This window comes from Pseudorca crassidens, chromosome 7 (assembly GCF_039906515.1).
Source record: "Pseudorca crassidens isolate mPseCra1 chromosome 7, mPseCra1.hap1, whole genome shotgun sequence".
NCBI classification, from domain to species: domain Eukaryota; kingdom Metazoa; phylum Chordata; class Mammalia; order Artiodactyla; family Delphinidae; genus Pseudorca; species Pseudorca crassidens.
Window position 1 is genome coordinate 14,007,532 of NC_090302.1, and position 130,044 is coordinate 14,137,575.

The following is a 130,044-nucleotide window of genomic DNA, read 5'->3' on the forward strand; positions in this document are numbered from 1 at the left end:
ACTTGCCATCAAGTCGTATTTCTAAGAATCCCTCGGTCAAATGTCCTTTTATACACTGAAAGCTTCCTGACACCCAGGATATATTTAAAATCTTTTCCTGTGTCTCAGGAAAAAGGTGGGCATAAATTGTGATTGTTCTCAAACTAAAATACATATGGACCTTTCTCAGAAAGATCCCTTTTACATCATTGCCACAAATGAACCACATAGCGTTTGCAAAGTTTCTGTGAGAAAATTTAACACCCAAATTGTGCCTTCTTACTGTTTAAAGTTGCTACTAAATAGCAGAGAACGACCTGCCCATTTAATCTGCTGCAAATGAAATAAAGGAATCATGATTGGAACTCTGTTCCTGTCTCTGATGTTATAAATGGGGCCAGGACCCCTCCCCCCAATTTTGAAGCAGATTGACAAAACTGGCTTTCCCCTCCAAATTGATGAAATGTTTAGATCTGCTCTAGTATGGAGAAAAAAACCAAAAGCCCTCTCCCAAGGGAGGGTTGAAACCAGTGAGATAATATCTGACTTTTGTAAAACATTTTCTTGGGTAGAGAATAAAAAGCAACAGAAGTCTTGGGACTTCCCTGGCGATCCAGTGGTTTAGCCTGGGCACGGGTTTGAACCCTGTTCAGGGAACTAAAATCCCACATGCCATGGTGGTGCAGCCAAAAAAAAAAAAAAAGCCCTAGAAAACTTGGGGTCCGGATATTTCCACCCCATTCCTTATTTTAAAAGAAAAGGTCTAGCCTAGAGAAAGTTAAATGATCTCTGATTTTGGCAAATGCCAAAGTTAGAAGCTACTAAAAAGAAATATAGTAGGAATCAAATAGGGCTATTCATCTCGTAAATTACAAATTTTAAATTCCAATGAATTACAAGTGATAACAAATCAATTGACAAAAATGCACACGTGAAAATCAGTTCCTTAAGAGAAGGAATTGTTCGTGATCAGTTAATATTAAAGGAATGTTCAGTTCAATATTAGCTGTGTTTTTTTAAAGATGAAGATAAATTCTTCATCAGTAATCCAATTCAAAATTTTAGTTTTGACATTAACCAGATTGGAGAATCTCCACTCATGTATATATATTCAGCAAGGGCAAAAGATATTTAACCACGGTTTCAGACTTAACGACTAAGAATTAACTACTCACCAAAAGTGATGTAAATGACTTTTTTTCAATAAAGTTTTGTTCGAAGAAGCTCTCTCATGGGGCTTCTGTTTAAAAAGATGGCAAGTTCATCTTGCCTTTATTTTCTCCCCTTCTATAGACCCAACATGATAGTAAAGGATAAAAAACAGTATATAAACACACCAGGGGCGCTTCCCTGGTGGCGCAGTGGTTGAGAGTCTGCCTGCCGATGCAGGAGATACGGGTTCGTGCCCTGGTCCAGGAAGCTCCCACATGCCGCAGAGCGGCGGGGCCCGTGAGCCATAGGCCGCTGAGCCTGCGCATCCGGAGCCTGTGCTCCGCAATGGGAGAGGCCACAACAGTGAGAGGCCCGCGTACCGCAAAAAAACACACAAGGGCAAAGGGAGCTGAGGACAGCGCATCGACAAATGGGAGACTCCTGAGAATATTTTTGAAGTTAAAAGCAGTTGTGTACGGAGGAGTGATGACTAATTTAGCAGATGAGGATGCTGAAAGGACAGTTCATTCAACAGTGCTAAATCCTCACGTAGGAGATAAATTCCTAAGAACGAAATAGCTGTATAAACACACATTATTTAAAAATATGGAGTTAAGTATGTGGGGGGAGGAGGCAGTCAGCTCTGTGGCTCTCTGTAGAGCAGGACTTAGGGATGGGAGAGAATAGGGCAGAAACTGCCGGGTTTATTCCAAGTGTATTATTTCATTCTGAGTGTAAAACTGTTTTTCTTTTCAAGCTCTATTTAATTTTATTTTGAATATTAAAATTTTTTTTTAACATTATGGAAGGTAGATTTGGATTTAGCATAGGGAAGACTGCTTAGAGCTATCCTTCAGGGTAACAAGAAAAAAGAGCCCCTGGGTCCCCAGAGACTTTCAGCACTGGCGTGTCAAAACTGTGGTCAGCGGAATTAATATTGAGCATCCAGTCTATGCAACACCCTTCTACAGATGTCATCTAATGTTTTGTCCCCACTAACATTTGAGAGCTGAGGCTTAGAGAGCTAAATTTGCCCGACACCAAGGGGCTGGTAGCAAACATAGGTCTGTTGATCCACAAACCAGAGGTTTTCCCATCCATCTCGTGGCTTCCCCATCACAGAGATTTACTCATGCCTTCCTGGGCATTTGTGTGCCTCAAGGTTTCCCTCCAGCACCTGGATGAGATCACAAGGTGGTGTGGTCCAGGTAAGAGGGAAAGGTGCCCCTGGGGGAACCAGGACTTTCTGGTACAGGATGCACTTGGGTGGAGCACTGTTGCAGATCATGGGGACAGCCCTGGCCCAAGTTTCTCTTTTCCCTGGATGCTGGATCTCTGGCCAGGCTGCCTTCCTGGGTTTCCCATTAGCTTCTCTCCACTGGGGCAGGGGGGAGGCGTGAATGCCTCATATGACTACATACTGTCAGATTATACCAGAATGGCTGCCCCCGTCTACTCTCCCACCATCAATGAATGAGGGTTTCCATATGCCCACACTCTTTTCAACACTTGTCATTAACTTACAATGTTGTGTTAGTTTCAAGTGTACAGCAAAGTGATTCAGTTATACATAGGGTTGGGGCAGGAGAGAATGAAAAGTTATTGCTTAATAGATACAGAGTTTCTGTTGAGGGTGATGAAAATTTTGGAACTGGATAATGGTAATGGTTGCACAACATTGTGAATGTGATTAATGCCACTGAACTAAGATGGTTAAAATGGCAAATTTTATTTTATATACACTTTACCACAATAAGAAAAAGTACCGGGCTTCCCTGGTGGTGCAGTGGTTAAGAATCCGCCTGCCAATGCAGGGGACACAGGTTCGAGCCCTGGTCTGGGAAGATCCCACATGCCGCGGAGCAACTAAGCCTGTGTGCCACAACTACTGAGCCTGAGCTCTACAGCCCATGTGCCACAACTACTAAAGCTGCATGCCTAGAGCCCGTGCTCCGCAACAAGAGAAGCCACTGTAGTGAGAAGCGCGCACACCGCAACGAAGAGTAGCCCCCGCTCACCGCAACTAGAGAAAGCCGGCATGCAACAACAAAGACCCAAAGCAGCCAAAAATAAATAAATAAATAAATAAAATTAAAAAAAAAAAAGAAAAAGTACCAAAAAAGTAGTTAGCATCATACGTAATTGCAAATCTGGCTTTAGAGCTCAGTAGTATAGGTGTTTAATTCTTTCATTAATATTTTTTTAAAGAAATGCTGCAAAACCAGTGTTCTTGATATCATAGGGGAAGATATTATGTGGAAAATCACAGACACTGACAATCTTGACTTGAAAGTGATTTAGAAGAAGTAGACTCAATGGGCAAAAGTTTTAGGAGTACCTCAACCGATGTGTTTTACTGTTTTTAAATGGATAAACAAATTGAGGTATATCCATATGGTAGAATTCTACTCAGCAATAAAAAAGGAAAAATTATCAGGCTTCTCTGGTGGCACAGTGGTTGAGAGTCTGCCTGCCAATGCAGGGGACACGGGTTCAAGCCCTGGTCTGGGAGGATCCCACATGCCGTAGAGCAACTAGTCCCGTGAGCCACAACTACTGAGCCTGTGCGTCTGGAGCCTGTGCTCCACAACAAGAGAGGCTGCGATAGTGAGAGGCCCGCGCACCGCGATGAAGAGTGGCCCCCACTTGCCACAACTAGAGAAAGCCCTCGCACAGAAACGAAGACCCAACACAGCAAAAATAAATTAATTAATTAATAAACTCCTACCCCCAACATCTTCTTTAAAAAAAAAAAGGGAAAAATTATCATCATATAATAACATGGATGAACTTCAAAATTATTATGCTGTGTGAAAGAAACAATACTCAAAAGAATGAAAACTATATGATTCTATTTATGCAAAATTCTCTATGTAAAATAAAACTAACCTCAAGAGACAGAAAGCAGATGAACAGCTGTGTGGGGATGGAAGTGGAGGGAAGGATGGATTACAAGGGGCAGGAGGAAACCTTGTGGGGAGGTGATGGAGATCTTCATTATCTTGATAATAGTGATGGTTTCACTATTCACTACATTTATGTCAAAACTCATCAAACTGAATACTTTCAACATGTGCATCTTATTGTATGTTAATTATATACCATTCAAGTTGTAAAAAAATGATTTCCTGTTCTTGCTTTATACTTTAAAAGCCCTTATTTTCCTAAGTGTATTTATCAAGCATATTCTTGGCCAGTCTATTCCAATCATCTTGCTTCAGATGGTAGATGTTGGTCCTCGTAGATGTTTGTCCTCTTTTACCGTGGTTGTGTTTCTCAGGTGGCTCATTAGTTTGGTCTAGGAGCTCATGGTCCCCTGGGACAGCAGCTCCTCAGTAGTGTTTTCAGGGGGGAGAGCTGAAGACCAGGCTCTAGTCTCTGGGTTTAAGGAGAGAGGCGGGGATAAGCCCCAGAACACAGGACCACAGGACCCACAGAATCACTCTTGGCCCCTCTGGTTTAATCCCACCTTTCTAGGTGGGATTGATTCTCTGGGCAGGGATTTGTCCTTAAATATTCAATAGTAAGCACTGGGAGGGAGCAGTCTCTCTAGGGTGTCATCTCTAGTTCCATTTTATTTTTTTTTCTCATTGGGGGCTTTTTGCTTTTCTGATAGGCTGACCCATGTGGCTACCTGTGCTGCTGGTTTCTAATGGGAAGGGGCAGGCAGTGTTTATCCCAAAATAACACCTGGGTGAGGCAATAGCTGACCTTAAAGGCCTCTCCTCCGGCCTATCCTCTCTGCTGCCTCCATCAGCCTTTTCCCCAGGCTGCAGGTACCCACCTCCTCGCTCCCAGGTACACATACCAGATCCAGACAGACTTCTGTCTCCACAAAGGCCTCTTCTTATGTTTTGTTTTACAAGTTCCACCCTTCCATTTCACTTGAATAATTTCTGCAGAATGGATTTTGAGGGAGGTAAAGAGATTAAGGCAGTGGTCCTAAACTTTAGAATGAGTATGAGGGTATATGGAGATCTTATTAAGAACAGAAGATTCTGACAAACACTTTCAAAATAAATCTGACAACCGATTTAAAAAAAAAAAAAAAGAGCAGAAGATTCCTGGGCCCCATCTCAGTAAGTTCAGTAAGTCTGGTTAGGTCCAAATTTATTGAGTCCTGGGCTTTTATTTAGGCTTTGGGATGAGTGGTGCTACTAAAAGCTCTGGGTAGGCTACAGAACCCTAGGCTTAAGGGCAGAGAGACATGCATTGGAAAACAGCTCTGCCACTAATTATCTGTGCAATCTTGAGAAATTCTCTTTGTCTCTCTGGTTCTCAGTTCTCTCATCTGTAAAACGGGCTTAATGATAGCTGTTTCATAGGGTTGCTGTGAGATTAGAAATAGTGCCTATGTAACCATGCATAACAGTTAGGCCCTAACTCGATAAGTGGGGATTAATACTATTGGTGTAATATGACAGAAAGATGTCTGTGAAAATGTATAGTGTATAATAGACATTCGGCAACCATTAGCAGACTTTAAATACTGTAAGACAAGAAGAGCAAGAACCATATCTGTTCATCATTGATTATCAGGATCTAGTATGTCAAAAACGTCATATAACAGGTGCTCACAAATAGTTTTTTAATGAGTGAATGAAGTTCTCATCTCCTATCTCTGCCAATGTCAATGTTTGTTTTCCCAGTGTATATTTTCCCATTAGCACTGGTTGTATCGGAAGTTTGGGGAGTGTGTGCGTGTGTGTTTTAAGTTATTTTGAGTCCTCCATACACGTTTTGTTTTGTATTCACCTCAACACGGACTAAGTTGTCAGAGGTGAAATTGTTTTTAGAAATTTGAGGGAGTTATTGCCGAGTAGCTATCCTGCTCTAATGTGTTAGGATTCTGTACGTCTGATTCAGCGTTAAATAACCCCTTTATTATAAACGTAACGTATATTCATTGCAAAAAATTTGAAAAGTACTAAAAAGAAGAAATAAGGAAGTAAAAATCACTGCTTACACCACTCACCCACAAGAACCACTGTTAACATTTTGGTGAATATTCTTCAAGCCCTTTTTATAACTCTGGATAACTTTAAGTGAAAAAAAATTGGAATTAGATGATAAAAGAAATTTTCACAGTTTGAGGGATGGGGAAGTTAATTCTGGCTTATACATGAGTTAACTTGAATTTTCTGCTAACTAAAACAGCCTGTTTGTACATTGTACATCTGCTTTAATTATTAAAGGAGAGGGCACATTGACCAGAAGTAAAGAATGTCCATGTTAAAAATCAAGATTAAATGCCTTCTTTCCTGGGACACCAATGCCGGTCCTCCTTCGATAATAAGACTCCCTTCCTGGGCGCCAAGGCCATCCTGACTTGCTGTGCATGTGCTGATCTGCTTTGTTTGAAACCTTGAAAGAAATATATCCCTGATGTGTTTTTTTGTTTGTTTGTTTTAACATTTATTTGGCTTCTCTGTAAAATTAGCAAGCTGATCCTAAAAATAATGTGGAACCTCAAAGCACCCAGAGTAGCCAAAACAGTCTTGGAAAAAAAAAAAACGAAAGTTGAATGAAGCACTCAAAGTTTCCTATTTTAAAATTTACTACAAAGCAACCAAAATCAAGGCAATGTGGTATTGACAGAGGGATAGATGTACAGATCAATGGTACACAATAAAGGGTCCAGAAATAAACCTGTAAAAAAACCAAAAAATGTTTTATTTATTGGCTGCCTCGGGTCCTGGTTGTGGCACGTGGGATCTTCGTTGTGACATGCGGGCTTCTCTCTAGTTGTGGCGTGTGGGCTCCAGGGCGCACAGACTTAGTTGCCCTGCGGCATGTGGGATCTTAGTTCCCCAACCAAGGATTGAACCCGTGTCCCCTGCATTGGCAGGCGGATTCTTAACCACTGGAGCACCAGGGAAGTCCCCCTGACGTGTTTGATGTTCCTTGTTCTGACAAGACATAAAGCTGTGCTGAAAACCATGGTTCTCCGGAGCAGTTCCTCAGAGTAATCTGAGAGGCTGTCTTCTGTCTATAGTGCTCGCTTTGGCTCAAATAAAACTCTTTTCTATTCCTATTGTAGATTGTTTATTGATTATTTTCATCAACACAGATCACATATGCTCTTTTGCAATGTGTTTCTCTCAGTTAATATATTATCATAATTTTCATATCATTAATGTTCTACAAAAGCATGATTCTTTTTTTTTTAGGTATCTCAAAGTTTCTTTTTTTAATTTTTTTTTTATGGAAGCGTAGTTGATTTACAATGTTGTGTTAATTTCTGCTGTATAGCAGAGTGACTCAGTAATACACATATATATATTCTTTTCCATTATGGTTTATCCCAGGATATTGAATATAGTTCCCTGTGCTATACAGTACGACCTTGTTTATCCATTCTATATGTAATAGTTTGCATCTACTAACCCCAAACTCCCAGTCCATCCCTCCCTCACTCCCCCTCCCTCTTGGTACCCACAAGTCTGTTCTCTACGTCTGTGAGTCTGTTTCTATCTTGTAGATAGGTTCATTTGTGCCATATTTTAGATTCCACATTTAAGTGATATCATATGGTATTTGTCTTTCTCTTTCTGACTTACCAAAATCATGATTCTAATGGCTGTGTGGTGTATATCGTATGGATGTATGGGTTATAATTCATTTAAACAATTTCCTGCTGTTGATTATTTATATTGGTTCAGTTTTTTAGCACTATAAATAAGGCTTTGGTGGCTAGCCTTTTATACAAATCTGTATACACACCTCTGAATTTTCTCCCTTAGGTTTGTAAAGCCTTTGTGATGTATCATCAAATTGCCCTCCAGAAAAGTTGCACAAATTTACATCCTCATTAGTAATATTTGAGAGTGGCTATTTCTCCATCATTTCCCCATCGTTGGCTACTGTGTTTTAAAAAAATCTTTGCCAATATCACAGATGAAAAACAGTATATCATTTATTTTAATCATGTCGGTTTATTCTAGCAGAACGTAAATTGCATAGACACTATTTTTACAACTTTGTAAAAAGCTATGTACATATCAAGTGTGGAAGGAACCACAGAGAAATGTCAGCAGTTGTGTGAAGTGATATAATTCTATCGTTACATATTTTTTTAATTAAAAAAAAAATCTGTTCTGCCGATCTGTAGTTGTTCTCCCAAATCCCTCCTCTCCCTCTTCTTGGGCAGAGTAGAGAGTCCGTTTCTGAGCCTTGCAGCTGGATGTGGCCATGATTAAGTTCGGACTAGTAGGATATAAAAAGAAGTGATGGACGCATTTTCTGAGTCATCTCTAACTTAAGCTCCTTATTTTAGATGCTGGCTCCTTCCTCTTTCCCAGGAGTAGCAACCCAGCTTTGATTAAGCAAATAATGACCCCCTAGGGGATGGCCGAGCAACAGGGAACCTCCTACCTGTCCATAGCAAAGTCACCTCACCAGCCCAGACTGGCCGACCTGTTTTTAGGAGAAATTAATTTCATCGCATTTGGGCCACTCTATTTTAGTATCTCTTTGTTATAGCAGCTTAGCTGTGACCCTAACAAACACACCTTAAACCTCTGCCAAAGATTTGGGAGATTTTGGAGGTCATTTCACAGTTCATGGAGCTGAGTAGAGGCTAGTAGCAGAGCATGGAGCTGATTGGAAGTCACTATGCACTTTACAGAATACCATAAAATATTGGTCTTTTCTATTCCTTCATATAAACTTTGATTTCACAAAAATTATATATTTAGTATATTTTAAGTTTAGAATGTTTAGAAATAACACCTGTAATCTCTTGCTATTTATTATAACTTATAACCTAAGACATAATAGATTATCAATATAATCTAAGTGTATTGATAGAACCCATCACAAAAAATCACAAAAATCACAACTACGAGCGTATAGCCAACATCCTCCATTGGGGCTAAATTTTTCCCATTAATATTTTAAAGACTGCGTGTTCATCACTGGTTTTGCTACATTGTATATTCTTTTTTTTAATTTATTTTATTCAAACATAGTTGATTTACAGTGTTGTGTTAATTTCTGCCCAGTGATTCGGTTATACATATATGTACATTCTTTTCCATTATGGTTTATCACAGGATATTGACTATAGTTCCCTATGCTATACAGTAGGACCTTGCTATTTATCCATTCTATATATAATAGTTTGCATCTACTAATCCCAAACTCCCAATCCATCCCTCCCCCACCTCTCCTCCCCTTTGGCAACCACAAGTCTGTTCTGTAGCTGCATTGTGTAACTTTAATGGCAATGATTGTAGTATACATGATTATGACAATAGAAAGCATACATTAAAAAAAAGAGATTCACGTGAATACATTCACAACTGCTACAGCTGAATGTATTTGCAATCACTACTCTGGACAGTACAGTATCAAGCAGGACTCTAAGAAGGCAGCCTTTGTCCCAGATGCTGAATGCTGGCAAGAGACTCCAGCATAGCACATGGGAAGTTTAGAGGGTACCCATCACAGCAGGTCACCCATTACCTCCACAAATGACTGGTTCCACAGCCCCAAGATGACCTTGATCCATGATGCTCATCACAGTTACACAGCCAGCTATGACCCACCCTCTGCCAACATAAGGAGTTGGCATCTTAAATTTAGGGAAGGCACTGTGACTGCTGCCCCTCCACTGCTGAGTGATCCTCTCAAGGCACCCTCAGCAGTGCAGGGTGGCAGTGATCCCCAGTCTGCTCCTTAGAGAGGAAGCCCAGCTTCTGTGTGTCATGGTGATGTGGCAGAGACGGGACACTTGAGGACAGAGGGCATGGGTGTGCTTCCCAGCTCCATGTCTTGCTATTGTGAGAACCAGCGTGGGCAAGGGATACCATTTTGCATTCTGTTGTATTTTCTTTTAAATTTAAGATCATCATTAGCAATTCACTTGTTGCTCCATTGCCTTCATAATTCTCATTTTTGCTGACTGTACATTATTTCATCAAATAATAGAATTTATCGAAAGAGCTCCTTATTGTGGACTCTTTAAGTAGTTCCATTTGTGTTACTGCAAAAATTGCTTCGATTAATATCTTTGTCAACATAACTTTTTGCTTCAGTTGAATAATTTCCTTAGGAGATGGGGTAAGTTTTGACTACCTGTTATGGAAGACCAGAAGGATGTTGTGGCAACATTTTTTGCATTAGCATTTTGCACCGGTCCCAGATGGGAAAGACCAGAACTATTCTCAAGTAGGAAGTGCTTAAATAAATTATGTTACATCCAATCAATAGAACACTATGCATTAAAAAGAATGGGGGGCTTCCCTGGTGGCGCAGTGATTGAGAGTCCGCCTGCCGATGCAGGGGACACGGGTTCGTGCCCCGGTCCGGGAGGATCCCACATGCCGCGGAGCGGCTGGGCCCGTGAGCCATGGCCGCTGAGCCTGCGCATCTGGAGCCTGTGCTCCGCAATGGGAGAGGCCACAACAGTGAGAGGCCCGCGTACCGCAAAAAAAAAAAAAAGAATGGGGATTAATAGCCCAAAAGTAAAAACAATCCAAATGTCCATCAAATAATGAATAAACAAAATGTGGTATAATACCCATACCGTGGGATCTCATTCAACCATAGAAAGGAACGAAGTTCTGATACATGTTACAACATGGATGAACCGTGAAAATATTATGCTAAGTGAAGGAAGTCAGACGCAGAAGGCCTCAGATGATTCCGTTTATATGAAATCTCCGAAACTGGCAAATCCATAGAGACAGAAAACAAGCTAAGTAGTCACTGGAGGTCGGTAGGAGGGAAGAATGGGGAATGATTGCTAATGGGTACGGGGTTTCTTTGGGGGATGATGAAATTGTTCTGGAATTATATAGTAGTAATGGTTCCATATCCTTGTGAATATACTAAACCCCCCTGAATTGTACACTTTAAACTAGTGAACTTGGGACTTCCCTGGTGGCGCAGTGGCCGATCCTCCTGCTGACGCAAGGGACACAGTTTCGATCCCTGGTCTGGGAAGATCCCACATGCCGCGGAGCAACTAAGCCCATGCACCACAACTACTGAGCCTGCGTGCCACAACTACTGAAGCCCACGTGCCTAGAACCCGTGCTCCACAACAGGAGAAGCCACCACAATGAGAAGCCAGCGCACCACAACAAAGAGTAGCCCCTGCTCGCTGCAACTAGAGAAAGCCCATGCGCAGCAATGAAGACCCAACACAGCCATAAATAAGTAAGTAAGTAAATAAATAAATAAATAAAATAAAAAATAAGTGAACTTTATGGGATGTGAATTCTATCTCAGCTAAAAAAAGAATGAGGAAGATGTCTATTGACATGATCTCTTATTCATTGAAAAAAGCAAAGTCGCAGAGCAATATCTAAAGTATAGCATTTTGGTGGAAGTCTTTTTTTCTATCTGTAGCGGTTGATATTGCGAGGCTTCCCCAGGACTATGTCGGTCCTGCCCCGATTCTGCGATAAGTTCAGCTGCCAGAGCAGCCCCTTGCTCTTGGAAGCAGGGTACCTGCTGTGTGCTGGGAGCTGAGATGGTGTGTAAGGACCTCTACGTACTGTGTCATTATTCCCATCGTTTCAGATAACACAACTGAGAGGGTAGAGAGACGAGGGGCTTGCCAGGGTTATACAGCAAGGAGAGCAGCTCCACCAGGAACGAAACCCAAGCCTGTATAACTCCGGGGAAGGTGAGCCGGAGGCTTGGATGCCTGGGGGAAGCTCTGAGCTTCATTTATTCTCTGTAAACCTGCCGGCCAGGGGCGTGGAGGCTGCTTCCCTCAAGGTAGCACAGATTGTAAGAATGCTGGTCTGTGAATTTACACTAAGTCAATGAGGGCCCTTTATTTGAGAACAGTAGAAAGGGGATTTCAGAGTGTCATCTTGCCTGAGGCAAGGCCCTTATCTCTTGATGGGAATATTCCAGTAGTTCCTGACTGGTCCTCTTATGCTGCCTGAACATTCCATGCTCCTTCAGAAGCTGCTCTTGCTGTTGTTCTAACTAGAAAACTCTTCCTGCCCACCAGCCACTCAACAGACTCCTACTTACTTGTCAAAACCCAGCTTATAAGTCTCTTCTGTTGTTGTCTCCTTAAAAACACCATTTATAGTTGCCCCTCCTAGAGCCTTTACAATAATGCTAGTAATATTAATACTAGTAATTATCATTCAGTGAGACCCCACTATGTGCTAGGCAGTTTTAAGTATTGATGTACTTTGTCCTTTTCATTCTTATGGGAATTATGCAGTAAAGATATAATTATTTACATTTCTTTCAGATGAAGAAACAACCTAAGTGAGGTTAGGAAATTTGCCTGAAGTCACACTATGAGGATGTGAGGAAACGGGTCTTTCTGACTCCAAAGTTCATACTTTTCCCCTTTCCCCACATCCCCTCTCCTGCAACAATCACCTTGAATTGCAAATGCTACTTGTCACTGTCTCCATCATTGCCTGTGAGCCCTAGAAGGCATTTGGTGGCTCTGATTTCAGGACTGCGACCCCACTGCCCAGTACAGGGTCTGCTCCCAAGTGCCCAGTCCTAAAAGTGTAGTAGGAGTGAATTGTTCCATTTGCAGAAACCCGGCCTGGAAAGTAAAAGCAGTAAGTTTGTCCAATCTCTACAGATGGGACAGGCCCGCTATCTCCTCTGGAAAGGGGATAAAGGAGCAGGTCTTGCCTCCTTGAGGACTTGCAGATGTTTCCTGAGGCCATGAGAGCATTTCTGCTTCTTGCCAGTTCATGTGGCTGCTGGGAAAGCTGGTTCCATGGTTCTGCTGGTGGGAATGTCAACAGCCACCTCTAGCCAGCCCTCTGGAAATTGCCCTGAAGTATGAAGGCCAGGAGAGGCCCCCAGAGGATGGAGGCCCCATCGCCACTTTGGTGGATTCTTGCTGAAGCCCAGAAGGAGCTTTGTTGTCGAGAGAGCAGGACCTGGCAATGCAGACCTCCAGCTCTGTAGTCTGTTCTAGCTTTGAAAACCATCTCCACCACTTACTAAATCTCTGGCCTTGGGGCAAGTTTCTCAACTTTTCCAAAGCTCAATTACTTCATTTTTACCAGGGAGGAATTGCCTTCTTTTCAAAGTTGTAGATAAAAAGAAATAATGCACTGAAGACCCTTTTACCACCAGGCCTAGCAAGTGCCTGCATATAACAGCCGTGACACTAATGATGAAAATAACAATAATAATAGTTGTTATTATTAAACTATCCAGGGTAGATTTTTGTTGCTTGCAGCTAAGAATCCTAACTGATAGAGTTAAGGTTATTCCTAATGGGATAGCAAGCAAGACAGTTTTCTAGGAGGACAGGCCGCTTGGACAAGATGGGCAGTTTCCCCAGGTCCAGCACAAGTGTGACGGAGAGAGTGACCTCCCATCCTTTGGGTGTGAGCATGCGCTATTTCTTCTCTGTAACCCAACTCGCAGGGTAACCTGGGAAGGGGAGGCCTGGTCAAGACTCCATCCCCACTCTTCTGAATCTTGGGTAGCAAACGATCATTTTTCTGTCCCAACCACCTAATGCAGAATTGAGCAATTAGCAGTTATTAAAGTGATGTTTTACTCTTTGAAGAAAGGGAATAATAATTTTATATTGAATAACATTTAAAAGGAAAGCATTGGGCTTCCCTGGTGGCGCAGTGGTTGAGAGTCCGCCTGCCCATGCAGGGGACACGGGTTCGTGCCGCGGTCCGGGAAGATCCCACGTGCCGTGGAGTGGCTGGGCCCGTGAGCCATGGCCGCTGAGCCTGTGCGTCCGGAGCCTGTGCTCTGCAACGGGAGAGGCCCGCGTACCGCAAAAAAAGTTAGAAAGCATTTTCACAGGGATTATTTTATTTACCTTATCTAAGCACACAAATACCCATGAAAAAGAAGATGGGCTTTATTTCAGTTTTATTTAAATCTTTCTTGAGCTCTTCAGGTTTTCATCTATAGACCTTCAGTCAGCTCTCTGTATCCGAGGATGGGAAACTTGTAGATTCTGAGAGCTAACTGTTTATTAAAGGACAAGTCTTAGAGATGGTAAAAAGTAAATTGGAATTGGTACTGGCTGTTTTTCTTCATCCTTGAAGAAAACCCTAGTCGTGGGGCCCAGTTCACACCGGGCAATGTCTCCCTGAATTCAGCCATTAACAAGAGGAAACTAGAACAGTAGACAGGTAGCCTTTCAAGGGCCTTTCAAGGGCACAGTGAGGAGGTTTAAAAAAAAGAAACAAAAGGAAGATAGACTTGTGCAGTTTGGGTTTCTAATATTTTCGTTGGACATTCCTTCACATATATTTTTCCATGTCTCGACTAGATTTATCTTTATCATTTTTAAGCTTCTCATAGTATTCCTTCAAGTGAATGGGCCAGAGTTTGTTCATCCGCCTGTCATTTGGTGCCTGGGTAGTTCTAACTTTCTGCTATTATATATATACTATCAACCTTTATTAAAACAAGATTTTAAAAATTATTTATTTATTTATTTTTGGCTGTGTTGGGTCTTTGCTGCGTGCGGGCTTTCTCTAGTTGCGACGAGCGGGGGCTACTCTTCGTTGCGGTGCACAGGCTTCTCACTGTGGTGGCTTCTCTTGTTGTGGAGCACGGGCTCTAGGCACGCAGGATTCAGTAGCTGTGGCTCATGGGCTCTCTTAGAGCACAGGCTCGGTAGTTGTGGCACACGGGCTTACTTGCTCCGCAGCATGTGGGATCTTCCCAGACCAGGGCTTGAACCTGTGTCCCCTGCATCGGCAGGCGGATTCTTAACCACTGCGCCACCAGGGAAGTCCAAAGCAAGATTTTAAATCAATCTTTGTAAGTACGCCCTTAGAATGAATTCCTGGAAGCAGATTAAGGAGGCACAGGATAAGAATAGGGCTTCTTGGCCTTTCCTGAAGGTTAGATCATCCTGAAGGAAGATAAAACCAATGCGTGGAGATTGCCCACATGTTCTTTCCAGTCTGAAATGGGAAAAAAATGCAGAAGCAGTGCCAATGAGGTGACAGGACAATTTGCTGAGCCAGGCAGAATTTTCTGGAAGGGGCTGGATTTTTCTTTTCTGTGAGAACATCCTCAACTGATATCCCGGTCCTTAGACCCTCAGTCTATCCAGGGCCACTCCACCTCCTCAACTACCTCTGCTGGAATTGTACCTTGGCAGTTAGCACAGAGCTGGGCGCTCTCTAGAATTCCCCGTGAATTCCCAAGAGAGAGTCAAATGCCTGTTTTGGGTGGGAATCAGTGTTTTACCAGAACAAGGCAACATGGTGGAGGGAGCACAGGACCCACCCTGGAGTCAGGAGCCCAAGCTCCAGGCAGGGCCTTGCCATCAACCTGTTGACTCAGCAAGCGCTCCCTCCCACCCCAACCTTGGAGTGCTGTTGACTGAAATTACACAATTTCAGATGCATTCCTCTGGATCAGGACTTTGACTCTTGACAAAACACAGGAGAGGGCACAGTGCCATTTATACCCCAGGGTGAACGAATGTATCAGCTCTGGCTCTGAGAATAGGCCTGATGGGGGAAGGAGGTGAAGAGTCCCAGTGAAGACCCTGAAAGCAGGAGAAAGGGCCCCAGGAAGCAGGTGAAGCTCAGAGTCCAGCCTTTCACAAAATCTCTTAAAACCTAGGCTTCCTTCTCTACTGCCTCTGACCTGTGGGACTCCCCCAGGAGTGCAGTGCCCCCAGGGGAGTTGCAGACAAGGCCCCTCAGTGTTGTTGGGCTTCAACAGAACCCTGGGATGGATGTTTCCTGTTGGATTTTAGGCTAGAACCGCAGGTCCCAGTGGAGTTTTCCAGTGACCCCATCCCAGCCACATTGCGTGTGAGCACCTGGCCTTCACAGTTTTCCTCACGATGATGCTGTGATTCCTGCTCTGTGGAGGCTCTGCTACTCTGGCAGTAGACTTGGCACCATGATTTAATCTTTAGCCAAGCCCAGTGCAATACGCTGTGGCTCAGACCACGACCACCTCTCAGATTTTATCTCCTCCCCCGCTTCCCATCATTCACGATGTTCTATCCTGGCTTTTCTCTTCCTCAAATACACTAAGCTTGTTCCTGCCCCGGAGACTTTGCCTGCCGCGTTCCCTCTTCTTAGATCATCCCATGCTCACCGTCTTGTCCTCATTCAACCTTCAGTTCAGTGGGCACCTTTCCCAAGAGGTCATGCTGCCCCTTGGGTCCTTTTACTATCCCATTATCAGCCTATGTTTTCTTCTTAGCACTGTCATTTCCTCAAAGTATTTTATTCATTTATTTAGCCACATACTGTCTGACTCTATAACCAGAACATCAGCTCCACAAGGGCAGGGTCAAAGGCTATTCTGTTCTCCGCTGAGAGCTGGCAAGTACAGGGGAATCCGTCCAAAAATCCCAGGCAGAGCTGCCCCCGCCCTTCTTCATTCGGTTTTCTCATTCTTCTCCTGAGTGGGATAAACCACAGGAGAGAGCCCTGGCTGGACGGCATGCAGATCAGGGTTCCTGCCTAACTTGGTAGTTTCACTTACGGGGTGACTTGGGCCACCTCCTCTACCCAAGCCTGAAGAAGCAGCAGACTGGACCCACTGGGCAGAAGCTCATAGAGACAGACTTGAGGTGGATGTAAATTGTACTTTTGAACAGAGCTGCCAGAGGCCGAAAGAGCATGCTGCTGCTTACCTCGGCTAGCTTTACACCTGGTCCATCCCTCCACGGCCCATTCGTAACCCTCTGTGTCCATGGGGCCTGCCTGCCAACCTGCAAGCTCGCTGAGCTCACAGGTACTTGGAACTGGCCTCAACACGGATGCTGGGGACTTAGCATTGCTGAGGGAACTAGATCGGATGATCTTTGTGAGCCATTTCATCTCCAATTTCAGGGCCTTGGCAGAGAGGAGTTTATTTCTAGTCCTCCGCCTGTGGACTGCTGGGCCTTCAGGGAGTGACAGACTGGATTAAGATGCTAATTTTGTGCCAGGGTTAAAGTTCGGTAACCCACAGGGCCAGTGCACTGGTGAGTAACCACATCTGTCCCACCTGCTTTGCACTGAAAAGCTGATCAACTGAACCAGGAGTGCAGCACCGCGAAAAAATATGAGTTCCAGACCTGGTTCTGTTGCCAAGGTACTGTGTGATTTTGACTAAGTTCTTTCCCTCTCTGAGCCTTGGTGTGTATTTCTGGAAAAACTAGAATATTTGTATTAGACCTAGATGCTTTCTAAGGGCCTCTCTTGGAATCCTAACATTCCAGGAGGCTACCCAGCGAACCTCAGACCTGTGGCCAGGGCTTGTGCCAGGCTCCAATTCTTCAGCAGGATATCTTTCTTAGTGGACAGCCTGGCAAGGAACCAAGACCCCCGACGTCCATCATCAGAAGCTCAAGTCTTCTCCGAGTGTCTGTGTTTAGTCACAGCGTTGGCTGGGCAGATGACATTGGCATGCAAGCTTCTCAGTGGGCAGAGCCCGGCATGTCTATCAGGAGAGAGATGAGCTGAATCTGGTCCAGAGTCACCCTGGAGGCTGTCCCACCAGTGCCCCTGACAGGGCTACTCATCCAAGGGGCAGGAGAGGGAATTTAAAAAAAAACTATTTTTAATTGATGTATAATTGATTTACAATGTTGTACTAATTTCTGCTATATAGCAAAGTGATTCAGTTTTATATATATATATATATATATATATACATTCTTTTTAATATTATTTTCTGTTATGGTTTATCCCAGGAGATTAGATATAGTTCCCTGGGCTATACAGTAGGACCTTGTTGTTTATCCATTCTAAATGTAATAGTTTGCATCTGCTAACCCCAAACTCCCAGTCCATCCCTCTCCTTCTCCCCCGCTACCCTTGGCAACCACAAGTCTGTTCTCTATGCCTGTGAGTTTGTTTCTGTTTTTTAGATAGGTTCATTTATACCCTTTTTTTAGATTTCACTTATAAGTGATATCATATGGTATTTGTCTTTCCCTTTCTGACTCACTTCACTTAGTATGATAATCTCTAGTTGCATCCATGTTGCTGCAAATGACATTATTTTGTTCTTTTTATGGCTGAGTAGCATTCCATTGTATATATGCACCACATCTTCTTTATCCATTCATCTGTCCATGGACATTTAGGTCCATGTCTTGGCTATTGTGAATAGTGCTGCTATGGACATAGGGGTGCATGTATGTTTTTGAATTATAGTTTTGTCCAGGTATATGCCCAGGAGTGGGATAGCTAGATCATATGGTAGCTCTATTTTTAGTTTTCTGAGGAACCTCCATACTGTTTTCCATAGTGGCTGCACCAACTTACATTTCTACCAAGAGTGTAGGAGGTTCCCTTTTCTCCACACCAGGAGAGGGACTTTGTGCCTCTGTCACTGACAGTGTAGGGACTCCTTGGGTGGCCTTTATCCCAAGACCTCCCTGGGTGTGGCAGCCTCCCTGTGTTCCTGCACCTGGAGTGGAAAGGGGATGTTGTGAAAAGGAGACTTTTCATCATGCCCTGTGTTGATTTCATGATGTTTTATAGTTTCATTCTGCTTTCCTGAAATTCATCTGAATTAATCTTAGGCACAACCACTTTGGAAGAACAGGAAAGCCTAGTACTGGGTTCCTGGGACCATTCTCTGTCCTGAGCCAACTCTTTCTTTCACCCTGTAGGGTTCTTACAGGGAGAGTGAGAGGCTCAGAAAACCCAGGCGTTGAGTAAACATTTCCCAATTATCTTCTCTGAGCTAACTCCAGGCTGGGAATTGGGGATTAAAAATGAACCATTACCTTTTTAATGCTCTGTGTAATGCAATACCTATGCAAACACAGGGGTTAGATTCTCAGAGGAAAAGACTTTTTAAAAAATTATTTATTTATTTTTGGCTGTGTTCGGTCTTCGTTTCTGTACGAGGGCTTTCTCTAGTTGCGGCGAGCGGGTGCCACTCTTCATCTCGCTGCACCGGCCTCTCACTGTCGCGGCCTCTCTTGTTGCAGAGCACAGGCTCCAGACGCGCAGGCTCAGTAGTTGTGGCTCACGGGCCTAGTTGCTCCGCGGCATGTGGGATCTTCCCAGACCAGGGCTCAAACCCGTGTCCCCTGCATTGGCAGGCAGATTCTCAACCACTGCGCCACCAGGGAAGCCCAAAACTTTTCATGGTACGTAAATCTTTCAGATCACCACTAAAGGAACTGATACACTGGTTTTATGAGAATATAAAATAAATGAATACTACAAAATAAATGAATACTAAAATTTTACAAATGAATCAGACATAGTCCATGCTCTCAGAGAGTTTGGTTAAATACTTTCACCCCACTGAGCCCCAGTCCTGCAAAATGGGGTTAATGTTCCCTGTCCAGGGTTGTTAGACTTCGCAACAATTTGAATTTCAGATAAACAATGAATAATATTTTAGTATAGGTATGTCCCGTACAATATTTGTGGTATGGTAAAAAAATTCTTCATGGTTTATCTGAAATTCAAATTTGACTGGCATCTTGTATTTTATCTTGCAACCCTACCCCTGTCCAAACTAGTTCAGGAATTTTATGAGGTGCAAAAGGAATAATATGTGAATTAATAATGTATGAATGTGCTTTACAGTTTACAAAATTCTACGCCAGCAAGACAGCACTGGATTGCATTGCTTTGATGGAAAAGGTTCTCTTGCAGGCCTGTGAATCTGTTCTCACTATGGAGATCCCAAGACATGAAGAGAAAGATCCCATGCTGCACCCGGATGAACACTTTTTACTCCAGGGCAGTGGACCCAAACCAATCACACGGATGGAGCCTGGAGCAGCACAGGCAAAAAAGCCCCGAGGGTTTGGTTTGCAGAAGACTCCAAACAAGACCCCCTAGGATGTAAAAGCATCTTCTGGCTGCATTCTCAGAAATATACTGTCTGAAATGCTTCTCAGACCCACCCCTGGAAGATTAAAAAGGATAGGAATGGGCTGGATTTGGGCTGGGCGGGGTGTTGGAAACCAGCATCCTGGCAGGGACAGGAGGGATGAGAGGGGTTTAACTCAGAGATCTGTGGACTCAGGAAACATGTCATAGGCTTCTCATCTAGCATGGGTCCTGCTTTCTGGAAGGTGCCACTCCCATCTGAGCTGTCATTTTTGCTTTGGTAAAGGACTCCAAGCAGACATTCCTTTTTTGTCTAGTCAAGAAGCAGGGCACCAATTGCAACAGCAATCGTTCAAAATGTGAAGACTGGACAGGCCCTTGGAATCCCCACTCCTCCTTCCTTCTGTCTTCCAGATGGGGAAACTGAACACCAGGCTGAAAAGTGACTCACTTGAAACCATGTAATAAGTCAGGGGCAGAACTGGGGCTGGAACCCACACCTACTGCTTCCCAACTCAGGGTAGGATTCACTTCAGCCCATCCTCTCCTAAGATCCCCTCTCTTTGGGCAGCCCCCCAGGCAGCCACAGTCCCCCAAGGCCAATAATCCAGAGACACTGCTGAGAAACCTTTGTCTCTCACACTGTTTAATCACAGTGGTGATCATCCGCTGGGGGACAGTACTTACTAGTTTGCAAAATACTTACAGGTCATTTATCTCCCCTTCCATCCACTTCTACCTTCCTACGCCCTATACTTTCTGCACTTGTCAACCCCTTAACATGCAGTGCTCTCCCAGGGAGAGGCAGTTTTTGTGGTGGTGGAACCCTGACCTCTGGAGCCAAACTGCATGAGACTGAAGCCTGGTTTGAGATGGTGTGGCCTTGGGCAAGTGATAGAACAGGGGTTAAGTGTGCCTCAGTCTCCTCATTCATGATGTGGACATGATTATAATAGTATCTACTACACAGAGTTCTTATGTGACGATTAAATAAGTTAACTTACACCCATTTTTTTTAAGGGTTTTTTTTTTTTTTTTTTTTTTTTTAGCTGTGTCACTTGGCTTGTGGGATCTTAGTTCCCTGACCAGGGATTGAACCCGGGCCCTCGGCTGTGAGAGTGCACAGTCCTAACAACTGGACCACCAGGGAATTCCCTTAACTGGCACTTACAACAGTTCCTAGCACATTGTTAGGGCTTTACAAATATCACCTACCATTACTATTGTTGTTGTTTTTGTTGTTGCTATTTCAGAGCTCTGTTGCATGACCCCAGAGCCCTTCTCCTCCTCATTTCTGTTCTTCCTTCAAGACTCATCTCAAATTCTTCTCCCCTAGGAAGACCTCTTTTTTTTTTTTTTTTTTGCAATACGCGGGCCTCTCACTGTGGTGGCCTCTCCCGTTGCGGAGCACAGGCTCCGGACGCGCAGGCCCAGCGGCCATGGCTCACGGGCCCAGCCGCTCCGCGGCATGCGGGATCTTCCCGGACCGGGGCACGAACCCGTGTCCCCTGCATTGGCAGGCGGACTCTCAACCACTGCGCCACCAGGGAAGCCCAGAAGACCTCTTTGATCCTTTTCCCTTAGCAGAGTTAGATGTTCTCTAACATCTACTAAACTTATTTAAATGCATGCATTTGCCTATTTTCCGGTCTACCTCCGTCTCAGCTATGCTCTTCATCCCTGTCTTTGTCCACAACACCAAGCATAGGGTCATGAAGATCTACGTGCTTCATTGATGATTGTGCAATGAGTGATCCTATTGATTTCCCCATCTAGGAATCATTCTTGTTTTCTTTCTTTCCCCCACCCCACACCCAACCCAATAGCAAGTCTTGACACCCCACATCTAAAATTGATCCTGAAACTCCTCTAGGCCCATGCAGGCCACCACCTTCTCACACCTGGACCACTCAGCCTTCTCACCGTGCTCCCGCCCTTGCCGTCCTCTGATCCACCTCCATCTCCTCCTGAAAATTCTCCCTGGACTTCAAACTGCTCTTAGAAGAAAATCCAACCTACTTACATGGCTACAGAGCTCTGCATTTCCAGCTCCCACCTTATTTCGTACCACTTAACACGCTCTCCCTCAATATGCTTTGTGTGTTCTGGCCTCTTTTCAGACCCTTTCCCACCTCATGGCCTTGCACTTGCTGTTCCTTGTGGTTTTTGCAGAACCAGCTTCTTTGATTTCGGATTGAATGCTACATCCTCAGAGATGCTTTCCTTGACCACCCTAAGGGAATGTTTCCCAGTTTCTCTGTGTCACAGCACCCTTTTATCTCCCTTGTAGTATTTATCATAAGCTGTAAATGCCTTGCTTATTTACCTGTTTATATGTTAATTGGTTATCTCACTTGATATATTGTAAGCACCATGAATGCAAGGTCTCTCCCTTTTCTTGTGTTGTTCACTAGGGTATCTCTCGATCAGTGTTTAATACATTTCTGCTGAATGAATGAATGAATAAATGAATGAATGGATTGAATCCTCCTAGCAGCACAATGAATAGACCAGGCACTATATGCTCACTTTACAGATGTCAAAACTGAAGCTTAGAGAGATGGATTCTTGCCCTAGTCACATAGACTGGAAGTAGCATAGCCAGGCCCTAGATTATGAACTCTTCCCACTAGACTATTTCACCTTGAGGGGAGATAGACTCTGGGTTGGGAACCCAGCTTGGCTGATTCATAGACTAATTCCACAACATGGGACCCGATGGCAGAGATTCCAAAGTTCCTATCTCTAAAGAGGTGCCTGTATGTGCCTAAGGATTACAATCAGTTCCAAATTCCAGGCTGCATTGAGGCATCACACACACCTAATAAATATCCAATGATCACAAGAAAAGTGCAGTGACTGCTTGAGGAAGAAAATCAAACCCACAGGCCTGAGAGCTGGCCCGATCTCCCAGGGTCCTCTTCAGAGCTGTTCTAATTTAGGCCTGATGGAATGGGAAAGATGTTGTTTCTAGTTCCTTTAGTTTCATGTGGCCTAATTTGGCAGATTTTTGCCGTTTTTGAGGTCTCAAATACTGCCTGAGATCGGACCTTGATTATTGTTATCATTTAAAATACTGCCTTGGCCATTGGTAAAGAGCTGACAGCAGGGTACCATTTCTTTGATTCCAGGAGGAAAGTTCCTGGTGAGGGAGCTTGGTGACATAAAAAGCCCTGGACCAGAAGCCAGAAGGGCAGTGATGTGGGTGGGAAGGGCTTGGATTCCCCAGCCAGCAGACACTCTGTCCCTCGCTGGCCCTCAGCTGCCACCTTTGTGAGGAAAGATTTGGGTCTGTTGGTGGCCTGAGAGGCAGAGGGTTTGGATCTGACCCCGGCTCTGTCACTAATGTGCAGCATGGAATCTGGTCAAGGCCCTTTCCTTCTCTGGGTCTTGGTTTATCACTGGTCCAAGGACAGGTTCGGAGGGGCTAATTCTTGAGTCCTCTTCCAGCTCTGATATTTGCTCTTTCTGTGGCTTTTTTCAGGAAACATTTGCTCCCCACCAGGACTGGGTTTCCTTATCTTCCAGCCCTCAGAAGTCAGCATGAAATCAACATGGCTACCTTAAAATAATTCAACAAAGAGCATCTTAGTCCCAAAGGCCTGGGTTTCTCAGGGACAACCGGGGAGCCAGGTGTGCACTCCTGCCACTCCCCTAGCCCTAGATACTAGGTACACATTCCAACGACAGGTACTCACTCCAGTGAAGGAGGCTCTTCAAGAGGGCCGAGGTCATGGGGAGTATGAATACTGGGCATTGACCCCCAAGTTCATTGTATTCTCCTGGCCTTGACCCACTATGTGAAAAGACAAGGTTTAGGAAAATCAGATATGTTCCAGTGTCTTCTGAGTGTTTACTCTGGGGCAGGCTTTAGCTCAACACTTTGTATACATTGCTTTGTTTGACCTCGACCCGTGAGACAGATATTATGATCCTCATTCTACAGAGGAGGACGTTGAAACACGGAGCTAAAGTGACTTGTCCAAAGTTATACAGCTAGAAAGACCAGGATTGAGCCGGGCACTCTTTTTTTTTTTAGATTTTATTTATTTATTTATTTATTTATTTATTTATTTATTTATTTATGGCTGCATTGGGTCTTCCGTTGCTGTGCGTGGGCTTTCTCTAGTTGCAGCGAGTAGGGGCTCCTCTTTGTTGCGGTGCGAGGGCTTCTCATTGCGGTGGCTTCTCTTGTTGTGGAGCATAGGCCCTAGGCATGCAGGTTTCAGTAGTTGTGGCACGTGGGCTTCAGTAGTTGTGGCACGTGGGCTTCAGTAGTTGTGCCTCGTGGGCTCTAGAGCACAGCCTCAGTAGTTGTGGTGCACGGGCTTAGTTGCTCCTCGAGCCAGGCACTCTTTACTGCTGCACTAATGTCTCTCCTGATAACAATAGCAATAAAAATTAAAGTTGAGGAAGTTCAGTAAGCAGTTGTGGAAATCACTCTGGACCTGAGGACTAAAAAAATGGCTATGAATCCTAGTTCTTCCATTTATTAGTTTGGTGACCTTGGGCAAGTCATTTGAATTCTTTAAGCAATAGTTTACTGACCTATAAAGTGGAGATAATCACTCCTACCTCACAGTATAAGATTAAAAGGGATAATGTGCATGAAGTGTTTTGCATGGATGTCTGGCATATAATAAGTGCTCAGTAAATGTTAGTCACTATTATTATTATTACACTACTACTACTATTACTACTACTACTACTACTACTACTACTAATACCACCACCACCGTCTCTCCAGAGTGGTTGCAAAGCTCAAACAAGACAATGATTGGGAAAGCTTTGTGTGTTCTGCACCTGTCAGTAATCCCCTGTATTATAATTATAGCAACCTAAGGGAAAGAGTTATCTGTGAAGCTCTGACCCCATTCCTCCTCTAGATGGTTCAAATTCTTTGCTCTGCAGCCAGTGCTGATGACGAGTGAGGGTTTGATTTGGTGCCCACTGTGAATGACGTCCTTCAGTGGATCTCCAAGAACTGCAGCAAATGCTTTTCTGAGCTTATTTTAGCATCAGAAGGACTTTGAAGCAGGATTTCAACATTTAGCTTCCTTGGGGAAGGCACTTTGTAGTTAATGTGAGTTTACAACTTAAAACTTTCTCTTCCTCATCATCTTGAGAAGAGATACCATGGAGGCAGATCCAGAATGTGGTTGGCAGACATATCCTCAGATCCAAATGAGTTCTATTGTGGGTTATTTCTGATTATTTAAGTAATATGTGCTTACTGCAAAAAAAAAAAAAAAGAAAAATGTGAAAAAGTATGAAGGAGAAAAAAATGTAAATACCCATAATACAATCATTCAGAGACAGAGATTGTTAATGTTTTGGTATATTCCCTTTTAGTCTTTTATTTTATGTATATATAAAATGTTATATTCATATTAATACATAGTTAATACTATATATAATTAATAATATATTCATATTATATATAATTAATAATATATTCATGTATCATACTATGTAAAATAATATATGAATATAGTAATGTATGAATATATATTTGCATATTATTTTACATAATTGAGATCATAGTACAAATAACCATGTAATCTATTTTTTAATAAAACTATTTTTTTATTGTAGTTTTTCGGTTCACAGCAAAATTGAGAAGGTATAGAGATTTCCCATATATCCCCTGCCCCACACATGCATAACCTCCCTCACTATTAAGAGAGAGTGGTACACTTGTTAAACTTCATGAACCTACACTGACACATCATATTCACTCAGTCCATTACGGTTTACTCTTGGTGTTGTACATTCTATGGGTTTGGAGAAATATAAAATGACATGTATACATCATTATAATATCATTCAGAGTAGTTTTGTTTGCCCTAAAAATCCTCTGTGCTCCACTTATTCATCCCTCCTCGCCCCACCGCACGCTGGCAACCACTGAACTTTTAACTGTCTCCATAGTTTTGCCTTTTCCAGGATGTCATGTAGCTGGAGTCATACAATATATGGACTTTTCTTTTCTTTTTTTTTTTTTGCGGTATGCGGGCCTCTCACTGTTGTGGCCTCTCCCGTCGCGGAGCACAGGCTCCGGACGCGCAGGCTCAGCAGCCATGGCTCACGGGCCCAGCCGCTCTGCGGCATGTGGGATCTTCCCGGACCGGGGCACGAACCCGCGTCCCCAGCATCGGCAGGCGGACTCCCAACCACTGCGCCACCAGGAAAGCCCCCATGAATATCAGTTTTTATGGATGTATAGTGTGCCAACATAGGGAGGGCATAACAGCACAAAGTATTTAACCTCTCCTTACCGTTATCTGTTTATTTTTTTTATGTTTTGGCCGAGCCACTTGGCTTGTGGGATCTTAGTTCCCAGATCAGGAATTGAACCCGGGCCCTCGGCAGTGAGAGCGTGGAGTCCTAATCACTGGACCGCCAGGGAATTCCCTGTTATCTGTTTAGATTTTTCTAATTTTCATTATTATCCATAACACTCTGATGAACATTTTCATACATAAAGCTTTATTTACATCTAATTGTTTATTTCTCTTGAATGGATTTTTAAAGTGGAAATAACGAGTCAAAGGCTTAAGGCTTCCTGGAAAGGTTGTATCATTTTACATATCATTTACATTTTACATTCTCATCAGTTATGTGAGGCATTCCCTTGCCAGCAACAAGTATTACCAGTTTTAAAAAATTCTTGCCAAATCAATAGGTTAAAAAAAATGGTAACTTATTGTCTCAGTTTGCAAATCTTTGATGACTTAAGTTGAATACACAGTGCTTTATGTGGCTTAGCCATTTGTATTTCTCTTTCTGTGACTCTGCTGAGCAGGCTTTGCTAATAGTGGCCCCAATAACTAAAGTTGTCTGCAGATGATGCCAAACCTTGCATCTGGCCACATCTTATAGGAGCCCAGGCTCTGGCAGGATTAGAAATAGTCCATGACACAGACGTAGAGAATGGACTTGAGGACGTGGGGAGGGGGAAGGGTAAGCTGGGACGAAGTGAGAGAGTGGCGTGGACATATATACACTACCAAATGTAAAATAGATAGCTAGTGGGAAGCAGCTGCATAGCACAGGGAGATCAGCTCGGTGCTTTGTGACCACCTAGAGGGGTGGGATAGGGAGGGTGGGAGGAAGATGCAAGAGGGGATACAGGGATATATGTATACATATAGCTGATTCACTTTGTTATACAGCAGAAACTAACACAACATTGTAAAGCAATTATACTCCAATAAAGATGTTAAAAAAAAAAAAAAGAAATAGTCCATGTCAGCACTGCTGTTTCAATGAAACCAGAAAGGGGAAAGTTTCTGTGTTTTATTGAAATCTGGAGATGAAGTTATTTTGCTGATTACATTATTATGCCTTCTTTCCTTACTCTCAAAGCTTCTCTTTTCTTAAATGCTGCTCTAGCAGGAGGGTTAAATTTGGTGTATACCTGTTCTTTCTTTGTGTTCACTGAGCTCCTACTATGTGCAAGGCATAGTAGCTACGTAAATGGCCTGTGGAGTCTGGAGAAGAGCCTGGATTTTGGAGCTGGGCAGATGTTGGGCAAATCCCTTAACCTCTCAGAGGCTCCTTTTCTCCTCCTTTCAAGTACAGATGATAGTCCTACCTTTGGGGAATAAATGGGTTATGAATGCAAAACTCCTGGAACGGTGTCTGCCACATCATAAGGCCTTGTTTAGCTCAACATACAATTCACTTCTCTGTATTTGCCACTGTGCTAGGTGCCGAAGATACAAAGAGGAATCAGCCCTCTCTGCCCCCTGCTGTTCTGTGCCTCCTCACCACCCCTCATTAAGTCCAGAGGCCCGGATGCCATGGATGGGTTGACAGCTCTCTTTAGAGCCCTGGGCCTTAGCTGCAATTCTGGAGCCACAGGAAAAGTACCAAATGATATTCTGTTACACAGAGCGTCATAGCTCTAATTTTTATTTTCTCTTTTCTTAAAATTATTTCATAAGCATTTTCCCTTTACAGCAGAGTTGTTAAGGGTGCCAGCTAGAGCCAGCCAGCCTCAGTTTGATTTCTGGCTCTATCATTTACTAAGTGACCTTGGGCAAGTTGCTTAACCTCCCTGTGGCCTAGTTTCCTTAGCTGTAAAATAGGGATAATAATAGTACCTACTTCCTGGGGTTGTTCTTAGGATTAAACAAAAGAATTAATGTGTAGCTCTTAGTATAATGTCTAGCATGTAGTAAGAGCTCAATGGTCGATTATTAATATTCACTATAATGTCTTCATAGCCACCCTTACAATGACTTTATATGATTAAATGGAAGAGATTTAATAACAACTTTCTCTGATTTGGATATTTGGAGCATTTCCAATTTTTAAACACAAAAATAAAATATTATTCCTAAGAAACAAACAAACAAAAACGTTATCTTGCACTTTAGAGATAAAGGCAGAACAGGAAATTTAAGGATTAAATGTTGAGTGGATCAACGTTAATACACTTAAATCACCTTTCCAAAAAATTCAACATTTTCTATACTTATTACAGGGTAATTAACTCGTTTTAGAACCCATGGTGGGGGTGATCCCTGTCTGAGGCAGGGAGCTGGCCTGGATTACTTTGGCAAGGCCTTCTAGTCTTTTCTCTGTGATTCTTCAGGCAAAGAAGCTGCATCAGCTTTTCTCTCCTAGTGCCATTGAATCTCTGATATAGCACAGCTTAGGGCCAACCCAGCATTTTTCAGCTATCACTTGGGATATCTGGTAGGGTGACTGTCAGGCCATGTCCCCTGATGGGGAAGTTGTTTCTGGTTGTGGTCCTTAGGCCAACAAGACTCAAAGTTAGCACTGGTATAAATGAAATGAGCCTCCACAGATCGGACAACTTCTGTGTGCCAGGCTCTGTAAAAACATTCTCTTCAGGCCTCAGCTCAACTAAGTGAGACAGAATTCATTGGTCCCATTTTATAGATGAGGAAACTGAGGCTCAGAGCGGTGAAAGGTTTCTTTCAAGGTCGCACAGCTGGCAGAATCATGACCCAGATCTGTCTGACGCTAAAGATACAAGCTCTTCCCAGGGCACCACAGGATCTCTTTTCAATTTAATTCAATTTAACCAGCATGGGTCAATGCTCACACATATTACCCCTTGCTAAGCACTGAGAACAGAGAGAACAGCCTAATGGGAGAGACAGACACAGAAATCACAAGTTCTAGTATTCCCGCTGATGCAAGCCTGTGAGAAGTAATAAAATCACGTGGGCAGTTCTATTTATCCTGTTGTATGTATTTCTGAAAGCCATCCTTAATCCTTTTAGGAAGAGGCAGGGGAGAGACAGATTGATAGGTCAGGGCTATAATCAATGAACAAACAAACGGCAGTGGGAAAATGGGGAGGGGGAGATTAATTCCCACTCGGAGATCCAGAAGAGTCTCTTAGAGGATATGGTATTTGGGTTGGGGTTTGAAGGGCTAGAAAGATTCAGCAAAAGAATATGGGTAAGAGGCATGACCTGTCCCCTCCCTTCCCCAAGAAGTAAAAACAGAATCTTGATTTGTGCTTCCTAAATATTGCTCTGAAACCAGAATTCTGAATTCTGAATGGTTCTGAAACCAGAACCCATACACAGCCCTCCCAGTTTGCCCCCTCCCCTTACATATATACATGGACCTACCAAGACACACTCATAGGTACTCACAAATGCAAAGACACACAGAAAATACACATAAAACACACATCAGTACACATGCAGATACTTAAAACATACAATACGCAAAAAAGATACTAGCTCCCATACTCATAAGCTCATACAAATACACATAATACTCATACACACAGACTCACAAACATATTTATGTTTTCATTACACAAGCACAAAACTATCCTCTCCCCACCGACTCCTCATGCAGGTAAAGAAGTGCATTTTTAATTCACATATACACGGGTTCGCATGCAAATCTCATCGCCCCGTTCTTGTTGGAGACCAGTGACTAATGGGAAGCCATACACAAAGCGAGCATCACGCAGGGGAGGCCAGGAATGGGTTGGCGGTGGGGCTGGGATTAAGCCCTGTCAGATGACAAACGCGCCCTGCCCGGCTGCCACTAGAAGCTGCTGAGCCGAGGCTGCAGCGCCTGAGCGAGCTCTGAATCCTGGGCGATGGTGCGAGGCTGCGCACCGGAATTCCAGCTTTACACAGGGTTGAGTGTCACCCAGGGTCAAGCTCTGCTATCAGACCCACCCCAAGAGGCAGGCGGCTTTGGGTACACGCAGGGCTGCGGCATGGGTCTTGTCTTAACAGTACACTGAGAGTAGTAAGCGTAAATGAGGGTTTACTGTGGGCCAGGCACTGCGTTAAGCCCTTTCAATTCATTACTTAATTCTCACATCAGCTCTGTAAGAGGGGGATGGGGGCGTTGGGGATGTTAGCTCTCTATCCACCCCTTTTTAGAGGTGAGAACACTGCGCTCAGGCCGCAAAACCACTCAGCAGGAAACTTGGAGCTGAGGTTCAACCCCATCCGATCCCACTCTCCCCGGCGTTTTAGAGTAAAGTGTGCATGTAAGCCTGTCTCCCCCACGCAGGAAGCTTGCACCTCCGGCTCCTGACGGGTCTCTTAGAACCTCCGTCCTGCCAGGCACAGCGCCTGGCCCACTGCAGGTGTCTGATGAGGGCGTGGGTCTTGGTTCGGTGAGGTCCTCAACAAGGACCTCAGTTTCCCCATCTCTGAAATGGGAATGCAGCGCAGACCTCGCAGGGCCGAGGCCAGGTGCTCTCGGGCAGCAGAGGGAATGCTGGGCTCCACATCCTCGCTGCAGCCGCCCTCACCCATCACTGGGGTTCCAGCTCCGTCTCCACCCGAGCCCGGGAGCGCCGCCGGCGCCCCATTGTTCAAGAAGGCGGGGAAGCTCTCGATCCCCGCTCCGGGTCGCGCTCGCCGCCCAGTGGAGCAGGCGACTTGGCCCGGCTTCTGCCGCGCGGGGCGCGTCCTTTGTCTGCTCCGTGGCGCCCGGTGCCCGAGGCCCGCGCCCCACTCCTTGGGCAGACAAAGCCGTGGCTGCCGCTAGCCGGACCGGCTGGTGCTGTGCTCGCACCACCCTCCTCCCGCCTTAGCACCGCCCCCTCTCCTTGACGTCCTCTGATTGGCCCGCGGGGCCACAAAGAGGCCGGGAAGCGGGTGGGTCACGTGAGTTAGCGTGGCCTCCCATTGGTCGGGTCAGGCTGCCAATCGGGGAGGGCGGGCTGTCCTCGCACGGCCCGGTCTCTCCCTCCGCGCTGGGGCCCGCCCGCGGGGCCGGCCGCCTGTCAGAGGGAGGTGGCGATGGTGCGCCCGGTGGTGGTGGCGGCTGCGGCGGCTTCCCTGGTCCGAGTGCAGGGAGGAGAAGATGACTGACCGACCGACTGACTGAATGAATGAATGGCGAAGCCGAGCGCGCCATGAGGAGCCTGCCGAGCCTGGGCGGCCTCGCCCTGTTGTGCGCCGCCGCCGCCGCCGCCGCCTCAGCAACCTCAGCGGGGAATGTCACCGGTGGCGGCGGGGCCACGGGGCAGGTGGACGCGTCGCCGGGCCCGGGGCTGGGGGGCGAGCCCAGTCACCCTTTCTCTAAGGCCATGGCTCCCACGGCCCAGGCCCCGAGGACCGGACCCCCAAACGCTACCGTCCACCGACCCCTGGCTGCGTCCTCTTCAGCCCAGCCCCTGGCTACCACCCTTTCTCGGGCCAGGGCCGAACCCACTCCGACCACCTTTCGGGCGCCGCTCGGCCCCTCGCCGATCACACCTCTTGCGGTGGAACGTACTGGGACCACCGCTCGGGCGACGACCAGACCCGCTCCGACCACCCTCTCGACGACCACTGGCCCAGCGCCGGCCACCCCAGTAGCGACCACGGTGCCAGCGCCCACCACTCCCCCGATCCCGACTTCCATTCTCCCCGGCGGCGGCAGCAGCAGCAGCGTCCCGCCCACCCCACCTGCCACCGAGGCCCCCTCGCCGCCTCCCCCAGGTGAGTCTCAGCGCTTCCTCGCCAGCCGGACCCTCCCAGCGGCTGTCAGCCCTGGCCTCTAGCGTTGGGCTCTTGGCTGGAATGGCTCATTTCTTGCCCCAAAGGTTCCCCAGGTTTCGACTCTCAAGGGGAGGTCCAAGCTCCAGCTAGCCTGCCCCCCAGCCCCCAATCTGGAAAGTCTTTTGTCCCCCCCCTTGGGCTGTGCGTCCTCGGGAGGGGGGCGGCTGCTGCGTGGAAAGGCATCGCACCTCCTTCCAAACAGGGCTCTTTGGCCTTTGTCAGACAGGCTGAATGGGCGCAAACTTTTGCGTTCGGTTCGCTCACCTTGCCTCTCCGCCTGGGTGATTTGGGGAAGTTTGAAAGCCAGCCCAGTACCTCCTGAAACCAACTGGTCAAAACCTGAGTCTAAGGGATTCCTCCTACAGCTCCACTTTCCTTGTTCATTTCTCCTTGTTTATATAAATATCAGATGTGCATGTGACAGGTGGAAAAGATATTGAGAGGATTTTGTTTACAAACAGTAGTACAGACCACTTGAGGCCAAAAAAAAAGACATTGTAATCCATGTTTTCCCTGCAAATAAATAGATTCAGTAGGTCATTTGGGGCAGGTGTGTATCTAGGTTGAGCACATTTATAAATTAGGTTAAATCCCTTCCTTGCACCATTTTTTTTTCCCTTCCTCAATTACAAGGTCAATATGTTTGGACAAATACACATTTTAAGCAGGAATGCCGGGTTTTTTCCCCCTTAAGGGGAATGTTCAGTTTTGCTGATGCTAATAAAAGCCAATTTCTGTCTGAGTCCCTGTAGAAAATAAAGCTCTTCTTCCTGCTGATTGAAGTCTTCAAGCAAAGTTAGAGACAACTTCTGTTCTTTCCCCCTTGAGATCTAAAGTGGGCCTGGAACTAAACAAATAAAACCTACCTTGTCAAGATGTTAGTCAAGAGTTTCTGAATTCCTTTGCTTTGAGTTGGGGTTTGATTTGTCCAAACCATTTTGTCTAGCTGTATTTATATTAATGGATCTCTGACCTAATTCTTAGGCTCAGTGATTTACTGTGGAGTCAGGTATGGACTTTGGACTATAATTGAATTTGTAGAGAGTTTTCCCACATGATTATGAGCCTTAATACAGTCACATCTTGGATTGGAGCTTGGCATTGACATAAGAAGGAGTGCAGATTATTCACCCATAAAAAGCCAAGTTTGTATTTCTTCCAGCTTCAAGGGCTGTACTAACTAGCTGGATTTTGACTGTAACCTTTTTTGGCCTTCCTATAGAGAGATGGATATATTACTGAGAGACAGGAAGCATAGAGGTTGAGACTATGGACTCTGGAGTCCATTCTTAGGTTTGAATCGTAGTTCTGCCCTTTATTAACTGTGTAAACTTGGGCAGGTCGCTTAACCTCTCTTCATCTGAGAAATGAAGATAATAATAGTACTTAGCTCATAGGATTGTTGTGAAAATTAAATAATTTAGTACATTTATAAAGCTTAGAACAACCGTTCCCCATGCAGAGTAACACACTGTGGGGGTGTGTGTTAGCTATCCTTATGACTAGGTCTTCTTCTTTTTTTTTTTTTTTTTTTTGTGGGATAGAAAGCATTTGAGAAACCTAGTAGAGACTTGTGGTGATTTTTATTTGTTTTAGTAAAATATAGTAGAAAAGGATGAATTAGATTTTCCGAAGTTTGAAACACACCGTAGTGTTTATGTAGGAAGATTGCTTATTTTGAATGGTTAGTATATAATGTCTGTGTAATTGATGTTATTTTACCTTAATAATTTTTGTATTGTTATTTTTAAATCACAAAGGTACTTTTTCATTGTGATAAAATATACATAACATAAAATTTACCATTTTAACCATTTTTAAGTGTACAGTTTAGTGGTGTTAAGTACATTCAAGTTGTACAGCCATCACTACCTTCCATCTTCAGGACTTTTTTATTTTCCCCAACTTAAACTCTGTATTCATTAAACAATAACTTCCCACCCCCAGCGCCCTAATTCCTGGCAACAACCATTCTACTTCCTGTCTCAGTGAATTTGCCTACTCCAGGTTCCTCATACAGGGGGACTCATACAGCATTTGTCGGCAAACATAACCTTTACTTGCGAAAAACAAAGAACCAGAAGTCTACAAAGGAAAGAGTGAAAGTCACTCCTTTACTGCCTCCCAGTTCCAGTCAGTTCCTAAAGGTCACTACTGTTAGCAGTTTGATCTTTTCTCAGACATTTTTCTAGGCATATATGAACATAAACACAGGGTTTTTAAAAATAGGTTTTAAAAACTCAAAGTGAAATAATTATATATGTTACATATATTAATTATATATGGTTATAGCAAGTCGTAGAGTTTTGCGACTTGCTGTATCCAGTTAACGATGTATCATGGACTGTTTTTTTCATGTTAGTACCTAAGGTCTACCTTATTCTTTTCAGCAGTTGCATTTTTCGTTGTAAGTATATACCATAACTTATTTAACTAATCCCTTGTTTATGGACACTTAGATTGCTTCTGGGCTTCACTTTAAAAAGCACAGGGAAGAATGTGTTCTTGTTCAGTCCATCACGTATATATTACATTCTCTAATACTTTGGCTGGAGTTTTGTAGACTCCAAATCAATTTCAGGAGAAGTAAAGCTGGATTGAGTAATATTTGCCATCTGAGCTGTTCAAGGCTTTTAGTAACTTCCATAGACTACCATATATCTATGTCTATGATGGTCTTTGAGCAACAGAAGTTTTAGAAGGATGTCCAATTTTTGTAGCTCTCCTGCGTTTTAATTTTTAATTTTTCATAGCTTGTAGTTTTCTGTGAATTCACTGTGGATTGCCCGTGTCTAGTTCTCAGAAGCTGAACTGCCTCTGTGGGCCTACTGATGGGCAATTTTAGCTTTACAGTAATGTAATCGAGTATGGCCTTTCTATCTGAGCATGGGTTTTGGTCTACTTCAAACAGTAAACGCATCTCTTTGACAGAAGGAAAACTTCTAACTGAATTTGAGAGACCTAGTTAGGTTGGTAAAGTTGGATTCTCTGGCATTTGGGAAGATGGGTACAGGGTGTTTTATTTTAATGTTCCTGTAAGGACTGAACACCATAGATAATATATTACGTGTTTGGATGGGTCTTCTAGCTGCTATTTGAATTAATAAGAATTTCTTTCAAGGAGGTCTAGCTCAGAGCTCTTGCCTGCCCCTCAATTAGGGCTGTCTTTTGTTTGTAGAGACACTGATCTGCAAACTGAAACTAATTGCCCAGCAAGCAAGCATTTTCCTCCCACAGACCTGGCAAAACATTTGACTGATTGGTTGGCTGGGTAGGACATTTTAAGAAGGGTGAAGGCAGAAGCTGTGATACTAGAGAATAATAGTTATCAACAGTAAGAGACCGAAGAGATGACAAATGTTTGATTTTTAAAATTATGGACCTTCAGGGCTAGATAAGACTTTAGAAGCCACTGCGTCCTAACGTGGCTCTACATTGCAAGAAACACTTCTGTGGACTTAGCTGAAATATTTCTCACTGTGGTTAACACCAGCTGATTCTGGCTCTGCCCTTTGGGGCCATACAGAACAAGTCAGCTCTCTCTGGGCCATGACAGTTCTTCAGGGATCTGCAGACAGTGATCATGTTCCCTCTGAGTCTGGACTAAATAACTTCAGCTCCCTCAACTGTTATGTGAAATGGTTTCACATTCCCTTACTATCCTGGTTACCCCTCTTCTGGACTTTTTCATTTTTCTGTGTCTCTCCTGGAGTGTTGAACACAGAGCTGAACGTATTGCTCCAGATGTGCTCTAACCAGCTCATAGCAGAGAGGGCGGTTACCTTGTTCTTTCTGGATGCTGTACCACTGTTGATGTAGTTAGTTCCTAATCACAGTAGCTTTTTTAGCAGCCACATTATGTAGTTGACTCATTGAGTCCATTAAGATAGGTAAGTCGTCTTTTTTAAAAAAAAAAAAAAACATGGAGTAGATGAGTCTTTCTTCATTCTGCACTTGGAAACTCTTGTTATTTTCTTAAGTATAAACTGAGACATTTGCCAAGCATGTAAGATTTATTGTGTTAGATTCAACCCATCATTTTGGATCCTGAGTCTGTCAATGTACCCCACCCAGTTTATTCACATTCACCTACAGGGTGTTCCTATAGACAGAGTCTAAGGACAAGTTAGGGCAGGTTGTTCTTACCTCATAGGGGAGAGTACATTTATGGAGGATAAAACAGTTTGGAAGGGAAGGAATAATGATTTAGATTAGTTCTCAAGGGTCTCTTCCAGCTGTAAAGTTCTGTGATGGTTTGGTACACATGATTCAGGGCACATGAATGCCCCCGAAATGAGCCTCAGTCATTTATTTGTGATCTAAGTTAAGAGGATAGGCGTTTTTTCAAGCAAGTCCTAGAATTTAGAGTTTGAAAGCTCTGACTACTATGGCATGTAAATAAAATATTGTGAATGGATTTTATTTGAAAGGAGCATTCTGGGAATTCAGGGCCCTCCTACCTGTACTGGGAAACGTTTTCTTCATCCTAAAATTCTATACAGCTAGGTTCAGGGTGTCATTTGCTTATGGTTATTTAAGAAGATACCATTCATTTTAAGGAAATAGAAATTGTTCAGGCTTCAAAGAAGGTATGTTCATAATCTTTTATCAAAAACTTGTGGGGCTGGGTGTATTTCAGAATTTAGAATTTTTCAGATTTTAGGAAGTTAATAAATACACCCCAGTGAAGTCTAGGGCAGCATCCTGTAATGAAACACATGAAGATACTTGCAGCAAAATGCATGTATATTCACACTGAGTGGGTTTTTTAAAAAGCTATAAATAGCCTTGCATTTGTTCAGGTCAGGTTTTGCTGCCAAATGAATAACAGAAAAATTTTTGGTTTTTTGGATCTTCTGGTATTTACATCAGGTCTGAGGGACTGTGCACCACTGTAATAGTAATTGCAAACACATTTAGTACTTACTATGCTACAGGTACTGTTCTAAGTGCCTTACATATGTTACCTTACTTAATCCTCACAACAGTTAGGTATAATTGAGTTAGGTACTATTACTATCTTCATTTTATAGATAAGGAAACTGAGACTCAGAGAAGCCCAGCTATGGTGGAGCCTAGATTCAAGCCCAGTCTTTGTGGTTCCAGAATCCATATTATTGGCATTTAAAGAAATAGTTACATAGAGGATAAGAGAAGGAAACCATTTTGCTAAAAATATTTGCCCTTGGATACTAGTCTGAAAAATTTTCACCTGTTCTTTGGCATTTACTCTCTTCATTCTCTTGTGAGCTATTTAGTCACCTCCTCAAAATTTCTGTTTTACAATGTTGTACAATTATAGCTCTAACTCTTCCTTTGATTAGGTTCTAATATGGTCTGTGATAGGGAGGACTGTCTGTAGTCTTTTTAGGGCTAGGCCCAGGGACTACTCAAATTCACTCTATCTTATTCCTGGCCTGAGTGCCTAGCTTTCTGCAGAAATTCCTTAGTCTGATTAGTTTCTGGAACAGCACAGTTAAACTCTAAAGCATTAGTTTCAAATCTACTGAATTATGTCCCCAGGAAGCCTTCTGGCTAGTTGAAAATTTACACATTGAAATAATCTAACTAGGTCTTTTTATCTTGATTTTTTATAAAGATCCATAAAATTAAAGTGAGCATTACTTTTCATCTCAGCATTGCTAAGCATGTGTATATTAACTTCCAGACATCTTGGCACCCTTATAAAAAGAATAGAAGAAAAGTATCATGGTGCTGTTTTTACTGATGGGTAGATTATGGGTAGAGAGATTACTGCTCTAGGGCACTTAATAGATCAGAAGAGAATAGAAATATAAGATCTGTTTGGCTGAAAGACAGTGTTAGATGATATTTTTAGTTAAAAATAGCTTTAATTCATGCTTTTTGCCTTGATCTTTATTTTTGTTTGTTTTCTTTACATATAATATAAACATCTTTAATACTAATGTTGAGATTATGTTATAGGTATCTCTTCTTGGTCACTTAGTCTTTTTTTCAAGTATGCGTTTTGGTGTATCTGTTTTTCACTAGAAACAACTACCCTAACTGCACTGGTAACTTTGAAGGGAGATATTTTAAAAATTGTCATGAAAAAGATAAAGATTATGTCTGGATACATGTGTGTTTGAATCACAGTAAAGGTTTACTCAGCTCTTTTTAACTGTATCTATTTAAGTACATGTGATAAATGTGTGTCAGAATAATTCCTCTAGTAATGCCACTGTTCCACAGATAAGTATTACTGTCTGAAAAATCTTTCCCTATTACTTTTTCTTCATTAAAATAAAATCTTCTGTTCTCCTTGCTCATTTTTTTTCACTTTAAGCTCCTCTGTATGTTCTTCTTACTCCTGTCTCTTATTCTTGGACCCATCCATTCTTTCATGTTCTTTAAGGAACCAAATTATCCTCTCTACTTAACAATTTCCCATTTGTCCTCCTTCAATGCCTCCTCAAAGCCTAATTCTTCCAAGAAGTCTTTCCAGGGGAACAAAAGATCCTTGAAGACGTTCTGGTAACAGGGTGCACAGGGTTGAACACTTTGCACTCAGAACAAAACCTGTCTTTCTTTGTGACTTTGACTTTTTCCCTATGAATTTGTTTTTAAAGTCTGTTTAATTTAGATTATTAAGCCCACTTGATAAGAAAATGTCATAGTTTATACAATATTCAGGATATGGTATTAATTCTTTCTTTTAGAAAAAAATGAAAGAAAAAATTTTCTTTTTGTTCTGGCTCTTCTTTATTGACCAGCTTTTGTTTTTGGTTTTTTGTTTTTTTTCCTTCTCCTGAGGAACAATACAGAAAAAAAAACCCTGCCATAACAGAAGTTATCTGCCTCCAAAAAAAAAAATCCAGTACTTTGAATAAGTAGCAAATTTCTTTTTCTATTTATGAATAATATGAGCTGTTTTTGTTGGGTAGGTGTATTTGGGCTAAATAGCAATATAAAAGGTTTAATTTGGTTGAGAAGCAAATATTAGATCTTTTGAATGACAGAATTTCCCTTGTAGAAATCTAATTAAAGTCAATAGTGAACAGAGTGCTTCAAATAATTAACAAGTGTGCAGTGCTTTACGGTTTACAAGGTGCTCTTAGAATCTCCGAGACTTTGGCATCTATATTTTGTAGATTTCTGGGTATTATATGAGTCAGTAAAACCTCAGGTTCTGACCTCTGTTGGTACTTATGTTGGTGAATATAGACGAAAACTTTATAGGTTTTTGGTGGGTTTCACATTTGGTATTTTGTATTTCAAACTGTTGTCTTGGGGAACTAAGATCCCACAAGCCGCATGGTGTGGCCAAAAAAAAAAAAAAAAAGAAATCAAACTGTTGTCTTTTCTTTTCCTTTTTATTTTATTTATTTATTTTTTTGTCTGCATTGGGTCTTCGTTGCTGTGCGTGGGCTTTCTCTAGTTGCCGCCAGCGGGGGCTACTCTTTGCTGTGCGCAGACTTCTCATTGCGGTGGCTTCTCTTGTTGCGGAGCATGGGCTCTAGGCCCATGGGCTTCTGTAGTTGTGGCACGTGGGCTCAGTAGTTGTGGCTCACGGGTTCTAGAGGTCAGGCTTAGTAGTTGTGGCACACGGGCTTAGTTGCTCCGTGGCATGTGGGATCTTTCCCAGCCAGGGATCGAATCTGTGTCCCCCGCATTGGCAGGTGGATACTTAACCACTGTGCCACCAGGGAAGTCCCAAACTGTTGTCCTTTAAGTTTATTTTGTTGAATGTAAATCTTTGACTGATTTAGCTGCCCATATTTACGGGATGGAAAAATAGCATTTTGGGAAGAGGATTGCTTACTTTTATATTTTATTTCCTAAGTACTATATGGGGCTGAATGTTATGGAAAGAGCCCAGTAATAATTGAAAGTAAATGGTGATGGAGGTAGCAACGCAAACTACAGAACTTGATTGGGAGAACTCATGTAAATTTCATTTCTTCAGATGGAAATATTATTTACTTCTTTCCTAGTGTAGGAATCTGTTTGGAATTATTTTAACATACTTGTTCTGTTGCCTCAAATCAGTGTGAGTATCAAAGGAACTTGGTACTTTCTCACCTCTCATTACCAATCTAATATTTAACGCTCTGGGAGGAAAGGTAATTAATGTTAACTGAGCACCTATTATATGCCTAATTACCTACCAGGATTTTTTTTTTTTTTTACTTACATCATGGTATTTAATTCTTAGACAAAGCAGTAGTTAAATATTATTATCCTTACTTTATGGGTGGCAAATACTGAGGTTCAGAAAGAGAAAGCAGCTTGCTCAAGCTGTCAGGCTTACGAAGTCCATGAGGGCAGGGACTTCTGTTTGTTCTGTTCACAATTGTATCCCCAGCATCCAGCCCAAAATAGATTCTGAATAAAAATTTAAGGATTGAATGAGTGAAGAAGAAGGAGTGGTTTGTAGCTACACTAGATGTGTAGTGTATTCTTGAGGAAAATAATGTAATCTCATGGCCTTTTCCTTAGTTTAGAAATGAACTTTTCTCCTTTTCTCCATTACTCATAGGAATAGTATGAGAACCTACTTAGGCAAGTGGAGTTCTTTGAGATCTAGCAAATTACATTAATTATTCATTTTTTGTTACATAACTTTGTCCCTTCTATTTTTCTTAAAGGAAGAACAGCAATATACAGATGTACATCTGATGCCTTTTGTAGAAAAAGTAGCTAAAGTTGGAAAAGCAGAGCCCTTGTATGTAAGACATGGGACCCTAAGGTCTTTCACAGTTCTCTTACTGGTTCTGTAATCTTGGGCAAGTAATTTCATCTGTAAAATGAGAGAGGCTAGATTTGTTGTTTCTAAACTGTATTATTTGGGAAGCCAGGGTTCCTTAGATGTGTTTGGGAGCCAGTATAGGGACTCAGGAGGCCAAGTGGGTCTACTTCTGGGCCCTCCACCCCCACCCTCACCTCACACCCCCGCATCACCGCCCACACTTTAATCAGCTCCACTCTCATCTGGTTTATATATTGGGTTTGTTTTTTTCAGTAGAGATATTTGAAATAGGAATTTTTGTACTCTAAAATTCTATGATAAAGAAATTATGGTAATCTCTGAACTATTATGCATCTATTAAAATGCTTACATTATGTTAAGTAGCAGTATACATAGAAGGAGAGAAATACACCAAAATATTAAGTGGCTAAAGCTAAGTGATGGGATTATGGGTCTTTTTAATTTCCTTCTCTGTGTTTCTTTGGATTTTCCAAGTTTTTTTTTCAATGAATGTATCCAGTTTTAATTTTACAGTCATAAATATAAATGAATAACATAAAAAATGAATAAAAAGTTATGATAAGCTTGATAAGCCTCCACTTATATGAGATCAACTCAGGTGATATTACCCCAGGCCACTTTCTAACTTCTGTGATTGACTCACCAGTTTTGATCTGCATCAGAGATATTTGCTTAGTCTCAGTGAGTTGTGGTTCTGAAGAAAGGAGATTGCTGAAGACAATACCCAAGAAAGGAAACTGTTCTGACACCTGACAAATCAGGGTAGTGAAGACACATCTAAGATTTGGTACTTTTAGGGAAGGTTTAACTAAGATCTTAGCAGAGGCTGAAAACAGAGCTGATTCTTTAACATTTCATTCTGTCTAGGGAATTTAAAGCATGAACTTAAAAGTTAATTAAAGTAGGTTTTTGAAATAGATTTTGTTTAAATTGTGCAGAATTTGAATTCATGACATTGTTCACAGGCTTTACCAATAGATGGTCTTTGGTTATCTCTTCCTTTAAAGATACAGAGCTCCCAAAAGTTTGGTTTCAGTCTATCCATATGTTTTTCAATTAGATCAGATGGGATTGCTTTTATACTGGTAATACAACAGCTGTTCTATATGATATCCTTGCCAGGGAGACAGCTAAGCTCTTAGGGAAGGGGAAATATATTCAGTTGGAAAAAGGAATGTATTCTGCCTAGTCACGGGGAAAATGATAAGGGGTAGGAATGTTTTCAACCTGGCTGGAGAACGTTAAATAACCTTTATTTAGTATATTTATTTAGTATATTTATAAATAAATAACCTTTATTTAAACCTTTATTTAGATTTTACACTCTTTAAATAACTGATTTTGGAAACTTGTTTCAGTCTTGCATGCTTCCTAGAAACTGGCATATTACTAGGGATCTTATTAGATTTTTATTGTTTATTTTTTAAAATCTATAGTTTTTTAAAATATTTATTTTATTTATTATTATTATTTTTGGCTGCATTGGGTCTTCATTGCTGCACATGGGCCCCCTCTAGTTGCAGTGAGCAGGGGCTGCTCTTCGTTGTGCTGAGCAGGCTTCTCATTGCAGTGGCTTCTCTTGTTGCAGAGCACAGGCTCTAGGCGCGCGGGCTTCAGTAGTTGTGGCACGAGGGCTCAGTAGTTGTGGCTCGGGGCTCTAGAGAGCAGGCTCAGTAGTTGTGACGCACAGGGCCAGTTGCTCCATGGCATGTGGGATCTTCCCGGACCAGGGCTCGAACCCGTGTCCCCTGCATTGGCAGACGGGTTCCCAACCACTGTGCCACCAGGGAAGCCCAAAAATCTATAGTTTTTATTTGATGTATGTGAGCAAAAAGAAGAGGTTATGAGTAACACTGTTAATTGTAAGGAGAACATCATATTCTCTAGTTCCTTTTAATTTTTTATTTATTTTTTTTGCAGTACGCGGGCCTCTCACTGTTGTGGCCTCTCCCGTTGCGGAGCACAGGCTCTGGACGCGCAGGCTCAGCGGCCATGGCTCACGGGCCCAGCCACTCCGCGGCATCTGGGATCTTCCCGGACCGGGGCACGAACCCGTGTCCCCTGCATCGTTAGGCGGACTCTCAAACACTGTGCCACCAGGGAAGCCCTAGTTCCTTTTAATTTTAGAAATGGTCTTTAAAAATGAAATTCTTTTAAACATATTCTAGGGAAAGTTGTCTCCTCTGAAGGAAATTGCATGAACTGAGTAGTTTTTTAGGTTCTCTTCAGCCCTGTCTGCTGTTTATAGGGATGAAATGGCAGTTTGGGAAGGGTTAACAGTAATAATGAGGAAAAAGATGGAATGCTTCGTATTCCAGCGTGTTTATCCTGTTTTATATCTGTATTGAGGCTTGATTAGAGGAAGGCATTGGGCTTTTTTTGCTGTAGATTTCTCATTTGACTTTATATTCCTTATAACTCTACAGCGTGTTTTGATTACCTGTTCTATATGAACTGCTTTAACAAGGTAGCCCCACCATCCCTTGATGTTGTGTGGGTGAATGAATGGTTATAAAGTGTACCAAAACCACAAAGCAAGCTAGCTGTTGGGTATTTATTATTATACTGAATTGTTGGTGTATTGCCTACAAACCTATCCTGTTCAACTGGTTTTAGTTTTTAAGTTAGTTTGTTGCTTCAACTTGTCCACAAAGGCAGGGCTGAATGGTCCAGCTAATCAGTGGAATAGCAGTCAGAAGAAATAAATTCGTCTTTCTTTTCATTCACTTTGTAAGTTCCGGAGCACATTTTTTTTTGATGGCTCTGTGACTTAGTTTCTCTAACTATAAAATGAGACCTGTTACATGCACAGACACAGGGCAAGTCACATAATCTGCCTGGGCTACTATACTGTTGTCAGTAACATGAGTATAATAGTACCAACCTAATAGGGTTCTTGAGTGTTGATCTAGAATTCAAACCCAGCTCTGGCTGACTTAAAAGTCTGTGTTTTGCTTTTTTTTTTCTTTTGACTAAACTGTGCTGCGTTGCCAAAGCAGATGGGAGTAGCAGAAAATGAAATGAAGCATTCAGTGGTTACAGAGCACATTTTGGGTTCCATTTTTGTTGCCTTCCCTAGCCTCCCAGAGCCTCCACCAGCAAGCCCATACATTGTCCTTCTCAGCACTTGTTCTGAATTACACTGTTTTGACTCAGGTTTGATTTCAGTAGCTGCTGTGAAAATCAAAATTAAATCAAAGAGTGTTTCTCAGAGGTAGATATGAGTGTGGAGTGGAGATAGGGAGAGGAGATAATGGTAGAAATTAGCTGAGGGTAAGCAGGTAGACTACATGTAAATGTAAAGCAGAACCTAACAGTAACTATGAGATTGTCTACTCAGCGCCAGAAGGATCGGGGCTAACAGAGACAATGTGATGCTTATTAGCATTTGGCAAGAAATACCACACACTGCAAAATGATAGTATTGATTGTTCTTGACTTGACAATAAAACCTTTCATCTTTAACTTAATATGGACTCTAGTTGAAGATGCTGGTGCACAACAACATGTTGTAAAAAGTGGCAGGTGATATTTGATTATACAAGTCATAGAAGAATCTCAGACTTGCAAATGTGATTCATACTTCTGCCAGTCACCCGAGGATGCATTCCCCCTCCCCATTTTATAAACTTCCCTTCTCACTGAAGGGCTAGTTGTCTCTCAGATCAGACAAGGAGAAGCTATTATTTCAAGTATAGAACCAACCTCTTCTGATCCAGTTGCAAACATATTGACAGATGATATACACAATGTTGGAGGATTTGATTTAGAATCAAATAGCTTCAGTTTGTATGGCATCAGGACTCAACAGTAACAATGTATAATATATTATTACATCCTGCAAGTGCACAAGTACTGTGGTCAAGTGGAACTATATAACTATAGCTGTGGAGAATACACATATAGCGCAAAACCTGGTCACATCAGTCTCCTAGTTAATAATTTAATACAGTATTTATACTTTAAGATAATTCTCCTGTGTGTTCACCGTGAGTGACCCCAGTGTGTAATGCTCAAGTTTCCCAATGTGATTTAAAACTTCTCTGTAATCTGCCTCTGTCCTCATTTCCTACCACCCCTCTCCTTGTGCTTTAAACTCCAACAGAATCAGATTTTTTGTATTTACCCCAAAATATCATGGTTATTACATCATCAATATTACTAATAAAACAATTATCTGTGGAGGTTTTACTCTGTGTGAGGTACTAAGAGCTTTAAATGAGTTATCATCACCTTGTTTAATTCTCAAAAGAACCTGGAATAAATATGTATTATTATCTCCATTTTACTAAGCAGGAGTTGAGGTTTGAGAGTTTAAATACATTGAATTAGGTCTCACAGCTAGTAAAATGTAGAACCTTGATTCAAATTTAGATCTCTCTAGCCTGAGAGGCTCCTCTCTTAATCACTAAGCTAGCTGGCCTCTCGTTTACTTTGCTTCTGCTCCTCCCTCAGCCTGGAATGCCCTTCTCTTCAGTTTTAATACAGGCTTTAAAGCAGAAATGAATGCTTGTTGATTTAATCAGAAATGGACTTTACTAAAAGATTGTTAAAGAGTTCACAGAATCTCCAGGGGAACCAAGTTCAGGACATGGAGCTAGAGATAAGGCCCAGTCATACACAGAGAGGTGCACTGAATATGCCACTGCCATCACCATTGAGCATTAGATGCTCTACTGCCACTTGTCATACTGCAGCCATCACCCCCTCTGCCACCAGAGAAGGGCCTCATGCTCATTCCTTAGGATCATTAGTTTCTAATTACAAGCCAGGTGAGGGTGCTTGTGCTTACTGGGGCCTCAGTCACTTACTCATGCCCTGGATGTAGGGGAGGCAGGGAAAACAATAATCTGGCATTGTGAACCTTTGTGGTGGGATAGCAAGCCTTAAAAGATGGAGAATTTCCCAGAATACGAAGGAATTAGCAGGATGCCAAAAAGAATGACAGATGTCTAGTCTACCATATCCCTTTCTTTTACCTGAGAAACTTATTTGTCCTTGAGAAACATCATCCGTGCAGCCTCCCATACTGTTTTACCTTATACGTTCTAATATTACTGTACATATTTTTTGATTACTTGCTTTTTAAGGATTCTTGTTTTAAGTATTACTTGTTAATGTAACTGACTCCTCTATAACCTATTCTCAAGTAGCTCATAGGCTATGTCTTATTGATGTTTGTACTGTCTAACATCTACCTACCTAGGATCGTGTTCAGCATTCAGCACATAGTAAGTACTCAATAAAAAGCTGAACTGAATTGAGGCATAAATCCTCCCTGCCCACCACCACTAGAATGTAAGTTCCACAAGGGCAGGGATGTTTGTATTTGTCTCTCTTTCTGTTTTCTTTTTTTTAAACCACTGTCTCCCCAGCACCTAGATTAATTACTAACATGTACTGGGACCTCAGGAAGTGTTTATAGAATAAATGAATACTCCTAAATAGTACATTCTTTATTTCTGGGAATGATGCTGTCAGAAAAGCCTTTGAATGTGAATGGCAGATTCAAAGCACTGTATCATAATTTACAACTAGACCACATACAGTATGAAGCCAGAAACTGCCTTGTTCATCTCTAGTTACCTCTTCCTCCTATCCAGAAGCATAACCAGAAAAGGGCAGTTAGGAATTCTTTCCCAGACCTACCACCATAGTCACTAGCCACAAAAATGGCCTAAAGTACAATACCTGCTTGACATGAAATCTTTTTTGTCTCCTTTTGTATAACCAACTATGTCTTGATAGATGCAGTCTATACTGGGAAGAAAAGGCTTTTAGGCAAACTGTCTTGTATGCTGTTTTAAAAAGTTTAATAACCCAGGGTGGTAGCATTTCATTTTGAGGAAATGAAGACCCATAATTGTGGAATGATTTACACATGGGTAGTGGAGTGGCAGAAATGTACTATATGTAGACCAGAGTTCTGTAGCTTTTAGAGGTTAGCTTTTTGGAGGGACACAAGCATAATTATGTCAAGCTGAAAGAGAACTTTTGTTCAAGCGAACTGAAGAATTATTGTTATGTGGAAACTATCAGCTCTGGAGCCAGGTTTGAATAATTTTTCTACAACTTACTTATTGTGTGACCTTGGGATGTGTCTCAATTTCCTCATCTGTGAAATGGGCATAATAATAGCATCTACCTCACAGGGTTATTACAAGGATTAAATGATAACATATGTGAAGTACTTAGAATGCCTGGCATAAGTAGGCCTTCTAAATATTAGCTGTTCTTTTCATTTTTATATTTTGAATACCCATTTACTTATTGTAATGCTACTGACAATCTTTTTAATTCTTCACTACCGCTAATCCTTTCCATTCTGAATTAGTAGTATCACCCCATTTTACAAAGAACCTGAGCTTGAGATGAGGTTAAGTTGTTTGCTCAATTGGCATTTCTTTGCAGTGTGTGGTATTTCTTCCAAGCTTTCACAGAGCTTGGAAATACTAGTTAGCTGGAATTCAAACCAAGATCTCTCCTTTTTGGAAGTGCTTTCCATCATGGCAAAATAGTATGCTAAAAGTAGATTGTGCCCTATTGTATCCTTCTAACCCCTGTTAGTTTTTTTTTGTTTGTTTGTTTGTTTGATTGTGTTTTTGGCCGCACCGCCTGGCATGCGGGATCTTAGTTCCCCAACTGGGGGTTAAACCTGTGCCCCCTGCAGTGGAAGCATGGAGTCCTAACCACTGGACCACCAGGGAAGTCCCCATAACTCCTGTTAGTTTTAATGCCTTTTTTTCCCCTGCCACCTTCACTCTCTTTCCTGACTTGTAGTCATTGTTTTTCTGTCCATACGGTAGGTCTGTGTACTGCCCTCTTTGGTGTTCTTCTTGATTCTTTTTGTAGTAGAAAGTATGTATTTTATTTGAAAGACCAAAGCATATCCTCACATACTACTATGACTGTTCATTTTAATTTCACTTTCATTTTTTTGTTAGCTTAATTGATCTGTACAGTGGATTGTTGCCAGGAAAGAAGACGTAGTGTTATGAGTCAGATGAGTAATTTTATACATTAGCCAGGGTGGCGTTTAAGGACAAATAGAATACGCCCAACTGAGGGCCATTTCAGCTGGTGCAACAGGTGAAACACAAGATTGTCAGAAATAGAGACAGTAACAAATAATGATATTGAGTTGCTACAAAAGCTTTGCAGCTTCGTAAAGTACTTTTCTGTGCATTAATCATTGTTTAACTTGTGCATTAATTAATTAATTATTTAAAAAAGCATACCCTTTTCCCTATTACTTAAATAAAAGTGAATGCAAAGTCTTAAGCTGAACCGTCTAGTGAAACACAGGTGAAGGCCAGTTTTAGCATGGTGAGACCCCCCCCACCCCCCAAAAAAAAACAAGTGAAAAAGGATCTGAAATCTTGTCTGATTAACAGTGAAAGGAAAGAAGGAAGGAAGGGAGGGAGGGGAAAGGAGGAAGAAAAGAGAGAGAGAAATTAGAAACGGACTCCAGACATTTGTTGCAAAAAAAAAGTTTACTTAAACTTAGTTTGAGAGAATTCTTTTTCTTAGCATATGGTCTTTCTTGTTAACAACAGTCGTTTTAACAATTTATCAGAAAGTAAGCATTTCTCTTTGCTATATTTCTTTTGGTTGATAATCTCATATAATAGATCACTCGTTTAGAAAATCAGTGATTAAGTAGTCTTCAGGGAATAAAGCCACAAGTGTCACAAGCTGTTACTTTGTACTTCCTTATTGCTTAACCAATCTGCAATGGTATCTTCCTCTTTTCTTTGCTTCCTTTCTTCCCTCCCTCCCTCCCTCTCTCTCTCTCCCCCTTTCTTTTTTTCCTCCCTCCCTCCCTCCCTCCCTCTCTGTCTCTCTCTTTCTCTCTCTCTCTCTCTTTTCTTCCTCCTTTCCCCTCCCTCCCTTCCTTCCTTCTTTCCTTTCACTGTTAATCAGACAAGATTTCAGATCCTTTTTCACTTGTTTTTTTTTGGGGGGTGGGCGGGTCTCACCATGCTAAAACTGGCCTTCACCTGTGTTTCACTAGATGGTTCAGCTTAAGACTTTGCATCCACTTTTATTTAAGTAATAGGGAAAAGGGTATGCTTTTTAAAAAAATTAATTAATTTTTGGCTGAGTTGGGTCTTTGTTGCTGGGCACGGGCTTTCTCTAGTTGCCGTGAGTGGGGGCTACTCCTCGTTGCGGTGGCTTCTCTTGTTGAGGAGCAAGGGCTCGAAGTATGCGGGCTTCAGTAGTTGTGGCTCGCAGGCTCTAGAGCGCAGGCTCAGTAGTTGTGGCGCACGGGCTTAGTTGCTCCGCAGCATGTGGGATCTTCCCGGACCAGGGCTCGAACCAGTGTCCCCTGCATTGGCAAGCGGATTCTTAACCACTGCGCCACCAGGGAAACCCAAAGGGTATGCTTTTGTCAATAAGTTTACATTGGGCTTTCTATGTTAACAAAATAAGGTTCTTCTTTCATCTATCTGATCGTAGTTAATCACTTGCTATGCACCTACTGCTGGACTGGATAGATGCAAGAGAGACAAATGAGATGTGTTTTCTGTCCTTGAGAGCATAGTGGAGGATACAGAAAGTCAGACTACAGATGGATAAGTTCCACCATAGTGGTATGCATGTGCTACGGGAGCAAAGAGAGGACTCCTCACCCAGACTTTTGCCGGGGCAGGGGGTGAAAGATGATGTCCTTTCTGGAGGAAGTTTTCTCTGAGCTGAGTCTTAAGAAAAAATAGGAATTAGCCAAGCGGAGGAGGGGGAGGACACTTCAGGAAAAGGGACCTGCACATGAAAAGTATGGAGGTAAGAAAGCACATGCACGGCCTGTTCAGGGAACTGAAGTCCTGGGTGGCTCCAGTAGGAAAGGCGAGCATATGTGAGTGTGGAATGGGGAATGGTGAGAGTTGAGGCTGGAACAGCTGGCACTTGTCAAATCATGAAGTGCTTTATGTGTCATGCTCAGAAATTTATTCTAAAAGCAGCAAAGAGCTCTAAGCCCTGAAGTGATATGGTAAGTTTGAGTTTTAGATCAGTATGGGAACTGCAGGGCACTTTTAAAAGTGATCCCCAGCAAAGATGATTAGAGGCCCCGCTAAATCTTTCCCATCATTAATTTTGGATTAAAGGGTTTAAATGCTAAGATAATGTAATAATACGGGGGGACATGGACTGGTTTTCTGTTCTCTCTTATTAAGCAAACATTTGAAACCTATTTTGCTTGTTGGTATAACACACAGACCTAGAGGACTGAAATTAGAGACTTGACAAAGTCAGCAATTGGTGCTGGACCTCTTAATGGATCTGGTGTTAGACGGAACAAACCCAAGTACTTCCTGTGTGACAGGCACTGTGGAGCTGAGGATAAAATGGTGAATGACTTAGGCGTTTACAGTCTGTTGGAGGGATAGACTTGTACACAAATGCTTTAGGATACTTATGTATTAGATTCCTTTACTTACATTTTCACTTTCTATCCTTATCTCAAACCTTCAAACTATGGATGTGGAAATCCAGGATAAGAGAGAGATTTTTTTCTAGCTTTATTAAGACATGATTAATGTATAACATTGTCTAAGTTTAAGGCCAGAATGTGATGATTCATTGCACATTTATATTGCAAAATGTTTACCAGGATAAGGTGAGTTAACATATCCTTCACCTCACATAATTACCTTTTTGTTGTTATTATGGTGAGAATTTTAAAGCTCTACTAAGAGAGGTATTTATGTAATAATGAATGGTAGATAGCTACAATTCAATATTCCATCTACCCAGCTCCAGAGTGTTTCTTCCCCCCATCATATATTTAGCTTCCTCTAAAGACAAGATAATGCATATATATTATTTCCAAGCCCGAAGTAGTTTTCTTCCCATATCTTCTTAACTCTTTCAAACACTACCCAAACCAGTTGAGCCTCAAAAGATCCAGTCATTGGTGATTAAAAGTGCAGGCTCTAAAGTCATATTGTCTGGATTCAAATCCCAGTTCCATCATTTACCCTCTCTAAGTCTGTCAGCCAACTTCATAGAGTTGTGAGTACTGTTATGAGATAATGTTAAAACAGTGGAAGCATAAGGAAAGAATTACCTAAATGTTAGCTGTTAAAATTGTCTTTGGAATAGCAACTCATCTTTTTCCAAACATTCAGGAAATTTTGTTAAAATGCATTTAAATCAACCTACCTTATTCAAATTAATCGGTGAAGAGCTTTTGCCTAGCATGCATGTTTGAGATCTGACCTCTGGTTCAGGGGATCAGTGAATGACCTTGGTATCACAAACACCTATGAAAATATGCCTGTGAAACTAGCATAAAGACACTCTAAGCTTTTCTTTATTATGGAAAATTTTGAAAATAAACAAAAGTTGAGAGAACAGTGTACTGACTTCTCTCATACCTATCACCCATCTGGACAACCATTCAGGCCAATCCTGCCTCATCCGTACCCCATCCATTTACCCCTCTCCTATTTTATTTTGAAATAAATCCTAGACATCATATCATTTTGTCCGTGAATATTTCAGAATGTGTTTCTAAAATATGTCTTCTCCTATTTTTCTTAAATAGCCAGAATACTATTATCATATCCAAATGAAAAAATGAACAATTTCTTAATATCATCAAAATGCTTTCTTTATGATGAGGGGGGAAATCTTTCCTTTTTTTTTGGCCATGCCACATGGCTTGTGGGATCTTAGTTCCCCAACCAGGGCTAGAACCAGTGCCCCCTGCAGTGGAAGCACCGAGTACTAACCACTGGACCATCAGGGAATTCCCTCTCTATTTTTTTTTCTTTATTAACATTTAAAAATTAATTTTATTTATTTACTTTGGCTCCACTGGGTCTTAATTTTGGCACACAGGATCTTCATTGAGGCATGCCAGACCTAGTTCCCTGACCAGGGATCGAACCCGGTGCCCCCTGCATTGGGAACCCGGAGTGTTACCCACTGTGCCACCAGGGAAGTCCCTCCCTTTTCCATTTTTCAAAGCTAAATCTAGAGACTTGATCGATCAGTTTGGGGGAGTAGTAATGAAAATTGATAGTCTTTTTGTTATCATTTCTAACGTTGCTAAATACCTCATATAACCCAACTAAGGATGAAAACTAGCAATATGAGGACTCTTTGAATTGTTTGGGTAGAACTGGGTGCAGATTATTATCTAGTTTTTACGTGTGAGTAAACTGACTCAAAGAAATGGTTTGTCAATGGTCATATAACCTGCAAACAACTTGTGCTGAAATTTGTCATTTGAACCATGCTCATTCCATAAATATTTGAGTTCAAGAAACTTACTATTTATATTTCTTTTTAAATGTCTATGGCCCACATTATTTTTATAACAAGGACATTCTTCCCTTTGATCACCTAATTTCTTTTATCTTTTGTTGTCTTAGAATTTTAAAGTACTTTCTCTCTCCTCTGTCCTATCCTAATTTTTAGCTGGTGGAGTGACTTTAGGGCTAATACAGGGGAAATTTTGGTCTCCAGCAGAGGATCAGTTGCAACTCTGAAAACAACTCAAGCAAATGGTCTATTGATAGTAGAACATTTCATTATAAAAAGTTCTTTTCAAATTCCAGGATATTGGTTGCTTGGTCACTGAAGAGTCTGTGCTACCATTCGCTAGCACCCTGGGTGTCTGAGCAGACCTGGTTAGGAATGTACTGCTCATTTTGAATGAGAAAAAAGGTTAGTGAAGCTGCCTCAAACATTGCAACACTCAAGTCAAATATTGTACATCTGCTGTATAGGTGATATAAAACATTAGTCTTTTAGAGCATACCCTAACATAAAAATAATGTCCATTTTGAGTGGTGCCAATTTTGATTACAAAATACCCCAGTATACCAACCTTTTTTATTTCTGTTCTTTAATTTTTAAGCCCTTGGACCTCTTAATTTCCCCAAAGTTTTATACACTGTCGAGTCAACAATTAACAGAAATGATAGTGCTGCTGAAATATGTCTTTGATATTGGTTCAGTTATATATCTGGAATGTTTATTCCCTTGGGCTTTCCAGCTGAGGGAGCCCAGCATGAACTCCTACTTTGGAAAATATCTGAGTGGGCAGATTTGTTTGCCACATTGCCCTCATTGTCTGTCTTTGTTTATTCAGCTGAAAAGCTGTGCTTGTCTCTTATACAGTCAGGCGTGAATCTCAAGGTCTCAGAAGCTGTTAAAATAGGTGGAAAAATTGTTTTGGGAAGGGAAAGGATGAAAATTGTTATCAGATATTGACATGATGTGCAATGAATGTGCTCTCTTAGGGAAGAGCATAATGACTTTAAGGTTGTTATCAAGCACAAGTCTGATAACATTTTCATAGCCCTGTTTTATTAGGGTCTTTGATTTAATGCAATTTTCCTGTCTTCTGGGTAAGAGGCATTGATAATTCATTGGCACATATGATTTGTTTTTGCAACAATAGAAAAGTAGGTTTTTAGGACGTGAGCATACCATCTGGCCCAGGTAACGATAAATTTTCTCTGATTATAATAGCGTGCGTATGCTCTCGGCATTTACTTTTCTGGCTATCTTTGTCTCTCAACTGGATTATTTTATTTTAGCAGGCTGCTGAAAGGTCTCTTTGCCTTCATTCTTTCCCAATCCTTTCTTTACATGCAGTCAGTTATATTTCTAAAATGAAGGTATAATCATGTTATGCTCTTTTGTATAAATCTCTTCCATGGCTACCCAGTTGCCCTTAAGAAAGCCCTTAACCTGTCACCACTCCTGCCTCCTATTCTATGTCAGAGCTATAATGAACTTTTCTCAGTTCTCTGTGCCCTGTTTTGCTTCCAGGTCATTACACAAACGTTGGTGTTTGGGATATTCTTCCTCTCTACTCTTAGCATGGCTAAACCTCCTCATTCTTTATGTCCCAGTCTAGATTTCTTCCTCTGGAAAGTCTTAATTAGGTGTTTCTCCCTGTGCAAACACGTACCATGTTTTCCCATAACATTGTGGCATATTTCCATTTTAGTACTTATCACACTATATTGCTACTTTGTTTTTCTCTTTATTAGACCTTAAGCTGTTTAAGGGCAGGAACCTTTTCTTTTTTTCCACATTGTTATATCTTCAGCATCTAGAAATTATACTACTCATTTCTGGTACAAAACTAATATGTTGAATGATTGAATTAATAATCAAGTGCATTGCCAAGAATCTTTAACAACATCCGAGAAAAATTACGATTCTCTGTTTTCACATTCTTGATATTTTTCTTCTCATCTTCTAGTCATATTCATTCATTAACTTATTTATTCATTTAATTATTCAACAGAACATTGCTTTGAACCTCTTCAGCCTCCATACCTTGCCCAGAAGCATGTGGAAAGTACATGTGTGTGCTTCTGTTGTCCATCCTATTGAAACTTGGACTCTTAAGTACACACACATATAGTCCTTCCTCTCCCCGCCACAACCGCCATGTTTTGCTTCCTTGTATTGCTTTCCCTCATTACTATTTAACTCTTCTGACATACTAGATATTTAACCTGTTTAAGTTACTTATTGTATGTCTCCCCCTGCTTTGAGGTGACGGCCATGAGGGCATGAATTTTGGTTTGTTTTATTTACTGCTGCATCCACAAGACCTAATACAATGTTTGGCACATGGTGAACCAATATATATATATTTGCTGAATGAATGAATACATTCATACCCTTAAATGTGCGTCTCTTTCTTCTTTGCTCTTTCGGTGCCCCTGATTCAGTCCTGCTTCCAGTACTGTGCTGTTTATTTTTTCTGTCTTTCATTTTTTGGACTTTTACATTTAGTCCTATTTTGAGGCCATAATCTTGGCTACCCCAGGCAAATCCTGTTTATCCATTTTATAGCCTCAGGTGACCATTACTCAACTTAAATCTGACTTCTGCATCTCCTAACCTGGTATCTGAAGCCCAAAGAGCCATGTATGTGTGTATTGGGGAGGGGTGAGTATACATTCAGAGATAGATCAGATGTGAAACCTGTTCTTCTAGAACCTAAATATGACAAGTAGATAAATAACTATAGTACAAGATTGAGTAGGATAATATTAATAATGAGGAATTGGGGAGAAATGTATGTCTTATATATCATATTATATATAATATATCATATTATAGTCAATACAATATTTCATATTGTATTGTGAAATATATCAAGCTTCCAGAAAAGCATAGAAAGTAATGTGGTAAGCATCCCCTGTATACCTACCTCTCAGCTTTGTAATATCTGAATTGTCTCCCACATTTGCGTCGGGTTTTTTTGTTTTGTTTTGAATGAAAATACTAGATATGACTAAAGCCTCCAGTGTTCCTCTTTTATCCAATTTTCTTCTTTCCCTACTTAGATGTAACTGCTATTCTGAATTTGGTTCTGTGTGTGTTCGTGCGTGTGTGCACACATGCACACACACACATGCACAATATAGGGTTGTTTTAATGTTTTAGACTTTGCATAATGGCATCTTCCCGTGCTTGTTTTCACTCAACATTTTTTTTTTGAGATTTATCTTTGCTGGTTCATGTAACTCTAGATTGTCTAAGTTGCTGTGTAGTTTACCACTATATGAATATACCACAGTGTATCCATTTTATTATTGATAGCTATTTCAAATAATGCTTTTCTTTACTATTTTAAATAAAGCTGCAATGAACTTGCCCATGTCTCTTTCTTCACAAATAGGAGGCTTTCTCTGGGGCAGTGCATCGCAATTAATGTGCATAGGAATCACCTGGGTATCTTGTTAAAATGTAGATTCTGTCTCAGTTGGTCTGAGGTGGATCTGAGAATCTGCATTTCTTACAAGTTCCCAGGTAATGCAGATCCATGGACCACACTTTGAATTGCAAGGCAGTAGTAGGTTGTGGCACATCATTATCTTTCTAGATACTGCCACGCTGTTCTTTGACGATGTCGTACAGGTTTATATTTCCAACAGGAGTGTATGAGGGATTTGGTTGTCCCAGGAGTAGCCTCTTCTAGATAACTATTTAAATGTAATCTGCAGCCATTCTCTTCTTAAAATTGGAAAGATTTTTGGGTGGGAAGGCATGAAATAATAAAATTATTTCAGAGGATAGCTTAACTACAATATTTCTTAGGAATTGATCTAAATTATATAGATATATGGATTTTAATTAAATAATTTTCTAAAACTTCACTTGTTTCTTTCCAAATACTCCATTTTCCATTGTCAACCCAGACAGGGCTCAGGCTATAAGATGAACTATCCCAGATGCTGAAAGGGAAGGAGAACTGTGCGTCAGGCACTGTGCTACCTTGTTACATTTAATCCCCACATTTGTACAAGCTCACAGCTAAGTATTACAGACCGTGTTTGTAGTCTAACCTGTCTGGCTTCAAGGTTTACATGGGAAATTAGTTTATTGCTCTTAGTTTCAGTTACCTGTAAAAAGGGAGTAGATCAGATAATTAGATCCTTAACTCCCAGCACTGAAGATTTCGTAGCTTCTTTGATAAATTAAGAAATGCATACACACATATTGTATGATGATAGCTTCTACCCACCTGTTTTTTCTGTTATAATTAAAAAGCACACATAAAATGTACCACTGTAACCATCTTTAAGTGTACAGTTTCAGGAGTGTTAATTTACATTGTTGTGAAACAGATCTTCAGAACTTTTTCATTTTGCAAATTTGAAACTCTATACTCATTAAACAGAACTCTCCCTTTTCTCCTCATCCCTGGTAACTGCCATTCTACTCTGTTTCTCTGAATTTGACTCCTTTAGATACCTCTTATAAATGGAATCTTGTAGTATTTGTCTATTTATGACTGATTTCATTTAACATAATGACTTTGTTTCATCCATGTTGTAGTATGTGACACGATTTCCCTGCTTTTTAAGGCTGCATTATATATATATATATATATATATATATATATATATATATATATATATATATATATATATATATATATATTTTGTGGTACGCGGGCCTCTCACTGTTGTGGCCTCTCCCGTTGCGGAGCACAGGCTCCGGACGCGCAGGCTCAGCGGCCATGGCTCACGGGGCCAACCGTTCCGCGGCATGTGGGATCTTCCCGGACTGGGGCACGAACCCGTGTCCCCTGCATCGGCAGGTGGACTCTCAACCACTGCGCCACCAGGGAAGCCCCCTAGGCTGCATAATATTTTATGGTATATATATCCCACATTTTGTTTATTCATTCACCTGTTGATGGACATTTGGGTTGCTTCCACATCTTGGCTATTATGAATAATGCTGATATGAACAGGGGTGTGCAGATATCTCTTCAAGACCCTTCTTTCACTGCTTTTGGATATATACCCAGAAGTGGAATTGCTGGATCATATGGTAATTCTATTTTAAAATTTTGGGGGAGCCTCTATACTGTTTTCCATAGTGGTTGCACCATTTTACAATTCTACCAACAGTGTGGTGACATCTTTCAATGGCACAGAAAGTAGTGAAAGGGATATGAAATCAGAAGTGAAGTAGGAAGAATAGGTAAATTCTACTGGTGTGAAGGTAAATTTCACTTTGCCAGCATCTGTTTCCCTTAGATATTTTAGCTAACATTGCTTGCTTCTCCAAGACTATTATTAATACTTTCGGAGTGGAGGAGGAAGCCAAATTATTTCTTTTTTTTTTTTGACTTTTTATTGACCACTGGTCCCTGAAAATTTCTGAGATTGTTAACTTCCAGTAGTGCTTTAGCAATGATTAAGGAAAGTTTGAAAGTTGTGTTTTGTATTGTTTGCAAACTTGAACAAGATCTTTGACATCTTGGTGCTCCCAAATTCTTGTTAAAAAAAAAAAGAAGAAGAAGCCTCCCAATCCATGTTTTAGAACTGTGACTTCTGACCATTTCAGTTTTCTTTTGAGGATCCTGTGAGTGTATGCGTGTGTTTTCGGAAGGAGGGACAATTGGATTCCACTAATGGTATGTACAGGAAGAGCAGGAGTGAGCAGTGGAGTTGGAAGAGGAGTTTCCTCTCTCTTGTGCCCTTATTTTTGAATCTGAAGTGTTACGCAAATGCTTAGTCATGATGATAAGGCAAAGAACTTCACAACTTGCGGTGTAGAACAATGCTGATACTGTATAAGTGTTTGATAATAGTGAAGTGTGGCAGGAGAGTGGGAAGAATTTGTCAACATGTTTTGAGGAGTAAGAGGATTAGATAGGGAACACAAAGTAAGATAGCCCACATCCAGTTCCAAAAGAAAAAAGTACTTCTTTCAAGGGTCCTTTGGAATAACTCAAGGCTCAGCTATTTCACTTGGCTCTTAACTTCAAATCTTTTAAACTTTTAGCACTGCAGACAGCTGCAGACAGGTATATTTTCCACCTTGCAGTATTTATTTATTCTGAAAGCAAGCAGACTTAATTTCACTTTATGACATACAGACAGGTATCTGTATGTTTGCAGAAGCAATTTTTACTAGTGAGACTGCCTCAATTCAGATTTTCATGTTAGGCTGCTACAATATTTATCAGTAAATCTATCACCTCCAGTCTCTCCTCTCTAATCCTTCCTTCACACTGCTGCTAAGGATAATCTAATTCCAGCTGGGCTCTTTATGGCCATCTGACCTTGAGGAAATTATTTTTCTGTGCCTTCATTTCCTTATCTTATCCCCTGTATCACCTTATACCTACCTACCTTACTGATTCCTTGAAAGTTTTAAATGTCAGTGTATGTAGAGTACATGAAACAGTGCCTGGTATGTAAAAAGTAAATAAGTAACAAATAATGAATAGTAGTAGAGAGTGTTACTATTGTCTTTATTATTGTTGCTATTTTGTCTTTGTTGTTGTTTTTACTTCTGAAGCCCAACGCTGGCCACATCATTGCTCTGCTCAAGAATTTTTCATATTCCCTTTTGCTTATAGCAAACTTTTTGGGTACATCAGAATCACTTTGAAACTTGTAAAAAATGCATATTCCTGAGTCCCCTCTCCCCCAAATAGAAATAGAGGTTTCTATTCAGTAGGTCTAGGATGGGACCCAGGAGTCAGAATTTCAATGTGCTCCCCAGGGGATTTTGAAGCAGATGGTACTGTGACCTTATTTGGAGAATCATTCCATGTAGGATGAAGTGCAAACTCCTTAGTCTGGAGTTCAGGGCCCCAGTAAACCCTTTAGATATGTATTTTCTCCTATGTTCCTTCCTATTAGTCTGTTGAAACCATAGTAAGATTTTCTCTCTACTCATGCTTCCCTGTATACACCAGGTATTTTCCCAGGATGGTATGGCGTAATTTTGTGATCAAATATATATTTCTAGTAATCCATAAACCGTCTATTTAATAATATGTTTAAAGATTGGCTGGGGATGAATGTTAAACTATAATATGGGACCAACCTTCCCTTTTTTGAAAATTAGGAAACAGTTCCTAGGTTACATCACTGGGTGCCTTAAGATAGTATTTTTAAATTGACCTTTCCTCTTGCTCTGTTTGCACTCCTTTTCTCTGAACTCATTTTTCGGGTATTATCATGAGCAAATAGTTCTAGCCTTTAAGTTGCTCAGCTTTGCTCTGTAAATAGAGAGCAAATCTAAGTCCCAACCTCAGAAGCAATCAGCAGTACTTGAAGTTCTTTTATTTTTCTTACCTTTTCTGTTCTGTTGCTAAAAATTAAGGTATTAATGAAATTATTTAGGGTAATTTGAGTGCATTCTGAGATTGCTGATCCCTTTTAGTTCTCAATTCTTGCAATTTTTAGTAACATCTAAGAATGCTGCTTTGTTAAAAAGATTACTTATAGTAAAATTGTAGGATGGGGAGGAGAAGGCCCTGTCATAGGTGTTTTCTTTGCCTTGTCTCTAATTTTTAAAACATTCTTATAAGTTAGGTATCATTATCCCAATTTTATGAAAAGAGGTCATGAAATTTAAGATCATAGAGCTTATAAACAGTGGTTTCTGTATTTGAACCCAGGTCCCTTCACCTCATAGACTGATCTTTTTCTACTATGGCCTGGAACCAGATTTCACATGTTAATTCACATTCTGTATTTGCTCCCCTCCCCGCTCCTTACCTCCCCTTAAGCTCAAGGATACTGTAAAAATGCTGTAAATAAAAAAGCTCACAGAAATTCAAAGTTTGATAGAATAGTTATTCTTCCAAGCCGTATGGGCAGTATTTGGTTAATTCTGTCAGTGCATTCTGAATTTGATGGTGGCCTGAAAGAATAAAATGCACTTTCAAAAAGTAAGCAATTGACTCTTATTAAATAGCAAAATTAGGTTTTTTTTTTTTTTAAAGGCTTGAAAAATGCAAAGAAATGGGAAAATGTTGGCACATAAAGAAAAAATTTTTGTTTAGGTTCAGGTAGCAATTTGGCAGTTTAGCATAGTCCATATCCGTAACCCTTGACTGCTAAATCACTACACTTCTTTTAGAGAGATACTGGAAATATTAATTAGCAGTATTCTTTTAGCTATGAGAATGCATTTAAATAAACAGATCCCAAATACTAAATCATGAGCATGCATGTTTAACCTTGAGCAATATATTAAGACTCTCCAGCCCAAAGCATATACAAGGTGTTGTGAGTCGCCAGTTGAGAGTTATTTTTGTAGCTGGAGCAACTGTTTCCCCCTACCATACTGTTTGGCAGTCATTTGACTTGATGTTACTTTCTCACAAGGAAAACAGATTGAAAAAAAAAATTTGCTTTTAACAATACTAGGTGGAATTTCTTTCTTCTACTACTACTACTACTACTATTATTACTGCTACTACTCCTTCTCCTTCCTCTTCTTTTTCTTCTTCTTTCTTTCTACCCTTCCTCCTTTTTTCCTTTCCCTCCTTCCCTTCTTTCTTCTCTTTATTTCCCTTCTTTCTTATTTCCTTCCTTCCTTCCTCCCCCTTCCCTCCTTCCTTCCTTCCTTCCTTCCTTCCTTCCTTCCTTCCTTCCTTCCTTCCTTCCTTCCTTCCCCCCTTCCCCCCTTCCCCCCTTCTCTTCTCCCCTTCTTTACCAAGGAAGAAAGCTCTGTGGTGAAGTGGAATGAGGAAGGGCATTGGAGTAAGATGAACCTGGGTTTGAATGCTGTCTCAACCACTTACTGTAACTCTGTGGCCTTGGGCAAGTACTTACCTTCTTTAAGTTCTAGTTTTCCTATTTATAAACAACCTCTGCAAGGTTGTTGTGAAGGTAAATGTTCATACAAGTAAAATGTGTGACAAAGGCTGAGACATTGTAGGTAATAGTAAGTGGTAACTACTTTTATTATAATTAATAATAAAGCTAACCTAGGGATTAAGTAAGAAGTTATATGAAATGGCCTGCTCTATTTTACCAACAAACTATTGTGGTTGAGGAAACTCAGAATTGTATCTGTTTTTAGCCAAGCAAAATATAACTTTCAATGGAAGACCTCATTCCACGTAGCTTAAAAATAGAGGCCTTACTCAAAAGAATCAAGGGGAAAACCATTAGAAATAATAAGAGACTTCATCAAAATAACTATGTATTTTCCCCAAGAAATCCAAGTTAATAAGTTTTACTAACTAAAACTAATTAGAAGAGATAATGGAAAAAAAGATCACAGTTCTAACCACTACTGCTACCACTACCACTAATGATAAAAAGTTTAGGAATAATCTCACCAAGATATGTGTGAAACTCATATAGATATATTTTTAATTATGAAATTTCACTGAGAGATTTAAAAGAAGACTGAATAACTGGAGAGCCATGCCAGTGCTCATAGATGGGAAAACTGAATATCATAAAGCTATCAGTTCTTAACACATTAACTTTTAGAATAAGTAGAATTACTGGAAAAATTACAGTAAGATCTTTTTTGGAGGAAATGTGGCAAACAGAGTTCAGATGAAAACATAAGTACTATGAACCACTGAAAGAAAATGTAAAGAAGAATAGCAGTGAAACATATTATAAAGCTGTAGTTATTAAAACCTTTTTTTTTTTTTTTACTGTACTGGCACAAGAATAGATCAATTTCAAAATCAGAAACAGATTCTGATGTGAAAAATATATTAATATATGTTATAAAAAGGACCATAGTTTATTTAACAATTCACTGGTTGAAGGACATTTAGGTTGCTTCCAACTTTTAGTGATGATGAAGCAAACTGCCATAAACATTCACTTACACTGATGTGTGAACATAGGTTTCATTTCTCTTGGGTAGATCCCTATGAGTGGAATTGCTGGGTCATATAGGAGGTGTAAATTTAACCTTATAAGAAACTTGTTTTCCAAGTATTCCTCTCAGCAACGTATAAGAGTTCTAGTTACTCAGCATCTTTGTCAGCTCTTGGTATTGCCAGTTTTTTGAAATTTAGCCTATCTATTAGGTATTTAGTAGTATGTCATTATGGTTTTAATTTGCATTTTCTTAATGAAAGATGTTGAACATCTTTTCAAGTGCTTATTTGCCATACACACATCTTCGGTGAAGGGTCTATTCCGACCTTTTCCCCATTTTTAAATTACATTGTTTCCTTATTGAGTTTTGAGAGTTCTTTGTATATTCTTGATACAAGTCCTTTGACAGAAATGTGATTTGCAAATATTCTTCCAGTCAGTGGCTGTGTTTTCATTCTCTCAGTAGTATTCCAAAGAACAAAAGTTTTAAATTTATTTTAATAAAGTCCAATTTATAAATTTTTCTCTTACGGGTTTTGCTTTTGGTGTGTATCTAAAAGTTCTTTGCCTGACCCAAGGTCAATCAGATTTTCTCTTATGTTTTCTTCTTGAGGTATTATAGTTTTACATTTTACTTTTAGGGCTATGATCTATTTTGACTTAATTTTTTACAGGGTGTGAGGTTAACTCAAGGTTCAGTTTCCTGCATATGGATGTCCAGCTGTTCCAACCCCATTTATTGAAAAAAGCTATTTTTTAAAAAAAATTTATTTTATTTTTATTTTTGGATGCGTTGGGTCTTTGTTGCTGTGTGTGGGCTTTCTCTGGTTGTGGTGAGTGGGGGCTACTCTTCGTTGTGGTGTGCGGGCTTCTTATTGCGGTGGCTTCTCTTGTTGTGGAGCACGGGCACTAGGTGCGTGGGCTTCAGTAGTTGTGACACGTGAGCTCAGTAGTTGTGGCTTGTGGGCTCTAGAGCACAGGCTCAGTAGTTGTGGCGCACAGGCTTAGTTGCTCCACGGCATGTGGGATCTTCCCGGAACAGGGCTCGAACCCTTGTCCCCTGCATTGGCAGGCAGATTCTTAACCACTGCGCCACCAGGGAAGCCCGAAAAAAGCTATTTTTCTCCATTGAATTGCCTCTGTGCTTTGTCAAAAATTAGTTGATGATATTTGTGAAAGTCTATTCTTGGGCTCTCTATTCTATTCCGTTGATCTTTGTGTTTATTCTTTCACCGATAACACGTTGTCTTGATTACTGCAGCTTTAGATTGTCTTGAAATCAGTTACTGAGACTCCTTCAACTTTATTTCTCTTCGGCTATTCAAGTTTCAACCAAAAAATCCTGCTGATATTTTGATCAGGGTTCATCAGCTCTGTAGATCTAATTGTTATGGTATGTCTCTCCATTTATGTAGGTCTTTCTGGTTTCTTTCATCAGTGTTTTGCAGTTTTTAGCATAAAAACCATACACATACTATTTTACTTTATATCTAAGTATTTCATATAGAGAGATGGCAAGAATTATCCATATTTTATAGACTGAGACACTGAAACGCGGAACAGTTAGACTTACTGAAGGTCACGGAGATAGTTAATTAGCAGCATATTTTGGTTTTCAGGTGTCCTGGGTCTCTCTAGTGTTTTGTTTTTTTAATTTAATTTTATTTACTTTTTTATACAGTAGGTTCTTATTAGTCATCCATTTTATACACATCATTGTATACATGTCAATCCCAATCGCCCAGTTCATCACCCACCACCACCCCCGCCGCTTTCCCCCCTTGGTGTCCATACGCTTGTTCTCTACATCTGTGTCTCAATTTCTGCCCTGCAAACCGATTCATCTGTACCATTTTTCTAGGTTCCACATATATGCGTTAATATACGATATTTGTTTTTCTCTTTCTGACTTACTTCACTCTGTATGACAGTCTCTAAATCCATCCACGTCTCTACAAATGACCCAATTTCGTTCCTTTTTATGGCTGAGTAATATTCCATTGTGTATATGTACCACATCTTCTTTATCCATTCGTCTGTCGTTGGGCATTTAGGTTGCTTCCATGACCTTGCTATTGTAAATAGTGCTGCATTGAACATTGGGGTGCATGTGTCTTTTTGAATTAAGGTTTTCTCTGGTTATATACCCAGTAGTGGGATTGCTGGGTCTGTCTAGTGTTTTTACTACTCGTTTTCATAGGCAGAAGCTTCTTTTTTTTTTTAAAACATCTTTATTAGAGTATAATTGCTTTACAATGGTGTGTCAGTTTCTGCTTTATAACAAAGTGAAAGCAGAAGCTTCTTATAGTGAAAAACGTGTACTTTGGTGTTATTTAGTTTGAGTTCCAGTTTGTTCTCCTGTGCTGGTTAGTTGTATGATTTGTTTCATCTCTCTAAGACTCAATTTCCTCCTTCAAAGAACCTTCCTCACAGGATTGTGGTGAAGACTAAAGGAGGCCATATGTGTAAAGTTTCTAATGTGAAGTTTGATATACATACAGCACATGCTCAATAACTGGTAATATCATCTCTGTTACTATTTGTAGTAAAAGGTAGTTGTTACAGCCTTTCCCAGAACTTGCTGTCTTGTCTCATTAATTAGATGAATTGTCTTTGAATTGTGGAAAACTGGCAGTGAGCCAGGGACAAGCACTAACAACATGGTCCTTAAAGCATGAGACAAATTGTTCAACAAAACCTATGTCATGCTACACTTTTTTTTCTCATATGTCTACCATAAAGTAGAAGAAATGTTTTGCAATACTGAATTGTGATTGGGAATTTTAATGGATATATTTTTATTTTAAAAGGTAAAACTTTCTTTAAAAGTGGTGGCTTTAAAACTTTCCATATTTCTACAAAGCCTGGTTTAACTCAAAAACTCATCAACTTTAGTATTGTTTCCCAGCTTTGCAAAGATTTGTGACCTTACACTGGCATAACATAAATGTGAAATATAATTTGAGTATCAGTGTTATGCTAGAGTAGGACCTTTTATAAAAATAAGAACTCTATGTTGATAATTCCTTTTCCCTAGAATGAGGCCTTTCTGAGACTCCTGTACTCTAAACCTACAAAGATGAAATATGGGCCTAATAAAAACTACATTTTGAAATAAATACCCCATACACTTAGGAAATCAGGTCTATAGTCAAGACAGTATAATTTGTTGTTGTTGTAATTTTCTGTTCTTTTGATGTTCAGGCAGAGGTTTGAATTAAGTATTCCTATTTCCAACAATTATTTTTCCTTTTCTTTTCAACTTGAAAATCAGGAGAGATGTTATTTTTGTAGATGCTATCCTAGGTTTGTGAAAAAGGATGAAGTTTTATGTTGGATAGATTCAAAGTTGTTTTCCTGGTCTTTGTTTAAATAGAGTAGGATTTTTAATGATCAATCTCAAAGGGAAATAAGCAATTGTATATGAAAAGGGGTTGGAAATCCTATACATCTTTATCTTTCATTTTTTCCCTCTTCTCCCTCATTCTACATAGGAGCAATTACAATCCAAGACTTTAGTTGAAGCCAAAGGAAAAAGGAAAATTCTACTTCTTTTAGTTAAATAGCATTTTAAATCCTAAAATGTTCCACAACTCCTTATGCAGTAATCAGCCGAAGCATTAATCAGTTCTCGCTGTCTTAATTGTAAGATTAGCTTTGAAAAAGACTGAGTTATTAGTTGGGTCCCATATTGACTTTAGTGCCACAGTCCAGCTAAAATCGTTGCTTGTGGTACACCATGGCTTCCCTCTAGCAAAATTTAAGAATCTAGTCTAGTAAAACCTCATTGCTTTTTTTAAACTTTTTTTAATTTTAAAATTTATATCCAATAAAATTTACTCATTTGGTTCTCAGTTTTGACAAATGCACAGTCAAGATACAAAACAATTTCATTACTCCCTCAAAATTCCCTTGAGCTTGTAGTTAGCCCTTCCCCCTACCTGCCCCCCCACCCCAATTCCTGGAAAACCCCTGATCTTTTCTCTGCTCTTATAGTTTTGCCTTTTCCAGAATATCATGTAAATGGAATCATATAATATGTACCTTTTTGAGCCTGGCTTTCTTCATTTAGCATAACACATTTGAGGTCCATCACATCCTTGTCAAAGCATCCATGTCAATGCTTCCTTCCTTTTCATTGCTGAGTAGCATTCCATTGTAAGAAGGTACCACAGCCTATCCAGTTCACTAGTTGAAGGACATTTGGGTTGTTTCCAGATTTGGGTGATTATGAATATAGCTCTATAAACATTTTAATACAAGTTTTTGTGTGAACATAGGTTTTCATTTTCCTTGATAAATACCTAGGAGTGGAATTGCTGAGTCATATGATGAAGGTATATTTAATTTATAAGAAACTATCAAACTATTTTCCAAAGTGTCTGTACTATTTTGCATTCACAGCAATAGTTTTTGAAAGTTTCAGTTCCTCTGCATCCTTCCCAGCAATCGATATTGTCATTTTTTTGTTTTGTTTATTTAACTTGAGCCATTCTAATAGGTGGGTATTCATTGCCTCTTACTGTGCAATTTGCTCTTTGACTTCCATTCAGTAGATGCTGTTATAATGGTTGCATTGTGTGTGTAGAGAATACTTTTAAACATTAGAATACAGTTAATAGAGAGAGAGAAAAGAAGGAAAAGGAGAAAGTAGAGGAATAAGAGGTTATTCTTTGGGAAGTTGGGAAGATGTGTTTTTTTCTTTGGCTTTAGGGTACAAAGCAGGAAGTCGTGACAATTGTACCAGTATGATGAGTGCCGCCATAACTCTTGTCATATGACCTCTGTTCATAAAGCTCCCCAAATATTTTATATCCTGGAATCAGCTTATTCCCATCTAATGATAAGCCTGAGAAACTCAATTTCTCCATAATTATAAATGACCTCTAGATAGTGCCTTACAAAATAATTATGTTTTCCTGAAGGAGATACTAAAGTGTATTTATTTTTTACTTAAGTGTATATTTTCAGATAATTTTAAACTTACTAAACTTGAATTTTTAATGTTTTAAATTTTCATTATAAGATTAAATACTGAGTCTTAATATATTTTAAATACTTCTAGTTTTTGCTGCTTTGAGATTGAACAGAAGATGCCATATTATAGTACATTTACTATGTCTTCTGAATATGGGGAAAAATGAAAAGTTTTAGAATAGCCAAAAGCAGTTTTTCTTTCCTTCTTTTTTTTTGGTATTAATAGATATATTTTTTGTATTCTTTCAATATCTGAAGATATTGAAAAGCAAGAGTGAAATGATTGTTGAAGGAATGGAGTCAGAGATTGAGTTTTGCAAAGGTATTTCCACAATTTTGCAAGAAGCTGTAGATAGAATTTCAGGCTATATTCCTGAATCAGATTCCTGTGAGTGCTCTGTGTTAGTTGTATTTACAAGTATTTTTTTCAGTATCTATGCTTAAGTGCAATACTTGTTTCATAATCATTTTAGTTCAGCAACAGTGCTGATACCAATGAACATTTCTTTATGAGATTTGCATCATGAATTGACTGAGGACACAATTTTTTTCACTTTCTTATTCAGTCTTTTTCAAATCTTTCACTTCTTTTATAGTTCTTTTTTATCTGCAAAAGGCTAACACACTATTATATCAAACTGCCTTAGTCTTCAGACATCATAGTTAATTACAGCACTCAGAAAGGACTTCAGAAACAGGCACAGAGAAACAAAGGACACATTAATTAGGCCATATTACTACAATTAATATTTTTCTAAAAACTCCCATCGAAGTAGCTGCAGTTACCAAAACATAATTAAAATTCTGTAGATGATATAATGGACTTTTTACTGAGCTAAGGACACGAGTTGGTTAAAAGTTGAATGCAGGGAGAAGCCTACCAGGTGTATGAAAAGCCCGGAAAAGATCTTTAATATGTTCAAGGAGATAATCTCTTACCAGGACAGGTGTTTTTGCATAAAGAGGGGACTTACGGGACTTCTTAACAAAATTACTTTTTTTTTTCTTTAGGGCTAAAATTTTCATCTTTTGGCTTTGGTAAGGGATGTTTGAAAAGTGCAGTGTTTAATTAATTAATTAATTTTTAATAAATTTATTTATTTATTTATTTATTTTTGGCGGCGTTGGGTCTTTGTTGCTGCGCGCGGGCTTTCTCTAGTTGCAGCGAGCAGGGGCTACTCTGTTGCATTGCGTGGGCTTCTCACTGCGGTGGCTTCTCTTATTGCGGAGCACAGGCTCTAGGCGCACAGGCTCCAGTAGTTGTGGCTCACGGGCTCTAGAGCATGGGCTCCGTAGTTGTGGTGCACGGTCTTAGTTGCTCCATGGCATGTGGGATCTTCCCAGACCAGGGCTCGAACCCATGTCCCCTGCATTGAGGTGGATTCTTAACCACTGCACCACCAGGGAAGCCCTATATTTCTGTGTTTTTGTTTTTTGCGGTACGCAGGGCTCTCACTGCTGTGGCCTCTCCCATCGCAGAGCACAGGCTCTGGATGCGCAGGCTCAGCGGCCATGGCTCATGGGCCCAGCCGCTGCACGGCATGTGGGAACTTCCCGGACCGGGGCACGAACCCGTGTCCCCTGCGTCGGCAGGTGGACTCTCAACCACTGCGCCACCAGGGAAGCCCCCTATATTTCTATTTTTAAACAGTTTGGCTCCAGATTTTAGTTTCTTATTCTTCTTCGGGGTTCAAGTCACTGTATTTCATTGTTCTTCAGAAGCCAAACAAAAAGAAATGTCTCCCTGCTAATATATATGTTACTCTTCTCTATTTTTCTATAGAGTTTTCCTAAGAATTATAGGGCACTGAAAGGAAACACGCTACTCAAATGATGGCGAGTTTATTCCATATTTACTCATAGGCAACCAAATGAGCCTTTTGGCATTTCATTCAGACTTGTCTGTGATTAGCGTTTTGTGTCCTCTTCATCTTGTTTCACTCCCATTAACATACACACTAGTGCCTTACCATCAGTCATGTCACAGACTCCTTTGTGCCGCTCTGGTGTCTAAGATTCTACCTCATTAAAAAGTCAGCACTTCATCTCTTGTCTTTGGCTATAGGTCCTTCCCACTGCTTTTATCGATTGACATGTCTTTTCTTCTTTTTTCATATTGCCAGTCTCCTAGAAAATTGCATTGTTTCTGCATTAACTCCTATCTGGTTCCGTATGAATGTCAAGAACTGTGAAGGCTCTGAGAGTTTACTTACAAGCTAATGAGTTATCCTGACACAATTTAATGCATGTTCATAGTCCTTTATATTTATTACTGTTGCTCATACTATTCATTTAATTTGGATCATTTCATTTGAGGTTAAACACTGGGATAGGGCCTCAGATTCTGAGCTCCAAACCGAAAAGATGCATATGTTCCCTGGCACTTGACTTGGTATGCTTTACTTCAGCTTCCTTCCCTTTGGTTAATCTGGGGAGGAATGTTAATGTGATAGTGTATTTTTGTCTTGCTATTTCAGGTGACAGCACTTCATCCTGGCCCTAGGGTGATCGTCTCTTCTCTTGCTGAAATATTTGCAATTCACCCCACTACCGTTAGGATGATTAGTACCAAGGGCATATAATCAATAAATGCTCTTTTTTTCCTCTCTGAAACCATGTCCTACACCCTTTTGTTTTCATCGTTGTATTTGTAGGCACCCATGTTGGTAATGTATGGAGCCCAGCATATGAAGGATACGCTGTTCTTCTCTACCTGACCCACAGCTTAAATTCCTGAATGTCAGGACGCTAATTCTATTTCACGGACATTGTCCAAAACTGACATGGTAATAAACCTAATCCCAGGCTTTCAGATCTCATCACAAAGCTGTGGCCTGTGAATCTGGCCATCTAAATTGTGTTTCTATTATTTTATTTGGAATCCCTTTCTTCCAGCTATTGTAGTAATTATTTCGGCACGCCAAACGGCTTCCAGTTTATGTGTTGGGCCTGAGTGTTATAGGTACTGTATTATGCCTGTTTACAGATGAGAGAAGGAAGGGACAAGGAGGTTAACTAACTTGCCTAAGGTCATAAAGTTAGTAAGTGATGGAGCTGGATTTAAACCTGTAGCTGTCTGCTTCTATAGTCTGTGCTCATATCTGCTTCACTTTACTGCCTTAATCTTTAAATTACTGTTGTATGAGGGTCATGGGTGGTAGTTGTTGTTATGGGTTCAAACAAGGGGCAATAGAATTAGAGTTTATGGAGGAGTAAATTTCAGCTGATTCTTGAAATAAGGGACAGATTTAAATATGTGGAGAGGAGAGAACATTACAAGGAGCACAGAATGGGACTGAAAAGAGTATGTTCAGGGGATAATGAAAAGGCTGAATGAGTTCTATAGAAATAATAAATAAGCAACAAACTTGGTTACTACTGAAGTTTTATCCGTAAGACTTGATTGAAAAAAATACTTAGTCTTTTGGGCTTCCCTGGTGGTGCAGTGGTTGAGAGTCCACCTGCTGATGCAGGGGACAGGGGTTCGTGCCCTGGTCCGGGAAGATCCCACATGCCGCGGAGCGGCTGGGCCCGTGAGCCATGGCCGCTGAGCCTGCGCGTCCGGAGCCTGTGCTCCGCAACGGGAGAGGCCACAACGGTGGGAGGTCCGCGTATTGCAAAAAAAAAAAAAAAACACAAAAAAACCCTTAGTTTTTATCTCAGAGTTCTTAACAGTTTTACTAAAAATGTTATTCATTGGGAACACTGATTCACATTTTAGATGGAAGCACATTAGTAAAGAAATAATAGAATAAAATTCTCAGTCTTTATTATAGAGTTTTTTAGTCCATTCATTTTTCTTGAGCTAATTCTGCCCACACCGGCAAAATTTGCTTGGTTTAACTTGTGATGAAATTGGTCCAGCAGGAGGAATTGAATGTATGTTGGAATTCTGCCAGATTTTGGAAGAAAACGTTATTTTTAGCATTCTGGTCATTTTTGGTAGAGTGAAGGCCTTGCCATGAAGCTGTTATTGGCAGGTTTACAGACCACTAAACACAGCTTCCTTATTTACAAAAACCACACACACACACACACACAAACCAAGAAACTAGAAATAATGTGAAAACATGTAACTCTGTCACAGAAATGTCATGCTTATGTAGCTTAGTAAAACTAAGAATCCTGATTGAGACGGGAAGCTTATTCCTTTCCTAAGTTTGGGGCTGAAGAAATCTGAACTCTCCTCTGGGTTTTGTAACTAATTCACCACTCAAGCTTAAAATATACATAAAATAAACAAATCACTTACATATTCATTCATTTGGTATATTTACAAATTAGAAGAGGTGTGAAGAGCAGAGAGATAAGCTGACACCAAAGGTTAGGAACTGAAGAAGTGTGGGCCAAGAGTTGGTCAAGTGAGAACATCTTTGTGGAATCCTTTGTTTGGACTTGTGTGCATAAGCTATTTGTGATGACATAAAGAATTTTGAAGGTTAATTTCGTTGTCTAGAATAGAGAAGCAAACTTCTTTATAGCTTTCTTTTTAAGACTCTGGATTTGCAGTTTATCCAGTATCTTTTTAAAAATCATCAAAAGTTATGTTAAAGATTTTTTTCAAGCTAAACTTTTATCTATATGTATAATGTCATTTTATATATTGAGAGTTCCTTACTTATTCAGAAGTATACTTTGTCATAGATTTCTCTGAGCTTTTTTTTTTTTTTTTGTGGTACCCGGGCCTCTCACTGTTGTGGCCTCTCGCGTTGTGGAGCACAGGCTCCGGACGCGCAGGCTCAGCGGCCATGGCTCACGGGCCCAGCCGCTCCGCGGCATGTGGGATCTTCCCGGACCAGGGCATGAACCCGTGTTCCCTGCATTGGCAGGCGCACTCTCAACCACTGCGCCACCAGGGAAACCCTCTCTGAGCTTTTTAAACCGAGGTCCATAGCTACTTTGGAATGGGGGCTATTCCTAAAATATGTACAAGGTTTTATCTGCAATTGACTTTAACTACATGTTTCTGTATATGGTTAGAAAGTCGTATGTTGATACTTTGTCAAACTATGTGGAAAATACTTTCTTCTTAATAGAATGAGTATAAATAATAGCAAAAAACAAATCCTAACTGACCTTTAAATGTATCTGCATTAAAAAGCTAAAGCCGCTAACACATATATATGGAATCTAAATTTAAAAAAAAATGGTTCTGATGAACCTAGGGGCAGGACAGGAATAAAGACGCAGATGTAGAGAATGGCCTTGAGGACACGGGGGTGGGGGGGCGGGAAGCTGGGACGAAGTGAGAGAGTGGCGTGGACGTATATATACTACCAAGTGTAAGATAGCTAGTGGGAAGCAGCTGCATAGTACAGGGAGATCAGCTCGGTGCTTTGTGACCACCTAGAGGGGTGGGATAGGGAGGGTGGGAGGAAGATGCAAGAGGGAGGGGATACAGGGATATATGTATACATATAGCTGATTCACTTTGTCATACAGCAGCAACTAACACAACACTGTAAAGCAATCATACTCCAATAAAGATGTAAAAAACAAAAAAAATCTAAAGCTGGGACTTCCCTGGTGGTCCAGTGGTAAAGAATCCACCTTACAATGCAGGAGACACGGGTTCGAGCCCTGGTCTAGGGAGATCCCACATGCCGTGGAGTAACTAAGCCCACATGCCACAACTACTGAGCTCGCATGCCACAATGAGAGAGCCCGCGTGCCACAAACTACAGAGCCCACGCGCTCTGGAGCCCACGAGCCACAACTAGAGAAGAGAAAAACCCACAGGCCACAACTAGAGAGAAGCCCGGGTGCTGACATGAGGAGCCCGGGCGCTGCAATGGAAGATCCCGCATGCCGCAACTAAGGCCTGATGCAGCCAAAAATAAATAAATAATAAAATAAATCTTAAAAAAACCCCACGGAAATGATTTTTTTTTTTTTTCGGTACACGGGCCTCTCACTGTTGCGGCCTCTCCTGTTGCGGAGCACAGGCTCCGGATGCGCAGGCCCAGTGGCCATGGCTCACGCGCCCAGCCGCTCCGTGGCATGTGGGATCTTCCCAGACTGGGGCATGAACCCGTGTCCCCTGCATCGGGAGGTGGACTCTCAACCACTGCGCCACCAGGGAAGCCCCTTGGAAATGATTTTTTTTTTTAAAAAAAAGCTAAAGCCAACTACTTCTAAATATTTTCATTCAAAAAACTGTTTGAAATATCTAAAGAAAATGTTTATTTTCTAAATCTTTTAATTTGGGAAAGAGATTCAAATTGTGATTGGTTTTAACCCACTGATCAGGATGCCCCTGTAAACGTTCTCACCTGGGATTTATTGTTTGTCATTTCCTCACCTTAAAGTTGCAATTCTCCGTTAATTTCTTCCTGGGAAGAACATACTAGTTCATGATTCCAGCTGTAGCACAATCTTGTCTGACCTGTATAAGTTACCACAGTCAACCGTCTGCGCTTCTGCTGCTATACAGCGGGATTATTTATTATTTAACGTGTAGTCATTTCCAGCATGTGCTCTCAGTGCCATGTAGATAAGCATAGGCCCTGCCTTTGGAGATTTCTAATCCAGAAAAACTAGTAATATACAGACCCACCCACACATTGGAGTATAGGGTAAGAGGGCTAGAAGATAGAGTGCTGAAAAAGAAATTGAGAATGTTAGTTTTATAATTAGTTTATATACTTTACTGTATATAATTCCCAATTTAAATAAACTAAATAGGATAGAAAGTGAATTTGAACTAGACTTAATTTTATCCATCCTTACAAAGTTGTCATGAATATTTATTAAGAAAAATAAAATAGAGCTCATTTTATTAGGAAAGCATTAAACCTTAATTGATATCTGTTTCCCTCTTTTCTTTGCAGGATATGTATGTAACTGCTCTGTGGTCGGAAGTCTGGATGTGAATCGCTGCAACCAGACCACAGGGCAGTGCGAGTGTCAGCCAGGTTATCAGGGTCTTCGCTGTGAAACCTGCAAGGAGGGTTTGTACCTGAATCGTACTTCCAGGCTCTGTCTGCCATGTGACTGTAGTCCACGTGGAGCCCTCAGCATACTCTGCAACAGGTAAGCAGCAGAAGTTGAAGGTAAAATTAATTTTATTTTATCACACACACAAAAAGGCCTCTGCTCTCAAGGACCAGACTGGTTTAAATAAAGGGGCCATAGATTTACAAAATATTTCACATATTTTTATCATTTTGTGAATTATATTTGATGTCAAGATTTAAAAGCTTCTAATTTACTGATTTAGTTCTTCAAAAGCACCTCGGTAACCAATTTTGCCTTGTAATAGTTTCTCTAAATTTCATGGGAAAAAAGTATTGAGAAAGCAGTCTGCTTCCTGGAAGCAATAACTTCCAGGCATTTCCAGTGAAAATGTCCTTGTTATGTTTATTAACATACTATTAGAGTTTCAGGAAACTTATTCTTTGGTTTATTTTTTCTCTTTTCAAAATTCTAAAGCTGTTTCTTTGCACATGTAAGGCTTAAACTTGGTAATATCCTAATGTCTTTAATTAGTGTGAAAAAGACTGGTTTCACTCTATGTACCAGTATATACATTTTGGGGGACCAAAACTAGATTAAGCAGAAATTGTCTGGAAATTACCTTTAAAATAGTAAATTATTTGTAGGTGACTTAATCTAGTAGAACAGTGCCCTGTAATCTAAGGATCTGCCTTCTACTCCACTGAAAGTAATTATCATTTGACCTTGTGTGAGGTACTTAGCTTTCTGTGGACCTCAAGTGAAAAAGCTGAAGAGGCAGTGTTATGTGATGAAAAGAACAGAGCTTTGGGGTCAATCTAACCTGGGTGTGGATCCAAGATCGGCTGCCACTTAGGAGCCTTGTGATTTCAGCAACTTATTTCACTTCTCTGCGCCTCAGTTTCTTCTCAAGGTTGTTGTGAAGGTTAAATGAGTAGAATCTATGTAAAATACCCAGCACACCTCACTCAATTAATTCTGGTTTCTTTCAATTTCAGAGGAATATTGTTGGCTTGATGAGGGAGTATTTTTAAATAATCTTTAGCTCCTTGGCAGAAAAGTTTCTTTATACTTAGCAGTAGATACTTTGGATGCTTTATAAATCATATAGTACAGGGACTTCCCTGATGGTCCAGTGGTGAAGTCTCCGTGCTTCCACTGCAGGGGGCCTGGGTTTGATCCCTGGTTGGGGAACTAGGATCCCACATGCAGCGTGGCGCAGCCCCCCCCAAAAATTGTATTGTACAATACTGTATCATATTGTACTTCTATTAAAAATATAGATGTGAACTTAAGAAGTTTATAATTTCAAATACGACAATAATCGATGTTTATGATGCTTGGTATTTTTAAATAGTTAACTGTCTAAATCCTCATAACAACTCCTTTTATGTAGGTTATTAAATCACAAAGATAGTAAGTGGCAGAAAAGGAATTCCAAATTTGGTCTTCCAGTACTAAGTCCAGTATTCTTATCATCATGCCGTATAGCTTCTATAATGAGAAAACTGATAATCACTTTGTTACTTGAGTTTGAGAATATAACGGTTGCTTACCATTGCTCCCTTTACTCCCCTAAAACATGCCGACACAAGTTATATTCAGAAGGCCCACATTTCTTACCATTTTAAAAGATGAGATTTGTATAAGTTTGTTCATTCTGGTACCTAAAGGCATGTCCACTACTTTTTTTTTTAATAATATTTATTTATTTGGCTGTGCTGAGTCTTAGTTGCGGCACTCAGGATATTTGTTGTGGCATGCGGGCTCTTTGTTGTGGTGTGTGGGCTCCTCCCTAGTTGCAGCGTGTGGGCTCCAGAGCACATGGGCTCTGTAGTTGCGGCATGCAGGCTCTCTAGTTGTGGCACGTGGGCTCAGTAGTTGCTCCATGGCATGTGGGATCTTAGTTCCCCGACCAGGGATCGAACCCGCGTCCCCTTCATTTGAAGGCGGATTCTTAACCACTGGACCATCAGGGAAGTCCCCTGTCCACTACTTCTTTTAAAATAAGATTCTGCAAACACGTTTGCTTTGAGTACTTTTGGAAAGATAAAAAAGTGTTTACTTCTAGGCCAAACTACCTTATTAGAGGAGAAAGAAATGAGAAGGAGTGAGAGAGAGTTTGAAAAGCTGGAGAAGAGGGAAAAAAGTAATACTAATGTTTATGTAGTATACTGCTGTTTTCATAGGTCTTTTACAAATTACTTTTTATTTATCTTTTCCCTGACAGTGAATGTCGTCAAGTGACATAGGCTAAAACACCATTCTGAAAATAGGTAGTAACTATAAAGTAGTGGAAAAGTGCACTGGACCTTCGAAAGTCTAGGGCAGGGGTCTGTAAACCAAATCCATGAACGAAATCCAGTCCACTGCCTGTTTTTGTAAATAGTTTCATTGGAGCACAGAAGCCTCATTTCTTGATTGTTTTGGCCCCAAGGATAGGCATATTAAAATTTTGAGACAAATCCATAATTCTTTTCTATGAGTTACTACAGAGTAATATTTAATTAAATTTTTAAAATAATATTATTTCAAAATGTCAGGCAGTTTGTCAGAGCAAGCAATGCATCACAAAAGTCATTTAAAAACTTGTACTTAAAGAAAGTCATTAGAAGGAAGGCATGGGAGCTCAGAATCCAGCTCTAAGCACTGCATTTCTTTTTCTTTTCGACTTTTAATTTTATTTTATTAAAAATGTTTTTAACATCTTTATTGGAGTATAATTGCTTTACAATGGTGTGTTAGTTTCTGCTTTATAACAAAGTGAATCAGCTATACATATACATATATCCCCATATCTCCTCCCTCTTGTGTCTCCCTCCCACCCGTCCTATCCCGTCCCTCTAGGTGGTCACAAAGCACCGAGCTGATCTCCCTGTGCTATGTGGCTGCTTCCCACTAGCTATCTATTTTACATTTGGTAGTGTATATATGACCATGCCACTCTCTCACTTCATCCCAGCTTACCCTTCTGCTTCCCTGCGTCCTCAAGTCCATTCTCTACATCAGCGTTATTCCTGTCCTGCCCCTAGGTTCTTCAGAACCTTTTTTTTTTTTTTTAGATTCCATATATATGTGTTAGCATACAGTATTTGTTTTTCTCTTTCTGACTTACTGTCACTCTGTATGATAGACTCTAGGTCCATCCATCTCACTACAAATAGCTCAATTTTGTTTCTTTTTATGACTAATATTCCATTGTCTATATGTGCCACATCTTTTTTATCCATTCATCTGTCGATGGACACTTAGGTTGCTTCCATGTCCTGGCTATTGTAAATAGAGCTGCAGTGAACACTGTGATACATGACTCGTTTTGAATTACGGTTTTCTCAGGGTATATGCCCAGTAATGCGATTGCTGGGTCGTATGCTAGTTCTATTTCTAGTTTTTTAGGAACCTCCACACTGTTCTCCACAGTGGCTGTATCAATTTACATTCCTACCAACAGTGCAAGAGGGTTCCCTTTTCTCCACACCCTCTCCAGCATTTATTGTTTGTAGATTTTTTGATGATGGCCATTCTGACTGGTGTAAGGTGATACCTCATTGTACCTTTGATTTGCATTTCTCTAATGATTAGTGATGTTGAGCATTCTTTCATGTGTTTGTTGGCAATCTGTATATCTTCTTTGGAGAAATGTCTCTTTAGGTCTTCTGCCTGTTTTTGGATTGGGTTGTTTGTTTTTTTGATATTGAGCTGCATGAGTTGCTTGTAAATTTTGGAGGTTAATCCTTTATCAGTTACTTCATTTGCAAATATTTTCTCCCATTCTGAGGGTTGTCTTTTTGTCTTGTTTATGTTTTCCTTTGCTGTGCAAAAGCTTTTAAGTTTCATTAGGTCCCATTTGTTTATTTTTATTTCCATTTCTCTAGGAGGTGGGTCAAAAAGGATCTTGCTGTGATTTATATCATAGAGTGTTCTGCCTATGTTTTCCTCTAAGAGTTTTATAGTGTCTGACCTTATATTTGGGTCTTTAATCCATTTTGAGTTTATTTTTGTGTATGGTGTTAGGGAGTGTTCTAATTTCATTCTTTTACATGTAGCTGTCCAGTTTTCCCAGCACCACTTACTGAAGAGGCTGTCTTTTCTCCACTGTGTATTCTTGCCTCCTTTATCAAAAATAAGGTGACCATATGTGCATGGATTTATCTCTGGGCTTTCTGTCCTGTTCCACTGATATATGTTTCTGTGTTTGTGCCAGTTCCATACTGTCTTGATTACTGTAGCTTTGTAGTATAGTCTGAGGTCTGGGAACCTGATTCCTCCAGCTCCGTTTTTCATTCTCAAGATTGCTTTGGCTATTCGGGGTCTTTTGTGTTTCCATACAAATTGTAAGCACTGCATTTCTTACTACAAGAAAGGAAGTTAAATTGACATGAGACTTGAGGAACAGAAATGGGAAGTTGCAGGGCTATGTACTTTGGCAAGAACATATGGGTGAACTCTGAGGAAACACCTCTATGTTCTGCTCTGCTATAAATTATATGTGGGTAAGTTAAGGGAAAAAGGAAATTGTAGGCAAGTAGTGTGATATGTAGCAGAAAGGAGGTGGAATCTGAAATTAGTACTTTGATTCCATTCTTGATTTAGCCACTTACTAACTGTACAATCTTGATCCTCAGTGTTTTCTACTGTGAAATAGGATTCATAAATGTAGCATGAAGAATTTTTGTGAGAATTAAATTGTGTGTGTGTATACCCACTTACATTGTAACTGGCACTTAGATTCGGCTCAGTAATGCCCCAGTAGTTGAGTCTGTTTTTATTTTATTTATTTATTATAAATTTATTTATTTATTTTTATTTTTGGCTGCATTGGGTTTTTGTTGCTGCACATGGGCTTTCTCTCTAGTTGCAGCAAGCGGGGCTACTCTTCGTTGCAGTGCAAGGGCTTCTCATTGCGGTGGCTTCTCTTTGTTGTGGAGCACAGGCTCTAGGCGCATGGGCTTCGGTAGTTGTGGCATGCGGGCGCACTAGTTGTGCCTCGCGGTCTCTAGAGCTCAGGCTCAGTAGTTGTGGCACATAGGCTTAGTTACTCCGTGGCATGTGGGATCTTCCTAGACCAGAGCTTGAACCCGTGTCCCCTGCATTGGCAGGTGGATTCTTAACCACTGCACCAACAGGGAAGTCCCCTGTTTTTTTTTTTTAAATGAGGAATAGAATTGGTGACTCACAAAAGAGAAGAATTAAGTCACCCAGTCTTGGGTGTGAGTAGGGGTTGGGATATCTGTTTCTGTTGGTAGGCTAAAGAAGAAATTGTTCACTGTAGAAGAAAAAAAAGTTTAGCTTATTTTCTTCCATTTTAAAGAAACCCATATATGCTTTTTAAAATTGGACATTTCATACTTTAGAATAATAACAGCTAAAATGAATTGAATGCATGCTAGGCACTATCCTAAGGCCTTTGCAGGTAGTGATTAATTTAATCCTCACAGCAACCATATCAGGAAGGCACTATTATTATTATTCTCATTTGTACAGGAAAAGAGTTGCAAGTTAGGTAATTTGCCTAACTTATGATATAGTAGCCAGTAAATAAGAGTTGGAATTGAAACATATACAGTCTGGATCTATAGTATATATTCCTATCCATTATGTTGGTATAGCCCCTCTCGAAATCTCAGATATTGAGCAAAGTGAGTGAGTATCATAAGAAACTTTGATGCTATGGTGCCAACTACTTGATATTTTATAGGAATTTCTTCTGATTATATAGTTGGTGCTATATAAATAACTCTTCTTGGGAAAGAGTAATCCCAGTTTTAGCTTAGTAGACATTGAGAACATTAGAGGAAGTTTATAAATATATGCTAAATTTCTAAGTAGAGTAGTTTAGAGTAGGAAAAAAGCAGGAATAATTAGGAAAGGATTCCCAGAGGAGGTAGGAACTGAGTTGTGCCTTACAGGTTATGATTTGGGAAGAGAGATGAGAAGAGAAAAAACATGTGAATCCAAGAGAATTTCCTAAGTTTATGCCATGAGATGAGAAATATGATCTCCTAACACATATGCAAATTCTCTTCTGTCATGACCTTCTTGTTCTTTTTTTTTTTTTTAAATGAAAGTAGAATTGTGAACTCAATTCTGTCCAGATTCTCTGATACATCTACTGTCATACATCTACTATGAATGAATAGCTGGCTTTTTAAAAATTTATTTGCCTGTTCTTTTTGTTTTGCCTGTTCTTTATGCCCATATATTTCAGTGGGAGTTTGCCCCAGTGAGGGTAGAATTTGGCTGCAGGAGCCAGATGTGGGTTGAGCAATGTCTTTGTGTGCAAACACAAGTTCCTTTATGTACTGACAGATGGCCACCCCTCACATCAACAGTGGTGTTCCAACCTGTTTAATTGGGAAGGATTTGGTCTACAATATCTGTCTTTTCACTTTTGCTTTTGGAATGCATTTCTAATATTTTCCTGGTTCACATTTGGACATATGTTGAATAAATGAATGGAGAAATCAGATAGCATTTTATCTCAATAAAGCAGTATGCCTAGTGAGAGCCTGACTCTCTTAATATAGCCTTAGAATGTCATCAGGGTTGACTTATATGTAGGCAGTAATATACTGATTTGAGATTTTTTAATGTATCCATAGTAGGTTAGTATACAAGGTGCATCATTTAAAACTGTCTCTGTGAGATAACGAAGTTCTGTCGTTGCGTAATATCCTTTCCCATAAAACCTGTGGTTGCTGCTGTATAGTGTACGTTGAAATATTTACTACTTTGCATTTTTAATTATGGGAATATGCCCCAGGGCAGAGTGTAAAATTTTACTCATGAAATAAACTTAGGCTGAAATAAATGTCAAATAGAAAGATGACAAAATTGCCAAGACTTACATTCATATGGGGCTCTGAAAATCATCTGTTTTGTAATAATAAGGAGTAACAGTTGCTTGTGTAAACTCTTACTTATTACTTTGCCTGTAATTCTGGGACATCAAGAAAAAGTTATTTGATCACTAGAAACAATTAAAACTTGAGGAAACCTTTGTCATTTTATTCACTTATTTCATTTAACAGACATTGCATTTGCCAACTATATGTCAAAAGATATTATTTCTGTGCTCAAGGAACTTGAAATGGAAAGATAGAAACACAAACATAATATGAGTATTTATAAAGTACACAGGAGATTCAGGAGGTCTTGAGAGAGGAAGTTGCATTTAAGTTGAAATCTGAAGGATGAGTAGAAGTTTGCATGAAAGAAAAAGCCATGTTTTAGTAGACTGCAAGTGGCTCACTATTTCTTGAAGGCAGGGAACACTTGACAGTGGTAGAGAGGGAAGGTTGAAAAGATGAGATTTTTGTCTATTTGCTTACTGTTGTATCTCTAATACCTAGAATAGTGCCTGGTACAAAGTAGACTCAGTAAATACTTGATGAATGAACAGAATGAGTGAATGGTTAAGAGTAAACAGGGCCAGACCACGAAGGGCCTGATATGCCATGTAAATTAGTTTGTCCATTGAAGAATACTGAGTAAGGAGTAACATCGGATTTGCTCGTTAGAACAATTACTCCATCAGAAGTCTGGTGGATAGAGAGAGTGAGCTCAGGCAGAGAGACCATGGAGAAGGCTATCGTGTAACTCTCCAAGCAAGAGAAATTAAAGGGCTGATCTAAGGCATTGACACTGGCATTGGCAATGGTGCTGGAGAGGAGGGAACCAGCGTAAGAGAGAAAATCTACAGAACTAGATGGTTGATTGTATTTATAGAGTAAGAGAGAGATAGATATGACTCCCATGTTTTTTGCTCTGGCTCTGGCACAGGCACATGAGTGAAGAGATATTCTATTAACTAGATAAAGAATACAGGTGGATAAGCAAGTTGGAAGGAGATGATTATGATCTTAGGCTTCAACATGTTCATTTTCTATGGGACATTCAGATAGTGGTGTCTGGTAGACAGTTGCACATGCATTGTGTGCTAAACTCAAGAAATCTTATAAACTAGCTAGCATATTCTTAGGAAAGGAAACTAGCATATTCTAAGGAAAACAAAGCAAAGCCTCATAGCTTTAATTTTACTTAAAAATAACTTTATTCTATACCCCCGTTACTATTCTTGCAATTCTACCAATCTCTAGTTTAAATTACCTTTTTTTTTTGTACACTTCAGTATTTTTTTCCTTGAAGGTAGAATTTTAAAAGGTAGCTGTCTTGGTCAGAAGCAGGTAACTGATCTCAGCCCTTATCCTATCGTGGTTCATTTGTTTCAGTAAATGTTTCTACAGTTCCAAATGGTTTATATCTTAGAAAATAAATCATGTAAAGTTCATGGTAAAACAGATTAGAATAAAATTTGAATGTTAATAAATAGCCAGACAGGGGCTTATTTAGAAAAGGCACTGAGTGCATTGAGGTTTAAGTGTAAATAATGCATGTCTATTACAGTTTGGAAAGCTCTGTATGTTTTTCCGTGCACTCTGTGTTAAATCCTCCTTTCAATACAGAACATGATCTGCCCTCCTGGTCTTCTAATTATTAACTAGATATCATCTGTAGTCGAATGAAAAAAACAAACAAAACACTTTTTCCTCCCAGCTATTGGTGACCTTTGTGAACATTAACGTAACATGTCACAGTGAATTGATGTAGTTGCTGTTGATCAAATGCGTAATTTTTCCTAAACCATATTGCAGAATCCTCTGCTCCTTTCATTTTATTAAGCCAGTTTTAGGTCAGTTTGGAATTTTTTAAAGAAATCTTTTAAAGTTAAAGTTTTATTATTGATAATATTAAAAGATTATTTATTTTGCTTCTTCTGAGAAGCTCCCCCAAATCTGTAGTTATATATATGCTAATACTACAGATAATCAAGTTCATATAAATGTAGTATTTGGTACCAAGGTATTTATTTGTTTAACAAATTATGTGCAGGATACTTTAACAGACCTTGTGGGAAATAAATAAGACAATGTGAAGACCAAAGGAGCTTCTTGTCTAGTAAGGTCATTAAGAAATACATACATACATACATACATATATATATATAATACAAGGCAAAAACTGAGCCACATCATAAAATGAAAAGATAAAATGTAAAGGGGATTAAGAAACTGGGAGATATCACTTATAGCTGGAAAAATCAGAGATGATTTCATTGAGGAGATACCTTTTGACCTCAGTTTGAAGGAAGGAAAGGATTTAGACATACAGAAGTGCAAAAGGTGGAAAAGAACATTACAGAATAGAAGCAGCAAGATTAACGTCTCAGAGATGGGCTTACACAGGATGTAAGGTGGAAAAGCAGTGGAGCAGAGGAGATAAATCTGGCAAGTCCTGCTGGGGTCAGGCCCCAGAGGGCCTTAAGGGCCAGACACATGACTTGGATTTTATTCACAGAGCAATTTTAAGCAGGTAAAAGATCAGCACTGTGTTCTAGCAGTAGTAGATTGGGTGGATATAAGTAGGGGGAGATCAGAGGCAGAATGAAAACTGTGAGATTGGAGAGACTGCGGAGAGAAAGGAGAATGGTGATCTGTCCCATGATAGTGTTTCTGTGCATAATTCTCTAGAAAGTTTATGATTTTTGCATTAATACATGCACACAAATCTAAAGGTAGTTTGTGTTTCTAAGTGGAATTTAGGGAAGTGCTCAGTCCCAGGATTCCTTCTTAGGCCCATACCCTCACTGTATGCTTACCGTTCTTCCTTTGTTGCAGGCTGCAGGAATTGAATCTGCTTTCCTATGCTTCAGTAGTTGCTACCACCCACTGTATCCCATGGGATTTTTATTCCCTCATAAGCCTTGCTGCTAAGTGTCAAGCCATGTCCCCATACTCATGTTCTTTCTGTGTTGCTAAAAGTAAATCCAGGGGCCCTTTACCTTTTAAGCATTTTAAAAACTATTTATCTTTATAGAGAGGCCTGTGGGGGTAGCAAACAATAGATATGGGGAAGTTGAAAGCTTATACAACTGGTAAACTTTCTGTGAACGGGTTTCAAGTATAGGCATACCTCTTTTATTTTACAATTAATTACTCTGACACTTATATGCCTCAGTAGCATAAATCCAGTGCCCTCTTTTTGCATCAATCCATTCCCCAACAATTAATTATTAATTTTCCAGTAGCTCTAGGAGTCAGTCCCTCTCTAATGCTGAGTATCAGGGGAACATGATTCTGATCAGTTCACTGATCTTGTTGTTTCTTACCCTTATATTGAATTTTGGGGTTGAGGCCTGACCCTGAACAACCTGACAGATGATGCTTGCTCACTACTGAGATGATGCTTTTACTGGTCCAGAATCGTTGGCAGCAACGCTTCTTTGAGGTAGGATGAACCCACTCCCTTGGTTCCAAGTTCCTTCAGTTATACTCTAAATTGGGACTTGGAAGTTATAGAGATTGTAACAACTGGCTCCTTTAGTTTATACGTGCAGCTACATCCCAGTGTATAAGCCAGTTCCAAGAGTACTGGTTGAGGACATTTTGTAGAATCTTTTACCTGACAAACTATAAGTCTCCCTTCTTCCCCAATACAAAAGGTCTTGTTAAACCCTTCTCTCAGGACAGTGGGGCCTCTTCACTCTAAACTTACTAAGGGAACCCTAACTTAAATGATTCTTTTTTTATTTTATTTTAATTTTTAACATCTTTATTGGAGTATAATTGCTTTACAATGGTGTGTTAGTTTCTGCTTTGTAACAAAGTGAATCAGCTATACATATATCCCCATATCTCCTCCCTCTTGCATCTCCCTCCCACCCTCCCTATCCCACCCTTTTAGGTGGTCACAAAGCACCAAGCTGATCTCCCTGTGCTACGCGGCTGCTTCCCACTAGCTACCTACTTTACATTTGGTAGTATATGTAAGTCCATGCCACTCTCTCACTTTGTCCCAGCTTACCCTTCCCCCTCCCCATGTCCTCAAGTCCATTCTCTACGTCTGTGTCTTTATTCCTGTCCTGCCCCTAGGTTCTTCAGAACCTTTTTTTTTTTTAAATTTAGATTCCATATATATGTGTTAGCGTTTGGTATTTGTTTTTCTCTTTCTGACTTACTTCACTCTGTATGACAGACTCTAGGTCCATCCACCTCACTACAAATAATTCAATTTTGTTTCTTTTTATGGCTGAGTAATATCCCATTGTATATATGTGCTACATCTTCTTTATCCATTCGTCTGTCAGTGGACACTCAGGTTGCTTCCATGTCCTGACTATTGTAAATAGAGCTGCAGTGAACACTGTGATACATGACTCTTTTTGAATTACAGTTTTCTCAGGGTATATGCCCAGTAGTGGGATTGCTGGGTCGTATGGTAGTTCTAGTTTTAGTGTTTTAAGGAACCTCCATACTGTTCTCCACAGTGGCTGTATCAATTTACATTCCCACCAACAGTGCAAGAGAGTTCCCTTTTCTCCACACCCTCTCCAGCATTTATTGTTTGTAGATTTTTTGATGATGGCCATTCTGACTGGTGTGAGGTGATACTTCATTGTAGTTTTGATTTGCATTTCTCTAATGATTTAGTGATGTTGAGCATTCTTTCATGTGTTTGTTGGCACTCTATATATCTTCTTTGGAGAAATGTCTATTTAGGTCTTCTGCCCATTTTTGGATTGGGTTGTTTGTTTTGTTGATTTTGAGTTGCATGAGCTGCTTGTAAATTTGGGGGGTTAATCCTTTGTCAGTTGCTTCATTTGCAAATATTTTCTCCCATTCTGAGGGTTGTCTTTTTGTCTTGTTTATGTTTTCCTTTGCTGTGCAAAAGCTTTTAAGTTTCATTAGATCCCATTTGTTTATTTTTGTTTTTATTTCCATTTCTCTAGGAGGTGGGTCAAAAAGGATCTTGCTGTGATTTATGTCATAGAGTGTTCTGCCTATGTTTTCCTCTAAGAGTTTTATAGTGTCTGGCCTTAAATTTAGGTCTTTAATCCATTTTGAGTTTATTTTTGTGTATGGTGTTAGGGAGTATTCTAATTTCATTCTTAAATGATTCTTTACCCAGTCAGTAGGATCTGCTTGAAGGTTATTTTCTACCTCTGCCCAAATGGCAAAGCAATTGCAAACTTCTCTTGCTAAAGAAGAAAAAACCCACATATTTAATCTCTAGTTAAACATCTCTCTGATAGGACATTTTACTACACTTAAAAAGTTTAAAAATCTTGTAAACACATAGTATTTTTCTGGGCTGTAGTTTGACTTCCTTCTGAGATGAAAATAGCACACAACACAACTTGGCAAATACTACTAACATTATTACTACCACCATCAACCCCAGAATGAACAGCATTAACATTTATTGATTATTTACTATGTGCCAAACTAAGTGCTTTATATATACTATCTTGTAAGGATAAAATAACAACTGGTTGAAGTGATATGATTCTCATTTTACAGGTGAAGAAACTGAGACTTGAGTAATTTGCCCCCCAGCAGACAACTAGTAAGTGGCAGAAACAGACTCAAACCAACACCTGTCTGACTATACTGCCTTCAGTAGTTCCCAGAGTTTCTTAGTTGAGCAGCTGAACCTCTGCTTATTTTCCAAATAAGCGTGGTAACCATCCTAGGTTTAGCTACCATATAGACAGATTCCTAGCATGAAAAATTATCCTTTGAGTGGTAAAGATAACATCATCAGTAATAAGTCATGTGAGTATCCTGTACTCTCTGATATGATGAAATGAGAAGGGCATGTTACCTCTGTGACATACCTTACCCCAAATTCATAACTCCAGTCTAATCATGACAAAACATCAGACAAACTCAAATTGAGGAACATTTTACAAAATACCTGACCAGTACTTTTCAAAAGCTTCAAGGTAATAAAAGACAAAGAAAGACCAAGAAACTGTCAGATTGGAAGAGGCTAAGGAGATGAGTAAATGTAGGGTAATATCCTGGATTGGATCCTGGAACAGAAAAAGAACCTTAGTGTAAAAATTAGGAAAATCTGACAAAGTCTATAATTTAGTTAGCAGCATTGTAGTGATGTTAATTTTCAGTTTTGATGAATATACCATGGTTACATGAGAAGTTAACATTAGGGGAAGTTGCGTGAATGGTATACAAGAACCCTCTGTACTATCTTTACAACTTTTCTTTAAATCTAATATTATTTCAAAATAAAAAGTTAATAGAATTGTTATTTGGAACAGTCAGTCAAGGGAATATGGATAGCATTACTGTCTTATTATGAGGGCAGAATTGGTCCTGGTGACATTTTTAGCCTTAGATCCATAAGAGGAATCAGGATAAGGAAATAAACTTACGTTGTTGTCATGGAGATCTGCCATTTTAGATGTATGACGTTGTGGTTAGAATATATGATCAAATTCGTAGCCTACTTTAATATTTTAAATATCTTCCTTATCTAAAGTTTTAAAAGAAGAGCTTCTAAAATGTTAGTAGACTTAGGCTAAAATAGAAGGACACTTGTTCCCACAGAGAAGGCTTTGTCTTCCCCGGTGTCCCTTGAAAGAAAATTAAATCAGCATGACTTTCTCCGTCTCAGATGGTTTTTTCATAGCAAGAAATATGTTTCCTGTAGGGTAGAGAGAAATATGGGACTATTCATCTTTTTTCTCCTTGGATTTGATTTCCACTCACAATATCTAAATTTCTCAATCCCAGTTAGAGATTTGGGCTTGAAATTTCTCAAGATTTCCTTTAAAAAGGAGCATAAGTGCTTCAGCCATGATAATTTTGACATTCAACATATATAGGACTAGTTTAAAATTATTAATTTCATTATTATTAAAAATCATTATTATGCTTTTTTATTTATTAAGATAATTCTCTGGTATGATATATTCCATTAGTTTCAATAATTTGGGATTTTCAAGCTTGCCCCTGTGTTTATAAATTCAGTAGGTTTCCAGAGAATGTTAATAACTAATATCTGTAAAGTCATTTACAAGTAATAGTGTTCTTTTCTCCTGTACATTTTCTCATTTGATTCTAACAACAACCCTGAGAGGTAGGTAAAAATTGTTATCCACCAAATTACAGATGAGAAGTAATATTTGAAAGGTTACATGATAAGCCCAAAGTTGGATATCTATTACGTTCCAGAGTGAGAAGAGTCATCTCAAGGTCTTCTGACACCATATCCCATGTTCTTTCTGTTGCATTAAACTCCCATGTCTTGTACTTCTGGGTAAGTATACCCCCCTGTGCTCGAGGTCAGGAGTTCTTAACCTAAGAGGGGAAGCACATGAAGTGTAATGGTGAATCTGTGCATTTTTCTGTGGAGGAGGTCTGCAACATTCAATCGATTCTCAAAGAGATCCGAGATACCATCAAGTGTAAGAAGTTTTCTGAATACTATACAGGAAGGGCAAAGATGTTCTTCTCACATTGCCAAAAGCAGTAATGAAAATATGGCTTATATTATCAGTACCAGAATCCCTTCGTCTCTTCTGCCAATTCCCAACACATACACTACAACCATCTCTTTAATTTTTATTTTTCCTGGTCTTGAGTTGATTTTTTTATAAGTTCTACAGTTAAATAGAATGTCCAGTAAAACAGATACTATAGGTATTTGAAAGAAAGGTTTTTGCAGGGAAATAGTTTTAGCTTTCTTGACTAAACTGTTTACCTAAGGAAGCTGCATAATTTAGCAGGAAGATCAGAAGGAAACTAACATCTAATGAACACTGTTCAACCTCTGTGCTTGATGCTTTACACATATAACCTCTCTGACTTCTCAGAACAACTTAGCTATCTTGCTCTTAGAGGCTAAGTTACTTAGCAATATGGCATAACTAATAAGTGGCAGAGCTTAGATTTGAGACTAGGTCTGTCTGACTCCAAAGTTCTCCCCACTGTACCCTAAAATAGATTAGGGCAAGATTAGATATGGCAGTGGCTCAGTGTAAGTGAAGTTCTGGGTGTGGTTAGCATGATTCATCCACCTGGGAACTGGCTCATGGAGGCATAAATTTAGAAGTCAGATCTGGGCACAATGAAAATAAATATTGCATAGAAGACAATTTGAAATAATGAGAGTATGTGTGGAGAATCATTTGAAAGGTAGGATTTAGCACATTAATGAATATCAAAGCTGAGTCCACCTGACTTGCTGGAGCCTAAATGGCAGGCATTTGACATGCAGGAGATCTGAAAACAAGTGTCATGGACCTAGCCATTGAGGTGGGAAGTGGGGAGTTAGGGCAACTGGGACCAGGAGCCAGGCATTGAGAAGCTAGGGACAATAGTTGTAATTCAGTCATTGAGAATATAGGGGACTGAGGTCAAAGGAACCAGTAAGCAAATGGAACTTGATGACAGATATCACTGAGGCTGATTGCTGTAAGTACCCTCTCCTTAGGTCAGAACTGATACCAAATAAAGGGTTCCGCACTAAGCCTAGAGGTGGAAATTAAGTCAGGGCTAAGAGTATTAAAAGTAGGGAGTGAAATAAGAACAATGACATTTTTCCAGTTAATCTAGTGCAGTGGTTCTCCGAGTATGGTCTTCAGACCAGTATCAGCATAACCTAGGAATTAATTAGAAATGAAAATTCTTGGGGCCAGCCCTAGACCTATCTGAATCACAAATTCTGGGATAGGGCTGGGCAGTCAGTGTTATAACAAGCTTTCCAGATGCATGCCTAAGTTTGAGCACCACTGATCTAGTGGACAATGTTGCCCCCTAAAACCTAATGTCAACTTATATGCAGGAGAAAACCAGAAGGCATTCTAGCCTCTGTTCTTTGTTTATATAAGGATTATAAACATTAAAGAGGCCCTTTTAGCAGGGTCATCATAGAATATTGAAGTTAAGTAAAATAGCATTTTCTTTGAGGGCTAGTAATTTTATTTTTATCTGCTCTTCTTTGTCCTGCTTTAAAGAACAAACCCAAGGGATCACTGTCTTCCAAGGTTGATTGACCCATCATGGACCAGTCATTAAATGTCTTATTTTGCTCACCTAGAATAAATATCCTATTTCTAAGATTCTAAGAGGTTTATTTAAATGTGATATAAAGCATCAGGATTAGGTGCTTGGAAAATATTAAATGGACTAAATTGAAGACAGTGAATAGTGCACTGAATAATGCACTCAGAAGGCATCAGAGTTAATGAAGAAAGGTACATAGATTTTGGAGCCAGATTACATAATCATTAAACAAAAAGGTTTGAGTGTCTATCATGTGCCAGGCACTGTGCTAGGCCGTGGGAATACAGCAGTGGAGAAAAACAGTTAAAACACCCTGATTTCATAGAGCTGACATGCTTTTGTTTTTTAAGAGCTGACATTCTTAATGGGGAGAGAGAGAATAAACAAGGAAATAAAATATATATTATGTTAAATAGTAAGAGATATTACAATTTTAGATAGTGTAGCTAGCCAAGGCCTTTTTGAGAATATGACATTTGAATAAATAACAAAAAGAAGTTAGGGAGCATGCCATGTGGATCCCCTAGGGAAAGGGTATTGCTAATAGAGGGAACAGCAAGTACAGGGTTCCTGATGCAGGAATATGCCTAGCATATTTGAGCAAAAGCAGGGTGATTGTGGCTGAAGTGATGTGAGTTGGGAGAAGGGGTTAGGGGAGTACTAGGTAAAGCAAAATATATACACAGATACTCCAAATACTGTTCTTTCAATATATCTATATTTTCAAAAAATTTTATGTGAAAAATGGGGGGGAGGGAAATAAAGCTATAGTAATTAAGACAGTGTGGTATTGGTTCAGGAATAGACAAACAGATATATAGAACAAAAAAGAAAGCTCAGAAACAATCCATGATTGTGAAGACATTTGACATATGGCATAGGAAGTATTAAAGTATAAAAGCATGGACTTTTCTATGAATTGTACTAGAGCTTTGATTATCTGTAAGGAAGAAAATGAGATTGGACCTCTAACTTTCTTCATATGCAGAAATAAAGATCAGGTGGATTAAAGACCTACATGTGAAAGGCAAAACATAAAGCGTCTTAATGACCTTGAGGTGGGGAAGGATTTCCTAAGCAATAATGTTAATGTTATGACAGTACTTACATAGTCTTTACTATGTGTCAGGCACTGTACTATATGCTTGACACATTAACTAAGTTAATCGTCACAGCAAACCTATAAGAGAGGTACTATTATTTTCTCCATTTTATAAGTGAGAAAACTGAGGCACAAAGAGTTTAAATGATTTACTTAAGGTCATATGGCTAGTAGGTGATAAAACCAGGATTTGAATCCAGGTGGTTAAGCTCCAGAGTTCATATCTTAACACTTCATTAAACTACGAAACTTATGAAAATAGTGGAAAGACAAGGCACAAACTGAGAGAAGATAATTGTAGCACATTATACTGTTAAAGGTTTGCTTTTCCAGGAATACATAAAGAATGTGTACAAATCAATGTCAGAAATACTTGGGCAGACTCTTCATAGAAGAGGAAGCTTAAATGGCTAATAAACGTGAAAACATGTTCCAGAAAACATGTTCCATCTCATTAATAATCAGGAGAATGCAATTTAAAACCAGAACGTGATACCACTTCAAGCTGCCAAATTGCCCAAAATTTAAAAAGTTGATGACATCAAGCATTGGTGAGGATACAGAGCAATGAGACCACTATTCCACTAGTAATGGGAGTGTAAATTGTCGCTACCACTTTGGAAAACAGTTAGGCATTGCCTAGTAAAGTTGATCATGCACAAACTATTACCTTGCTGTTCCATTCCTTGGTAAATACCCTAGAGAAAAGCATGCTCATGTGTACCAGAAGGGACATACAAGAAGGTTCACAGAAGCCTTTGGTATCCATAATAACAAATGAAAACAGCCCAAATGTCTAGAAGAATGAATAAATACATAGGGTTATATTCATATGATGAAATATACAGCAGAGAAAAATGAATGACTACAGCTATACAAATTTACAGTGATGAATTTCAAAAACGTAATATTCTACTGAGCAAGAAAATAGTGAATCAAACTATACATAATTATTTTTATTAATGAAGTTTAAGAGCAGGCAAAACTATATATTATTTAGTAATACATAGTAAGTGGCCCTCTTAAAAAGCTAAAGAATGATTAAAACTTAGTTGCTTCTGGGGCAAGAGAAAGGGTGCAGTTGAGGAGGGCCACTTAAGGGGCTTCAAATGTCTCACTAGTGGGTATCAAAGTTTTGAGTTTATTGTTCTTTAAATAACTCAAAGATGATTGTATTGTCTTTAAATTTGTCTACTTCTGTTTTTTTTAAAAATAAATTTATTTATTTTATTTATTTATTTTCAGCTGCTTTGGGTCTTTGTTGCTGTGCGTGGGCTTTCTCTAGTTGCAACGAGCGGGGGCTACTCTTCGTTGCGGTGCGCGGGCTTCTCACTGCGGTGGCTTCTCTTGTTGAGGAGCACAGGCTCTAGGCCTGTGGGCTTCAGTAGTTGTGGCTCGCGGGCTGTAGAGTGCAGGCTCAGTACTTGTGGCGCACGGGCTTAGTTGCTTTGCAGCATGTAGGGTCTTCCTGGACCGGGGCTTGAACCCGTGTCCCCTGCATTGGCAGGCAGATTCTTAACCACTGCACCACCAGGGAAGCCCTAAATTTGTCTACTTTTGAAAGAATATTTCATAATTTAAAAATGAAGACTGAAAAACTTTTGCAAAATTATATCAATAAAGTTGGTAGGGGGGAAAAGAAAGCTTTGCAAGGAAACTGGCTGTTATAGGGGCATTTGCAAATAGTGCTAGATACAGGTAGGAAACGAGCTCCTAAGTCTTGTCATTGTATTGAGACAGATCGGAAGCAATGTCTTATTTCTTTGGCAATTGTTTTAAAGTCTCATTCAACTGAGGAGATATTTAAATGACTGACGACTGAGCCAGGAGAAGATCAACATAAAAGCTTCTTCTAGGAGTATTGCAAGTCTATAGAGATGAGCACATTAAATCCTTCTGAATTGCTTTCATTATGTACATAGAGGTAATCTGTAATATACAAGAGAGAGAAAAAAAACATCGTATTAGCAGGCAGAAGACCTAGGCTCTGATTCTGATTATTCTCTGGCTGTGTGACCTCAAAAATTGAGTCGTTCACATTGCTGATTTTCTAACAATTGGGGATGTTGACAATATTAGTATTTTACCATATATGGAGCTACTAATATTCGGAAGACACTTAAATATGTAAATTTAGCCAATGATTACAGTCTTTTGAAACAGGGCTTATTATTCTTATTTTTCAGATGTGGAAACTTAACTTGCCCAATAATCAAACAGCAAGAAAGTGACAAAACTGAAACTAATGAATGTCATATTGTAAGGACAAAATTAAGTAATGCATAGATAAATATTGCTCTATGCACTTTATTTATAACCCCATAGTAGGAATTCAATAAATGTTAATATTGCCCCCTGACCACTCCACCCCGTACAGGGTTCAGAACACAAAGGCTTAGTTAGGACTTACTTGGTCCTCAGTACTGTTGATATCAACATTTTGAGTTAAATAGGTTTTTGTTCGCTCATCTGGAAACTAAGCCACCACTTATGCTGTCATTTCTGTGAGAAAATGAGTTCTAAATTCTAAGCGCTACAAGTTAATTTTTAGAACTCAGCGTGAAAACAAATTAAGTATTAATAATTGTTGTTTTACTAAGCAAACCTTTTACAGTGGTTACAAAAGAATACAAATGTTAACATGTGAGAAGCATCATCTTTTCAAGAAGATGATACTGGGACTTCATGCTTTTTCTGTTTTTAAAATGACTTCTGAAATGCAGAAATCACTATCAAATAATGGAGTAATTGTGTGGGTTTGTGAATTCTTATGGCTATATTTCTTCCATTAAAAAAAAGTGAAGGAAATAAAAAATAACTTTCCTAGTTTAAGTTTGCCCTCCCAAGTTGTGGCTCTGGAAATATGATACTTTTATTTTTTTTACCATTAAGTTTTACTTCTGGCTTTTCAAATAAAATTTTAAATTTGATTTTGGTAAGACCAGCTATCAGAAAATATTTTTACACTTAGGCAGTGCCCTTTTTGAGTATTAAGAATTTCTGTTCAAATATGAATTTCCTCTAAACATAAAAACAAGGAATGTTTAGCATAATAGCCCAATGTTTTCAACAATAAAGCTATCTTCTTTTTTCCTCCAGAAAAGGAGCTTTGCTCATTGCATAATGGTCTTTTCCATGATGGTAGAAAGACAGAGGAACACTAAATGCAAATAGTCTTTTGCCAAAATGTCTGATTATTGAGTTTCTTTCACAAAAAGGAGAAACTATTTTTTTCATTACCTTTACAAACCGTGAGCCAAACATGATATTAAGGATTGTTAATAACTTTTCATGTTGTTTATTTTCCCATGTAAAAGCTTTTTCTGGTTAGAAAAAGCTAGCTGCCTTTTAATATTATTTTTAATATATTGGGAGAGCTTGCAATCAGCAATTTTCTAATTTCAGACTCTGTTTTAACTAGTAGTTTAAGTCTCTTCCTAAACTAAATTGCTTTTAGTTATTAAAAGAGGCAGAAGAAGAAAATTGATACATTTAATTATCTCTCTTTTTCTGTTTCTTGTTCTTTCCATGTCAGAGTGACAACATGTAAGCTGTCTCAGGAAGAAGGAAGGAGGAAAAGCAAGGCTTCTGAATAAATTAATTTCCCCTAATTAGAACTATACCTTTGTAGTTACTCTGTGACTGTTTGAATTAAAATTGATAACATTATATATAAAGGTATGCCATGCACATAATTTATACCTTGTAAATCTTAGGAAGAAAATAGACAATGTTTTTGATAATGTCAAACATGTCAAGACATTTGGCAATTTAGAAAAAAGTTAAATCAATTAGCTAGTTGGTACAAAAGCATATCAGTTCTTGCTGGCTTTGGTCCCACCTAATGTAGGATTTTGCTGATTCTTTCCCTTCTCAATTTTTAAATTTTCTTTCCAAAAACTGTTTCTACCATGTGTTCATAATGTGCTGTCTTTTCCTAGCCACATTTTTGCTCCAAACTAGTAATTACCCCATAAATTCTTGCCATTTTTCTAGGTTTGTTAACAGAATTTTAAAAGTAAATAATCTTGTCTGTTTTCGCCTAGTAGAGATTCTAACTCATTCTCTTTACAATTCACAGAAAAAATTAAAGATCTAGGACCATTGTCATCATCTTCATAGTTCTTTCATTTTTGAGTACTGATTATGTGCCAGACACTGTGCTAAGTACCCTGCATATGTGATCTTTAATCCTCACAAGAACTTTACAAAGTTTGGTATAATTATCTTCATTTTACAAATGAGAATACTGAGTCCAAGATAGAATAAGAACTTAGTCCCAGCTAGTTACTAGCAGAGCTGGAATTTGAACCAAGCTCTCTCTGTCTCCTCAGGCTATGAATTTTCCATAGACCCTGATACCTCCCTTCCTGTGTTCCACCCTTCCTACCCTAGTAAAATAATGGAAATTCTGAAGATTCTCCACCCACTCATCTTAAAACAGAACCTTTAAAATGATATTTTGGTTAGTACTTGTATGACATAAATATGTACAATATCTTGAGATGACACACCATTGAATTTCCTTTTGAAAAACTGATAACTTCATGTCAGAAAATACATTCTTTGTTTACATTTTAAGAGAGAATTTTTCAAGTGTTTAAACCTTGTAATAGTTGTTCACACCTGTGAGTGTGATAAATTCTATAACTAAGCACTGACACCATAAGAAAATCTGATAATTCTGTCTGGGGTAATTTAAGAATGTATAATATATGTTTAGTATACTTAGTGTAGCTTAGTTCCACAATGTTTGTGCTTCCTTTATAAATAATTCCATATTCTTCTTTCTGATATAATTATCCATATTTCATTAGTTCTTTACTAGCAACTAACTCATGTCTATAAAAAGTGATGCCAGATGAGGAAATTCCATCTTAAATTCTTTGTTAGTTGATCTCAGTAGTATCGATTTCTGACTTTTCAAAATCCAGCTCTGTGCCCTTATTCTCCAGATATGAAGATGTGAGTCTTTGGTTCTTTCATTTTAAACCTATGGATAAGCATAAGTGGTCTGTTAACAGGCCTTTTTTTTCTTTTCTTTTTTTAAAAAATTTCATTGCATTTATATCATTGACCTTTGCTTCAAAAAGCATTCAGCGGTCTTTAACAGAAGGAGACCATGAAAAGCGGTGTTGTAAAGGCTTTATTCTATAAAAGAAGTCACACAGGGAAAGCTTTATATTTGCTGAGTGATTTAATTCTTATACATGCAGAAATTGGCCATGGGCCATGAGTAACATGATGGAAAAGCACTACTTAGTTGCAGGCTCACAACCAAACTTCCCCACTCCATTCTATATATATTTTTTAAATAGAGAAAAAACACCTCCTTTCTTGTTGTTTTAAAATCTACCCAGGAAAAGTGATGCATGGTATCTAGACTAGTCAACCACCTCATCAAGATTCATAAAGCCACTTTTTTTTTTAAATGAAGAACTAAGGAGCATATTTTCCAGGGAGAAAGATGCCTGCTTATATCAGTCTTCTGAGTGTCTAGAGCAGAACTATGAAGAGAAAGGTCACTTACAGGAATAGCAACTACTTTGGGAACACTGGCTATATTATGGTTATGAGATATTATTAGGTGATTAGGTATTCCAAGGTAATACCTTTTTCTTATAGATGGTGGATTGGGCAGACACTGCCATTAAAAGTAACTGTTTATTCTTTTGTATACCAAATAACCTAATGTCTATAGAGAAATGGGGAGCAAGCATATTTTGATTAACATTTTTAAAGCCTTGGAAATTGGCTAAGGCCAGTCTCCAAAAGGTACATTATATCCTTTATAATTTTCTGACAGTATAGTGAGACTTAAGTTGACTGATTCCTTCTTGTTGAGCCATAAGATAATCCTGAACTTCATATTTGACGAATACAGATTTACTTTGCTAGGTCTTTAAATACCTTGGGGTATTCTGGTGTAAGACTGCGTATATGTATGCAGGTGGGCTTTTCGGGTTTTTTTTTTTCGGTTGTTTTCTTTTTTGCAAAGTTACTTGAGAGACTTGGAAATGTACATTTCTGTTGGATTTTTAAAGAGAATAATCATCTTCTATAGTATGATCGATACAAGCTTTAATTAAGTTTTAACTAAACATCAAAATATCTGGGCTTGTGTCTCTGAGAACCTTGGACTTTGTTAGGCTGCAGTCTCTTCAAGCAGAAAGAACTCTCAGCTTTTGTTAAGGAAGACCTGAAATTTACTGGCAGTGAGAAAGAGAGTGGGATTTATTCTGGGCAAGGCAGAAACAGCTCACTGGGGTCAGAACCTAAATAAATGGTGAATTTTGGTGCTTGGAATCTACAGAATGAAGCTTGATACGTAAGTGGGTATCAGATTATTTGGCAGTCAGATTTTCTGTACAAATATAGAGTTAAGCTGAGGAAAGAGTTGGTAGCAGAGTGGGAAAGTCTGGCTTTGTATAAATAAACCTGCCTTTACTAGGTGTGGACAGTAACTTTAACCCTCTGAATTCCCTCAGTAGTAAAATGAGGGTTATGACCGCCACCTTGTAGAGTTATTTTGAGGATTAGAGAGAATATATATTTATTGACATAGACTCTCAATAAATGATGACATTGTTCCATTTTACACTTTCTGTAAAATTATTTGTAAGTCAAGAAATTACGTAACCAAGTATATTAGGCAGCTTTAAGATAGAAATACAGAGTTTGATAGGTGACTTCTTAGGATATAAGGCTCTAAGATATGTTAAGTATTTATTATTTACAAAAGCCTGGCTTTCTTTCCTTTCTGGAATGGTTTTGAGTTATGCCTTAAAAATATACCAGGTACAACTGTTTTTCTACTCCTTTTTGGCATACCCTGGGATATTGCAAAGAACCATAGTAAGTGGGAGAGAGAAGTAAACTTCAACTCTAGCTGCTCAAAATAGTTTTTTAGGATAGAAGGCAAAAGCCTCATTATTTAGCCCAGGGCATGCTGATAAACAGAGAGGCACATCTCAAATTAAAAAAATAATTCTTAGGTTTGTATGCTACAAATAGAATACACACAGCTGAAAATTGCTTTACTTCCATTCTGCAAAGTTCCAATAACTCAAATTTAGAACTTCTATTTTTATTACAGAAATAGGAATATGGGAAGCAGTAGGGGATTACTTTAACTGACATGTGTAAGAGCTGTGTAAGTATTAATAATTTTAGCTTAGTCTTCTGAACTAAAATGAACAACCCCATAGGGGCTCATAATTAGGAGCTCGGTCTCTAAAATAATTATATTGAAATGCAGTTCTACCTTATATTGTCTCCCATCCAATATGACTGGTGCCAAAATTTTACTGAGATGAAGTCTAAAAACCTGATGTCCAGAATGAGCATATAAAGAAAGGTTGAAAAAGGGAAAGTACTTTAGCTGTTTTGAGAACTCTAGTAATTAGTATAGTCTTTCATCTTTCTTTTTCCCTTCCAGTGCTTAACTCTAAAACTCAGTTTGTGTATTGAGCATTTATTTATCAAGCATATATTAAGTGCCTGTAGCAAACCAGGAACTATACTAGAATCTGAGCATACCAAGATGGCTAAGATATGGTCCCTGAACTCAGCAAACTTACCGAGTAAGATGTATGACATGAAAATAGTTAGAGTACACTATTCCTAGGCTCATGCTAAGTCTTGAAGATAACCTTTTAAAAAACTGCATGATATGGCCTTTGCCTCAGGTCTTTACCAATCTAACTAGAGAAACAAGAGTACATATATGAAAGAATATAGAAAAGTCCATAATTAGGAATAAAATGTATGGTATAGAGTATGTGATGTCAGGAGGCCAAAAGATCTCTGTTGACCAGTCAGGGAAGAGTTTCATGGGAAAAGATGAGCATGAAAGCAGGAAAAAGTTTGAGAGGTGAAGAAGAGGAAAGATATTCTAAGAGGGGTGACTATAGAGTAAATAACAAGAGAAAATTTGAAAGAAAATTTGACCGAAATTGGTGATATATTGGATTTGAGGGAGTGATTGGAAGAGCATGGGGTAGAGAGAGGAGAGGTGAAAATTACAACAAAGATATAAGTTTCACTGATTAGAGAGAGATGATGTCACTGATGTAATTGACATCTAAGAAAACAGGTTAATAGGAAGAGATGGGATACTAAATAAAATATTTTTCTTACTTTAGATTTTTAGTCTTCTTTTTGGGTTGACAATCTAGAATTTTTATATGGTTTTAACTCAGAAACCAACAGAGGTCCCCATTATAGTCATATTTACTTAGTTGTGAATTCCAGTTAATTATCAGAAATATTTTAATACAGCATTGACCTAAAGTAGAAAATCATGTCGAGTTTCCAGCACATTCATTAAGGTCCTGGCCTTCATATTCTTCAGCCAAAAGCTAGATTGCATGAGGGGTGGGTGGTATTTCTTCTCCAGATTGGGCAGTGTGGATTCTGAGGGAACTGTGGAATGATTCAGGAATGAGATGTAGCAGTAGTGCCAGTTCTGTGCCCCAGTGCTTTTAGTAAATAAAGATTTTGAAGGACCAGGGACTTGTACTCTCCATGGTTCCTTTATCATCTATTTTAAACTACCCAAGTGCAGAGGATTAAATGGTCAAAAATGATTAGTGTTAGTACTATGTTAATTGAATTAATATAGTCATGAAGCTGCTCAACTTCCAATTCAAAATAAAAATCACTCAGTACATCTAGTGATTAGAATCTAGTTGAAACTATTTCTACATCAAGATCATCTATGATGGGATGTTAGGCAACAAAACTTTCAAACTTATTTACTTTTGTTCATTGTCTTTGCTTTTATTTGCAGTTCTGGGAAATGTCAGTGCAAAGTGGGTGTCACCGGCTCTTCATGTGATAGATGCCAAGATGGATATTATGACTTTAATAAGAATGGCTGCTTGCCCTGCCAATGCAATAATCGGTCTGCCAGTTGTGATGCCCTCACAGGTACACACTTTCCTTACCTTTTTATATAATTAGTCCACTGTTCTTTTCACTTTGAAGTCCTTCATCTATGAGTTGATTCTCCCAAATAGTTTGTAAGGGTCTTTCTCTTCTAAGTAGGATTTAATAGGTCATAGCAAGCCAAACTCCTGCTACAACAACTTTAAAACATATATAAATTTCAAAAATCATATTGGTTGGAGATCCATGGAAGAAAGGAAAACTATATGAACTAAAATTCCAGACAGGGTATTTCTAAGTAAGCTGATGATCACCCAGCCTTTTTCCTTTCAAGGGACATTGCTGATTCTGGGCACAGACTAAGGAGCAGGCTTGGTCCAAGTAAAAGAATTCTTCTTGAGGAAAGAGATACAAGAAGAGCTTCTGGCAGTCATTTGGGGCTCGCGTGATGAATTGGAAACTAGAGGAGCCCTAAACACAAGGCCAGTTTTCCCACAGGACATAAGCTGACTGTGCAGGAGATGGAAGGCTGTCCCAAAAGGTAGAAAGAAATTTCTCAGTCTTGTGGTGCTTAGGAGACAAAATCTCTTTAGAAAGAGAGGACCTGCTACAACATACAACCATCTCTCTCTCAAGACATTGCCAGATTCAGAGGTGTGTGGAGTGGGACTTAGGCTCACATTACTTAAGGGAAGTACTAATCTCTTGCAGTATTTCAGATCTGAGGAGACACATGCCTGTTAGGTTTTCAGTCAAAAGCCTTAGAGGGTCATGACCAAGAAGTAGTGATGAACCATAGGTGAACTGATTCATACTAATATTGCAGTCCATCCTCCACCTATCTCAATTTCTGATTGAATTGAGGTGATCCTCTCATTATATCTGTCTAACAGAGGAAAGGGGAATCATCTGTGGTTCTTTGTACATTGTGTCTGGCAATCAAAACACTAGACAATGCTCAGGTAGGAAAATGTGACCAATAATAAAGAGAAAAACAATGGAAGCAGACCCACAGATGACCCAAGTGTTAGAGGTAGCATAAAATGACTTTAAAATAACTAAAATTAATATTTTAAGAAAATAGAGGAAAAAACAGACAAAATAGATGAAAAGAGGCAAAATTTCAAGAGATTTGGAATCTATAAAAAATAATCAAAAGAATACTCTAGAACTGAAAAGTATGTATGAAATTAATACCTCATTGCATGGACTTAACAGAAGTATACAGTATATACTGTGAAGACAAGGTTATATACCATTGTATACAGTGAAGACAAGGTTAGTAGATTTAAATACAGCTCAATTTGAAATATCCAAACTGCAGCATGGAGAAAAAAAATGCAATGGAAAGAACAGAGCAGGAAAGACATGTGGGAAATAGCCAAAAGGTCTCACATAAATGTACTTGAAGGCTCAGAATGAAAGGGGAGAGATATTGGGACAGAAGCAAATATCTAAAGAGATAATGTCCAAGAGTTTTCCAAATTAATGAAAGACATCAACCCACAGATTCAAACAGCTCAGCAAACCGTAGGCAGTATAAAAACAAAGAAAACCACATCTAGGCTTACTTAGTTAAACGATTTAAAACTAAAGACAATTAGCTTTTCTGCTCTTCAGTTTTCCTAAATGTAAGGATTAGAGATACTTCCTTGGAAATCTTTTTTTCCCCAACAAAAAAAATCAGAACATACTAGTCTGACAAGTACAAGTGTTTTTATGAGACCAAGGTAATAGAATATTTGAAAAGAAAGTACCCTGGAAAAAATGTGTTGAAATCTTATTCTTCATTCTAATCCTGTAGTCTGTGGTGAAACAAATTGATTTAGAAGAAATTGTGTTTTTTTTTTTCAATTATGTGATCTGGTCCCTGCCTACTTGCCAGTTCTATTTTGTGCTATTCTTTTTCTTTACTGTTTGTGATCCAGTCATACTGGCTTCTACTCCTAAAACGTGTTATGTTCCCCTGTCCCAAGATTCTCATACATGATCTTTCCTCTGCCTAGAATGGTCTTTCTAATATACCTGTACCCCCACCCCGGCCCCTTTGCCTTATTAAACCATATCCTTCCTTCAGGCCTTCAGTTAAAAGTGACTTCATTAGAAAGCAGTTCATGCTTCAGGCTAAATGATAATTCCCAATTATACACTCTCATATACACTTGTATTTTTTTCATAGCACATATCACAGTTTGTAATTATATATTTATTTGTGATTATGAGTCATATATGGTTTATTCACTACATTGTAAGTTTCATACCAGCTTTGTTCACCATTTTATACAATATTTAGTAAAGATATTTGCACATAGTAAGTATTTGCTAAATTTTTGTTGAATAAATGAACAAATGAATGGAGAAACTTACAGAGCAAAGATGAGTTTCAATCCTGGATAACAACAGAAATGCTTCATCATGCTGAGTTGATTTAAATTGCTCCCTAGGTCATTTATGGTACCAGGAAGCAGTCTACATTGCTGGTTCTCATTTCTAATTTTCCTTGCAGCAGCGAGGTAGCTTTCTTTAGTGTCACATAAATCCCAACCTGTTTTTGCTCAGGAGATAATTTAAGGCAAAAGAAATCCTTTTCATGGTTATGATTTCTAAAGCAGCTAGTAATAAGAAATAAATGGTTTCTCTGGAAATATAATAAAAGTGGAATCTAATGTGAAAGAGTGCAAATAATATAAAACTGCCAGCTTAATATAAAATCAGTCTTTCCTTTTGTCTCAAACTTTGAAAAGATTTTTTTTCAACAGTGTTGTGATACGGTTGCCCTCTGGTGGCCACTTACTGTGTTTTTGCAGTTCTTATTTCCCCCACCCGCCTAGTCTTTATCTATACCTTGTGTTTTAGATTGAAGTAGATTTTTAAAGTAACCTTTTCATGATACAGTATATTGAGAAAAATATTTTGGAAAGAAATGTGTCTTAAAAATATTTCCCTGATCCAGTAATTCTGTTTCCAGGAATCAATTCTTAGGAAATAATTTGAAATTCATAAAAAGCTTTATGTTCAAAGATGCTCACCACAGTGGCAGTTATAATTCTAAAAAATAAGACAACTCTATTTCTAACAGCGGGGAATGAAGCAAATTATGTTATCTAGGCAATACATGATAAGAGCACAGAAAGTGAAATCTTGACTTACATTGTACAAATTACTTAGCCTTGTTTTTTCACTTAGAAATTTGGGATTATAACAGTAACTGCCTAATGGGATGCTGTGAAGATTCAGTGCTATATGTTTATACAGTGCCTGGCTAATTACAAGCAGTCAGTAAATGGCAACTATTATTATGTTGCCATGAAAATGTTTTAAAGAATGAAATATAACGACATGAGAGAGTGAAAGAAGCAGGGTATACAATGACATGTGCCATATGTTTAGACTATTTAAAAAGCAAAACCCAAACTTCTCTATATAAGGAGAGAGGCAAGGAAAAGTATTCAAAATCTTAATAACAGATTTCTTTGGGTGATTTTTATCTTGTTTCTATTCTCCTGTATTTTTCTAGATTTTCTTTATTGAACACATACTTCCCTTAAAATGGAGGTGGGAGGGACTGTCATTTTTAAGCTAAAACTTTATGTTCACATGGTGTACTTCTTTGTAAGAATTTAAGGCGACTTCGTGTATTCATAGTGTCTCATGGTGAGTACCTTGACTTGTCAGTAGCTTGACTGAGTTGACCACTCCTTCATCCTTCATTCCTCAGTGACTTTCTTCACTTTAAGATATCACACATGGGACTTCCCTGATGGCGCAGTGGTTGAGAGTCTGCCTGCCGATGCAGGGGACACGGGTTCGTGCCCCGGTCCGAGAAGATCCCACATGCTGCGGAGCGGCTGGGCCCGTGAGCCATGGCCGCTGAGCCTGCGTGTCCGGAGCCTGTGCTCCGCAACGGGAGAGGCCACAACAGTGAGAGGCCCACGTACTGCATAAAAAAAAAAAAAAAAAAAAAAAAGAATTAGCTTTAAGATATTACACTTTCCTGTTTTTTTTTTTCCCCTCCTCAGTCAGCTCTGCTAGATCTTCTTTTCACCTATAAGCACTGGAGTGCCTCAGAGGTTTGTTTGTCTTGACACATTTGTCTTCTGCATTTATACTCTCCCTAAATGATCTCATTCAGTCCCTTGGATTTAATTTAAATGCCATCTCCAAATGAGCTAATTACCAGATTTACATTTCTCCCTTGATCTCTACACTCAAAGATCTAACAGTGCACTTGACATCTTCATTTGAATGCTCTAAGTCAGGGATCCCCAACCCTCGGGCAGTGGACCGGTACCAGTCCGCCACCTGTTAGAAACCAGGCCTCACAGCAGGAGGTGAGCGGCGGACGAGCAAGTGAAGCTTCCTCTGCCGCTCCCCATCGCTCACATTACTGCCTGAACCATCCCCCCACCCCCCCCACCCCTGTCCATGGCAAAATTGTCTTCCATGAAACCAGTCCCTGGTGCCAAAAGGTTGGGGACCGCTGCTCTAAGTGGCAAGGTAGCCTTAACACATCCAAAACAACTCTTTATTTTACTATATAAGCTAAGCCCACTTTACTCCTAGTGTTCTTCATTTTGGTGACTGGCACCATAGGAGCCACATTTGCTTCTTTTCCTTACTGCAGATGCAGTCCGTCAGCAAGTTCTGTCAGCCTGACATTCAACATGACCTTCATTGCTATCATCCTTGTCTAAGCAACTGTCATCTCTCTGAATTACTTTGACACGCTGTCATCTGACCATTCTGCCTTCTCTCTTGTCCTCTCATCCTCTGACCCCCACCCCACCACAGTCCAGTCTCACATAACAACCAGCGTGATCTTTTAAAAATGTAAAACCAGATCATGTCGTTCGCATACTCAGACCCCCCAAAGTCTTCCTATCCCTCTTGGAATAAAATTCAAACTTCCTTCCATGACTACATTTTTTGGGCCTCTGCCTTTCTCTCTGACCTTATCTTCTGTTACCCTCTCCCTTGTTTGCTTAGGCTGGCCTTTCTGTTTAACAGGTTGAAGTTTGTCTTCTGTTGCATAGAGAAGATTAGGCATTTCTTTTTATAACAAAGTACCTTGCTGCATTTCTGACAGGTTTATATGTGAACTAGAGGTAACGAAATAAATAAGGAAAAGGCTTTTTACAGGTGGCGATTTATGGTTTCAAAGCTTTGTCACTGAATTTGGTTGGAAAAGAACCCTACATTCTTTTCTTTGACCAGTTATTTTCTTGGTTACCCCCACCAGATTTTTTTGATGCTTAGCCAAGGAGCATGAGATCATCTTCAGGAAACACTTATTCTTTTTTTTGGATTAGCTCCTTTGGCCATCTTTCAGCAAAGAAAATGTGAATTTTAAGGCAGTATTGTTATATTTGGGAGGTTCCAGGCAGAGCATAATGAACAAATTTACACTTCAGCTAATTTTTATATGTCATTTATCATAAAAGAAAGATTCTCAAATTTCAGATTTTAAAGGGAATTTAGATCTCATCTAGTTAAGCTTTCCTAGTTTGTAGAGGAGGAATTTGAAGCATTATATCCTATGGAATATCTACATATACCCTCTGAAATGTTTACATTACATTAAATCATTGGGCAAGGAATTATTATCCCATTTTACATATTAAAAAAGTGAAACTCAGAGAAGCTATTTGCTGAAGGTCACATAGCTGTAAGAGGTTCAGCTCAGAATGGAACTCATATCTGACATGAAATACATACCATTTTTCTTATGTTATGTTGCCTCCCAAAGAGGAGTTGTAAGCTGTTAGAAAAGCAAATTCATATTATTCGTTCCTGCTCTATATGGACTTTAAAAGTTATGATCTTTATTTTTATTGTAAAAATCAGTCTTCAGTTTTGTACATGAAATGTTTTAAAATTGCTTGAGCTTTTGAAATATTTTACAATATGCATTTGGTACATTTTACAATGTATTAATTTTGTAATCAGAAAAAAATTAAGATAGTAAAAATAAAAGTGATAAGTGCATATTAGAGACAATTTAAAAATTAGAGGGGAAAAAAACACTTAAAGGACTGTTGCGCCTCACAACTATTGTTAGCATTCTGGTGTATTTATATCTTATCTGTCTTTAATTTATTAATTTTCTTTTTCTATAGCTGTGTTCCATGTGCATGCTATTTTTAAAGCAATGTAGAGTGATAAGTTTTTAAAAACTGATGAGTTTTATTGTTATACTTATTTCCTCCTTTACTTTTCAGATAACATATTTACCATGTAGGCTTATTTTTTCTTACTGATTTCTCATTGCGGCTTGTGACCTAAAACAAATTGAAATAAGAAATTCTTCTGGAAAAAATATTAAATATTCTAATATAAATGGTTTAGGAGAGTGAAGCTGTATTGTGATAAGCACAACGACAAACATTTGAAGGTCTTACCTAGAATATTAGAAAGCCCCAAAATAATAAGCATGTAGGTCCAGTAACATTGTAGGAGCAAAGTATTAAAAGCATATATATATACTGTTTTTTAATAAGACCTTTTCTTGACACATTGCAAATGGCATGTTATTGGAATGCATCCTTATTCTGTTTCAGAACTATTAATTTTTGAGATTTTTTGTATTAAAGTTTAGGACGTTATCAGAAATTTTTCTTGAAAATTATTTCCGTTGGACATTTTTAATAGGGGGAGAGCAGGTAGACAGATTTTATACATAAAGCAGGTTTTGACTTTTCCAACCTGCAGAACACTTTGACATTTATTTTATTTTTAGAGCCAAAATCTACAGTTTCCTAGTATGTATTTTTCAGCTATTTTTATTGTCACAATGATACACAGCTAAAGAGGGATCAGGATATAAGAAGATCTGCGAAGAAACCAGTACCTTAAGTGTTTATCAACGTATGAGATATACTACTTTGTTACATATATGAAATACATCATTAACACTATCAGGCCTTAACAAATTATATGATTAAAAGTGATATTTACATGCAAATTTGATATAATTCAGAGTTAAGTGTTCATATAATAAACTTAAAAAAATGTCTTTCTGAATAAGTTCATGAAGTTTCAAGGAACTTTGCTGTAATCACATAAGAATTGAGATTTGAGATGTATGTTAATAATTTTCATTCTTTTGGTTTTTCAAATCTTGTTCCAGTTGTCAGACCATTTTATTCCACAGCCTCATTCTTGCTCCCCTTTTTTGTAAATATTTCACTAGTAAGGAAAAGAAATCAAATAAAATTACTTATGATACTTTTGCACTGAACTATATTTAGCTTATCATGTAAAAATTTCATTGTCTTCCTAGATCTCTTTGTAGAGTTTACTCATTTATTTCTGTAATAGGAGTTCTGAGTGTCCCTTTGAATCTTTGTAGAATGTAAATTACTCTACACATTTTTGTTTCCTGTTTGCAGGTGTTATGCTGCTTCAGTACCTGTAGAATGTCCTTACTAGTAGGGAACCAAAGGAGTATTATTAAGAAACACATAACTTTGCTTGCCTCCTTCCTTTTCATTTTCTTTATTAATTGTTTTCATTTTTATTTTGAATTTTTAAATATAAAACCATATGGAGAGGGACTTCCCTGATGGTCCAGTGGTTAAGACTTCGCCTTCCAATGCAGGGGGTGGTGTGTTGTTTGGATCCCTGGTTGGGGAGCTAAGATCTCATATGGCTTAGGGCCAAAAAACCAAAAACATAAAAAACAGAAGCAATATTTTAACAAATTCAATAAAGACTTTAAAAATGGTCCACATCAAAAAAAAAATCTTAAGAAAATATGGAGAATAATATAACAAAGAATTAATAAATATTAACACTTTGGTATTTTGCTTAATATTTATACATATTTGTAGTTATATATTTGAAATAGAAAATTTGAAATAGAGCTGGAATTCTTCCTCTTTGTTTTATTCTGTGCTCTCGTTTTTCTCCCTCCCTCTACAAACAGCATATAACTTGCCTATACCTCTTAGTCTGGATTTAATTTTTACTGCATATGTATGTATCCATCTGCCTAGAGTATTATGTATCCATTTGCTTAGTATTGTTTAGTGTGGTTTTTAAAATTTTTATTTCAGTCAATCAATTTTTACAAAATAAGTAAGCACTCTCCTTCTTTATGTATCATTCTACAATTTGCTTTTTTCAACCAATGTTGTTTTTAGGATTTATGTGTGTTCATACATATGGTGTAGTTCACTAACTTAACTACAGTATCCCAACTATTAAAATAATACAATTTATCTATTCTTCTTTTAATAGGTCTTTAGGTTGTTTTTATTTTTTCTTTGCAAATTGTTGGCCTGCTTTTGGTATGTAGTCAGTCAATCAACAAGGGTTTATTGCGACTCTAGTCATGTACCTAGACTTTCCCCACAGAGTTTACAATCTAGTAGGGGACACAGAACTGATATGCCTGTTTAGTATAGAAATAAGATGGGGTAGAAACTGAGCTCTGTGCAATCTCTGTTGGATAACTTTTTCTGGTTAACTCTTAAGGTTTTTTGGTTGCAGGTATGATTTATTTAAAGTTACTGTGCTTTCAGAGTAAATCTTTAACTTCTTGAAATGATTTGCTTCTTTTAGGTGCTTGTTTAAATTGCCAGGATAATAGCAGAGGGGATCATTGTGAAGAATGCAAAGAAGGATTTTATCAGAGTCCTGATGCCACTAAAGAATGCCTTCGCTGCCCTTGTTCAGCAGTGACATCTACAGGCAGTTGTATCATAAGTAAGGCCTTTCCCTAAATCTTCATTTTTAGAGGAAATATCAGTGAATCAATTATCAATAGGTAGAAAGTGTGTTGATAAAGTTCTAGATGCTGTAGGTGAAAGGGAGTTATAAAAACAGTATAGGTTTTCCTTTCTAGGAATTTGCATCAAATCCAAATACATATGTGAAATGAGACATGAGGGAGGGATGAGGAAGTTTTTGTTAAAACTGTATTTTGTTCCATCTGACATGACTAAAGAGGAAGGAATAAAAAAATTTTGAGTGCCTATCCATCTCAATTACTCAGATTCTTTATGTAAGCACACTTCTTTCCTTCTCTACCTAAATAGATTTTCTGGGTGGCCCTATCATTCTCACAACAAACTGGACAATTAATAAATAAGGTGTAAATTATTAGTTTGAATTCCATGTGTTTCTTAAGTTTGAGAGGAGATAGTAGGCAGGGTGTGTAAACTGTTTTGGTGGGGGGACTAGTAGTAGTTTTGCATTTTCAATTGTAGCTTGAAATTTTACTAAATTATTTTGATGTTCTCTGTCAGAACTCGGTGAATTGGAACCTGAATGTGTCCGGTGTAAAGATGGTTACATGGGCCAGAACTGCAATGAATGTGACAATGGCTATTACAATTCTGACAGCATCTGTATGGAATGCCAGTGTCATGGCCACGTGGACCCAGTTAAAACTCCAAAGATTTGTAAGCCTGAGAGTGGTGAGTGCATCGACTGCCTCCATAACACCACTGGGTTTTGGTGTGAGAACTGCCTAGAAGGTTATGTTCAAGACCTCGAGGGAAATTGCATCAAGAAAGGTAAAACTTCACCTAAGGTTGTAAATTTAATATTTAAACCTAGCAGTGAAAATTTCAGGACAGCTACTTTTAGCTTTGTAAAAGCTTCCAATCCTACCAGAGAAGTTTTCTGGAAATAGATTTTGATAGATATTTGCCTAAAGAGATTTCCTTCTATTCCTGTTGCTCTCCTGAGACTCCAGAGTCAACTCTAGAAATCTGAGGACCAAGACAAAGTCATTGCAGTGTTCTCACATTTCCTCTTCATCTGTTTTTTAAAAAATATTTTAAAAGTCCTGTCATTTCTTTTATCCTTTGCTTCCTGTATTCTCATCACTTCCAGTGATCATCAAAGGTCTTTTTAAGTAGAAACCTATATCTGGTTAGAAGTTCCAGCTGAGAAACAAGGGTTTATTCTAACTTCTGTCCTAACTTTGGGCTTAAGTTTTCCCAGGTGTGATGGAGGAAACAGTAAAAATATTCCTCAATTTTTAAAAGAGAAAGTTATTTATATGGCAAAATGTTTCTTTCAGGGAAGTTCAGTAAGGGTTTAGATGAAAATTAATGATTAGAAATTTAGGATGAATTAGGGATATTCAGGCTTTATTAGGTCATAGAGATTAGGCCATGCTCTTCTATAAACCATTCTTTGATATTCTGACAGATGCTGAATACTGGGTTGATTAGGCAGTTGGTCTGTGGCAAGGGTTATCCTTCTGCCATTTTCTTGATATCCTTATTCTGCTGTTATCAAGGCTAAAAAGCTCAGATTGAACCCTATCATTAGCCTGGAGGTCCTGTCACTCAGTTCTCTTTCCCACTAGAGGCATACCTTGTCCATACTTAGCTGACAGGACTGGGATGATTTTTCTTATTAGTTATTAGGAAATGTAAAACATGCCTCTTTTTAGGATAGATTGATGTGTCTGACTTTAGTGAATTGTAATGATAATAGTAATCATTTTGTTGAGTGCCTACTATGTGCCAAGCACTGTAAACATTAAATGTGATGATGTCATATAGTACATTATCTAATTTAATCCTTCCCAAGAACTCTGCAAAGTAGATATAATTATTCCCATTTTATTGATGAGGAACCTCAGTTTTAAAAAGATTAACTGACTTATTTATTGCCACATGGTTCTACTTGATTCCAAAGCTTTTGGTATTTCTACTGAGCTATGCTGCATTAAAAGTACAAAGTATAGTACCTTAGTTATAAAATAGCTATAACATACATAAAGGAAGAATCACTACGCTTGCAATGGCTGTTTTCTGTCTTGGCTGATACCAACTTTGGATATTTAAAATGTGTTTTTCAGAAGTAACTAGAAATACAATTTTTCCTATTTTGTTTTTGCCTCCATTGAAGAGAATTTTACCTTTATGAAATGCCATCAGACATGTTGAACTTAGTTCAAATGATTATTATCTAAATCACTTTTAACCAAGTGATTTAGAAGTCTCTAGTGACATATTTACTACCTTTTTAGGAATTTGTATGAATCTATTCAAGAGTACAGAAGGTTGGAAAACTCCAACATTAGAATTTTCCCAAAGATTTTAGCATAGATATTACACACTTTGGATAACAGCCATGGATGTAATAATCTAGCTTTCTAGACCCTGATTCTTTTCATGATATTTCTTAAAAAGTTATTTTTAACTTGCATTACCGTAAAGCAGTGTATCATGTCAGCATCCCATATCAACTTCCACTCCCATGTGTATTTCTTTTATGGTTTCTTAAAACAAGATATTTTGTCTTTTACATTTCATTCTCTGTTTTTATTTTCAGAAGTTATTGTTCCAACACCTGAAGGTTCTACCATTTTGGTTTCCAATGCCTCTTTGACCACATCAGTGCCCACCCCTGTTATAAATAGTACATTTACCCCTACAGCCCTGCAGACTATCTTTTCAGTAAGCTCTGCTGAAAATAGCACATCAGCTTTAGCTGATGTGTCATGGACCCAGTTTAACATCATCATTTTGACAGTCATCATCATCGTGGTGGTGCTGCTGATGGGTTTTGTGGGGGCCGTATATATGTACCGGGAGTACCAAAACCGGAAACTCAACGCCCCCTTTTGGACCATTGAGCTGAAAGAAGACAATATCAGTTTCAGCAGCTACCATGACAGCATTCCCAATGCAGATGTGTCAGGATTGTTGGAAGATGATGGCAATGAAGTGGCTCCCAATGGGCAACTGACCCTGACGACACCAATACATAACTATAAAGCCTAAGGAGCTAGAGCTGTTCTCCTGGATTGTGAGACCACAGTGCTTACTAAAACAGCATCAGCGCCTGGGCCGAACAAAGCCTGGGTAGAGTCACTGAGATGAGAAAGCAAAGGCATATAGTGCACCTGAAATTTTCAGGTACAAATTTATAATGTACTTAGCCTATTACCCTTAGATTTCCCATGAAGATCTGAAGCAGTCACTGACAATAAGGACTTGAAGTAAAGTCTATTTTTGTACCAAACCACATGGGAGTATAGAAAGGCGGAACCGCAGAGTGCAGCCCAAATCCACTTTGACCTCCAAACAGACTTCTGGGGAAGTGTTTATCAGACCAGCGGAAACAGGATGATGGATGTGGAGGGGGAAAGGACTGCCAGAAGACTTCATCTCCATTCCTGAAACACATTTTTTTAAAGGAGGGGTCAGGGGTGATATTCATTGAGGAAAAGCTGATGTTTGGGCTGTATCACAATAAACAACCTTGATTATTTCCAGAATAGGGGCAGAAAAGTCCCAAGAAGATCTTGAGAAGGGTTTTTTTTCCTTCCAGAATTCTTGCTCAATGATAAGATTAAAGCACAGGATAAACTTCTAATGGTAGAGAGAGGGAGGCAACATCTGGGAGCAGGAAGCTGATGGTCCCTCCTTGGGGTCTCAGTATAAATGATAAATTGTCTAAAAATAAGGAATATTCCTGCCTCTAGAGAAATAAGGTGTATATAGTTAATGTAGAATATCTGGGCAGCATTGTATTTGTATCTATTTGTAAAAAAAAAATCATGTCATATTTTATCATCTAGAATTTATTTGTACAGCAGTTAATGGAGTTGTAAAAAGAAAATATGGGGTTAAAATACTGTAAAATAGATGGCAATATTGCTAGAGCTGGGACTCTGGTGAGCACCAGTCATTTTTAGTCCCTCTTTGGACACTGTTGAAATTCATAAGAGGTTGGATGTTTCTAATTTTTCTTTCCCTTTTCAATCTAAAAGTAGAGTTCTATGGTCTTGGCTTCCCATAGATTCAAGCAATAGATTTTGCAGACAGTGTTTGTTAAGCTGGGACACAGGCTGCACTCTCCAAACTACTCACCTGATTAGACATTAGCCTCTCTATATTTTACATAGATTAATGTAGAATATATTCTCATTAAAGAATTTTTTTTAATGTAAAACATAGTCTTCCAAAGGAATTAGAAATATTTTAGTTCCAAAAGAAAAGCCATCATTATTACTTGGGATCCCCTGTGAAATATCATGCCTGTGAAATATTTATATTCTCCCCCCACCCCAAAATACTTCCTACATTTGAACGTAGCCTGTCACTCACATGCCATGAGGTGTGTACCATCTCTCTGCAGTGCTACAGTTCTTGTATCTTCTTGTCTGGTTAGAGGGTAGCTCTGTAATTGAGTGGCTATAGTTGGTCCTTGCTTTTAGATGCAGTTTTTTCTTAGAGGCTATCTCTACCTTTGCTCTCATCTAATTATGATATTGACAGATTGTAGATTAAGCAAGCCAGGAAAGCAGCCAGAAGTCAAATATAGATATTTATTAGGAAGGAGAGCAAACTGTCAAGTGGTTAGGAAAAAAAAACAAAGATTAGACCTCGGAAATCCAAGTTGGTAACTCTGCCTAACTTCCCCCGAGAAGAACCTGGAATGTGGTCACATCCCTCTGTAGTTGTTCTCAGGGTTTGGAGATGATGCTCTGGAGGATGCACAGGCAGGTAATCTACTTCTATTAACCTTAGGTGCTCCGAATATTTGGCCATGGTTCGTGAAAGTAGAGATTATATTACATTAAAATTAGTTACTATTTCTATAGCCCTTTGCAGTTTGCAAAGCATCTTTCTATATATGTGTCCTTTGTTCCTCACCATAGGCCCCTGAGGAATAATTGTTGTTCCCATTTTATAGGTGAGGTTAAATGTCTTGTTCAAAGCTATATAATATGTCATTATTAGGCTTGGAATCAGGACTCCTAACTCTGAAGCACATGTTCTTTCAACCATATGCTTGTACAGAAATTGCCCAGCCATGAACACAAGAAGGCTGGGAGGAAGAGCCCATCTGTGAACGTTTCTAATTTTTCTAAGTACAAGGTACAATCCAGGGCCATACAGCCATGAAGGACTTTGTGGAAAGAACACAGGAGGATTACTCTCTGAAGCCAGTATTGGTGATAAGAAAATTAAAATACCAGTTTGTGCTTCATTAAAGTGAACTAATCCTTCCAAGCAGGGAAAGGAAACCTGATTTCCCCAGCAGCTGCCACATACGCGTGTATAGACTGTGCAGTGCATAGTTCCAAGGAATTGTGTAAAGTGACATACCTGCCTTTCCCCCAGATGACTACCTCCTCAAGCCAGGGATTGAGGATGGTGAGAAATAAGCGTTTGTTAAACAGAAGTTAACCGAATAGAGAAAGAAAGAGTTTGTTGGCGTCTAAGAGCCAAAGCCAAATAGTCTGGATTCTGGCCATGTAGAGATTCCATGAAACACACTTTAAAAGATATTGCAAAAACTGAACCACAAAGAATGTTTACCTTTGAATATTTATGAACAGTTCCTAGGTCATGTTCTCAATTTGTCCTGATGGAAAAAATTAAGGTCTTAAAATCTGTTTTAAATAATATTCTTTAGTGTCCCATGCTTCTGCTGGTGGAAATAATTTTGCTCTAAAATGAAATCAATCATGAAGTGATCTACCACCAAAATCAGACTAGGAAACCAGTATGGAATGCATTGTACAATAGTCATTTCTCTAAAGGCATGATCCCCATGAACTACGGCATTTACCACCAGGATCCCATACATCCTTTAGAAAGACTAATATTGGAAGAATTTTTGTCTAAGGATTAGGAATGCGTTTATTTTCAAATGAGATAAGACTAGTATGAATCTTATTGATGAATGACAGATATTGCTATTAAGTGATACTTTTATCTTCATTAATTCATTTTAGTAAGCCCTTCCACATTTCTGACAGATGCCCTCGGTAGTGTTGCTAAGTATGTCTGTCCTCCCTTACTTTCCCCTCCCTCCCTCCCTCCCTCCATCCTCTACCTCCCAGAGGTCTCTTCTAATGGAATTTCTCCAGTTATAGAGAAAAATGATAATAAAAACTAAACCTCATTTATACTAAGGTCCTGTGGATCTAGTGTGTTACTCTTAGGGATACCTGGATTTTAAGAGAGGAGAACAGAGCGGACGTGGAATGGGAGGAGAGAGATGTGGGGGCAGAGGATTTGTGGAAGCATCAAATTATATGTCTACTCTCTAGCCCCAATATTCCCAGAAAATTGACCATTAAAGCAATACTCACTGACCCACTAGTTCATTTTGGTCAGCTGAGTGCCTTGAAGACACTTAGTCCTTCTTGTGCTATTCTGGAGCCAGAGAGCTGAAGAAACAGTACTGCTTCCTGACAGTCTCAGTTTGGACTGGGTCATTAAATCATTCACCTTGGACCTGTATTTTCTGTAGCGCATATGGTGAACATAGCACCACTTATCATGAACATTCCCAGGTTCTTATATTTTGAGGTATGTGGGAAGGAGTTGAATTTATATATCTCACGGAAAGCTCTCTGACAGAAATGTCAGAGAAGTAAAAAGCAACCCAGTGTAATCTGTTAGAGCAAAGAAAGCATTTCTGGCCTCATCCACGAAGAACCTTTGGTCTATTATGATCATCTTCATAGGAATTTGGAAGCTAAAATGAGTTTGGTGTGTGCAGGGGAGTAACGGAAGGTTAATGCAAGCTTTCCCTTCAGCCCCGAGCCAGTGATTATGCCAAGGGGAGAAGCAGGAAGAACACACTGATTCATCGGAAGAAGTCAAATGACATCACATGGACTAGAACAGTTCTGGATCATCACAGTGTCAGTGGTTGAATGATGCTTTTTCAAAGGCCATTGGGAACCTTTCTTACTTATCATGCATATGCAGTAACTGAACCAGCAGCCCTAGAACGTGAGCCCAGGCTTTAGGTCTGCACTAGTCCAAGAGCTAACTGATTTACAGTGACGTTTTCATGCTAGGCACAAGCACTCTGTACTACGTTAAATTTCAGCCCAAGCAATTGGGGAGTGTTTCTGAAACATTAAACTTGTATTTATGTCGCTAAAATTCTAACACAAATTTTAAAAACATGTCTCATGCGTATGCTGTACTAGGCTTCATGATGCATTTCTAAATTTGTGTATGATTTGAATATATGAAAGAATTTATACAAGAGTATTATTTAAAATTATTAAAAAATAAATGTATATAATTTGTACCTATTGTAGATTTGTTGTTTTACTTTTTTATGTGGTCAGAGTTTTTGGAAGTCTTTTAATATATGTCACAGATCACTTATTTTCAAACCACTTCATGAAAGTCTTTGAACCCTTCATTTACTGACCATGCTTTCTGTTTTAGGAAGTTCCTTTAAAGAATGTTTTCCACTTAGGAAAAGAAATGCCACACGAAGATTTCCCCCTCTCAGAACAAAACAAAACACCCTGAGAAAAAAGCATATATTAACATATATTCTTGTTTGTGCTTTTACTTGTCTCCAATGAGATCCATTGGGTTTTCCATGAAAATATTACAGAAAAAACTTGCTCCTTTTGGATTTCTTTTTCATGCATGTAAAAAATGTCCTTTCTTTAGAATATGAAGGGAACCATGTTCTATGTGTTTGTTAGATAACCTGTAATGAGAGTGCTTTTTTTTACTCTTTTGAGGTACCCTTGGAGATCCTCTATTTTGACAAAGCTCAAAGGATGCCATCTAGAGATCCAAGGGGTACCCTGAAAAAGAAGAAAAAATAAGTCAGGCCTTTGTTTGTCCTGAGAGCTTTATAAACTTCAGTTGGTTTATTCAGCTTCAGCTGGTTGATATTTGAACTTTAAAATCCTGTTTTTGGGGCTTCCTTGGTGGCGCAGTGGTTGAGAGTCCGCCTGCCGATGCAGGGGACACGGGTTCGAACCCTGGCCCGGGAGGATCCAGCATGCCGCGGAGCAACTAAGCCCGCGAGCCACAACTACTGAGCCCGTGTGCTACAACTAACTGAGCCTGTGCTCTAGAGCCCGTGCTCCGCAACAAGAGAAGCCACCTCAGGGAGAAGCCCGTGCACCGCAAGAGTAGCCCCCGCTCTCCGCAGCTAGAGAAAGCCTGCGCACAGCAACGAAGACCCAATGCAGCCAAAAATAAATAAATAAAATAAATAAATTAAAAAAAAAGAATACACGTGTTGTGTGTTGAACACTGAACTTCAGACAGTTGCAGAGAAAGCAGGCAAAATGTTTTCTTTGTATGTAATAAGAGTAGGTTTGGGTAATGAAGTGTTTGGGAGGAGATCTTCTTTTGTGGTTTCCTTTGTGTTGTCGGACGAGTTGCTAAAGTCCTGTAATGTCAATAGGTTTTTCTTAATCTCTGCTCCAAATAAGGAAGAGTCTTAGCCCCTCCTTATGCTCACTACCATTCTAACCCAACTGTATAAACTCATGTATAATTTCCTATATATGTCAGGTTATATGATGTCTTTCTCCCTTTGCTGGTACTGTTTCTTCTATCTATAACATCCTTGAGAATGTTTATTCATTCTTTGCAAACCCTTGATAAAAGAAGGTTGATAAGTCCTTAATTTATATCTCCATTTGCCTAATGAAGACCTCTCTTATTGCACATATTTTATTACAAATACTTGTTATATTATGTCTTCCTCAGTAGACTGCATTCCTTGAAGCCAGGAGCATTTCCTCTTCTGTCTCTTGTTTCTGGCACAGTGCTGGCATGTTATGGGTACTCAGTAAATGGTGGTTTAAAACAAAAGGTATTTGACAGATACAACAGTTGGTCTGTGAACTTATTTGGTGAGGTATTATAAGAAATTTTATATTCAGTGGGTAAGACAGTGTTTCTATTTAATAGAGATGTCAGCATACAGGGTTCAGAGGGTCTGAGAAACTCTTGAGATTGTATGCTTACTTGTGAATATAAACAATTTGTGTGTGTTTTTTTTTCCTGGAGAAAAGGTCCATACCCTTAATCACAGCATCTAAAGGATCTATGATCCCGAAAGGATTAACAGCTATTAGGATGGGGATTACTTTATGTATTTCAGCAATAATCCCCTCCCCCACTGAATGTAAATTGGTACAGCCTTGATGCAAGGAATCCACTTCTGGGAATCTCTCATAAGGAAATGACCTGAAAAGCAGAGACTTCTGTGCCCCACCCCCCAATTTTTTTTCCCCCAGAGTCGTGTATAAAATTCAAAAAAATGGAGACAAACTCTAGATGTTCAACAACAGAGACATGGCTTAGTGCATACACCTGCTGAATTAACATATTGTCATTAATAATAAGGAAAAAGGGGGTCTTCTCTCGTGGTGCAGTGGTTAAGAATCCTCATGCCAATGCAGGGGACGTGGGTTTGATCCCTGGTCTGGGAAGATCCCACATGCTGGGGAGCAGTTAAGCCCGTGCGCCACAACTACTGAGCCTGAGCTCCAGAGCCTGTGAGCCACAACTACTGAAGCCCGCGTGCCTAGAGCCCATGCTCTGCAACAAGAGAAGCCACCGCAATGAGAAGCCCGTGCACCGCAACGAAGAGTAGCTCCCGCCTGCTGCAACTAGAGAAAGCCTGCATGCAGCAACAAAGGCCCAACACAGCCAAAAATAAACAAATAAATAAATAATTTTATTTAAAAAAAAAGACTAAGGAAGAATGATTAAAAACAATAAAATTAAGTGAAAAATATAGAATATTTTGAAAATGTGCATGCAATTCTACTTCTGGTATACAGTTTAGAGAAGCTCTTATGTATGTGTACCAGGACCCGCGTTTCAAACTCTTCATTGCAGTATCATTTGTTATAGCAAAATAACTGGAAATATCCCAACTGTTTGTCAGTAGAAGAATGGATAAATTGTGGTCTATCCATATACTTTGAAGAGAATTTTATACAGTAGTTGAAAGTGAATGAATGAAGTACAGCTATATACATCATGGATGAGTCTCAAAACATAATGTCAAGCAAAAAAAGCTAGTCATAGAATATATACAATATAATTTCTTTTATATAATGGCCAAAAATGGGAAATGGAATATGTTGTTTAAAAATACATTATGTGTTGGGCTTCCCTGGTGGCGCAGTGGTTGAGAGTCTGCCTGCCAATGCAGGGGACACGGGTTCGTGCCCTGGTCTGGGAGGATCCCACATGCCGCGGAGCGGCTGGGCCCGTGAGCAATGGCCGCTGGGCCTGCGCCTACGGAGCCTGTGCTCCGCGGCGGGAGGGGCCACAGCAGTGAGAGGCCCACGTACCGCAAAAAAAAAAAAAAAAAAAAAAAGAAAGCAAATCCACTACATTTTATTTCATAATACTAAAAGAATAAATTCATTAGGAGGGTATAAAAATCCTAAATATTTATGCACTTAAGAACAGAGCTTCAGCACACATGAAGCAAAACTGATAGTACTGAAAAGAGAAACAGGCAAAAGCACAATTACAGTTGGAGATTGCAACCCTTCTCTCAATAACATATAGAACAAGTAGACAGAAGAGTAGTAAGGATACAGAGTACTTGTCACCAACTTGACCTAATTTACATGGAACACTCACTCAACAATAGCAGGATATACATTCCTTTCAACTGTACATGGAACATTTATCAAGAAAGACCATACACTGGACCATAAAATAAGTCTTAAATTAAAAAATATTAAATCATACAAAATATGTTCTCTGCATGGAATTAAAAATTAGTAACAGACATATATCTGGAAAATTCTGTAATACTTAAAAACTAACATGCCTGTAAATAACACACGGGTCAAAGAAGAAATGAATAAAATAGAAAGTATTTTGAACTGAATGAAAATGAAAACACAACATTTCAAATTTGTGGGATGCAGCTGAAGCAGTGCTTAGTGGGAAGTTCAAAGCACTGTTTATATTAGAAAAGAAAGATCTCGAATCAGTGACCTAAGATTCTATCTTAAACTAGAAAAGGAAGAGAAAAATAAACCCCAAGTAAGCAGAAGATAAGAAAGAATAAAAATAAGGGCAAAAATAAATATAAAAGAAAACAAAAGAGAAGATCAATGAACTAGAAGTTGAGAAATTCAATAAAATTGATAAATTTCCAGCCAGAATGATCATGAAAAATTTTTTAAAAGACACAAAAAACCCAGTAATAAGGGGATGTCACTATAGATCCTACAGACATTAAAAGGATAATAAGAGGAGTTTATGCCAATAAATTTGATGACAGGTGAAATGTACAGATTCGTTGAAAGACACAGATTACCAAAGCTCACTCAAACAGATAACCTAAGGAAGCCTATAACTATTAAAGACATCGAATTTATATTTAACAACCTTCCACAAAGGAAACTCCAGGCCTAGATAGCTTCGCTGGTGAATTCCATGAAACATAATATCAATTCCGCACAAACTTGGCCCGGAAAATTAAAAAGGAGATAATACTTCCCAATTCATTCTGTTAGACTAGTGTTACCCTGATGCCAAAACCAGACAAACATCACAAGAAAAGAAAAACTACAGACAGAACACAGACACAAATATTTCTAAGAAAACTTAAGCAAATTAAATACAGCAATATATAAAATATATTTAGTATATAATTTAATAATTATATATTTTATATATATACATATATATAGTATTTCACGACCAACTGGAATTTATTCCATGAATGCACAGTCGGTGTGATACTTGAAAATCAATGAAATTCACACAGACTGAAAAAAATCTTATGAGGATTCTCTCAATAGATGCAGAAAAAGTATTTGACAAAATCCAACATTCATTCATGATAATAACATGATGATAAAGAAGAAGATGATGATGATGATACTCTCTACTATCAAATTATCTGTTCAGTTTGAGAGCTGGGACTGTATACATCTTTTTTTTTTTGCGGTATGCGGGCCTCTCACTACTGTGGCCTCTCCCATTTTGGAGCACAGGCTCTGGATGCACAGGCTCAGCGGCCATGGCTCACGGGCCCAGCCGCTCCGCGGCATGTGGGATCCTCCCGGACCGGGGCACGAACCTGTGTCCCCTGCATCGGCAGGCGGACTCTCAACCACTGCGCCACCAGGGAAGCCCCTGTATACATCTTTTAATGTATATATATACATTAAATGTATGTATATATACACATACATTTATATATATAATGTGTATATATATAATATATACATACATTTATATATATAATGTATATATATACATTAATGTATATATAACGAAGCATGGCCCTGGTACCAAAAGGTGCTCAATAAATGTTAGTGAATGAATGAGTGATGGAATCTGCTGTACTGCAGGGTTTACACTGGTAAATACAGTAATGTACTGCAGGGTTTACACTGGTAAATACGGTAAAGGCATGTAAGAACTGCTGTTCGTAAGCTTTAAAGTAATGCAAGCCTAAACCAAAAACCAAATAGACTGTTATCTGGGGCAGCACCAAGTCATCTGTAAATAGGGACGTTTCTGAGTGGCACTGGGAACAAACAGCACAAAATTTCCTTCAGCGGAATGGTGCCGATGAAGCTCACTCCTATAGGGCAGAGACAGATCTCGCCCACAGACTGGATTGCATATCCTCAAACATTGTGGCCTGTGCTGACTGGGTAGGAAGCAAACTTAGTCTGATATTTGGATGCTTTTGTTGTCCTCCCCCTCCTGCCTTTATTTTCAATAGCTTGCAGAACAGGCTAAATCTCAGCTTTTTAATTCCCCCAAAACATTTTTAAAATGAGCCATTGTTATCTTTAATAACCATGGCCAGGGGATTATCCAGTTTCATTTGAAGAAGCTATTTTTGCCAAGAGAGGAGATTCTTCCAGACAAGGATAAAGACATTAATGGTTGTCTCTGAAGATTCTGTTTTAGTTGAGATAATAATTTGGGGGCAATTAAGCAAATTGTATAGACTCCAATGGGCCATTAATCTCCAAAGCAATTGTCTGAAATGGAGAGGCCTTTATATGTAGGAGCAAGGATCAGAGTTTGGTAACAGTTACATTTTGAATCTCCTTCAGTTAAAATGAAAAGGTAGCAGTGTTAACAGGTTATTGGTCCTGAGTAAAGAATGAACTTCATTTACTTATAATCTGTACCTCACCTTTTGTATTAAAAGACAGAGATCATTAAACCACTAAATAAAGGATAAAAGTACCAGTTTAGTATACCAAAGAGGAGATAGAAGTATACCAGCAAAGCTAGGCTAAGGCTACATTAGCAATTGGCACCTAATTTAGCTGAGTTTCCCAGCAAACAACAATATAGATTACTTAGCTTTTACTAATGAAAGGATGCATCCTGGAACATCAATAGAAAAGCTCTTTAACTGAGTTCTAAAACACAATAGGTTGTAGTATAAAGAGTGTCAGCTTTGGAAGCAGAGAGGATTCCAGTGCAGGCTCCACACTGTAGTATCCTGGGCAAGATAACTGATGGCTCTTAATCCTACTGTCCTCACCTGTAGAAGGAATAATGATGCTGACCTCTTAAGGTCGCACTGAGGTTAAATGAAATCATATGTGAAGCACCCCAGCACATGCCACATCTATAATGAATGGTAGGTCCTTTCCTCTCTCCCTTTTATTTAGGAGGTCTTCAATAAATGCAGTGTTATTCTTTCTCTATTGAGCGGTACCGGGTGGCTTGTTTTCTGAGCAGAAAACCAACCCACAGCCCCGTATTGGAGGAAGGTCACTCCTAGGTTTTAGGTATGCTTGGAATGAAATGAGATACTTTTCTGAGTTTAATCGCTGCTGTTTCTGTGGTTCGGTAGGTGATCTAGGGCCAGGATGGCATCCACAGGAGGCTGAAGTAGGCAGCATGGCATCTTGAAGGCATCCCTGTGATCTCACAGGGATTCACAGAGTTGCCATGTTGGCCTATGGGAAACGGATGGCAGGTGGGTATTGGGAAGTGAGAAGAGTACAAGCCTTGGTGTCTGCACATGTAGGCTGTAACCTTCGCTTTAAGTTTACAGAGTGAACTGGGACAGGCCATGGAACCCATCTCGGTCTCAGTATTTCCATTGGTACATCCAAGAGATTTAGTTAAATGGTCTCTGTGAGTGCCTTTTTCACTCTTGTATTCTATTAGGTGGGGAAAAAAGAGTGTTTGGGATAAGATCATTAATTCTAATTAAGGTTTATAATTCACTCTTTCACCAACATTTATTAAACACCTATTATCTGCCAGGCACTATGATAGACTTTAGGATATAGAATTAAAAGTGCCTGTTTTGGGCTTCCCTGGTGGCTCAGTGGTTGAGAGTCCGCCTGCTGATGCAGGGAACGCGGGTTCGTGCCCTGGTCCGGGAAGATCCCACATGCCGCAGAGCGGCTGGGCCCGTGAGCCATGGCCGCTGAGCCTGCGCATCCAGAGCCTGTGCTCCGCAACGGGAGAGGCCACAGCAGTGAGAGGCCCGCAGTACCACAAAAAACCCCCCCAAAAAAACCCAAAAAGTACCTGTTTTCAAAAGAAGCCAGGCACAGAAAGTGTACATACTGTATGACGCCAGGTACCTGAAACTCTAGAAAAGGCAAATCTTTAATGATAGAAAGTAGATCATGGTTTCCTGAAGTGGAAGGGAGATTGATTGGGACTGGATCACATGGGAGCTTTTTGGGGTGATGGAAATGTTTTATATCAATGCTAATACAGTTGCCACTAGCCTCATGTGGTTATTTAAATTTAAGATACAAATTTTACAAATAATGATATCACTTATATGTAGAATCTAAAAAATAATACAAATAAATCCATATACAAAACAGAAACAGACTCTCAGTCCTAGAAAACAGACTTATGGTTACCAAAGGGGAGAGGGATGGGGGAGGGACAAATTAGGAGTATGGGATTAACAGATTCAAAGTAAAATACATAAAATAGAGAAGCAAAAAGGATTTACTGTATAGCAGAGGGAATTATACCCAATATCTTGTAATAACCTATAACGGAATATAATCTGCAAAAAAACAAAGCAAAAAACGAATTACTATGTTGTACACCTGAAGCTAACCCAATATTGTAAATCAACTATACTTCAAAAAAAGATAAAAACTGGGACTTCCGTGGCGGTCCAGTGGTTAAGACTGTGTGCTTCCACCGCAGGGGGCGTGGATTCCATCCCTGGTCGGGGAACTAAGATCCCACATGCTACGAGGTGAGGCCCTCCCCCCGCCCCCAAAAAAGTTAAAAGACTTAAGTTCCTCATTCCCATAACCACAACTCCAGGGTTCAATAGCCACATGTGGCCAGTGGCTACCCTATTGGACAGTGCTAATTCAGAACACCTCCATCATCCCAGAAAGTTCTTTTGGAGAGCACTGTTCTATACCTTGGCTGTGGTGGTGGTTACATGGGTGTACACATTTGTCACAACACATCAGAATGTATACTTAAATTGGGTGCATTTTACTGCATATAAATTATATCTCAATAAAACGGATTTAAAATAAAGTCCTGTTCTCAGGGACCCCAGTCTAATAGAGGAGACAGGCAAGTTAATGGACAGTTACAGAGCTGTGTGAGTGCCATAAATAAGACCAGGGTGTTCTGCAAGTTCAGAGGTGGGGCAGCTATACAGATTGTGGCCCAGGACATTCTCTTAAACTATGGTTGGGGAAACTCTGGGAATTAGGCAGAGAAGAGGAAGGAAAGGTATTCTAGACTCTTAAGAACCACTAGCACAGGGACATCCCTGGTGGTCCAGTGGCTGGGATTCCATGCTCCCAATGCAGGGGGCCCAGGTTCAATCCCTGGTCACAGAACTAGATACCACATGCCGCAACTAAAGATCCCACACATGGCAACAAAGATCCCGCATGCCGTAACTAAGACCTGGTACAGCCAAATAAATAAATATTAAAAAAAAAAAAAAGAACCACTAGCACAAAGAGTTCCTTTGGGAGAGTTAGGAAGAGATGCCCCTGCTTTGGTATGGACTCAGCTTGGGAAGCAGAGCCCACAGCCTGGCAAGCAGAGCATGGACTGGATTTCAAGCCTCCGCCCGTCCTTGGCTGGGTGTCCTCAACAGGGCACAACCTGTGCAGTGTACCTGGTGGCTTGCCACACAGAGGGGAAGGCATACGCAAAGGCAAAGGGCCTTTACATTGATCCCTTTGAGGAAATAGGTGCTGTAGCCACCTCTTTGCGGTCCACCTTCGCTAGGTCCTGGTCTGTTCTTTTATTAGGAATTCACCACATTTAATCACTAGTAAGACATCAAGATTCTTTTAACCTGCAAAATGTCCAGACAGTTGATTAGTTCAATTATCCTTCTTTGCCTACAGCTGTTGCTGTTTTACATATTCAAGTGTGCAGCTGGGAAGGGTGCTTGAAAGCTTTCCCTGGTACCTTAGGACAGTTTTCCCAGAAGTCTTTGACTCTCTTACAGCCAAGCCTCTGGGTTTAGCTGCATGGGGATCTGGCCATGGTACTCAGCAAGATCAATTCAGGCAGGGAGATCTCGATTTGGGACACCTTCTGGAAGTTTCCAAAAAAAAAAAAAAATTCAGGAGCACCACCTTTTGGGAATTAGAAAACTGAGGTCCAAGTTTCTTTCTCTGTCACTAGCTTATTGTGTGACTTTGGGAATATCAGTTCATGTCTCTTGGGAATCAGTTTCCTTATTCATAAAGGATAACAAACGTCTGAATTATGAGACAGCATCAAAGAAAGTGACATGGGCTTTGTAAATGGCATTGCATCAAATAGCAATTTTATTTTATTTCTGCTGGCATTAAAAAGTGAGCAGCTGGGGCCCATATGGCATATACAGGTTTCTACCCTGCTTCTGCAGGGCATAGATCTTGCTTATAAAACACCTTCCCCCAACCTCTCAGTCAGAATGACTCATCTCTTTTCTTTGTGTCCCTAGAATCTTACACTTATTTTTCTTATACTAACAAAGTATTTCAAATGTTTTACTTTGATTTATAATTACTTATCTGCATTTTAACCAGTTGGTGACTGCAGGGATACTAGTAATTCAGTGAAAGGCAAATGGCATAATGATTAAGAGCCTGGGATTCAGAATAAAATTTGGGTTCAGCTCCCAGCTCCAACATTTAGCAGCTGGATGGTCAGGCAAATCCCTCTCCTCTCTAAGCCTCAGTTTTGTCAACTATAAAATTGGAGCACAATCAGTCCCTGTTTCAAATGGTTACTGTGAGGATTGAATGTAAGGTTTTAACATAGCGCCTGGCACACAGAAAGCACTCAGTACATGGTAACTGGTATCAGTTATTCATGGAATGTCAGAGCTGAAGGGAGCCTCCATGTTTTTGTTTAATGTACTGAGTTTACAGGTAAGAAAAGAAGCTGAGAAAGTAGAATTGGCAGGTCTGAGATCATATGGTGTTGATGTGTATTACCCTCTCTAGCCTAATGATCTACATGCTCTTCCCTTGATATGGAGTATTTCTCAGTTTTCTTCCCATCTTGAGAAGTTAGGACTTGAGTTAATTTGGCGAACTGGCACTGAGCTATGTGCACAGCCTGGGGTTAGATGCTGGTCCTAGAAGGCATCACTGGCTTAGTGACCAAGCACACTATGGGAAAGACAGTGGGTAACAACTGGGAACTGGTCAGGGACTGCTGGTGGTGAGGGTTGGCTGGGAAGAGTTCCTGTGAGCAAGGGGGCAGGTGACAAGCCAGAAATACTGCTGACCTTGGGACCAGACAGACCTGGGTCTGAACCTTGGCACACCTATGTATTCAAAGGATGACTTGGCCAAATTTAGGACAATTTGGGCAACAAGAGAAATAATGATAGTAATGTATTTTAACTCACAAAATAAAGCAAATATCCACGAGTTCATACTGGTTTAAATAAACAACTGAATAAATGGGGGAGAAGAGAAAGCTCTTCCTTACAGTGGAGTTCCAATTAATAAAGATAGAAGGAATGATGAAAACAGGACATCGTCAGCTGGCAAACAGCCCTGTGATATTGTTTTGGGTGAGAATTATCAATGGGGGCTTCCCTCGTGGTGCAGTGGTTAAGGATCTGCCTGCCAATGCAAGGGACAGAGGTTTAAGCCCTGGTCTAGGAAGATCCCACGTGCTGGGGAACAACTAAGTCTGTGGGCTACGACTACTGAGCCTGCACTCTAGAGCCTGCAAGCCACAACTACTGAGCCTGCGTGCCACAACTACTGAAGCCCGTGCGCCTAGAGTCCGTGCTCAGCAACAAGAGAAGCCAACACAAAGAGAAGCTCGCACACCGCAAGGAAGAGTAGCCCCCGCTCACTGCAACTAGAGAAAGCCTGCGCGCAGCAATGAAGACCCAATGCAGCCAAAAAAAAAAAAAAAAAAAATCAATGGATGCTAAAATAAGTGGGTGAAAATTTGATGAAAAACAGGATATTTACATAGTTTCAAATATCAACACAAGATTTTTATTAATTATAAAAATAGTAATTTTACCATGGAGAATCTTGGCAGATACTACCTTACGCAAGAAAACAGAGTTAACAGCACCAATTAATGAGACATATTAACATCACCTGCCTCCTGGTACCTGAGAAAGGCACATCATCACTTTTGTGGTACTTTTGCCAAAAGTGCACAACCTCAGTTTTATGACAAGGAAACACCACATGAACCCCAAAATAGGAACATTCTATCAAATAACTGGCAAGAACTTTTCTGAAGTGTCAACATCATGAAAGGCATGGGCAGAGGAATTGCCACACATTGGAGGGGGGTGAGGAGACATAACAGCTAAATGCAGTGTCAAATCCTGGATTGGATCCTGAGCCAGAAAAATGGCATTAATGGGAAAATTGATTAAATTTTAAAATGTCTGTAGTGAATCGTATCCTTTCAATGTAATTTCTTATTTTTGACAATTGTGCTATGGTTATGTATTGGGTTGGCCAAAAAGTTCATTCAGGTTTTTCTGTAAGATGGCAGGGAAAAATCCGAACGAACTTTTTAGCCAACCCTAAAATGTTAGTAATTTAGGAAGCTGGGTGAAGGCTATACAAGGAAATCTTTGCACACTTTTGCAACTTTTTTCTAAGCCTGAAATTATTTCTAAACAAAAAGCTAAGGAAGAAAGAGAGAAAGAGAGAGAGAGAGAAGGGAAGGAAGGAAGTGTGGCCTTGGGCAAATCTCTTCCCCTCCCTGAGTCTTGTTTCCTGACCTGAAGCGCAGGGCAGTCATCCCAATCTACTTCACAGTGTTCTAAGGATAAAATGAAATAGTGCAAAGTAGCAGTGTGTATGTATTGATTCTATAAAAAGCTATTCTTGCCGTTAGTAATGGCAGCTTCTGTGTCTTGAGGGTTCTACCCTAACGAGAAACATCTGGCTGCAAGGGACTTCCTCCCAGCCATTCAATATGACCTTGCCCAAGGAAATAATAATGCCAGCTTTGTGGCTGGGTGGCTGTCGTCAGGGAGATGGCGCCAGATAGCCCAAACAGCTGGTGGTAGTGACGTCACCTCCAGGCTTGGCAGAAAGAAAGGCCATGGTGAGACAGAGACAGGGCAAAGGGCTTCGTCCCTGACCATGAAAACAGGAAAACAACTTCCCAAATAGCCCATCTTTTGTGCAATTGATTCTATTTTCAGTTTCCTGGTTCACTAAAATGTTTAGCACACAAACCAGGAATATGGCCATTCACCGAATGGGCAATGGATTAATCATAAGGAGAATTCCTCCCCGGCTCTTCCTTCTTTATAGATTCCAAAGTATCCAATGTAACCGAGTGAGCTCAGCGTTGTCTGTCCCATTTTACACAGGAAAAACCAAGGAGGAGCAAGGGGAAGAGACGCCAGGTCCCAGGATAAGTTGGAGGACTTTCCAAAGTCAGAATCCAGGTGCCCAGACTTCCAGTCCTGAAATTATATTGCCCACACTCAGACTCATCTCATGGCCACCTCGAAGCACATGCCCAAGGAGTAGAGTCCAGTGAACACATCCCTGAAATACCGTTGTCTGAATGTAGACCTCACCTCTTCATCCTAAATTCTAAAGTGGAGAAAAACAAACAAATAGAGAAGACAGGCTTCCTGAAACAATTAGGGTTTTGGGGTTCAGAGGGACCTAGGCTCAAATTCCAGCTCTGCCACTTAGCAGCAGGGAGACCATAAATTATTTTTACCTCTTTCAGCCTCAGTCTTCTCATCTGTAAGAGAAATGGGGATAACAGTAACACCTAGCTGAGGGTGGTTGTGAGGGTTAGATGCGGTGGTGCCTGTGATATACCCGGTACGAGTGTCACGTAAGGAATGTCAAACTGTGCACATCCTCTTCCTTGTGTCCTTTCTCAAGAGCTTTCATCTGCTGGATGGAAACTTAGTTCCTTCATCTGGGAAGTGATGATTTGTAACTCAGACTCCCTCACCAGAATAGAGCTGGTTGTGCGTTAGTAGCTTTGAAATCAACACAAAGAAATCTGCTCCAGAGCTGTGAGGTCCGGAGACATCCATCCAGTCCCACCTCTTATTTTACAGCTGTGGAAACTGAGGCCCAGAGAAAAGGAGCAGTCTGGCAAAGATCAGAGAGAGTCAGTGGCAGAACCAGGGCAGGAATCCTGACACGCCAGCTTCCCTGCTTTTGGACACACTCATCTCACTGGTTGAACTTAGCATTGGCAAGGACTGTTGGTTCCAGGGATTCAGGGACTGCCCCTTCCCTGTGTGCCAGCTGGTTCCTGCCCACTGTCTTTCAGGCTGTTATTTTATTGCTGATTCTGGGGGTGGTTGAAGATCTGGGAATGGAAGAGGGACAGGTGCAGGACCATGAGCCTTGTAGCCTTCACTAAAGGTGTGTGTGTGTGTGTGTGTGTGTGTGTGTGTGTGTGTGTGTGTGTGTGTGAGAGAGAGAGAGAGAGAGAGAGAGAGAGAGAGAGAGAGAGAGAGAGAGATGGGATTACCATTGACTGAGCTACTAAATGTATCTTAGGTCATCTCTACATTGTCATAAAAACCTTGCAGGATAATATGCAAACTATTATATATAGAATGGATAAACAACAAGGTCCTACTATATAGCACTGGGAACTATATTCAATATTCTGTAATAAACTTATGGAAAAGAATATGAAAAAAATATGTATATACATGTAACTGAATCACTTTGCTGTACAGCAGAAACTAACACAACATTGTAAATCAATAATTCTTCAATAAAATGGATTAAAAAAAACCCTTGCAGGATAGGTATTAGCCCCATTTTCCAGATTGATTGAATCATTCATTCAACATATATATTTAAACACCTGCTGGGTGGCAGGCACAGTGCTAAGTATTGGGGATACAGCCGTGAACAATTCAGAACACAGTCTTTGCCCTCACCGAGCTTCCAGTCTACTGCAAAAGGGATACAGTTAAAATAATTATATACGGAAGTATAGAACTGCAAAATGTGGTAAGCGCCACAGAGGAAAAATACAGATTGCTAAGAATACAAGAAAGGGCTTGATGTAGATTAGAGGATTAAAGAAGGCCTCTTTTGGAAAGAACGAGGAAACTGAGGCTGACGGAGGACAGGTACATCTACCCAGTCACTCATCTTTTCAAGTTATTTTCAGGCAGGACTGAGAACAGTCCTGACAGTCTGCAGAGAAAGGGTAGCAACACTGAGTTAAGAGAGGAAGGTCGATTTCACTGGCCAAGCTCTGCCAAATTATCTAGGTGTTTGGTGATTGCTATTTGCTTTAAGAAAGGCAGCCAGGGTTATGGAGAGAGCTTGGATATAGTTGGCAGGAACCACGGGTCTGGCTCCAGTTGACCGACTTATGGTA

The 130,044-nt window shown here is 39.5% G+C and overlaps 1 protein-coding gene across 1 annotated transcript; it reads left to right on the forward strand.

Annotated features, from left to right (window-relative positions):
* Nucleotides 1-31,096: 31,096 nt before the first annotated feature.
* Nucleotides 31,097-115,534, forward strand: MEGF9 (multiple EGF like domains 9). Its single transcript, XM_067743506.1, has 6 exons — nucleotides 31,097-31,822; nucleotides 73,513-73,714; nucleotides 99,399-99,538; nucleotides 108,059-108,202; nucleotides 108,745-109,014; nucleotides 110,792-115,534. The coding sequence occupies exons 1-6, from the start codon at nucleotides 31,231-31,233 to the stop codon at nucleotides 111,241-111,243; spliced, it is 1,800 nt and encodes a 599-aa protein (XP_067599607.1). The 5' UTR covers nucleotides 31,097-31,230; the 3' UTR covers nucleotides 111,244-115,534.
* Nucleotides 115,535-130,044: the final 14,510 nt, after the last annotated feature.

Bases quoted from the DNA above. Each gene is read 5' to 3' on its own strand.
- MEGF9 (XM_067743506.1), top strand. From the start codon at position 31,231: ATGAATGGCGAAGCCGAGCGCGCCATGAGGAGCCTGCCGAGCCTGGGC. The intron at 73,715-99,398 runs GTAAGCAGCAGA...TTTTATTTGCAG, and splicing joins CTCAGCATACTCTGCAACAG to TTCTGGGAAATGTCAGTGCA. The intron at 109,015-110,791 runs GTAAAACTTCAC...TTTTATTTTCAG, and splicing joins GGGAAATTGCATCAAGAAAG to AAGTTATTGTTCCAACACCT.